Source organism: Cnephaeus nilssonii (genome assembly GCF_951640355.1).
Source record: "Cnephaeus nilssonii genome assembly, chromosome: 3".
Classification (NCBI taxonomy): Eukaryota; Metazoa; Chordata; class Mammalia; order Chiroptera; family Vespertilionidae; genus Cnephaeus; species Cnephaeus nilssonii.
In genome coordinates, this window is record NC_137074.1 from 111,062,724 (window position 1) to 111,206,902 (window position 144,179).

Below are 144,179 nucleotides of genomic sequence, written 5' to 3' on the forward strand. Positions count from 1 at the left end.
TCAGCATCCTGAAATTTTCTGAGTACAGGTTCTTTATCTCCTTGGTTATTCCTATGTATCTTAATTTTTTTGTTGTTGCAATGGTAAATGGGATTGCTTTTTAAATTTCTTTTTCTGTCCCTAGCCGATTTGGCTCAGTGGATAGAGTGTTGCCCTGCAAACTGAAAGGTCCCAGGTTCGATTCCAGTCAAGGCCACATGCCCAGGTTGTGGGCTCGATCCCTAGTGAAGGACTTACAGCCAATCCACCATGATTCTCTCTCATCATGGATGTTTCTACCTCTCTCTCCCTCTTCCTTCCTCTCTGAAATCAATAACAAATATATTAAAAAATAATTTAAAAATAAATTTCTTTTTCTGTGAGTTCATTATTGGAGTATAGAAAAGCCATAGACTTCTGGGTGTTAATTTGTATCCTGCTACATTGCCAAATTCATTTATTAAGTCTAGTAGTTTTTTTCTATGGAGTCTTTGGGGTTATCTATGTACAATATCATGTCATCTGCGAATAAGGAGAGTTTTACTTCTTCTTTTCCAACAGGAGTGGTGAGAGTGGGCATCCCTGTCTTGTTCCTGTTCTTAGGGGAAATGGTTTTAGTTTTTGCCCATTGAGTATGATGTTGGCTGTGGGTTTGTCATATATGGCTTTTATTATGTTGAGGTATGATCTTCCTATTCCCAGCTTGCTGAGAGTTTTATCAAGAAAGGGTGTTGAATTTTTTCAAATGCTTTTTCTGCATCAATGGATATGATTATATGGTTTTTATCTCTCAGTTTGTTTATGTGCTGTATCACTTTTATTAATTTGCGGATATTGTACCATCTTTGCATCCCCAGAATAAATCCTACTTAGTCATGGTATATGATCTTTCTAATGTAATGCTGGATTCGATTTGCTAGAATTTTGTTGAGAATTTTGGCGTCTATGTTCATGAGGTATATTGGCCTGTAATTCTCTTTCTTTGTATTCTCTTTATCTAGATTTGGGGTTAGAGTAATGCTGGCTTCGTAAAAAGAGCTTGGAAGTGCTCCTTCCTCTTGAATTTTTTGGAATAATCTGAGGAAGATAGGTTTTATTTCCTCTTTGAATGTTTGATAAAACTCCCCTGTGAAGCTGTCTGATCCAGGGATTTTGTTTATTGGAAGTTTTTTTATTATTGCTTCAATTTCCTCCATAGTTATTGGCCTATTCAGATTTTTTTTATTCCTCCTGATTGAGTTTTGAAAGGTCGTATTTTTCTAGGAATATGTCCATTTCTTCTAGTTTGACCAGTTTGTTGGAGTAGAGTTGCTCATAGTATTTTTTTTTACAATTCTTCATATTTCTGTGGGGTCTGTTGTCATTTATCTATTTAGGTCGTCTCTTTGTTTCTTAGTGAGCCTGGCTAGAGGTTCATCAGTCTTGTTTATCCTTTCAGAGAACCAGCTCTTGGTTTCATTGATCTTTTGTATTGTTTTTTTTTGTTAGTTTTTTGTTGTTGTTTTGTTTTGGTCTCTGTCTTTTATTTCCACTGTGATATTTATTATTTTCTTCCTTCTGCTCACTCTGGGCTTTTCTTGTTGCTCCCTTTCTAATTCTTCAAGTTGAAGAGTTAGGTGGTTTATTACCTGTTTCTTGTTTTTTTGTTTTGTTTTGTTTTTTGACCTAGTCCTGTAATGCTATGAACTTCCCTCTCAGGATTGCTTTCACTGTGTCCCAAAGATTTTGGATAGTTGTGTTTCCATTGTTGTTAGTTTCCAGGATGTTTTTTATTTCTTCTTTGATTTCTTTGGTAACCCACTCATTGTTTAGTAGCATGCTATTCAGCCTCGAAGTGTTTGAATTTTTGTGATAGTTTTTACTGTAGTTGATTTCTAATTTTATGCCATTGTGATATGAGAAGATGCTTGATATGATTTCAATCCTCTTGAATTTGGAGAGACTTTGCCTGTGTCCCAATATGTGGTCTATCTTTGAAAATGTCCCATGTGCACTTGAGAAGAATCTGTATATTCTGTAGTTTTTGGTTGGAATGTTCTGAAGATGTCAATTAAGTCCATCTGATCTAGTGAGTTGTTTGGGATTGAAGTTTCTTTGCTAATTTTTTGTCAAGAGAATTTATCCAGTGATGTTAATGGGGTATTAAAGTCTCCTACTATGATTGTGTTACTATCAATCTCTCCCCTGATATCTTCCAGAAGTTTTTTTTTTTTTAATGTATTTGGGTGCTCCTGCATTGGGTGCATAAATGTTTACCAGAATTATATCTTCTTGTTGTACTGATCCCTTTAGAATTATGAAGTGGCCTTCCTTGACTCTTGCTATGGTCTTCACTTTGAGGTCCATTTTGTCAGATATACTAGTAATTATTGCTACCCCAGCTATTTTTTTTTTCATTTCCATTTGCCTGATAGATATTTTTCCATCCCTTCACTTTCAGTATTTGTGAGTCCCTTCTTCTGAGGTGGGTCTCCCATAGACAGCATATATATGGGTCATGTTTCTTATCCATTCAGTCACTCGATGTCTTTTGATTGGAGCATTTAATCCATTTAAGTTTAATGTTATTATTGATAGGTACTTGTTTGTAGCCATTTCTGTACTTTATGCCTGTGTTCTTTCCTCCCTTTCTATTTCTTCTTTTTACAGCATTCCCTTTATCATTTCTTGCATTGCTGGCTTGGTAGTCATAAACTCCCTTAGCCTTTTCTTTTGTCTGTGAAGCTCCTGATTTCCCCTTCAATTTGATTGATAGTCTTGCTGGATAGAGTATTCTTGGATTTAGTCCTTTGCTTTGCATCACTTTGTATACTTCATTCCATTCCCTTTTAGCTTGATGTGTTTCTGTTGAGAAATCATTAGATAATCTGATGGGGGATCCTTTGTAGGTAACTCTCTGTCTCTCTCTTGCAGCCTTTAAGATTCTCTCTTTGTTGTTAACATTTGACATTGTAATTACGATGTTATTGGTGTGGGTATTTTAGGATTCATCTTGCTTGGGACCCTCTGTACTTGTGTACCTTTTTTCTTCCCCATATGAGGGAAGTTTTTTGTCATTATTTCTTCAAATAGATTCTCTAATCCTAATTGCTGTTCTTGTCCTTCTGGCACCCTTATTATACATATGTTACTTCATATGAGCCAAGTTCACCCAGGATCAGAGTTACCAGGCTCAATGCAGCCACGTGTGTGCACCTAGAATCAGTGACCCCATCTGCACTGTGATGAGAAGGAGACCCTGCTGGTGTGTGCCAAAAATCAGAGTCCCCTAGCGTGCACCAGGAGTCAGTGTCTCCCTGTGCCCATGCCGAAAATTGAGTATCAGAGTCTCTGTCGCTTGGTGCGGCCTCGTGCCAAGAATCAGGGCCCCTGTATGCACATGCACTGAGAATTGGAGTCACTGGCTCTTAGTGTGCATGCACTGAGAGTCAGGGGTCCTGTGCGCAATGAGAAACAGATTCAAGTCAATGGTGCTCAATGCTGCCTCTCGTGTGGAGAATCAGGGTCCCCGGTCTAATTGGGAGAGCAGGTTGCACAGCCGCTCTCTGTTGGCATGAGGTTCTCTGCTGCACTGCAGCAAACAGACTTCCATGTGTGCTCGCCCAGAATCAAAGTCAGGTGGCACAGCTGCCCTGTGTGGGCCTGGGGTCTGGTCGCACAAGTGTGCTCTGCAGGAAACAGACTCCCCGTGTCTGCATGACCAAGCTCAAAATCAGGTAGTGCAGCCAGCCTGTGGGGGCGTGAGGTCAGGTTGCATGAGTGCGTGCTGCGGGGAACAAACTTCTCATGTCCATGTGCCCAGGCTCAAAGTCAGGTAGCACAGCCGCCCTGTGTGGAAGCCTGCTTGTGCAGAGTGGGTCTATCAGTTCCTTTGCCACTGCAGTGGGCTGGCGTGGAGGGGGATGGGCTCTGTGACACACAGAAAGCTGCGGCCGGGATGCCTGGAGTCTTGGTGTCCATGGGTCTGCAGCTGTGGTTACAGGTCTTTGTCCCGAGTGACTGTAGGGTCCCGGTTTGAGTCTGTGACCAGATTGGGTGGTGGTGAGGCTAGGATCCTAGTCTCAAGCAGTTCTGTTCTTCAAGATGGTGTGGTTTCTGTGCTTTCTGACGGTCTTAGGCTCTACAACCTGTGGGTTGAGAACCGCTAGCAGCATTGCCTAAGACCATCGGAAAACACAGATATTTACATTACAACTCATAACAGTAGCAAAATTACAGTTATGAAGTAGCAACGAAAATAATTTTATGGTTAGGGGTCACCACAACATGAGGAACTGTATTAAAGGGTCGCGGCATTAGAAAGGTTGAGAACCACTGCACTAGAAAGAATCAACAGCAGATTAGATGAAGCAGAAGCTCAAATTAGCAATTTAGAAGACCAGATAGCAGAAAACACCCAATCAAAACAGCAAATTAAAAAAAAGGAATCCCGCCCCCGCCCCCCACAATGAGAATAGTTTAAGGGGCCTCTGGGACAACATGAAACCAACATTGGCATCACAGGGGTACCAAAAGGAGAAGAGAGAGAGCAAGGAATTGAGAACCTATTTGAAGAAATGACTGAAAATGTCCCTAACCTGGTGAAGAAATAAGATATACAAGTTCAGGAACTGCAGAGACTCCTAAACAAGATGAACCCAAAGAGGTCCGCACCAAGACACATTATAATTAAAATGACAAAGGTTCCCTCCCCCCTTCCACTCTCTCTAAAAATCAATGGAAAAATATCCTAGGGTGAGGATTAACAACAACAATAACAAAAATAAGTAAATAAAGGTCAGTTCCCAGGGGAGGGGTATCTATTCAATTATTTGATCAGATATAACAGCTTATAAAATGACAAAGGTTAAAGCCAAAGAGAGAAAAAAAGCAGCAAAAGAAAGTCAGTTACCTATAAGGGAGCTCCCATAAGACTGTTGGCTGATTTCTCAACAGAAACTTTGCAGGCCAGAAGGGAGTGGTACAAAATACTCAAAGTGATGAAAAGCAAGAACCTACAACCAAGTCTACCCAGCAAAGCTATCATTTAGAATTGAAGAAAAAATAAAGAGCTTCCCAACAATAAAAAGCTAAAAGAGTTCATTACCACCAAACGAGTATTGCAAGAAATGTTAAAGGGCCTACTTTAAGAAGAAAAAAATAAAAACATCATTCTAAAGAGTAAAATAACAGATGGGGGAGGGAGATTAACCAAAGAACTTATATGCATATATAATCAATGGACACAGACAATAGTGTGGTGAAGGCCTGGTGGGAGGGATCATTAGGGGAAGAAGGTGACATGTGTAATGCTTTCAACAGCAAAGATAATTTTAAAAAGAATAAAATAACAATAAATATGTACCTATCAATAATTACATTAAATGTAAATAAATTATATACTTCGGTCAAAAGGCATAAGGTAGCTGACTGGATAAGAAAACAAGACCTAAAACACTGAATAGCTGCGAGCACCAGAACACCGGTCCCCTATCGGCGCAAACATTCGGATTCAAAGGAACTCTTCACTGCACCACGGAAAGGTCAGATTTCGCCTGAAATAAGGTGTGGTTTCTAATCCCCGCGGTGGGAGGGAAGCGCGCGAGCCGCAAGACCGGCAGGAACCGGGAGGTCTGTGCCTAGAAAAATCGGCGGCAGTTGGAGCTGCCGTGATCCGTGAATGTGGAAGGGGGTCCTCTGAGCTGCTAACAGAAGTGACCTCTTAAAAGCAACTCATTTTAATCTGAAGAGGAGGAACAGACTAAGAATTTTCAAAGGAGTGCGGGCTCCTTAGTCTGGTGCACAGACCCACTGTCCGCACACTTGGGCTCTTTCCGACTCTGATTACTAAGCCCAATACATAAAAAAACCCAGGTGGAAAAACCCTGAAAGACTGCAGGGAGAAGTTGTTTTTTCGGAACCTGGGGAGCAGAGCTGGGTGTGACCATCGGAGAGGCAGCTCTGAGGCGTACACCTCCACAAGCTCTGAGGCGCACACCTCCACAAACCGGTAGTGAGTGCCATAGAGGGGAAAAAAAAAAAAAAGCTAGAGAGGCCCGGAAGTCAATTCAGAAACACTGCCACCCAGGGGCTGAAACGTTAATTGTCTCTGGTGTAATCAAAAATAAATACGAGAAATTAAGACACGGCCGGCTTAAAAAGCAGGACTGGCTTCCAACACTGAGAAGCAGTGGAATGAAGCTGAACTGAAATACTGCCCAGACTGGGAAACAGGCATACCAAACAGAATAATAGAGGAAGTGAATGACAGCCACTACTGCACATTTTAGTCTTCCTATTTTTTAATTTTTAATTCTTTTTTAAATTTTTTTTTAATTTTTTTATTCTAATTTTTTTATTTTCATTTTTTGCATCTTTTACTTAAGAAACTAAATTTTTTTCTTTTTCCTCACTTGATTTTCACCTTTTTAATTATTACATTTTTATTTTCAATCAGCATTATTATTACTATTATTTTACTTTTTTTTTCTTTAAATGTCATTTGATTTTCCCTTTCTTGCATTTTGGGATTAGTGTCCTACATTCTATTTGCATCTTTCCCTTACCCTATCTCAACGCTAACATTTTGCCATCACTCTCCTCCTAACCTTTCCCCTTTTGGTCTCCTGTTTATCTTAACCCTTTCTGGCTATAGATTTTCCCTACTTTTTCAGTTTACCCTCTGCTAAAATTTCACCCTACTTATATATCTAATTCCAAACCCCCTGCTCCAAATCCATACATACCTCTCTCTACGCTACCTTAAAAAATTATTTTTCTCTCTGGCCTTTTGTTGTTGTTTGCTTGAATGTTGATTAGATTGAATTTTTATGCTTTTTTATGAGATTGTTTTGATTATTATTTTTGATTGTTTGGTTGGTTCTTTTGTTTGCTTTGTTTTTGTTTGTTTTTTACTTTTGTTTTCCCTTGCCTCACTTGATATTAGTTGGTGTTGCAGTTTGTATTAATCTCCAGGCTCGTGTTGCTGGAATTTGCTGGGATTAGTGGTTGTTCTAGTGGAGTCTACTCCCCATATATATAGTTTATTCCCCTTTTCTCTCTTAGTATTGTTGTTGTCTCTCTTACTTTTTTTTCTTTTCTTTTTTTTTTTTTCTGCTCTTTTCCCAAGTTCAGATTCACACTCTTTTTTTGTTGTTGTTGTTCTTTCTTTTTACTCTCCCTCTTCCACTCCTATTCCCTAATTTGTCTTTCTCTGGTGTTTACCTTTATTGGAGGTTATTAATATCGTGAATACAATTCTGTTCAGTGCCTTGTGTGTTGTGCCTGGTTGTGTTGTATTTTGTACCTTTAAATCAACGCCAGAGAGAGAGAACTATATAACCAGACATCCGGAGAAGAGAGACCATGGGGAGACAAAGAAACAGCCCCCATAGGAAAGAGAAGCAGGCATCACCAGAAAAGGAAGTAAACGAATTAGAGGCAAACAACCTATCAGAGAAAGAATTCAGAGAAATGGTCATAAGGTGGCTGAAAAGGATGGAAGACAAATTCGACAATATGAGTAAGAACCAAGAGGAAATGAAGAAGAACCCAGAAGAAATGAAAAATGACATCGCTGCTGTAAAGAACTCAATAGAAAGCATCAAGAGTAGACTAGATGAAGCAGAGGACCGCATAAGTGAGCTAGAAGACAAGATGGAAAAAAATACCCAATTACAACAGCTTCTAGAAACAAAAATTAGAAAGCATGAGGAGAGCCTAAGGGAAGTTCGGGACAACACAAAACAAAACAACATCAGGATAATAGGGGTACCAGAAGGAAAGGAAACGGAGCAAGGAATAGAAAACCTGTTTGAAGAAATAATAACAGAAAACTTCCCTGATATAGGGAAGAAAAAACCCACACAAATCCAAGAAGCTCACAGAGTTCCAAGCAAAATGAACCCCAAAAGACCGACGCCAAGGCACATTATAATTAAGTTGGCAAACACCAACAACAAAGTAAGAATCTTAAAAGCAGCCAGAGAGAGACAGAAAGTTACATACAAAGGAACCCCCATCAGACTAGCAACTGATTTCTCAACAGAAACTCATCAGGCCAGAAGGAAATGGAATGAAATATACAAAGTCATGTAAAGGAAGGGTCTCAATCCAAGAATACTGTACCCAGCAAGGCTATCAATCAAAATTGAAGGTGAAATCAGGAGCTTCACAGACAAAAAAGGGCTAAGGGAGTTTATCACCACCAAACCAGCAATGAAAGATATGCTAAAGGGTCTGCTGTAAAACAAAAAAAAAAGAAAGAAAGAAATAGGAAGCAAAGAAGGAACACAGGGGTATAGAATAAAAATGGCGACAAATAAGTGCATATCAATAATAACTTTAAATGTAAATGGATTGAATGCCCCAATCAAAAGACACAGGGTAACAGATTGGATAAGAAAACAAAACCCATATATCTTCTGTCTACAGGAAACCCAACTCAAAAAAAAGGACGCATACAGACTGAGAGTAAAGGGATGGAAAAAGGTTTTCCAGGCGAATGGAAATGGAAAAAAAAGCTGGGGGAGCAATACTTATATCTGACAAATTAGATCTCAAAGTGAAGGACATAACAAGAGATAATGAAGGCCACTTCATAATACTAAAGGGAGAAATCCAACAAGAAGAAATAACTCTGGTAAACATATATGCACCCAATACAGGAGCACCAAGATACATTAAAAAACTCCTGCAAGATATCAAAGGAGAGATTGACAGCAATACAATCATAGTAGGAGACTTCAATACCCCACTATCACCATTGGACAAATCCTCTAAACAAAAAATCAGCAAAGAAACATCAATCCTAAATGACTCACTAGACCAGATGGAATTAATCGACATCTTCAGAACATTTCACCCCAAAGCCACAGAATATACATTCTTCTCAAGTGCACATGGGTCATTTTCAAAGATAGACCATATGTTAGGACATAGGCAAAGTCTCTCCAAATTCAAGAAGATAGAAATCATATCAAGTATCTTCTCAGATCACAGTGGCATAAAACTGGAAATCAACTACAATAAAAACAACCCAAAGAAATCAAACACATGGAGACTAAACAGCATGCTATTAAACCATGACTGGGTTACCAAAGACATCAAGGAAGAAGTAAAAAACATCATGGCAACAAATGACAATGAAAACACGACAATCCAAAATTTATGGGACACAGCGAAAGCAGTCCTGAGAGGGAAGTTCATAGCTCTACAAACCTACTGCAAAAAAACAAGAAACAATGGTAATAAATTACCTAACCCAACAACTAAAAGAGTTAGAGAGAGAGCAACAAGAAAAGCCCAGTGTAAGCAGAAGGAAAGAAATAATAAAGATCAGAGCGGAGATAAACGACATAGAGACCAAAGAAACAATACAAAAGATCAACAAAACCAAGAGCTGGTTCTTTGAAAGGATAAACAAGATTGATGAACCTCTAGCCAGGCTCACCAAGAAGCAAAGAGAGAGGACCCAAATAAACAAAATCAGAAATGAAAGAGGTGAAATAACAACAGACCCCGACGAAATACAAAGGATTGTTACAAAATACTACGAACAACTCTAGTCCAACAAACTGGACAACCTGGAGGAAATGGACGTATTCCTAGACAAATACAACCTTCCAAGACTCAATCAGGAAGAATCTAAACAGCTCAACAGGCCAGTAACTATGGAAGAAATTGAAGCAGTCATCAAAAAGCTTCCGGCAAACAAAAGCCCAGGACCAGACGGCTTCACAGGAGAGTTTTACCAAACTTTCAAGGAAGAACTAAAACTTATCCTCCTCAGACTATTCCAAAAAATTCAAGATGAATTTTATTGAACACTTCCAGGCTGCTTCTCTGAAGCCAGCATCACCCTAATATCAAAACCAGATAAAGACAACACAATGAAAGAGAATTACAGACCAATATCCCTCATGAACATAGACGCCAAAATCCTCAACAAAATCCTAGCAAATCGGCTCCAGCAATACATCAGAAAGATCATACATCATGACCAAGTAGGATTTATCCCAGGAATGCAAGGATGGTACAATATCTGCAAATCAATAAATGTGATACATCACATAAACAAATTGAGAGATAAAAATCACATAGTCATATCAATAGATGCAGAAAAAGCATTTGAAAAAATCCAACACCCCTTCTTGATAAAAACTCTCAACAAGGTGGGAATAGAAGGATCATACCTCAACATAATAAAAGCTATATATGATAAACCCACAGCAAACATCATACTGAATGGGCAAAAACTAAAACCATTTCCCCCAAGAACAGGAACAAGACAGGGATGCCCACTCTCACCACTCCTGTTTGACATAGTACGGGAAGTATTAGCTATCGCAATTAGGCAAGAAGAAGAAATAATAGACATCCAAATTGGAAAAGAAGAAGTGAAGCTGTCCTTATTTGCAGATGACATGATATTGTACATAAAAAAACCCAAAAGATTCCATCAAAAAACTAATACTTAATAAATGAATTCGGCAATGTAGCGGGATACAAAATTAACGCCAAGAAATCTATGGCATTTCTATACACCAACAGTGAACTTACAGAAAGAGAGACTAAAAAAGCAATCCCATTTACCATCGCACCAAAAAAATTAAGATACCTAGGAATAAACTTAACTAAGGAGGTAAAAGACCCATACGCGGAAAACTACAGGACACTGAAAAAAGTGATAGAGGAAGACATAAACAGATGGAAGAACATACCATGTTCATGGATTGGTAGAATCAACATCATTAAAATGTCCATACTACCCAAAGCAATCTACAGATTCAATGCACTCCCCATCAAAATACCAACAGCATATTTCACAGACCTAGAAAGAACTCTCCAAAAATTCATCTGGAATAAAAAAAGACCCCGAATAGCCGCAGCAATCCTGAGAAAGAATAAAATAGGAGGGATCTCAATACCAGATTTCAAGCTGTATTACAAAGCCACTGTTCTCAAAACAGCCTGGTACTGGCACAAGAACAGACATATAGATCAATGGAACAGAATAGAGAATCCAGATATCGACCCAAACCACTATGCTCAATTAATATTTGACAAAGGAGGCATGAACATACAATGGAGTCAAGACAGTCTCTTCAATAAATGGTGTTGGGAAAATTGGACACACACATGCAAAAAAATGAAACTAGATCACCAACTTACACCATACACAAAAATAAACTCAAAATGGATACAGGACTTAAACATAAGACGGGAAACCATAAAAATACTAGAGGAATCCACAGGCAACAAAATCTCAGACATATGCCAAAAGAACTTCTTCACTGACACTGCCCCTAAGGCAATGGAAGCTAAAGAGACAATTAACAAATGGGACTACATCAAAATAAAAAGTTTTTTTTACAGCAAAAGAAACCATCAACAAAACAACAAGAAAGCCCACTGCATGGGAGAACATATTTGCAAATGCTATCACTGATAAAGGTTTAATCTCCAACATCTACAGGCAGTTTATGCAACTTAATAAAAGGAAGATAAATGATCCAATAAAAAAATGGGCAACGGACCTAAATAGAATATTTTCAAAAGAAGACAGAAGGAAGGCCAAGAGACACATGAAAACATGCTCAAAATCACTTATTATCCGAGAGATGCAAATCAAAACAACAATGAGGTACCATCTCACACCTGTCAGAATGGCTATCATCAACAAATCAACAAACGACAAGTGTTGGCGAGGATGCAGAGAAAAAGGAACACTCGTGCACTGCTGGTGGGAATGCAGACTGGTGCAGCCCCTGTGGAGAACAGTATGGAGTTTCCTCAAAAAACTGAAAATGGAACTCCCATTTGACCCAGTAATCCCTCTCCTGGGAATATATCCGAAGAAACTAGAAACATCAATCAGAAAGGATATATGCACCCCTATGTTCATAGCAGCACAATTTACAATAGCTAAGATTTGGAAACAACCTAGGTGCCCGTCAGCAGATGACTGGATCAGAAAACTGTGGTACATCTACACAATAGAATACTATGCTGCCATAAAAAAGAAAGAATTCTTACCATTTGCAGCAACCTGGATGGAATTGGAGAATATTATACTAAGTGAAATAAGCCAGTCAATGAAAGAAAAATACCACATGATCTCACTCATTTATGGATAATAAAGAACATTATAAACTGATGAAGAAAAAGATAGATACAGAGACAGTAAAGCAACAAACAGACTTTCAAATTACAGGGGGAAAGTTAGGGGGGGGGGGAGTTAAGAAATCAAACGAAGGACTTGTATGCATGCATATAAGCATAAACAATGGACGCAAAACTCTGGGGGGTGAGGGCATGTATGGGTGTGGGGTGGGCGGGGAATGGTAAGATATGTACACATATAATACCTCAATAAAAAATAAATAAATAAATAAATAAAGAGAAAACAAGACCTGTATATATGCTGTCTACAAGAGAAACATCTCAGAACGAAAGACACACACAGACTGAAAGCAAAGAAATGGAAAAAGATATTCCATTGAAATGCAAATGAAAAATAGCCAGGGTAGCAATACTTATATCAGACAAAATAAACTTTATAACAAAGGATATAATAAGAGACAAAGAAGGCTATCCTATCTAATAAAAGAGAAACATGCAAATTGACCATACCTCTGCTACGCCCACCAGCCATGCCCACCAGCCATTCAGGAGCGAGTATGCAAATTAACCCAACAAATATGGCGGCGGCCACGAAGCTGGAGCAAGCAGGAGGCTTGGGTTGCCCCCAGCGAAGGAGGAAGCCAAGCTTCCTACCTGCCCTGGTTGGCCCTGGCCTCCATTCAAGGCTACAAAGTTGCAATTATAGAAGATAAATAAATCCCAGATACCAGGACCTCTGCTTGGGTTGCCTGGGGGCATGGCCGGCCTGCAAACCACCACAGGCCGCTCACCCAGGCTGCCCCACACCCCAAGGGAACCCCCAACCTGATTCAGGACACCCTTCAGGGCAAACCAGCCGGCCCCCACCCATGCACCAGGCCTCTATCCTATTTAATAAAAGAGTAATATGCAAATTGACCATCACTCCAACACACAATATGGCTGCCCCCATGTGGTCAAAGATCCTGCCCCCATGTGGACACAAGATGGCCACCACAAGATGGCCAGCAGGGGAGGGCAGTTGGGAGGGACCAGGCCTGCAGGGGAGGGCAGTTGTGGGGGACCAGGCCTGCAGGGGAAGGCAGTTATGGGGTGATCAGGCCTACAGGGGAGGGCAGTTAAGAGTGACCAGGCTTGCAGGGCAGGGCAGTTACGGGCAATCAGGCTGGCAGGGGAGCAGTTCGGCATCAATCAGGCTGGCAGGGGAGTGGTTAGTGGTTGATCAGGCTGGCAGGCAGAAGCAGTTAGGGGCAATCAGGAAGGCAGGCAGGTGAGCAGTTGGGAGCCAGCAATCCTGGATCGTGAGAGGGATTTCTGACTGCCCGTTGATTGGGCCTAAACGGGCAGTCAGACATCCCTCGAGGGGTCCCAGATTGGAGAGGGTGCAGGCTGGGCTGAGGGACACACACCCCTTGTGCACAAATTTTGTGTACCGAGCCTCTAGTTACATAATAATAAAGGGATAAATTCAACAAGAGAATATAACCCTTATAAACATTATTCACCCAATATAGAAACACCTAAATATATAAAGCAAATCTTGATGGACATAAAGGGAGAGATTGACAATAATACAGTCATAGTGTTATAGTGTTATATTGTAAATCAGCAAGCTAAACAGAGGACGCCTTAATTAATCAGTAAGCCGGATTTTGGAGCCTTTATTACGCTAGCAGTCTCAGAGAAGTTGTCTCTCAAAGTCTGAGCAAGTAACAAGGAGGAAGCTTTCCCTTTATACCTTCCTGGTTTCTTTGTCTCCTAAATATGGGATGGGGCTTCTGGACCTTTCTCAGGCTTTCCAAAGAGCCCTATGTAGATATTTTCCAGGAAGCTTGTAAACTTGAGCACAGCATAACTCAGTAATCTTGAGCATAGCCTAATTTAGATAACATGGGCACCTGGCATGAGAGTAGCCAGGGATAGCAGTGGAGCAGCTTGCAAGGTCAGATAGTTGAGCTTATTTTCCTTATTATTCAAGCAAGTGTGTTTACAGAAGCCAAGAATAGCAGAGTTAATTCACAGAACAAAGGACTATCTATGCTTAGTGGGAAATTCAAACAGACGTTTTTATAAAATAGAGGTTACTATGCTTCAGTAGTAGGGATTTTAACACCCATTGACATCAATGGATAGACCTTCCAGACATAAGATCAGCAAGGAAACAGCAGCCTTAATGACATACTAGACCAGATGGATTTAATTGATATCTTCAGAACATTTCACCCAAAGCAGCAGAATATACATTCTTTTCAAGTGGCCATGGAATGTTTTCTAGGATAGACCAGGATACGACATAAAACAATTCTCAATAAATTTAATAAGATTGAAATCATATCAAACATCTTCTCCAACCACAATGGTATGAAAATAGAAATCAATTACAAGGAAAAAAACCTGAAAAACACACAAGCATATGGGTGCTAAATAATATGATACTAAACAATAAATGGATTAACAATGAGTTCAAGGAAGAAATCAAAAAATGCCTTGATGCTGAAACCGGTTTGGCTCAGTGGATAGAGTGTCAGCCTGCGGACTCAAGGGTCCCAGGTTCGATTCTGGTCAGGGGCATGTGCCCTGGTTGGGGGCACATTCCCGGTGGGGGGTGTGCGGGAGGCAGCTGATCAATGCATCTCTCTTGTCGATGTTTCTGGCTCTCTATCCCTCTCTCTTCCTCTCTATAAAAAAAATCAATAAAATATATTTTTAAAAAATGCCTTGAGACAAATGAAAATGAGAACACAACTCAAAATCAATGAGACAAAGTGAAAGCAGTTCTAAGAGAGAAATTTATAGCATTACAGACCTACCTCAAGAAAGAAGAAAAGCACAAATAAACAATCTAACATTACACCTCAAGGAACTAGAAAAAGAACAACAAAGCCCGAAGTGAGTAGAAGAAAGAAAATAATAAAGATCAGAGCAGAAATAAACAAAATAGAGTCTTAAAAATTACTACAAAACTTTGATGCAACAAGAGCTGGTTCTTGGTAAAAAATAAAATCAAGATCGAGAAAAATATAAATTTATTTTGTATATTGTAAAAAAAAAAAAAAAGAGCAAAACCTTTAACCAGATTCATCAAGAAAAAAAGAGAGGACTCAAATAAATAAAATCATAAAGGAAAAATAGTAACAACTGAAACCAAAGAAATACAAATAATTATAAGAAAATATTACAAACAGCTATATGCTAACAAATTGGACAATCTGGACAAAATGGATAAATTCCTAGAAACATACAATTTTCCAAAACTGAATCAGGTAAAAACAGAAAAATCTAAACAGACCAATTACAACTAATGAAATTGAAGCAGTAATTAAAAATAAAACTCCCAACAAACAAAAGTCCTGAACTGCACAGGTGAATTTTACCAAAGATTTGAAGAAAAACTAATACCTATTCTTCTCAAACTCTGTCCCTTTTCAAGAGGAGGGAAGACTCCCAAGCTCATTTTATAATGCCAGCATTATCCTAATTCCAAAACCAGATAAAGACATTACAAAAAAAATTATAGGCTAATATTCATGATGAACATAGATGTTAAATCCTAAAAAAAAAAAAAAATTAGCAAACTGAATTCAGCAATGCATTACAAAGATCATACACCATGATCAAGTGAGATTTATTCCTTGAATGGAAGGTCAGTACAATATTTGCAAATCACTTAATGTGATACACCACCTAAAATAAGTTAAGGGGGAAAATTTTATGATCATATCAATAGATGCAGAAAAGCATTTGACAAAACCCGGTATTCATTTATGATTTAAAAAAAAAAAAACTCTCGCCGAGACTGGTTTGGCTCAGTGGATAGAGCATCGGTCTGCGGACTGGAAGGTCCCAGGTTCGATTCCGGTCAGGGTCATGTACATTGGTTGCGGGCACATCCCCCGGTGGGGGGTGTGCAGGAGGCAACTGGTCGATGTCTCTCTCTCATCGATGTTTCTAGCTCTCTATCCCTCTCCCTTCCTCTCTGTGAAAAATCAATAAAATATATTTTTAAAAAAACTCTCAGCAAATTGGGAATAAGAGAACATACCTCAACATAATAAACGCTATATATGACAACCCCACAGCCAACATCATGCTCAATGAGGGAAAACTAAAAGCAGTTTTCTTAAGATCCCTGGAAAAAGACAGGAATGTCCACTTTTACCACTTTTATTCAGGATAATACTGGGAGTTCTAGCCATATCAGACATAAAGAAGAAATAAAAGGCATCCAAATTGGAAAGGAGAAAGTAACACTGTCATTATTTGCAGGTGATATGATACTATATAGAGAGAACCCTAAAGATTCCATCAAAAAACTACTAGAACTGATGAAGGAAATCAATAAAGTAGCAGGATACAAAAGAAATATTCAGAAATCAATGCCATTTTTAAAACTATCAGAAAGGAAAACTAAAAAACAATCTCAGATACAATTACATCAAAAAATAAAATAAAATACCTAGGAATAAATTTAACCAAGGAGGTAAAAGACCTGTACTCAGAAAATTTTAAGACACTGAAGAAAGAAATTGAGGAAGATAAAAATAAATGGAAGCATATATTGTGCTCATGGATAGGAGGAAATAACATCATTAAAATGTCCATAATACCCAAAACAACCTACAGATTCAGCATAATTCCTATCAAAATACCAATGGCATATTTTACAGAACTAGAACAAATGTTCCAAAAATGTACTAGTATATGAAACCACAAATGATCCCAAATAGTCACAACAGTTTTGAGAAAGAAATACATAGTGGGAGGGATCATGCCACCTGATATCAAACTATACTACAAGGCCATAGTAATCAAAACTGCCTGGTACTAGTGAAATAGGAATTTTTAGGGGTGAAAAAGGCAGGTTTAGGGAATTTTTAAAATTAAGGGAGTCCATGAAAAAAACACAGGGCTCCAGAGTTGCAAAAGGTTATCTATATATATAAAAGCCTAAGTGACTGGTCAACCAGCCAGTAGCTATGATTCACAACAACCACCAGGGGACAGACACTCAACACAGGAGCTGCCAATCTGAGGTCACTTGGCAGCGGGACCAGAGAGGAGAGAGCCTGATTCTGGAGTACATCACCCAAGAACCACCCTCTTGCAATCTGGGACCCCTTGGGGGATGTCAGAGAGCTGGTTTCAGCCCGATCCCCAGGGACTCCACTGGTGCACGAATCCATGCACCGGGCCTCTAGTATTTCCATAAGACAGGGAGCAGGGAGCCAGTAGAAGTTACATTTCTGTAAGACAAGGGAACTAGAAGTAGCAAAATGTCTATATTTACAAAATAAAGAAGGAGGAAGAAAGCCCATAGGGAATGGGAGAACAATGAGGAAGGAGGGCCTCATATGTCCCACGTGAGGTTTGACCTTTGAGCTCAGGAGTTGCTATAGTGACCAAATCAGAAGGGAATATTGACCAATCAGAAGGAATATCAGGACACAGGGACTTGCAGCCTTCATAAACCAGGAAAAGGAACTCGCTAGGACTCTCTCCCCCTCCCCACATGGGAGTCTGCGCTTGTTCTTCAAATAAGTTTCCACCTTTGTCATACCATCTTCCATCTGTGGTTTCATTCTTCGACTCTGATGGACAAAGAATCTGGGGAAGCCATTCTGCCCAGGGGAACACTGTGTGTTCCAGTCCCTAAATCCCTTATCACTAGCATAAAAACAGACATATAGATAAATGGAACAAAATAGAGAGCCCAGAAATAAACCCACACCTATATGCTTGGTTACTATTTGACAAAGAAGGCAAAAAACATGCAATGTGGTAAAGACAGTCTATTCAATAAATGATGCTGGAAAACTTAGACAACTACATGCAAAATAAAAAAAGAAAAAGAAACTCAACCACCATCTATACTAATAATAGAGGAATATGCAAATTTTCCAGGATCCTGTCACAGTAACAGTAACAACCAAACAGCAGGCTGCATGGGGTGACAAGGCTGGCAGGGGGGATCAGTGAGGGATGACTAAATGACTGAACAGCAGGCTATGTGGGGCAACCAGGTCAGGAGGGAGGTTAGTGAGGGATGACCAAACGACTGAACAGCAGTACTGCGTGGGGTGACCAGGACAGCAGGGGGTTAGTGAGGGATGACCAAATGACTGAACAGCAGGCTGAGTGGGGCAACGGGTGGGGGGGGGGCAGTTGGAGCAACCAGGCTGGCAGGGAGGCAGTTGGGGGCCACCAGGCCGGCAAGAGAGGCAGTAAGGGGTGACCATGCTGGTGGGGTGGGAGGGCAGTGAGGGGCAAACAGGCCAGCAGAGGGGAGCACTTGGGGGCAACCAGGCCAGCGGGGGGCCAGTAAGGGGTGACCAGGCTGGCAGGGGGGCAGTAAGGGGTGACCTGGACAGCAGAGGGGGGCAGTTGGGGGCAATCAGGCCAGCAGGCGGGGCAGTTAGTGGTGATGAGGCTGGCAGGGGGGACAGTTAGTGGTGATCAGGCTGGCAGGGGGGGCAATTAGAGGCAATCCAGCAGGCAGGCAGGTGAGTAGTTAGGAGCCAGCAGTCCCAGATTGTGAGAGGGATGTCCGACTGCCGGTTTAGGCCCGATCCCCCAAGGGGTTCCGGTTTGGAGAGGGTGCAGGCTGGGCTGAGGAGACCCCCCGTGCACGCATTTTCTGCTCCAGGCCTCTAGTATACAATAATAAATTGAAAATAGATTAAAGACTTAAATGTAAGACTGGAAATCATAAAACTCCTAGAAGAAAACATAAGCAGTAAACTCTTGGACATTTTTCTGAGCAATATTTTTTCTAGAGGGAGAAACCAAGATGGCAGCATAGTTAAACACTTAAACTGCAGCCTCGCACAACAATTTCAAAAATACAACTAAAAGACAAAACGGACATCATCCAGAACCAAAGGAAAGCTGGCTGACTGGAAATCCTACAACTAGAAGGAAAGAGAAAACCACAAGGAAAATCAGAGGAGCTGTAAAAGCCTGAGGTACGGAGACACGGGCGCGCATGTGCGGAGAGGACAGAGCCAGAGAGGATGGGGCGGCTGAGTGCCTGGCTGGCATTCTCTAGCAGGAAGAAGATAAAAGCTCCAGACTGCACTGAACCCCAGCTCCGATTGCACTGAACCCCAGTTCCGGGCGAGACCCTGGGAAGCCAGGCTCATACTGGGGGAATCTGGGCTGTAAGGCGGAAACGCAGAGGAGCGGCGAAAGGCAGAGCTCTGGAGGCGCGCACGTGAATGCGTGCAGAGGACGGACTGTTGACTGTGCCGCAGGATTGCCCTAGCGGGAAGGAGACAAAAGCTCCGGACTGCGCTGAACCCCAGTTCCAGGCAAGAATCTGGGAATCCAGATTCATTGGGGGAGAGACTAGACTGTTTGGCAGCGGGCGAACTCCAGGGCGCCTTTCTCTCAGAGGTGCTTGCAGCAAGTACCAAGGGACACTGAGGGACACTGAGACCCAGGAACCTCATAGGGCGGGGCTGACGGGAAGCCAAGGCTGTAGGCTCCACCCTAAAATTCCACCCCATCCCAGCTGAGCACAGAGGCTTTTACAATTTTGCAAGTCTAGTCAAATAAGGCTGTCTCCCGGCATAGACACAGCTGATCCTCACAGCCAATTGGACTGGAGGTCAACTCCTCCCACTGATACCAACAACAATCAAAACTTAACTACAATAAGGCTGTACACACAGTCCACAAAGGGGTGCACCAAGGCTGTCTACCTCAGGTAACTGGGGAGGCCGAGACACTGGCCCATATAGGACAACTAGAACACAAAGCTACCCTACCAACTCAGGGAAGCAGCGAAAATGCGGAGACAAAGTAACAGATCAAAAACCAAAGAAATGGAGGAAAACCAACAACTGGAGATAGAGTTCAAAACCACAGTTATAAGGTTTTTTCAAGAATTTCCTAGAAAAGGCCGATAAATTTAGCGAGATCTCAAGGATATGAGAGAGACCCTCGAGGATATGAAAAAGGACCAATTAGAAATTAAACATACACTGACTGAAATAAAAAAATATTATACAGACACCCAACAGCAAACTAGAGGAACGCAAGAATCAAGTCAAAGATTTGAAATACAAAGAAGCAAAAATCACTCAACTGGAAAAGCTAAAAGAAAAAAGAACCCAAAAATTTGAAGATGGTGTAAGAAGCCTCTGGGACAACTTCAAGCGTACCAACATCAGAATTATGGGGGTGCCAGAAGAGGAAGGAGAGCAAGATACTAAAAACCTATTTGAAGAAATAATGACAGAAAACTTCCACCACCTGGTGAAAGAAATAGACTTACAAGTCCAGGAAGCGCAGAGAACCCCAAACAAAAGGAATCCAAAGAGGACCACACCAAGACACATCATAATTAAAATGCTAAGGGCAAAAGACAAAGAGAGAATATTAAAAGCAGCAAGAGAAAAACAGTTAATTACCTACAAGGGAGCACCCATATGATTGTCAGCTGATTTCTCAACAGAAACTATGCAGGCCAGATGGGAGTGGCAAGAAATAGTCAAAGTGATGAGTAGCAAGAACAACCAAGGGTACTCTACCCAGCAAAGCTGACATTCAGAATTAAAGGTCAGCTAGAGAGCTTCACAGATAAGAAAAAGCTAAAGGAGTTCATCAACACCAAACCAGTATTATATGAAATGCTGAAGGGTATTCTTTAAGAAGAGGAAGAAGAAGAAAAAGGTAAAGATAAAAATTATGAACAACAAATACACATCTATCAACAAGTGAATCTAAAAATCAAATGAATTAAAAATCTGATGAACAGAATAAACTGGTGAATATAATAGAATCAGGGGCATAGAAAGGGAGTGGACTGACAACTCTCAGGGGTAAAGGGGTGTCGGGGATGCGGGAAGAGACTGGACAAAAATCGTATACCTATGAGGACAGTGGGGGGGCAGTAAGGGCAGAGGGTGGGATGGGAACCAGGTGGAGGGGAGCTATGGGGGGGAAAAAGAGGAACAATTGTAATAATCTGAACAATAAAGATTTATTAAATTAAAAAATATATATTTTTTCTAATGTATCTTCTTGGGCAGGGGGAAAGAAGAAAAAATAAACAAATGAGACTACATCAAACTAAAAAGTATTTGCACAGCAAAGGAAACCACCAACAAAATTAAAAGACAACCTACTGAATGGGAGAACATATTCTCCAATAATACATGCCATAAGGGGTTAATATCCAAAATTTATAAAGAACCCAGACAACTTAACACCCAAAAACAAACAACCCAATTAAAAAGTGGGCAGAAGACCTAATACACACTTCTGCAAAGAAGGCATATAGATGGCTAATAAACATATGAAAAGATACACAACGTCATTAATCATCAAAGAGATACAAATTAAAACCACAGTGAGTTATTATCTCACACCTGTCAGAATAGCTATCATCAATAAATCCACAAACAAGCAGTGCTGGGATGCCAGAAACCGATCATTGTCTCACTAATAGAAAGATGTGGAAGGAAACCCAGAAGGCTGGTCAACAACCTTAATTGCTCTAACCACTCACTGTTTAGTTGAAACATTGTTAGCTGAAGCAGCCTCCACCTCTGTTTGTCTTATGTATTTTTGTTATTGGAATTTCCTGCCTAAAGGCTATGGGTGTATCCCATAGTCTTAATAAAAGGGATAGCAAGGCCAGAGCGGTGTGTAGTCCTCTCTTGGGCTACCGCCTGGCCCCCAATATTCCCAAATTAATACTTTTCTAGTCTTTCATTTGTGTGTGGCCTTCTCCAGAACCTGAATCCTGAACCTGAACCCTGAACCACATGGGACGTGAAAGGGGTTCCCACACTGGTAGAGGAGGAAACCAAGATGGCAGCATAGGTAAACACCTAAACCGCTGCCTCGCACAACAATTTCAAACTACAACTAAAAGACAAAACGGACATCATCCAGAACCACAGGAAAGGTGGCTGAGTGGAAATTCTATAACTAGAAGGAAATAGAAAAGTACAGGGAGACTCAGAGGAGCTGCAAAAGGCTGAGGTACAGAGATGCGTGCGCAGAGAGGACGGGTGGCTGAGTGCCTGGCTGGCTATCCCAAGCGGGAGGGAGATGGAAGCTCCTGACTACATTGAACCCCAGTTCTGGGCAAGACCCCGGGGACCCAGACTCATACAGGGGGAATCGGGACTGTCAGGAAAGAGAAAAGCACATGGAGACTCAGGGGAGCTGCAAAAGGCAGAGGTCTGGAGGCGCGTGTGCTAGCGCAAGCGGAGAGGACTGACTGCTGAGTGCGCCGCTGGCTTTCTCTAGCGGGAGGGAGAGGGAAGCTTCCGACTGCGCTGAACTCCAATTCCAGGAGAGAATCTGGGAACCCAGACTCATTTGGGGAGAAACTGGACTGTCTGGCAGCAGGCGAAACTTGAGGGCAGCTTTCTCTCAGAGGTGCTTGCAGCAATTACCGAGGGACACTGAGACTCAGGGGCCTCATAGGGCAGGGCTTATGGGAAGCCAAGGCTGTCTGCTCTGCCCTGAGACTCCGCCCCATCCAAGCTGAGCACAGAGGCTTTTGCAATTTTGCAAGTCTTATCTCATAAGGGTGTCTCCAGCACTGAAGTTCTCCCAGCATAGACACAGCTGATCCTCACAGTCAGTTGGCCTGGAGGTCAATTCCTCCCAGTGATACCAACAACAATCAAGGCTTAACTACAACAAGGCTGTGCACACAGTCCACAAGGGGGTGCACCAAGAGTGTCCACCTCAGGTAACTGGGGAGGCTGAGCCACTGCGCCCTATAGGACACCTAGCACACAAAGCCACCCTACCAACTCAGGGAAGCAGCCAAAATGCGGAGACAAAGAAACAGATCACAAATGAAAGAAACGGAGGAAAGCAAATGACTGGATATAGAGTTCAAAACCACGGTTATAAGGTTTTTCAAGAATTTTCCAGAAAAGGCCGATAAATTTAGCGAGACCCTCGAGGATATGAAAAGGGACCAATTAGAAATTAAACATACACTGACTGAAATAAAAAAATATTATACAGACACCCAACAGCAAACTAGAGGAACGCAAGAATCAAGTCAAAGATTTGAAATACAAAGAAGCAAAAAACACTCAACCGGAAAAGCAAAAAGAAAAAAGAATCCAAAAATTTGAAGATAGTGTAAGAAGCCTCTGGGACAAGTTCAAGCGTACCAACATCAGAATTATGGGGGTGCCAGAAGAAGAGAGAGAGCAAGATACTGAAAACCTATTTGAAGAAATAATGACAGAAAACTTCCCCCACCTGGTGAAAGAAATAGACTTACAAGTCCAGGAAGTGCACATAACCCCAAACAAAAGGAATCCAAAGAGGACCACACCAAGACACATCATAATTAAAATGCCAAGAGCAAAAGACAAAGAGAGAATATTAAAAGCAGCAAGAGAAAAACAGTTAATTACCTACAAGGGCGCACCCATACGATTGTCAGCTGATTTCTCAACAGAAACTATGCAGGCCAGAGGAGAGTGGTAAGAAATATTCCAAGTGATGAATAGCAAGAACCTACAACCAAGATTACTCTACCCAGCAAAGCTATCATTCAGAATTGAAGGTCAAATAAAGACTTTCACAAATAAGAAAAAGCTAAAGGAGTTCATCAACACCAAACCAGTATTATATGAAATGCTGAAAGGTATTCTTTAAGAAGAGGAAAAAGAAAAAGGTAAAGATAAAAATTATGAACAACAAATACATATCTATCAAGTGAATCTAAAAATCAAGTGAATTAAAAATCTAATGAACTGAATAAACTGGTGAATATAATAGAATCAGGGGCATAGAAAGGGAGTGGACTGACGATTCTCAGGGGGAAAGGGGTGTAGGGGGTTTGGGAAGAGACTGGACAAAAATCATATACCTATGGATGAGGACAAGGGGGGAATGTAAGGGCAGAGGGTGGGGTGGAAACCGGGTGGAGGGGAGCTATGGGGGAGGAAAAGAGGAACAATTGTAATAATCTGAACAATAAAGATTTATTAAATTTAAAAAAAAAGAAGTGCTGGTAAAGATGTGGAAAAAAGGGAACCCTAAGGCACTGTTGGTGCAGATTGGTACATCCATTATAGAAAACAGTATGAAGGGTCCTCAAAAAATTAAAAATAGAACTGCCTTTTGGCCCAGCATTTCCACTTCTGGGTAAATATCTGGAGAAACCCAAAATACTAATTCACAAGAATACGTACACCCCTATGTTTATTGCAGTGTTATTTACAATAGCCAAGCTATAGAGGCAACCCACATGCTTTTCAATAAACAAGTAAATGAAACAGCTGTGGTACATATATACACTAGAATATCATTTGGCCATAAAAAAGAATGGAATCATACCATTTGAGAAGGCATTTATGTACCTAGAGGGTATTCGGCTCAGTGAAATAAGTCAGTCAAAGAAAGACAAATACTGTACAATTTCCCTTATATATTGAGTCTAAAGAACAACATAAATGAACAAAAAAAAGAACAACAGACTGATGGTTGCCAGAGGAGAGGAGTATTGGTTGATGGGTGGAAAAGGTGAAAGGATTGATAAATACAGATGGGTAGTTACAGAATAGTCCCAGGGATGTAAAGTACAGCATAGGGGATCCTATCTAATTAAGAGGTAGTATGCAGTCAGAGAGGGAAAAAATGGCAGCAAAATAGACATACAGGTCCTGAGCCTTGTCCCGGAGCAGAAAGAAGGAACTTCCGGGTCGAAATAGACAGACTGGTCCTGAACCTTGTCCCAGAGCAGAAAGAAGGAACAGCTGAGGAGTATTTGTTCACACGGGGAGTATTTGTTGGCGAGTTAAGGGACAGCTAAACTCCAGGAGAAGGTGGGGGACTGCTAGACGGGGTTCCCCTGACCAGGCAGCCCCCACTGCAGCTGGGTTCCCTCTCAGAGCGACTGGCTCGGACTTGGAGACCGCGCCATCTTGAAGGGGAAAGTGGATCTTATCGGAAGCTTGAAAAGCTACAACTTGAGGCAACCACCAAACAGCTGCGAGCCCCAGAACACCTTTCCCCAATTGGCACAAACACGTGGTTTCAGAGGAGCTCTACACTCCACCACGGAAAGGTCAGATTTCGCCTGGGATAAGGTGAGGTCTCTGGTCCCTGTGGGAGAGAGAAACGCGTGCACTGTGGGAGCTGGAGGACCGGGGAAGGTCTGTGCCTAGAAAAGTCCGTGGCTGTTGGGGTTGGCATGATCCGTGAATGTGAAAAGGGGTCCTCAGAGCTGCTAACAGAAGGGATCTCTAAAAAGCAACCCATTTTGTTCTGACACAAAAGAAAAGCTTAAGGATCTTAAAAGTGTGCTGGCTGCTTGGACACAAGGGGGAAAAAGGGGATACGCAGACTTGCCTGCAGCCCTGTTGTTTGCACACTTGGGCTTTTTCCTCTTCAAATCCCTGCTTCTGATTACTAAGCCCAATACATAGGATCACCCAGTTGGGGACACCCTGGGAGACTGCAGGGGAAAGTTGTTTTTCTGGAACCTGGGGATCAGAGCGGGGAGTGACCGTCAGAGAGCCAGCTCTGGGGCAGCCCACTCCCACAAACCAGTATTGAGTGCCACAGGGAAAGCAGGATCTAAGTACAGGCTAGAGAGGACCTATAGACCCGGAGGTCAATCCAGAAACACTGACACCCAGGGGCTGAATCACAAATTGACTTTCGTGTAATCACAAATAAAGGAATACAAAAAATTAAGACACCGCCTGCTTAAAAATCAGGACTGGCTTACAACACTGAGGAGCAGTGGAACGCAGGGATCTGCAACACTGTCCTGATTGGAAAACAGGCGTGCCAAACAGAACAATAGAGGAAGTGAATGACCTTCACTACTGCACGTTTTATTTTTTTAAATATTTTATTGTTTTTTATTTTTATTTTCTTTATCTTTTACTTAAGAGACTATTTTTTTTCTTTTTTCCTCACTTGATTTTACATTTTTAATTATTACATTTTTATTTTCAATCAGTATTATTACTACTACTATTTTACCTTTTTTTTTTTAATTAGAAAATGGAAGATGTGAATTTATTTTCTCTTGGAAATAAGCTTATCATTGTCAAAACAATAGATGTTACTTAAAGAGAGTCAAACAATACATAAAAATACACAAAAGAAAGTAAAAGCTCCCAGAAATTCCATAACCTAAAAAATGAGCACTATTATCATTTTCACAAACACCCAGAAAATTTGCTTTGCATGTATGAATGATAAATATATTTTTACTAGAGGCCCGGTGCATGAAAATTCATACACTGGAGTGGGGGGGGGGCCCTCAGCCCGGCCTGCCCCCTCTCACAGTCTGAGAGCCCTCTGGGGTGGGAGGCGACCCGGTGATCAGGGGAAGGCAATGCCCCCATCACACCTCTGCTGCTGCCACTGCTAGCAGCGCAAGCCTCAGCCGGCCCTGGTTACCTGAGCCTCGGGCAGCCCTGGGAGGCTGGGCAGCCGACATCCGAGGCTTGCCTGTGCCTTGGGCTGGCCTTGGGTGGCTGGGGGGCTAAGGGTCAGTCCAGGCGCCTGCCACCCCCCTGGCAGGGCTGAAAGGACTGGGGGACTCTGGCGGGGCTGAGGGGACAGGGTGCCGCCATCTTGTGGCTATGGGCGCTGCCATCTTTGTGACAGTGTGATGGTCAATTTGCATGTTCCCTCTTTATTAGATAGGATATGTTTCTATAATTGCTTTTTTAAGTGGATAATTTTTTATAGACATCTTTGTGTCAGTAAATATAGATCAACACCATTATTTTAGGTGTTGAGTAATATTCTATTGTATTGATGTTTCATAATTTACTTTTTAAAAAAATTTCTTTATTGATTATGGTATCACATAATTGTCCTCACCCCCCTGTTCCCATCCCAAACCCCCCCCCCCACGTATGCCCCCACCCCCCTGTTGTCCATGACCACTGGTTAGGCTTATATGCATGCATACAAGACCTTTGGTTGATCTCTCCCCCTTTCCCCCACCCTCCCCTGCCTTCCCTCTGAGGTTCGACAGTCTGATCGATGCTTCCCTGTCACCGGGTCCGTTTTTGTTCTTCAGTCTATGTTGTTCATTATTTCCCTTAGATGCGTGAGATCATATGATACAAGAAATACACTTACAAGAACCGAAAATGAGACAAGCCATAATGGTTATGCTGAGAGGCAAATGAATCAGTATGTAGTTAGTTTCTTTCTGGGCCAAGAGTTCTTTTGAGTCCCAATTTCAATATCGAACAGTTCCTTATGTGTACATGTCAGCAATGATATTTCGGTTCTGGGTGGTGGACAAATAGTAGTGATGCAAGTCCGACCGTCTCTGGTTTGGTCCTGGGTATCCTTCGGTGGCTCACAGCTGCTGTCTGCTAATATGGCAAGGCGTTGTCAGCGTCTTCCATCTCTGGACTGTTTCTCTTCCGTCTTCATGGCTGGAGCAGTCCTGTCAATTCCTCTCTGTTGCAGGAATCCACATGGTCTTGGTTATTTTCTGAAAATATACAAACATATTCTCGACCAAAAGTTAGTAAAGGAATATTTTCTATAAATTTGACTTGGGGTCCTTTTTCATTTTTTGCCCAAATGACTTTCCTCTGGCTTGTTTTGACACCATGTGTGTTTTTCATAGCTTTCTTGCTGTTAGCATTACAAATGAAACTTAATTTTCTAAAGTAAAAATTTTCTAGATGTAATTTACTTACAGGATATTTTTCCTTACATGATATTCTTCTACTATCACCCCCCTTTTTTAATTTAAATATTAGGAGGTTTTTGGGAGTTTTATAATGTAGTCTTGATAGCTTTTACATTTTAGTTTTTTGCACTAAAATATGACTGCTTTAGGTTCATTACATGTTACGCAATTTTACCATGAGATGAACTGCCAATCAAAATTTTTGTTAACACTTTAAGGACAGCTTTTTGTACAGTACATTCAATTTTTCTAGAATATTCGCTTATTTCAGTTAGCCAATTTAAATAACTCTGAAAATTTGACTACTATTCTACTGTCCAACTCAACACTCTAACAACAATCTTATTTCACCCTGTGTATATTAGTGGAAAGGATTATTTGCCTTCTTGAGTAGGCCCTGAGCATTCCTGGTTCTAGGCTGGATTTGGATATCAAAAATTCACTTCCCCACGCCATGGCTACAAGACAACTCAAACAAGTCTTGTTGCAGTGAGAGGGCAGCTGCTGTCGGCCAAGTCTCTGTCTGTTACTTTTTTTTTTTTTAAGCGTATTTAGAGACCTTCATTTCTTTTCTTTTTTTAATATATTTTATTGATTTTTTACAGAGAGGAAGGGAGAGGGATAGAGAGTTAGAAACATCAATGAGAGAGAAACATCGATTCAGCTGCCTCCTGCACACTCCCTACTGGGGATGTGCCTGCAACCAAGGTACATGCCCTTGACCGGAATCGAACCTGGGACCCTTCAGTCTGACGGCCGATGTTCTATCCACTGAGCCAAACTGGTCAGGGCCAGATGGCCAGATAACTCTTAATGATCCTAAGTGTTAAGCCTACCCTTGGTCCTGCTGGCTTAGTCTCTTCGATAGCAACTACTGAACACGTTAAGTGTCATGTCAATCACCGGTGACTGACACTATACTTTCCATCTGGAAGACAAAACAGGTTGGGTGCTTAACGTGTTAAAATGTCCGAATACCTGCACGGTTAAGTTTATCTCAAGGGATGCCTTGGATAACACCCCTCCTTTCTCAGACAGGTAAGTTTGGAAAATACAATAAGTCATCTCCTACCTGGGAGTACACAGTACAAATTCAAGGTTCTGAGATGGGTTACTGCAAAGCCCTGTTTCCCAACTTGATCACACAATTTTTTTCAAGCAGCGCCTATTATCACCCTGCAGTGCAGTAAGTAGCCAAGCAGTGGGTACTAAAGACAGGAAAGAGTGCTCTGTAGTTGTTTATAATCTCCTCAGAGGTCAGCCTAGGAGCCACAGGGTGCTGTGTCTTGATCTGATTAGATGTTTAAGAGTGAAGTGAAATTAATCTTAGGATGAATACAAGAGCCAAGAAAATGAGAGGAGCAGTTGGATTCGTTATTAGGAAGCTGCTATGTGCTTGGGGTAACGCCACTTACTTTTATGATCCTTTTGACTCTTCACAGCCAACAGTTTCCTTGCTGGTTCCCACTTCTCCTCCTGCCCCTCTCCCATGCTCTTGGCAGCGGCCATGATCTGAAACTGAGAAGACTAACCCCTATTTTGTAAAACTACTGTTAAGAATTCTCTGCTGTTTTTCTTAGACGGCCTCCTATTCTAAAAAAAAAATAACTTTGCTTTCTAGCCTGTTTTAGCCTGCTTGAATAATGAGGAAGATAAACTTAGCTGCCTGACCTTGTAGGCCAGACACTAGATATGGCCATAATCTCTATGCCATGCCAGGTGCATTTTTTAAAAAAATATATTTTATTGATTTTTTACAGAGAGGAAAGGAGAGGGATAGAGAGTTAGAAACATCGATGAGAGAGAAACATCAATCAGCTGCCTCTTGCACACCCCCTACTGGGGATGTGCCCGCAACCAAGGTACATGCCCTTGACCGGAATCGAACCTGGGACCCTTGAGTCCGCAGGCCGACGCTCTATCCACTGAGCCAAACCGGTTTCGGCGAGGTGCATTTTTTAATTGGATAGAACTGTGTTGTTTTCAAAGCCAGCAGCGAGATAACCACTAAGTGCACCTATGGCTGGCTCCTTAATAAAAAGGGAAGTTCTGCTTGTAGTCTTGCTTAGAATTTGAATTCATTTTCTCTAAGCCCACCGTGGTGAATAAAGTGTGACTCCAAACTCTCCGACATTGATTATTCTGGTTCTCTGTAACAAAACGACTCCACTTTCCGCTTAAAATGTCCAGTCCTACCTAACCTCGTGATATGCCACACTTTCCTCTCCTCACTGACTGCTGTCCATTCCTCCAAACACCAATACTGTCCCCCCTCCTAAAACATCCATACATCCAGCTACCTGGGCCTGCAACACTAGTCAGCTCCACTTCATTACTCAGGTCTCAGCTCAAACGGTACCACTGTGAGGCCCTCTTTGACTATACTAAGAGGAAATCCTCACCCATTTTGTCTCACCACTCTTTTCTCTCCCAGTACATTTTACCATCTGAAATATTTGATTTTCTTATCTGGTTTCTCCCATTAATATGCACATTCCATGATCAAAGATAACTAGACTGTCCAACTCTTAATCATACTGGTATAACCCCTGCAGCTACCCTTGGGGTATGTCCGACTGCTGCAGAGGTGGGAGAGGCTCCTGCCACCACTGCTGCTCTTGCCAGCCATGAGCCCAGCTTCTGAGCTTCTGGCTGAGTGGCATTCCCGCTGTGGGAGTGCACTGATCACTAGGGGGCAGCTCCTGCGTTGAGCGTCTGCCCTCTGGTGGTCAGTGCGCGTCATAGCGACCAGTCTTTCCGCCATTTGGTCGATTTGTATATTAGCCTTTTATTATATAGAATAGACAAAAATAAAGATTACACCATTTCATTACAAAGTACATACAAATAAAAAATAATCTGAGTGGCTTGGACAAGTTCATGTCAGAACAACAACAAAATATTCCCGCTTTAAAACTTTTTCTCACATCTGCTTGCTATATAAGTAAAATTAATCATGCTTTTAGGACAATCAGTTCAAAATTAAACCAGTATCTTGAGGGGCACATGAGTGAGATTTCTGCTTGTCGCACTCACACATATATAGTGTTTGGCACAGAGATAGACATGCTGCAGATTTTTCTGGGGAAGAAACATTGTTAAAATGGGATATATCAGGAGTTGAGGATAAGCACCCAATAAAACACTTATGAGGTACACATATGTGGTCTTGAGACTGAGTTGAAATTCACATTAGCTAAACTATTGTGATTGAAGAATATAAATATAAAAATCTACTTAGAACACCTTTTAGTTTTGAGAGCTCAATACACCCCCATGACGGAGGCCTACATTAGGCCCTGACAATTTATTCTCCCAGAAATAAATTAAGAATTTGACAAATCCTTTATTAAAATGTTAGCATGGCCAAAAAACATCTGAAAGCATTTGCCTAAATACTCTTAATAAACTGCTCACACCCAATAGCTATTGAAGTGCAATAAAACAAAATATACTGAGCAAGAAAGATCATCTAATAGCACTTCACGTGCTAGAACTGCTTTGCTGTTCAGCTGATAGCAGTACACAGACAGGAAGGCACTTAATTCAATGCCAAGGTCTCTGCTAGATGGAAGACCAAGACAAAATCAAACTTTTGTTTTTCCAAACTCATGTGTGGGGAGTTTCTACAACTCCAAAGAGCTTCACAGATGTCCTGAGCAGAATTTACAGTGTAATTTCCTTTTCAAATTCTATAGTTTCAGCTCTCTATTCTAAAAGTAGTTTTAAGGTACAGTTCGTATTTCTGTGTAATCTGAAAATAAAAATTATAACTTGCAAATATACACAAATGTAAGTTCAATTACACATTATTAACCCTCTTCTGAGTCTTCTGTCCATTCATTTTGTGAAAATTGCACATTACTGCTCAGCTCTGATGATTTGTATAAATTTTTCTATTTTACTTTGAACTTGGACAACAAAATCCAGTGCGGTATATTTCATACTATTCTCCAGGCTCTTTCCACTCTGCATATATCTGATTTAAGCTGTTTACATTGAGACTTTCTTTTATGGGTTTCCTTTCAGGAACTTTTGATTTATGCAATTCTACAATAAAGGACAAGTAATAGAACATATTTTTAAAAATTCACCCAATAAAAGTTTTTTCTCAAAGGAGATTAATAATTAAATGTCCAGAAGGATGGGAAAGCAGGTTACAAAATGATATTCAGTGTACAATAAACCAACTATACCCAAATGTAAAATCTGTTAAATAAGTACAAATCAAGTACAAGAAAATATACTTTAAAGGTACCAGTGCCATGGAATTGTAGTGTTTTTATTTTAAAAGATGTTCACATCATTAGTTTTCAGAAATACTGAATGTTTATGAATTTCAAATACAACTGCATGACAACCATGTGCCAATAATTTACATGTGTTTTCATCCTTATAATAAACACACAGGGTTATTCACCCCATTTTATAAGAGAAAATAAGGCTTCAAAAATCATGGTGCGGAAGAGCTAGTATTTAAGTCCAAATATGACTCCACAGCAAAAATGAATATCTAATCCAATCTTTGAGTTTATTAAATGCCAGAATTTTTGTTTCCTTTTCATGAGGCAATAAATAAAATTTAAAAAAAAACATTTATCATGGTCATTGACATTAATATAGTACTATTTCAAAACACATAGTTTTCTTTGAAAATATATTTTGTACTCATGCTATGAAGTATTGAGATTAAATTACATCATACATAACCATATAAAAAGTGATAAAATGGTAAAGAAAGTGGTGTGGAGTAGGTGGTATATACTGTACTTAATGCATCTGCACCTAGCAAGGGAAAATGATGAATTACTTTGGCATTACTTTTTTTTCTTTACGTTTTACTCAGAAAATACTAACATATCGTTTGGGGAAAATCCTTTTAAAATTCTATAAGGAAATAACAGAAGCTTGAAAAAAAGTGGATTTTAAAAGAGAGCCAGGGCACCTGCTACCACATGAACGAGACTTGAGGGCACCATGCTGAGTGAAATTCGCCTGTCACAGGTCAAATACTATGACTCCATGTACGTGAGGCATCGGGAGCAATCAAACTCACAGAAGGTAAAGTGGAGGTTGCCAGGGGTTAGGGGGAAGTGTGGAATTGTTTAAGGCAAAGTTTCAATTTTGTAGGATGAAAAGTTGTGGAAACTGGTTGCACAATGTAAATACACTCAATACTTATAAACTGTATACCTAAAGATGGTAAATATTGTTGAATATTTCACAATTGAAATTTTTTTTTTAATTTTAAAGGAAACAATGAATTATTTTTAATGTAGCAATAATACCGTAGTTATGCTTTAAAAACAAAACACTTAAATATATACTAATAGGTTGATATTTGCAGGTTGATGAGTATTAATTCTAAAATTGTATGCTTTAAATTTTCCTCAATGAAATAAAACAAAGTAACTCTTCAAAAAAGAAAGAACCAATAAAATTTCCTAATCAAGAGAATAATCTCTCAAGAAACTATTTTATTGTAGTTTAAACATGTGAAATGTAGTAACACTTTAGCTACCACTGATAAAGATGACAGACACATCACTTACTTCTCTTGGAAGAAAGCTGCCAAAAACTAGATATGGTTGCTGGGCTTGCACTAGAAAACTATACAGAGAAAATTACGTGAAACAGTCTACAGTTTGCTATGAAAAGAACATATTTTTATTAATCAAAAGTCAAAAAACAACAAAAGGGGAATTCTACATCTTTGTCTGTAAATGGATAATCCTTATGCAGAAAAACCATAAAGTGACAGTCTGGAGAGCAGCTCCAAAATATACTTAACCCTGACATCAAGAGTGAGTAAATCATGGAATCGGTTCACCCAAAAGAAATTGTCTTACTAGAGAACATTTCAGCTGAGCTGATTCCAACTATATTATTTTCATTTCTGAAAAACTGTATTTCCTGATATTTAAAATCACCAAAGGTAAAATGTATGAGAGCCTGTTGAAGTAAAAAGATAAATCACAAATACTCCAAGCATAATTACAAGTGAAATGAGTGAGGTCATTCTCTCCAATTATCCTATCAAATAAAGAGGTAATATGCAAATTGACCATCACTCCAACACATAAGATTACTGCCCCCAGTGGTCAAAGATGGATGCCCCCATGTGGACACAAGGTGGCTGCCACAAGATGGCTAGCAGGGGAGGGCAGTTGTGGACAATCAGGCCAGCAGGGGAGGGCAGTTGGGGGTGAACAGACCAGCAGGGGAGGGCAGTTGGGGACGACCAGGCCAGCGGGGGAGGGCAGTTAGGGGTGACCAGGCCTGTAGGGGAGGGCAGCTGTGAGGGGCCAGGCCTGTAGGGGAGGGTACTTGGGGGCGGAGAGGGTCGGGGACCAGGCCTGCAGGGGAGGGTAGTTGGGGGGACCAGGCCAGCAGGGGAGGGCAGTTGGGGGTGACCAGGCCAGCAGGGGAGGACAGTTAGGGGCAACCAAGGCCGGCAGGGGAGGGCAGTTAGCAGCAATTAGGCCAGCAAGTCAGCAGTTAGGCATCGATCAGGCTGGTAGGGGAGTGGTTAGGGTGTGATTAGGCTGTCACGCAGAAATGGTTAGGGGCAATCAGGCAGGCAAGCAGTTGGGAGCCAGAAGTCCTAGATTGTGAGAGGGATGTCTGACTGACATCCCTTGAGGGGTCCCAGGTTGGAGAGGGTGCAGGCTGGGCTGAAAGTTAACCCTGCCCACCCCCCCGCCCCTGTGCACAAATTTCGTGTACTGGGTTTCTAGTAAAACTATATGATACCAAGTTATGCATGTAACCCATGTACAGGAAGCTCAGGAGGTGGCACTGAGGGAGCACTGCTACATCCTCACCTGGGACAGGGCTCACTTTGAGCAGCAGCAGTTCCCAGTCTTGTCATCACTGCACTTCCCCTGGGATTTGCATCTGTATATTATCTAAGTCCTGGGAAGTTGGTAACAAAAAATAAAGAAAAAGCCACAAGTATAATGAATTAAAGACCTCTGAACTCTATCCTAAAACGTGCATATGAAGTGTGAAGAAACCAATCTCTGAGTTTTAGTCACATGTTCCTTTAAGTCTATAATAATGCCTTCATTAGTATCTACACTGAATTTTCTGTAATTAGCTTTTCCATTAAAATACCAGGTGTACTGGTTAATAATGCAGATTTTTTTCAATAGATCGAGTTACACATGTTGATATATATGCGATTTGATATGTATGCTATTTTGTTGCATTGACAGCAAGCTTCAAAACTTCATATGTCAAATTCGCTGAAGGTATTAACATCATAGATATTTTTACGCTTAAAAATGTCGAATTTTGTGCCAAAAAAAGAGCATTTGTGGGAAGTTTTAATTCATTACTTTATTTTGAAGAAAAAGTTATCGTATACTTCGGGAAGCTTAAGGTGAACATGCTCCATCTCAAGATACTTGTGAACACTGGTTTAAATACTTTAAAAGTGATGATTTCAATGTGAAAGACAAAGAACATCCAGGTCAACCAAAAAAGTTTAAAGACCAACCATTACAAGCATTATTGGATGAAGATGCATGTCAAACTCAAAAACAACTTGCAAAAAGATTAAACATTGCTCAGCAAACAATTTCCAATTGTTTACAAGCAATGGGCAAGATTTTAAAAGAAGGAAAATGGATGCCACATCAACTGAACAAAATACAAATGGAAAACCGAAGTTGCTTCAATGGCACGAAAGGAAGTCTTTTTTTTTTTTTTTTGCATTGAATTGTGACTGGCAATAAAAAGTGGATTTATTTTGAGAATCCCAAATGCACAAAATCATGGGTTGATCCAGGTCACCATCAACATCGACTGCAAGGCCAAATCGCTTCAGAAAAAAGACAATGCTCTGTGTTTGGTGGGATCAGGAAGGTGTGGTGTAGTATGAGCTTCTAAAACCAGGTGAAACTGTTAATACTGATCACTACTGACAACAAATAATCAATTTGAACCACGCTTTGATGGTGAAACCACCAGAATGTGCCAGAAGACACGGCAAAATAATTTTGCTTCATGATGACGCACCATCACACACTTCAAAACCAGTTAAAGACACGTTAAAAGATCTTGACTGGGAAGTATTAACCCACCCGCTATATTCACCAGACCTTGCTCCTTCAGATTACCACTTGTCCCGATTGATGGCACACATGCTTTCTGAGCAGCACTTCAAAACTTACGAATTGGAAAATTGGGTCTCTGAATGGTTTGCCTCAAAACAAGAAAAGTTCCATTGGGACGGCATCCACAAATTACCTGTAAGATGGGGGAAATGTGTAGCTAGCGATGGACATAACTTTGAATAAAGCACTTTTGATGTTTCTCTTGAAATTATCGTGTTTTCTTTTATTACAAAGCCCGCCATTACTAACTGGTACACCTAGTATAAGAGGAAAACAACAAAGGAAAAAAAGCTCTTATTTCTTAAATGTATAGTATTAGGAAAGTGGTACTATTTATTTTCAAAAACAATTTTTTCGGCTAAAAAAATAATACTGGCCCAAGCTGGTTTAGGATAGAGCGTCGGCCTGTGGACTGAAAGGTCCCAAGTTTGATTCCGGCCAAGGGCACATGCCTGGGTTGCGACTTTCATACCCAGTAGGGGGCATGTAGGAGGCAGCCGATCAGTGATTCTCTCTCATCATTGATGTTTCTATCTTTCCCTCTCCCTTTCTCTGGGAAATCAATACAAATATATTTTTAAAAAATCATACTATGTTGTCATCTGAGAATAGGTTAAGCAACTTTGGCAAGCAGATTAATTTGCTCTCATTTTTAATGATCAAAATGATAAATTACCATGGCCATATAATTTTTCAGAATTTACATCACCACAGAGATAAATGTGTACAGAATATCCTACCTAATAAAATAGTAATATGCAAATTGACCATACCTTCGCTACACCCACAAGACATGCCCACCAGCCAATCAGAGCAAGTATGCAAATAAACCCAACCAAGATGGCTACAGTCACAGAGAGCAAGGTTTCCCAGGTAACGGAGGAAGCCAAGCTTTCCGCCTGCCCTAGCCGGCCTAAACCTCCACTCAAGCTACAAAGTTTCAATTATAGAAGGTAAACAAATCCAAACAGAAATGGCGGCAGCCACGGAGCTGTAGAGAGCAGGCCAGGGTTGCCCCCAGTAACGGAGGAAGCCAAGCTTTCCACCTGCCCTGGCCGGCCTAGGCCTCCACTCCAGGCTACAAAGTTTCAATTATGGGAATCCCAATCCTGATCCGGGACACCCTTCAGGGCAAACCAGCCGGCCCCCACCCCTGCACTAGGCCTCTATCCTATCTAATAAAAGAGTAATATGCAGATTGACCATCACTCCAACATACAATATGGCTGCCCCCATGTGGTCAAAGATCCTGACCCCATGTGGACACAAGATGGCCAGCAGGGGAGGGCAGTTGGGAGGCACCAGGCCTGCAAGGGAGGGCAGTTGGAAGCGATCAACCCTGCAGGGGAGGGCAGTTAGGGGTGACCAGGCCGGCAGAGGAAGGAAGTTGGGGGCAATCAGGCTGGCAGCAGAGTGGTTAGGGGGTGATCAGGCTGGCAGGCAGAAGTGGTTAGGGGCAATCAGGAAGGCAGGCAGGCGAGCAGTTGGGAGCCAGCAGTCCTGGATTGTGAGAGGGATCCCAGATTGGAGAGGGTGCAGGCTGGGTTGAGGGACACGCCCCCCCCCCCCGTGCACAAATTTCGTGCACCAGGACGCTAGTTTCTAATAAACCTCAATTAGATCACAACTAATTTTTTTTTTCACTACTTGCTTTTTAAAAATTTTTTAATTGATTTCAGAGAAAAAGAGGGAGAGATAGAAACACCAATGATGAGAGATAATCATTGACCAGCTGCCTCGTGCAAGCCCCCACTGGGGACCGAGCCTGCAACTCGGGCATGTGCCCTTGACCAGAATCAAACCCGGGACTCTTCAGTCCGCAGGCCGACGCTCTCTCCACTGAGCCAAACCAGCTAGGGTACAAATGGAACTTCTTAAAAAGTATTTTCAAGTGCTCAAGAATACTCAAGTTTAGGCAAAATATAAATCTTTCCTCCCTCTGAGATTCCTTAATTAGGATGAAAGTCTCAGGGTAAGCCCACAGGAATGGTCTGCAATAAAGAAAAATTAGGTCAGGGTATAACTTCTTCAAACTTTATCTGGAAAGCCAAAAACATCCTGAGAGAAATAAGAGCATTCTCTGGGATCAGGGCTTTTTGTTTAGTTCCTTAATCTCTAAGTACTCAACATGTTACAGTTCAGAAATGCCCATACACTAACAGTAATAAGTAAATACAGTGTCAAAAAAATTCCCAAACATGATTCTTTCAATCATAGGTCTCTCTTTGGTAAGAAATAGACTCCCATTTACTTCCTTTCTATCACCTGTAGAATAGAGGGAGATTACATGATACTAGAGGCCCAATGCACAAAATTCGTGCAAGAGTAGGCCTTCCTTCCCCTGGCTTCCCTCTGGCACCTGGGACCTGGGCTTCCCTCAGAAGCCCCGGCTTCGTCCGGAAGGACAACTGATCTAATTAGCATATTATGCTTTTATTGTTATAGATTAACCTGGTAAAGAAAACCTGTGTATAAATAGGTTAGAGGGTAAAGGGTTTACACCACGCCCTTTATAAGAAGAGCAGACAACTATGGCATAAGATAGTAACAACTGTCTATCACAGAGCCAGCAAAACAGAGCATTTTCTGTAACTAGCAGGCCTTGCCTATTAACATTTTAGTCAACCTATAGAAATTTTGCTATTCGATTTATCATTATGCAATATGCTATTATAAAAATATGGTAGACTATCTCCCCCCTTACTATTCACCAATTTCTGGACCCACTTAAATTTTCATAGAAATCCATGGAGAATTAAACAGGCTTACTTTAGATATTTTTTCAGTAAGTAAAATTTATCTAACAATAGTATTGCAATTCCAGGGGAAAAAAAATCCAATACAATCTAATATATACATTAATAAACTTCAGAGAATACATATTCTATCAAGACCAAGCAATCCCCACCCATGCATCCAAAAGGAAGCCAGTCTTACCCACTGTGACATAAACTATTAAAAAAACTGTTAAATCCCATTGCAATAGAAAAAAATACTACAAATAAGCACCCACAACTGACCTAACAATTTCTACTCACTCCTACTTCTCCCAGATACGTTTTAACCTTTTGCACTCGAATGTCGAGTGTGACTCGACACGGTTAGCATCGGTAGCAGCTCGATGAAAAAAGCAAGCAAGTGCAAAGGGTTAAGAGATAAGTAAGCATTCCTTGCAACTTGACTGGCAAAATCATTACCTGACTCATTTCTAAGCCTATACTAGATACCAGAGAATGATGGAATGCCCAAATCAGCAGAAACTCAACATTATTTTTGCCCCCAAAATAATCCTATATAATAAAAGCCTAATATGCAAACTGTCCCCTCCAGTGGTCGTTCAACTAGGAGACCGGGAGTTTGACCGCTTGCTATGATGTGCACTGACCACCAGGGGGCATTGCGGAACATGGTGGGTGTCAGCGATGCGGTGCTGGGAGCGGGTGGCAGTGGAGGTGCTGCCGGCCCCGATGGGCCCTAACGAGAATGGGATTGCAGCGGGATGGTGGAACAGGTGAGTGGGCGGCGCCAGGCCAAGGCAAGCGGGGGCCTGATTGCCCCACAGATGTGACCAGCAGTGGTGGATGGGGGCGGGGCTACCACCTGGCTCCCAGGCACTGAGGGAGCCAGGTGAGGGGCTGGGCTCTGACCGACTGTCCCGCAGTTGGGAGGGTGGAGCAGGGACGGCACCAGGCCAAGGCGGGGTGCCAGGCGGGGCTGCGAGACAGGGTGCAAGCTGGGGCCCGATCTCCGCAGGCCACCCTGAGGGACCCTACCCATGCATGAATTCGTGCACCAGGCCTCTAGTTATATAATATTCTATTCTCTCAAGCAATGAACAAAGAAAAAGATAATTTTTTAAATGGCTGTATATGTAGTTTTTAAAAACCAGCACCAAATGTTCATGTTTATTCTGAGCAACATTTAGAAATTAACAAATATGAACAAAAAAGTGAACAATAAAAGAATAACTTCCAAACAATACTGCATGTTGATAAGAATCACTAAGTAAAATAATATGACTGGCTCACTTCTAAAGCTATTGTAGGTTTGACCAATTTGGAAATAGCATGCCTCACTGCTCAGCTAATATACCTAACTCCCTCCAAAACGGGTACAACTTATTTTATTTTGTGATTAGGCAAGATTAAGTAAAACAATTGAAAATAGATTTTTAAAAAGCAAGTAACTCAAACAACTTTTTATTTGGGATTGTTTTCTACTCTCTCTTTTAAGGGGAACCTCCCCCCGCCCCATCAAATCAGGGCCTAAATGTGAAACGGAGATAGATTAAAAAAGAGCAGTCTCTGTTCCATTTACAAAGCCCTTAATCCCATTACATTTATAGCAATACTGTGATCTACATCATACAAGGTTTATTTCTTCCTCAGATGGCAGCAATATTTCTCCCACTGCGTAACAGATTTCAACTCTGCAAATAGTTATAATCAACTTTCTGCACCTTGAATTTACAAACCATTGGGTGTTAAGTTTCCTTAAAACTATTTTATTTTTAAATTTTACTTAAAGCTAAAACTAAATCTTTAAACCAACCCCCCCCCCACACACACACACACACATACACAGGTACTTTAAACAGAATATTATAGAAATTTACTAACATTAGGGGTTTGAAGATAGCCTATGGAAGGCTATAAAGGGGCAACTATCACCCTGGCAGATTTGGCTCAGTGGATAGAGCATTGGCCTGCAGACTGAATCCCCGGCCTGGTCGGGGCAAGCGGGGGCCTGATTGCCCCACAGACGTGACCAGCAGTGGTGGATGGGGGCGGGGCATACAGTGATGGCAGCCAGGCAATCAATTGATGTGTCTCTCTCACAGTGAGGCAATCAATTGATGTGTCTCTCTCATCAGGAGGCAATCAATTGATGTGTCTCTCTCAAAGTGATGTTTCTCTCTCTCTCTCTCCCTTCCACTTTGTTCAGGACATATGTTGAGTGTACTGAAATCACATTGCTTCTTTGAAAAAATAAAATATACTCTAGCCAGCAATAGACCATGCCATATTCACCTCATCTTTTGACCTCTGGGTACTAGTATTACCCAAGATAACCTTATCGAAGAAATTGGCTAGCAAACCTACCAAATAGGAGTCTCAGGTTCCCTAATATTTATGATCACCTTAGTAAATATAAAACTTTAGCTGCGTGAACAATGGAGCTAGGTATAGTGCGTTAGGTATACAAATACAACAGAAGTGCTAAACTCACTTAGTAGGACTAGGACTTTAAGGGACTTGATGTTACCAATAGGGCAAAAAAACAACATTATGGTTTTCTGTTCAGATTTTATTTGAAATCTAATTCAAATTGCCAAAGCTACAAAATGGGAAAAGACATCTGTATTAGTTTTGCTACGTCACAGCATTCTAAAACAAAATACTACTACTGCTAGCAGATCCATTATACACATTTCTGATGAAATTTATTACCACAATAATTTCATCTTGAAAACAGCCACAACGAAAGTAATTTACACAATATAAAACAATGACAGGTCTACATATGCAGTTACTCATGAGTTTATACATGCTTCACAAATAAACAAACAAAAATCCCAGGAATGCTCTTTCATTTGATTTTTTTTTAAAACAGACTGTTCAGGCACAAAACAAAATTGCATTTCCAATAAGTGACAGCATCTTAAAAATGTATGTCAATGTTTGTTTTTCTTTGACTTTTTATGAGACCTGTGTGGAGATCGGGACTGGGATCTGGATTTCTTCCCTGATTTTTTAGGGGATCTGGACCGTGATCGCCTAGACCTTTTAGGTGTTCTTGAACCAGATGGTGATCTGAGGAAACAAACAAAAAAAAACACACAATTTACCACAGTACTCTGTGATCAAAATTGACTCCTTAAATTATCTAAAATGAGCTTTAACTGAATACAACAAAAGTCACTGAAATACATAAGGTTGTAAATTTCCCAGGTCTACACTGCCTATGTGCTCACACACAGATTTTGTACTACTTGGGCATTGCATCAGTCATCAATAGTGCGCTTGCTTAAAAAGCTAGGATCCTAAGCCTTACCACACTGCTCTACTGAATCAAAATCTCAAGGCAGAACTGGGGATTTGCAGTTTTAAAAGTTCCCCAAGTTAGTGATATACCTCCAAGTCTGAATCTCTAAATCTACAAGATAAAGTTCAAAATGACATCTAATTAATAGCATTCACAACATTTTAAACAGAAGACAGCTTTGAAGCCTATCTCCTTGAGGGAAAAGGCTCCAACTATTGCAGTATCATTCACGGAAATCATGTAAAACAGCATAATTTTATAAGTGCTGTTCATGAAGATTACCAAAATAAATAAATAATGCATTTATGTGTGTGTGTGTGCATACGTACACCAGTAACTTATCTATTTTATAAAGATTTCATAAAGATTTTACTAAATATGGTTACAATAATAAAGTTTTAGGAGATAAAGTTTTAGCTCTTAGGAAAATAACACCAGATAAAATATTTCTAAACCACTTTTCTGGAACTACAAGGAAACAAGTATACACTAAATTATACACTGAAGAAATGGTGTTTATTTTCACAAGTCTCTACCCAAAAACTTACTATTAAGATTGCAGGAGAGACTGAGGAAACCAAGATGTCGGCATAAGGTAAACACCTAACTGTTGCCTACCACAACAATTTTGAAACTACAACTGGAAAACAGAGCGCACACCGTCCAGAACCACCCGAAAGCTGGCAGAGTGGAAAACCTACAACTAGAGAAAAACAGAGAGGGGGACGCTGAGCCTCAGGAGATGTGGAGGTGCGGAGATCCGTGAGCGCAGAAAGGGCGGGTGGCTGAATACGCGGCAGGCTTGCTTGCAGCGCGCGCGCGGAGAGGGAGGGCAGCAGACGCTGTGTGGCTAGCTTTCTTGTTTGGGAGAAAAACAAAACCTCCCGAATGCACTGAAATCCAGCTGCGGTCGGGGAGAAACTGGTCTGTTTGGCAGCGGACGAGGCTCGAAAGCTGCCTTCTCTCAGAGGCGCGCAGCCACTGATTAGGGCACGGAGAAACCTGCCCTCTTAGGGCGGCGCGGACAGAAACCAAGTTCGTCTGCGCCGCCCTAAGACTCCGCCCCATCCAAGCTGAGCACAGCCCTCCCGGTGACTGGATTTCTCCTTCGGGAGAAAAACAAAACCTCCGGTCTGCACTGAAATCCAGCCCCAGTTGAGGAGAAACTGGTCTGTTAGGCAGCGGGAGAGGCTAGAAAGCTACCTTCTCGCAGAGGCGCGCAGCCATTAATTCGGGCACGGAGAAACCGCCCCTCTTAGGGCGGAGCAGATGGGAAACCAAAGCTTGTCTGCGCCACCCTGAGAATCCGCCCATCCAAGCTGAGCACAGAAGCTCTCCCAGCGGAGACACTGCTGATCCTCACAGCCAACTGGCTTGGAGATCAACTCCCGCTTGTCTGGGCCACCCTGAGACTCCGCCCCATCCAAGCTGAGCACAGAAGCTCTCCCAGAGGAGACACTGCTGATCCTCACAGCCAACTGGCTTGGAGATCAACTCCCGCCAGTGATACCAACAATCCCAACCACTCTGAACTCCAGTTTCTGGGGACACGCGGGGGACCCAGACGCCTACGGGACTCTCGGCCGGTCGGAGAGTGAGAGTGACTTTTCTGTCGGTGTGGACGACACCAGACTTCAACCACTCTCATAAGGGACACATTCAAGAGGCAGACCCAGTGAGCACCAAAGTCCTACTGTGTCTCCAGCACAGCAATTCTTCCATTATAGACACAGCAGGCCCTCACAACCAATTGGACCGGAGGTCAATTCCTCCCAGTGTACCAACAGCAATCAGGGCTTTTAACTACACCAAGACTTTCCACTCAGCCCACAAAGGGGAGTACCAAGAGCGACCACCTAGGGTGATTGGGGAAGCTGAGCTACCGGCCCCTATAGGTCACCGACCACACAAAGCCACTCCATCAACACAGGGAGGCAGCCAAAATGTGGAGACATCGAAGTATGTCACAAGTAGGAGAGATAGATGAAAGCAAACTAATGGATGACACAGTGTTCAGAACCATATTTATAAGGTTGCTCAAGACTCTTCTAAAAACCGCTGAGAAACTTGAAGAGACCTTCAAGGACCTAAATGAGAATACCAAAAAAATGGAAAAGGACCAGTCAGAAATTATGCATACACTGTCTGAAATAAAGAATATACAGAGTAGACCACCACACCCGAAGAGTCAAACCAAAGATCTGGAATATGAGGAAGAAAAAAATACCCAACCAGAGAGGTGGGAAGAAAGAAGAATCCAAAAGTGTGAGGATAGTGTAAGGAGCCTCCGGGATGGCTTTAAGAGTACCAATATCCGAATTTTTGGGGTGCCAGAAGAGAGAGAGCAAGATACTGAAAACCTATTTCAAGAAATAATGACAGAAAACTTTCCCCACCTGGTGAAAGAAATAGACTTACAAGTTCAGGAAGCGCAAGAACCCCAAACAAGAGGAATCCAAAGAGGACCACACCAAGACACATCATAATTAAAATGCCAAGGGAAAAAGACAAAGAGAGAATCTTACAAGCAGCAAGAGAAAAACAGTTAGTTACCTACAAGGGAGCACCCATACGACTGTCAGCTGATTTCTCAACAGAAACTATGCAGGCCAGACGGGAATGGCAAGAAATATTCAAAGTGATGAATAGCAAGAACCTACAACCAAGACTACTCTACCCAGCAAAGTTATCATTCAGAATTGAAGGGCAGATAAAGAGCTTCACAGATAAGAAACAGCTAAAGGAGTTCATCACCACCAAACCAGTATTATATGAAATGCTGAAAGGTATTCTTTAAAAAGAGGAAAAAGAAGAAAAAAGTAAAGATAAAAATGATGAACAACAAATACATATCTATCAACAAGTGATCCTGAAAATCAAGTGAATTAAAAATCTGAGGAACAGCCCTGACCGGTTTGGCTCAGTGGATAGAGCGTCGGCCTGCGGACTCAAGGGTCCCAGGTTCGATTCCGGTCAAGGGCATGTACCTTGGTTGTGGGCACATCCCCAGTGGGGGGTGTGCAAGAGGCAGCTGATCGATGTTTCTCTCCCATCGATGTTTCTGACTCTCTATCCCTCTCCCTTCCTCTCTGTAAAGAATCAATAAAATATATTAAAAAAAAAAAAAATCTGAGGAACAGAATAACCTGGTGAACATAATAGAATCAGAGGCATAGAATGGGAGTGGATTGATAATTCTCAAGGGGTAAGGGGTGTGTGGGTGGGGGGTATGGGAAGAGACTGGACAAAAATCATACACGTATGGATAAGGACAACGGGGGGGAGGGAACCTGGTGATGGGGAGATATGGGGGGAAAAAAGGAGAAACAATTGTAATAATCTGAACAATAAAGACATATTAAAAAAAAAAAAAGATTGCAGGAGAAATATGGGGGGCAAGGAGGATGTATTTCTCTTTCAGCCTTGACAAAAATCAAAAAATGTTCTATAGAAACTAAAGAACAGAATGAAAAGTAAAGCAGCTATCCCTATTCCATAGGAAACACTGGATGTGATGTTAAAGTTATTGGCTGGCTTTACTTGTTGGAAGCCTTCTTGTGCTTTAGTCATGAGCCTGGTGTTGGGAGATGGGAAGGCATAATCTAAAATGAAAGTATCTTTTTTTGGTTTTCTAAAATCCTGTAAAACAAGCATGTCAAACTCGTGGCCACAATGAGTATTTTTGAGGCCCAGCCAATATAACAGTATGTAAGAAATGTTTTAATAAAAAAGTCGTAACTTAATTTTTACAATATCCTATTATACATAACTATTAATAACAAACTACAGCATCCGTTAATGACTGATTACAATAATCATGTTGCATTCATTTCCTGTACGCACAGGTGCACCATTTCTCTCCACTAATAATAGCAGCGAATATTTTAGCAGCAGATTGCCATGTGATTAGTCTTGGACTGACTTGTTTGGTGTGTGCAACAGGAAATATTTTGCTTTCAGTACACTTATTAATTTGTGTACTTATTCAGTGTCTGGTAAGTTAATGTTCAAGAAAAAATATTAATTTTTATTAAAATGTTCTATTATTTTATGTTAATGACTAGAGGCCCGGTGCACAAAATTTGTGCACAGGGAGGGGGGTGGTGTCCCCTCAGCTCAGCCTGCACCCTCTCCAATCAGGCCGCCACCCCCCCCCCCTCCACCAACCTGTTGGCCCCTCAATGCACCCCTCTGCCAGCCTGGTAGCCCCATGCAGCCTGCTGTTCAGTGCTATTGTGAGGGCATCCTGACCAATTTGCATATTACCCTTTTACTAGTATAGATTACTCATTTATTTCAGCCCTTTGTATTTAGCATTTCTCTATCAAAATAAACCTACATTTCTATGAAAATTGAAGCTTTTGGTTTTTTGCGGCCCACATAAACTTAAACCTTGTTTATTTGGTTGGTGATAGACTTTGAGTTTGACATGCTTGCTGTAAAACATAGCTACCAACCAAATCATTATCAAAAGGTGGTGGAATGATAAGGAAATCGGTATTTCAAATATTGCCAAAAATGATTTGCATTTACCTTTTGGCCTTTTTGCTAACATCTCGAGGAGAATCTTTGTGAGATGATCTGGACCGCGAACTCTCTTTATGAGATCTTTCTGAACGCTCTGATCGCTCCGACTTTGGTGATGGGGACTTCACTCGTCTACCACTGCTACTGCGAGATGGGCTAGGGGACATACTGTGTCGCCTTTTCCTATGGAACAAAGCCCGAAAACATTCCATAAGTGAGCAAAGGATCAGGCATTCAAGTTCCTGCTACTAAATTAGCTATTAATTCCTACCAGTTTGTACTAACTTTATTTCACTAACCTTACTGATGTTATTTTCCAAAAACATCCAATTAAATCTAAAAGACAGACTGATTACGACAAAAATTGAAATCAAGGATATTGGATTTTCTTTTGCTATTAAGAGATTACTGAGACAATGGACAAAATTTCATTAGGTCTCTAATCAGGTAGGTTTTTAAATGTTAATTTCACAATCTTAAAACTTTTATTGTGGTTTATATAGGACTAGAGGCCCATACACTGGTGGGTGTCCCTTGGCCTGGCCTGTGCCCTCTCGCAATCTGGGACCCCTTGGGGGATACTGGAATGCCAGTTTCAGCCTGATCCTCGCAGGCAGGCCGAGGGACCTCACTGGTGCACGATTCCGTGCACTGGGCCTCTAGTATGCGTGTAAGATCTTTGGTTAATCTCTTTCTGCCCTTCCCCTTCCCCCCCTCCCTCCGAGATTCATCAGTCTGTTCCATGTTTCCATGCCTGTGCGTGGAGTGTCTGGCCCCTCGTGGTCAGTGCGCATCACAGCTACCGGTTGAACGGTTGCTTAGGCCTTTATACATAACTAGACGCCCGATGCACAAAGATTTGTGCAGAATGGGCCTTCCTTCCCCTGGCTGCCAGCACAGCCTTCGCTCCGGCCCAGAGCTGCCTTTCTGCCTTTGCTCTGGCCCAGAGCCGCCTTTCTGCCTTTGCTCTGGCCTGGAGCTGCCTTTCCGCCTTCCCACACTGCCCAGAGGCCCTGAGCGGCTGGGGCGGTGCGAAACGCCTGCGTCGTCGCCCTGGCGATGACACAAGTTGTCCTGCCCCCATCCACTGGGTGCCTGTGCATGCAAATTAACCCGCCAGCTTTGTTGGGTTAATTTGCATACTCACTCCTGATTGGCTGGTGGGTGTTGCGGAGGTACAGTCAATTTGCATCTTTCTCTTTTATTAGTGTAGACTAGAGGCCCGGTGTAGGAATTTGTGCATAGGTGGGGTCCAGCTGACCCATGGGAGGTTGACTGGCCAGTCCCACCCCCCGATCGAGGATTGGGGTGGAGAGCAATCGGGGGCGGGGCCTATTGGGGGCAGGGCCGGCCAGCCCCGCCCCCTGGTCAAACTCCCAGTCAAGGGGACAATTTGCATATTGGCCTTTTATTATATAGGAAAGATGGGGCACCAAGTTACTCTGAAATTGTTGGGGGAAGGGGAAAGGAGAAGAAAATAAGGCAAAAGTAGAAATATTTAACATTTGGGGAACATGGATGAAAGACATTTGGAAATTCTTTATACTATTCTTGCAACTTTTCTATAAATCTAAAATATCAAAATAATAAGAAAGAAAAAATAGATTTACTATTTAACTAATAACTATGCTATTTGTAACTATTTGTAGAGTGACTAAGCCATAATTTTTAAATTTGCATTCACTTGGTTTTTATTAGGAAAAAGTTAACTGTTAATGGAAGCAATTTTCTCTACTAAATCAGATTTGGGGATTATTAACATAGAAAATAAAAATTAAAAGAGAAGCAATGTTTATTGGAATGAAGATAAAGTAAGCAGCAAGTCCTTACAGTCCATGTGCATAATCTGCTTTCCAGGTAGGACTGGAAGACTCAAGTTTATAAGTAGCAGACTCAGCACAGAATGCTTATATTGGAGACAACAAGGAAGATCTAGCAAGCTGTTTAGTTATTCAAGCCTAAGCTTGATACCTAGTATGGTAACTAAATTATTAGTACTGAACTAAGGTTAAGGTAACTTGCGAACCATGTGAAAGGATATAAAGGGATGATGTCTTAGTTAACTAAGCCAAGTGCTAACTAATGGTTCCATTTTTCAGTTAGTTCTGCCTCCTATAGACAAGAGCCAAACATATTTATCATGAAAAAATACTTTTCTAGTTTGTTGGAACCGGTGTTGAAAATATTATAACATGGAACATCATTCTAAATCCTAAAACCAGTATAGGTATTAAATTAGAAATGTTATACCTTTCTTTCCTTGTTGGAGTACACTCATCTTTTTCCTTCTTGTCTTTGGATCGAGATTCCAATTTTTCTTTATCCTTCTTATCTCTTTCTCGTTCTCTTTCTAATTCTTTCTCTTTCTCCTGTGAATTTTTTTTTAAAGAAAGAATATTTTGTCATGAAAACATACCAATCTGGGTTAATCTCATTTATATAATAATATGTTCTCTTTTACTTAACTAATTTTTAAATCACAAATAACATTAAAAAAAAACAAAAAACACACCTCCTCTTCCAGAAAAGCTAGCCATTTCTTCTACTCACCCTGAATAACAACAGTAATACCAATGACAGCAGCTAAACATTTACTGTGTGCTTACCAAAGGCCAGGTAATTAGTAAACAACCCTCACACACCATTTCATATATTTCTTCCAAACACCCACAGTAGTACTTTTATCCCGGTTCTAGAGATGAAAGCTGAGACTCAGAAAATTTAAGTTCCATGCCCCTGGTCACACAGAATAAAGTTAGGATTTGAGCCCAAGCTCTGGAGCTAAGGTTCATAACTACCACCTGCAGAGTGCTATCCCTTACAAGATAACAACGCACTGACCCTGCCATTTCAGATGACAATAAAATAGCAGTGATACTAATTGCACACCAAGTTGATTTAATCAAAAGAGAGCCTTGCCAAAGCAATAGGCTGAAAAGGAGAAATAGCTATTCTCAAAAATCGTCCATCAGAAAATCTTATTGGTGAGAGACAAGTACCAATTGTATTGGAAATTTTAAATCCTAATTTATGAAAGTAAAAACTATGTGACTATACAATTATATAAACCAGGAAAACTATATCCTTATCTTCAGATGCTATAATTGCCACTTCTCACTTGAAATTATAATTTCTATTGATTATATAATTAAAGGAGTAGCTATAGACAATGAACCCACAAAGCCCACTCAGATCTTCATTAACAGGGAATTTAACTGCTCTATGATTTCTGTGCATCAAGAAAGGTATCTGATAGCTGATAAAAAGCCTGTATGAGATGTTGGCAAACATTTCCTATAAAGAGCCAGAAAATATAAAATATCTTCTGTTTTGTGGGCCACACAAAGACTGTCAAAAATATTCAACTCTGCTAAAGGAGAATGGCTGTGAGCCATGTATATTTACAAAATGAGGTGATGGCTAGTCTGCCAACCCTATACACCTTCAAGAAACACATCCTCCTCCCCAAATGCAATCTGGAATGCAGGAGACTAAAACATACATGCCTTACTACCATCAGGACCAGTAAGCATTCCAAAGTAGAGGAGTCTTCCATAAAGATCAAACACCTGCCACCATCTCCAAAGGGATTCATGTGGTACAGATACATAACATCTTTTTTTAAATCTAAGTCATCTTTATTCAAAATATATCATATAGAGTACAAATTTTAAAAGTGAGGCTGATGGTCTGTAAAATATAGTTTCCTCATGCATAATTTATAGAAATCAAACTACAGTTAAAATATTTTAAATAAAGATATAGCAGTACCAATAAAAATCCCTGGGTTCTCCCAACAATTATCATGTGGGTCTCCTTGTCCTAAAATTCTGTGTATCCCTACATAGTTTTTAATGAACAAGAATATCAGGTCCCTCAAAAGTTTAGAGTTCACTGATAAGGTAGTCTACCACTTGCTGTCCCTCCTTGAAAACAATGGAAAAGGAGTCCTACATGAACTTTCTAAACCCTAACTTCATCTTTTTGTCTCTATGTCACTTCTCATGGTTTCTGGTATCTCGTGGTCACAAATACTCTTTCTATAGGGTCTTCCAGTTTTGAAATCATATTCTTAGCAGGATTTTCATATTTATAGGTAATATCTACAATAAAGTATTATGCTGTGTCCCTAACCCTTTTACAAGTTGAAATAATTGTAAAACATGAAATTTCCAATCTTCCTAGTTATCTACCATTATTCAGCATTTATACACCAAAGGGTGCAATTTGAAATAATTTTCCTAATACACCAATACTAGTGGCTCGGTGTACAAAATTCTTGGGGGGGAGGGGGTGTGAGGTGGGGGGGGGTGTCCCTCAGTCCGGCCTGCACCCTCTCCAATCTGGGAACCCTCGGGCGATGTCCAACTACCGGTTTAGGCCCGATCCCACAGGATCAGGGCAGTCGGACATCCCACTGGCTCCTAACAGCTCACCTGCCTGCCTGCCTGCCTGATAGCCCTAACCACTCTGCCTGCCGGCCTGCTCACCCCCAACTGCCACCCCCCCCCACCAGGCTTCTCGCCTTCAACTGCCCCCACACACACACACCAGCCTGATCACCTCCAACTGCTCTTCCCTGCTGGCCTGCTTCGCCCCCAACTGCCCCCGACAGCCGACCTGATCTCCCCCACCAGCCTGCTTGCCGCCAACTGCCCCGCCCCCGCCCGCCTGCTCGCCCCCAACTACCCCCCGTGCCAGCCTGCTCTCCCCAACTGGCCCCACTGCTGGCCTGCTTGCCTCCAACTGCCTCCCCGCCGGCCTGATCACCCCCAACTGTCCTCCCCTCCTGGCCTGATCGCCCTTAACTGCCTCTGCCTCAGCCCCGACACCATGGCTTTGTCGGGAAGGTCTCCCGGTCTAATTAGCATATTACCCTTTTATTAGTATAGAAGATAGAGGTCTGGTGCATGGATAGGGGCTGGCTGGTCTGCCCTGAAGTGGGTCCCCTTGGGGGACGGGGCCGGCCTGGGCGAGGGGTAGTTTTCAGGCCAGCCACACCCTCAATGGGGTGGGGGTCCCCACTGGGGATGGTGTGGTCTGCACGAGGGGCTGGGGCAGTTTGCAGGCTGGCCATGCCCCCATATGGGTGGGGGTCCCCACTGCAGGGGGGAGGGCATGGCTGTCCTGAGTGAGGGGCTGAGGGCCATTTTCAGGCTGGCCACACACCCTTCGGGATGGGGGTCCCTGCTGGGGGGTGTGGCTGGCCTGGGCGAGGGGCTGAGGGTCGTTTGCAAGCTGTCCACGCCCACATCAGGGTGAAGGTCCCTGCTGGGTGTGCGTGGCCAGCCTGGGCGAGGGGCTGAGGGCCATTTGGGGGTGGTTTGCAGGCCGGCCAAGCCCCCAGCTTTGTCCGGAAGGTCTCCGAAGGGTCTCCCGGTCTAATTAGCATATTACTCTCTTATTAGTATAGATTAGTATAGATACCAAATATTCTAGGGAGTCAAACAAATAATTTTGGAAAATGCATGTTACTGAGTATTCTTATTCCTTACTCGTTGAAGAAGTTTATCTCTGTAGTGTTCTACTTGCTCCTGAAAGCTCTGGCCTGGTTTTTTAGGTCTTTTTCCAGATTCCAATTCATCCTGAAACTTCATAACTTTGAGCTGTGAAGACAAAATTTTTTCATCACTATAGTTTCTCAAGTACTGCTTGATGAACAAAATAGAAACAGAGGCATGGATACATGGAACAGACTGACAGCTGTCAAAGGGAAGGGGGGCAGGGGGTATGGATGAAAGAAGGTGAAATGATTAAGTAAACCCTCCCATTTATTTATACACACACACACACACACACACACACACACACACACACACACAAACCCATACACATATACATATACATATAACACATAGACAAAGACAACAGTATAGTGATGGCCAGGGGGAAAGGGAATTGTGGTGGAAGTGGGCAAAGAGGGGAAACGGGGACAGAAAGAGACTTTGCTTGGGGTAATGGGGCACATGATTCTGTGTGTAAATGATCTTTTATTGAGTTGTACACTTGAAACCTGTACCCCAATAAATTCAATTAAAAAAAAAAGTCTTTTCTTTGAAACAAGCATATTAAAAGGAAAAACATAAATACAGCAAAGTAGCACATGTCAGACAAGCCCAACTATGCAGAACTCAAATGATTGAGCATGGATCCACATGATCTCCGTACAACCGTATAAGATGACTCAAAAATCTGAATGTGGTTCATGCCCTTAAGAACTTATCTCAACACAATGATAATGAAGTTGGTATCTGGTTCCCCAAAGAATTACATTTTAAAATTAGAATTTGGTTCACAATGCAAATCCCCAAAGATTAAGTTGTGAGAGGTAGGCACTACAAGAGCAAGAGAAAAAATCGAGGAGTGTCTAGCAAAGAAAGGAAAGGTCAGATTATCAGAGAGCACATATATACAAATACATAGAAATTAACAAAAAAGCTAAATTAAGTTTTTTTCTCTTTAAGCCAATAAGGAAATAGAACATTTAAGAATGATCAAAGTCTATTTTGGCATTTTTAATTATCAAAATGTCACTTCAATTATCAAGGAAATATATTTTTAATGAACTCAGTCTTTGTTTCTACCCCAATATTCCAACAGGTCAGTTAGGCGGAGTCCAGCAAGGCTGTTAAAATGGGGCACATGCAGCTTGAAAAGGGCAACCGTGAGTGTATTCATTGACACCCATCACCTTGCGCCCCTAAAAACTCTAGAGAGAGTGTAACTGAACACATCCCAGGAAAAATGAATCAATCGAACTCTGAAATCTAGCCTCTAAACTTACAATAACACCATATGATTCTGTGTAAAGTAGACAAAATGCTTTCTCTGTTAACTTTTTGGCTTGGTGATATCTGAGAATGAGGTGAACAAGAACTTATACCAGCACAACAGTGAGTAGGTGGAGAAACGGAAATAAGGTAACAAATTATCAGTAAAAGGAATAGCACTGACAGAGTATGCATTAAAAAATAAATACTATTAAATGAATGGACTGAGTATTAACATTCACTCATGTATACTTTTTTTGTGGTTTGTGTTTTTTTTTTTGAGAGAGAAAGGGAGAGGGAGAAACATCAGTGTGAGAGTGAAACACTGATTGGTTGCCTCCTGCATGCCCCCTACCAGGGTGGAGCCTGCAACTGGAGTATGTGCCCTGAGCAGGAATCAAACTGGCAACCTTTTGGTGCATGTGATGACTCCCAAACAACTGAGCCACAATGGCAAAGGCCACTCATGTACACTTTTGAGATTCTGGACTGCTACACTATTTACTGGGCATGTTTCAAAACCTTGTGGCAAGGAACAGGAAAGAAGGTTCCCATTATAGAATTCTTCCCTGACATACTTGAATACTTTTGATAATAGAGGCATAAGGAGAGAGATAGGGGGAGGGAAGATTCTGCTGGAGACAGTTTGGACTCTCCCATAAGTTTTTCTCCTTCTTATTGTTAAGCCCCACTTAATGTCTACTGTCTCTCCATCACTAAAGGATGCAGACACTTAAAAGTTAGCATCCTATATAATAAAAAGGTAATCTGCAAATTGCCCATCACTCCAACACACAAGATGGCTGCCCCTATGTAGACACAAGATGGCTGGCAAGGGAGGGAAGTTGGGGGAGATCAGGCCAGCAGAGGAGAGCAGTTAGGAGTGACCGGGCCGGCAGAGGAGGGCAGTTGGGGGTACCAGGCTGGCAGGGGAGGGCAGTTGGGGGTGACTAGGCCTGCAGGGGAGGACAGTTAGGGGCAACCAGGCCAGCAGGGGAGGGCAATTAGGGGTGACTAGGCCAGCAGGGGAGGGCAGTTAGGAGCAATCGGGCTGGCAGGGGAGCAGTTAGGCGTCGATCAAGCTGGCAGGGGAGTGGTTAGGAGGTGATTAGGCTGGCAGGCAGAAGCGATTAGGGGCAATCAGGAGGTAGGCAGGTGATTGGTTGGGAGCCAGCAGTCCTGGATTGTGAGAGGGATGTCCGACTGCCCTCGAGGGGTCCCAGATTGGAGAGGGTGCAGGCTGGGCTGAGGGACACACACACACACACACACACACACACACACACCGTGCATGAATTTCATGCACTGGGCCTCTAGTACTGTAACAAATGTACACCTAACTTGACCATGCCACAAAGTAGCTAACTTTTCTGAGTTATATTCTATGTACACTCAAAATGTAATGACTTGCATAATGTCAGATGTAATCTATTCATTAGAATATCTTCAGAGGATCTCTCCATGGCACTGGAGAGACATGGTTCTTTGACTCATGGAAATCGGTCTTGGGGGGAGGGGGCGGTTACAGAAATTAAGCAAGCAATCAAGAAAAAAAACCCATAAAGCATAATCACTAATCATAACAGAGATAAATAGGGGGATGTAAGAAAATCCAGATAAGAAAAAGGATATAGGGGGAGAAGGGATGCTTGAACAAAGAGGCCTGAAGGAAGTCAACTGAGGCAGAGAGGGACCAGGATGTGCCAACATGTAATGCCAAGAGGAAGCCTAGTTCAGTAGAAAAACTGAAAGGTCAGTGCAGTTTTAAATTTCAATGCAATACAAACCTCGATTTCACGAAGTTTGGCTCGTTTTTCCTCACTCATTTCAGAGTACTTAGAGAACTTGGACTCGGTCATTTCTTCTTTGATTGGATTAGAATATAAATGATGTTCTTCAGATTTGGAACTTTGAGTATCTTCTTCATCTTCACTTTCTTCTTCTTGACTTTGGAAATAAGCAGAATACATTGTATATCAAGACAGCAAACAAAAGTTAAATTTAACAGTCTGGCTTAAACTGCCTTAGAGTTTAAATAAATAAGTTACATAAACAACTTAATATAAGAGGGAAATTCATCACAAAAACATTTTTTACAAAGTATTTGATCAAATAATATAGACAATTTTATAAAACTGTTTCCTCCACAGAAAAAGTTGGGGCTTAAACATAACTATATTTTTAAAAATTCTGCTTATGTTAATGTTATGTGTGCCTTTCATTCTGCACCAAACTTTCCCTGCAGCAGTTAAATGAAATCACAGTTCAGAGTGACTTCAACCAGCTTAACCTTTTGCACTCGGATGTCGAGTGTGACTCAACACGGTTAGCATCGGTAGCAGCTCTTTTTATACTCTTTGAATGTATCAATAATTTGAAATATAAAAAAATCCAAATAAATAAGTTTGTATGAAAAGAAACTCTAGTTTTTTATTCTACTACCGCGTTTTGTAAAATCTGGGGTACTTAAAAAATTAAATCCCGAGTAGAATAAAGGAATTGAGAAAAAAGCAAGCGAGTGCAAAGGGTTAATGTTTAAAAAGCCAAGGGTTTACCCTTCCTCAGCAGAACCTATAAACGAGAAGAAACGTCAGTTTGAGGCACACAGATTTGCTATGAAACAATCAATGCAGCATGTAGAGAAATTATTTGATTAGCATATAACCCTAGGAATAAAGAAAGCAATGTGTAAATTTTAAATACTGGCACACACTAATGATACTGAAAGTTGTGCTGGTTCTATGTCAGATAAGAAGAAAATGAAAAACTCAATGACTAGCATGGATAGGGATACGAAAAAGAAATTTCGCCTGTCCATCCCGCTGGCTACAATCTAATGGAAACAGACAGGCAGGCAACCATGTGTATCATTACTACCACAGGATTAACAAAATGTTCTTTAAGCACACAAAAAATGAAGGGACTTAAGAAAAAGTTGTGTGTTCTGCGCCTGGGCTTTGTTGTGTATATATGTTAAATCTGGGCAAAGCAAGTCCTCCGTGTACAAACAAACTCAGAATGTTTATGTATATAAACAAAATTCCTTATAAACAATATTGTAAAACAATATTAGCAAATATGCCATTTATCTTTAATGTTTAAAGTCTCAGCTGAGAAGTCCTTATATGTTGGTATTTGGGTACTAAATACATTCTACCATAAGTAGGAGTCCTTTTAGTATATAGAAAACTATCCAAGATAATGTAAAAACAGTTATAAACAAATTCTTTCCAAATAAGAATTTCATTATTTTAGAGTCTGATAAGATTTGCACAATGAATGAGAAAAACATAAGCAAAGCAGATAAAAATAAAGTACTGGCAATTTAGAATAAAAAAAGACATGATACTAAAAGAAAACTAGCTTTTTTTTTTTTTTTTTAAAGAAAACTAGCTTTTTAATTTCTCATCCAGAGGTCCCTTCCAGTATATTACTACTATGCTTTAAGTTTTTAAGACTCTCAGAACCCACAAATCATTAGTACTGTATATAGGTACAACTTAACACAATACTTGGGTAAGGAGAAAAAAATCAAGGCCAACTATTAAACAAATACTTTATTTTTGGAAATAAACTTTTCACTTAATATTTCTCACTAATCTGTCAAAAACTTCCTAAATGTATTTTTTAATTTTTTAAACACAAGAATTTGTTTTATGGTACATAAAACTTTTACCAGTGTTTCAGATGCTTTTAAACAGCTCAATTGTGTGTGTGTGTGTGTGTGTGTGTGTATACGCACTGACATTTATGGAAAGGCATTACTGTTGCCATGTTTTCCTCTTTATATCAAATTGTTTCCACAAGTGGCTCTAGCCTGTTTGGCTCAGTGGATAGAGCGTCAGCCTGAAGTCTGAAGGGGCCAAAGTTTGATTCAGGACAAGGGAACATGCCTGGGTTGCGGGCTTGATCCCCAGTAGGGGGCGTGCAGGAGGCAGCCAATCAATGATTCTCTCTCATCATTGATGTTTCTATCTCGCCTTCTCCCTTCCTCTCTGAAATCAATAAAAATTTTTAAAAAAATTGTTTCCACAAATGCTAATCAATCATATTTCCTTAACAATCTAAATCAGTGATGGCGAACCTATGACACACATGTCAGCACTGACACGCGTAGCCATTTCTGATGACACGCGGCCGCTGAGGTGGCCGCATGCGGAGGATGAAACATTTGCGAAATAATGTTTTTTTCCTCAAAGTGACACACTACCCGAGTTATGCTCAGTTTTTTGGCGAAGTTTGACACACCAAGCTCAAAAGGTTGCCCATCACTGAAAATGCTACTAATACCCATTTATTGAATCCACAAAAATGCTCAAATTGTGCTGGGACACAAAGGTCCCTTTGTTCATTCTTCCATTTGAGAGCAATAAAAAACCAAAGATTTAAAAATCAGAAATTTCTTGTGTTTTTTAGGCCATATCTTTTCCTAATTAAAAAGTTAACTTCCTGTGCAATTATTTAAAAAAGGTGTCAAGTGCTATGGAAAAACTACTAATATTAACTTGCAGAATTTGGGAGCAGGGATTCCTATAGTTACATTTGGTGTCAAATGCAAAAACAATTTTGGAGTGATGAGCAATAAGCAAAACTCAAAATTACAATTTCTTCATGCATTAAGGAATATTTTTTTCCTTTTAATCTTAGTTCTTTTGAGGTTTTTACATTTAAATAACATAAAAGATTGAATATGTATTTTTCCAGCAATGTACAATCCAAAAGAAAAGAAGCATAACCTTCCTATTTCACATTTTAATAATAATTTTCTGTGAAGTAAAAAAAAAAAGATTTAAAATAAATGTGGGTGACCATTTAGTAACTACAAAGTGAAAATGTAATACCTAGCACAGAAAAATAAACTCAACAACAAAGTGAAACCAGATGCAGAAAGACCAGAAATCTAAAGCTCCTCATTCACTGGAAAAACAATGGATAACTAAAATTGATACTCATAACAAGGTTTTTAAAAGTGAAGTTTCCCTCTTTACTATGCAGTAAAATGAAAAAAAGGAGCACATATGCAATAAGAAACAGAGTATATTAAAAACTTAGATCCTTAGATTCTTACTTTTGATTTTCTTCTTCTTCTGATTCTTCATGCTGGTCAAATAACTCCCATTTAGAAGTTGTTACAGCTGGATGGAAGGGAAAAAAAGATCTAATTCTGTAAGGTAAGTTAGCATTTTTGCAGAAGCTTAGTAGAAGCCCAGCTGGAGAACTGAAATTTTATATTACAGAGGTTATCTACGTTTATTTATTCTTTGGCCATTTCTATGCCAAAATCTCTTTCTTTCCTCCTCACACCTACACTATACTTTTATTCAAATTCATGAAATGACAAATAATGTTATCCTTATTTCTGTGCTAGATGGTAAGATTTATTTCATTAGAACCTACAAGTATTAACAAATACAGATTATAGGCAGCAGGATACATGTCCAAGTAAGTATGAAAGGCAGATCTAAGATAAGCACTATGGGAGGGTCAAACCTTGGTTTCTCTGAAACTGACTTCTAAGTAGATTTCCACTAAGGTACAGCCTCCCATCTACATTTTCTACTGAAATGCCTTAACCTGAAAGGGTTTTAGTGATTTCTCTAATTACTCTCAAAGCATAAAAATGGAAAGATCTAAGGAAATTATAACAGGTACCACTATGAAAACTTAGCCACTAGACATAAATCTGGTAACACTGGGTCTTAAAGGTTGAAATATTGTAAAACATAAAAACATACTCACATATTCCAATGATTGATTTTTAAGTACTGAATTTTCTAAAATTCACTATTTGTTTTTTTACTCACCCTGTGCTTCCAATTCAGATTCATCTACAGCTTCCCATTTTGATGGAGCAACTTTAAATATAGGCTCATTCTTCTTTGAGTCTTCAGTGGCATCCACTATGAGGAAACATAAGCCATTAACCCTGACTTCTAGGGGATGACCTAAATTAAAGAGTTTATGGGTATTCACTGTATCAGCTATTTTTAAAACATGCCAATACTTGACCTCTTTTCTCTTAGATTGTCAAATTAAAAAACGACAACAGATAACACAATAGCTGTCCAGTGTGAATGAATCAAAATTATACCTTTTTTTGTCAGATTGACATAAAATGGTATTTTTGGTGTGCTGCATGCAGAATTTTAGTAATTATAGTTTATGTATGTGCCATGAGATGAAAAGGTTGAAAAATCACTACAATGTATTAATAATAATAATAATAATAAAAATAAGGCCACACATGGACTAATAATTCTAGTGTCAAAAACAAGGATTATGCCCTGGCTGGTTTGGCTCAGTGGATAGAGCATCAATCAGCCCACGGATTAAAGGGTCTCAGGGTCCCGGGTTTGATTCCGACCACCGTCACACATACAGTGGTTGCGGGCTTGATTCCAGCCCTGTGTGGGGCGCATGTGGGAGGCAACCAATCAATGTTTCTCTCTCTCTGTTTCTCCCCCTCCCTTCCACTCTCTCTAAAAATTCAATGGAAAAATATACTCAGGTGAGGATTAACAACAACAACAAAATAATAAAAATAAATAAATAAATAAATAAATAATAGAAAATAAAAACAAGGTTTATGACTACACAACTCTCTGAGTCTAAGATCAAATTTTTAAATAGCATATAAATCAACTCAGAACATGTAGGTTATTTTTATTTCAAACAAATGGAGAAGTAAAAGAATCTTTAATACCTTTACTTAAATTACCATTTAAACAACAGATTGCATATATCATGCAATATCTTAACATAATTCAAATGTAATGGAGATTGCATACAATTCTTATTTCCAAAACTGATTTTTGGGAGCTAAGAAAACAGCCTATTTGTTAGGAAGACTAATAATAAAAACAGAACTGATAAAACCAGGCACCTGGGATTATGAATACAATTGAGCACAAGATTTTACCTTTAGTTTCTTGACAATTAAGACAAAAAAAAGAGCCCAACCGGCTCAATGGTTGAGCATTGACCTTTAAACCAGGTCACTGTTCAATTCTCGGTCAGGGCACATGCCCGGATTATAGGCTTGATCCCCAGAGGGGGTTGTGCAGGAGGCAGCCAACCAATGATTCTCTCTCATGACTGATGTTTCTATCTCTCTCCCTCTCCCTTCCTCTCTGAAATCAATAAAAATATAATTTAAAAAAAAGACAAAAAGAGAAGCTTGTTAATATAATAGGCTAACTGTCCCAACAAAAAAATGTGACCAGAAAGAATATCTTTTCTTTGCACAGTCAATTGTATTACTTGTATTTGAATTTGGAAAAGGCAGAAATAAAAAAGAAAAAAGTCAATGACTGACATCTTATTCAGAAATTATAACCTTTTTCCATAACAGCTTGTGTGGACATTCAAGAGTTTTGTAATAAAACTTAGGTATTAACAGATTTAGATTTAATCAGCCTGAAGTATGAACTTACAAGGCACTCCATCAAGATCATCATCAAAACTTTTTATAGGGACTCCATCAAGATCATCAATGGGAGTAGCATCAATAGGAATTCCATCCACATCTTCCAAAGGTGCACCATCAAGTTCTTCTTCAATAGGAGCACCATCAAGGTCATCTGGTACATCCTATGGAAACACACACAACAGTAACGTTTTCGTTAACTTACTGAAGTCATATTGCTAAGGATGAATTCGCAGTATAGAATAAACCAACCAAATGGATACCCACATTCCCAGGTCCAATGTGAGGACAAGAGAGGAGCAAAAGTAGGTTTACAGTTGTTTGTATGGAAAATAATACAATCCTACATAATAAAAACCTAATATGCAAATCGACTGAACGGCGGAATGACCAGTAGCTATGATACGCACTGAGCACCAGGGGGCAGATGCTCAACGCAGGAGCTGCCCCCAGCCCACAGGCCCCAGGCCAGCCAAGGTGGGTGCCAGTGGGGTGGACCCCGATCGGCCTGCCATTGGCCCCACAGACTGGCCCGGATTGCCAGACAGGCCTAGGGAACCTATCCATTGCAGGAATGTCATGCACCAGGCCTCTAGTATTTAATAAGTAGTAATACAAGAATAAACTGTGTTTTGAGTACTCACAACTATAAACCTACTTTGCCCCATCTTGTATTTTATGCCCTGGCCAGTGTGCTCAGTGGTTAGTGTCGACCTGAGCACCCAAGGGTCTCTGGTTTTGATTCCCAGTCAGAAGCACATAGCTGAGCTGCAGGTTCAATCCCTGTCCCAGTTGGGGCTTGTGAGGGAGGCAACCAATCGATGTGTCTCTCTTACATCATTGTTTCTCTCACGTTCCCTCTCTCCCTCCCTCCCTTTCACTTTCTAAAAATCAATGGGAAAGAATATGCTTTATTATCCAGTCTGACAAAGAAACACCAGTCATTCATTCATGCATTATTTACCAAATATTAACCAAGTGTTTACTGATGCCAGGTACCATGTGAGGCACTGAGTATATAATGATGAGTGAAAAACAAGCTTGGTTCCTTGGTCTCTTCTGTCATAGAGCTTAGAATTTGGGGGGAGGGGAGAGCCAGGCAACCAGATAATCACAACAATCTTATCCTATACTAGAGGCCCGGTGCACGAAATTCGTGCATGGGGGAGGGGGGGCTGTCCCTCAGCCCAGCCTGCACTCTCTCCAATCTGGGACCCCTCGAGGGATGTCCGACTGCCCGTTTAGGCCCGATCCCAGTGGGCCAGCAGTCCGACTGCCCGTTTAGGCCCGATACCAGTGAGCCAGCAGTCTGAGCCAGCAGTCCTGGGATCGGGCCTAAACGGGCAGTCAGACATCCCTCTCACAATCCAGGACTGCTGGCTCCCAACTGCTCGCCTGCCTGCCTTCCTGATTTCCCCTAACCGCTTCTGCCTGCCAGCCTGATCACCCCCTAACCACTCCCATGCCAGCCTGATTGATGTCTACCTGCTCCCCTGCCAGCCTGTTTGCCCCCAACTTCCAGCCTGGTCACCCCTAACTGCCCTCCCCTGCAGGGTTGATCACCTCCAACTGCCCTCCCTTGCAGGCCTGGTCCCTCCCAACTGCCCTCCCCTGCTGGCCATCTTGTGGCAGACATCTTGTGTCCACATGGGGGCGCAGGATCTTTGATGACCACATGGGGGCAGCCATATTGTGTGTTGGAGTGGTGGTCAATCTGGATAGAGGCCTGGTGAGGGGTGGGGGCCGGCTGGTTTGTCCTGAAGGGTGTCCCAGATCAGGGTGGGGGTTCCCTTGGGGCATGGGGTGGCCTGAGCGAGGGGCCTGTGGTGGTTTGCAAGCCGGCCACGCCCCCTGGCGACCCAAGCGGAGGCCCTGGTATCTGGAATTTATTTACCTTGTACAATTGAAACTTTGTAGCCTGGAGCGGAGCCAAGCTTCCTGCTCGCTTCGTGGCTGGCAGCCATTTCTTTTGGGATTTATGTATCTTCTATAATTGAAACTTTGTAGCTTTGAGTGGAGGCTTAGGCTGGCATGGGCAGGCGGAAAGCTTGGCTTCCTCCATTACCTGAGAAACCCAAGCCTCCCTCCTGCTCTCTGTGGCTGTAGCCATCTTGGTTGGGTTTATTTGCATACTCGCTCTGATTGGCTGGTAGGCGTAGCAGAGTGATGGTTAATTTGCATATTACTCTTTTATTAGGTAGGATAATAAAAGGCTAATATGCAAATGGACCGAATGGCAGAATGACCAGTCGCTATGATGCACACTGACCACCAAAGGGCAGACCAGTCGCTATGATGCGCACTGACCACCAGAGGGCAGTGCAGGAGCTGCCCCCCTGGTGGTCAGTGCACTCCCACAGGGGTAGCGCCGCTCAACAAGCCGGGCTCACGGCTGGCGAGCACAGTGGCAGTGGCGGGAGCCTCTCCTGCCTGCGCAGCAGCGCTAAGGAATTCCAACTGCCAGCTTAGGCCCGCTCCCTGGGCTGGCAGTCAGACATCCCCTGAGGGTTCCCGGACTGCGAGAGGGCGCAGGTCGGGCTGAGGGACCCCGAGTGCACGAATTTCGTGCACCGGGCCTCTAGTATACATATAACTGCAACTAGGATGAATGCTAAAACAAGAAGGTATATCATACTATCAGAGTACATAATAAGTAGTTTCACCTAAAGAGGTCAGAGAAGATTCTGACATTATGCTTAAACTGAGGTCTGAAGATCTCAGGTAAAATAAAAAAGATGTTCCAGAAAGAGATATGGTAGGAGGAAACATTGTACATTGAAGAAAAATAAAAAGAAATTGACACAAGGACCATGTGGTTGGAGTATGGATGCCAATTAGGAGTATCTTGTAAGGAAGAAAGTGAAAATATGACAGCTGGATTAGAATTATAAATATGAAGGATTCAGAACTACTGAGGAGATAAAAAGCAACAGAATGGTGATGAATAGAATCCACTATCATTGTGGTACATCTTTTCATGTACATACATACTTATATAGCTACTAGAGGCCCGATGCACGAAATTCGTGTGGGGATGGGGGGGAGAAGTCCCTCAGCCTGGCCTGCACCCCCTTGCAATCCGGGACCCCTCGCTCTAGCGCTCACCTGTTCGGCTTGCTGCTGCACTAACCAGCCGGGAGCCCAGTTTCTGGCTGAGCAGTGCTCCAGCTGTGGGAGTGCACTGACCACCAGGGGGCAGCTCCTGCATTGAGTGTCTGCCCCCTTGTGGTCAGTGCGCATCATAGCAACCGGTAGTTCTGCCAGTATTTCTGCTGTTCCATCAATTTGCATATTAGGGTTTTATTAGATAGGATCATTAGTCTAACAAAATAAAATCCTACTACATAGATTCTCAATTACTTGTTTTCTACTGGTATACAGTAAATCTTTTCATATCATCAAATAAAAAACCAGTCACCGATTTTCACATAAGGACACAAAACAGAGAATTTCTGTTACAAATAATCTCAAGTAGTGAGTTCTAGTAATTCCAGCAACAAAATCTACTATTTAATAGTAAAAAGTAAATATTTTCATAAAGAAATGTTCTATCTGTAACATATCACACCTCTATAGCATGCCCAGAAATAAATTTTAAAGTAATCAGACAAGGCCATGGCTGGGTAGCTCAGCTGGTTTAGAGTATCACCCCGGTACACCAAGGCTGCACATTTGATCCCCAGTCATGGCACATACAAGAATCAACCAATGAATGCATAAATTAGTGGAACAATAAATCAAAATTTCTAATGTTTTCTGTCTCTCTCCTTTCCTCTATTTCTCTTTGAAATCAACATATAAATATCATCCTAACATATAAAAACCCTGGGTCCATCACATCCGCAACGACTGGGAGGCTCGACCAACCGGAAGTCAGTCCTGCAGTCAGCGCTGGGTTGCCATGGAGACCCAGCACTGACTGTTGAGGGGGCTGCAAAACAAGCCTGGAGAGAGGCCTGAAGAGAGAAGCAGGGTCTGATCCATAGCCTCTGTGGCAGCTGTTGATCAGCACTTGCTTCCCTCTTTCTTTCCAGGACTGATCAGCAGCTCCACCTCCATTTCTCTCCAGGCCTCCACTGGGGCTACTGATCAGCCCCGCCTTTCTGATCAGGCCCTGTTGATACACGCCCAGAGACGCTGACTGGCATAGAAACTGACCAATCAGAACCAAATTGGCCCACAGAAGAGGGCAGCTGGGAGCAAGATCAGGCCAGCAGGGGAGGGCAATTAGGGGCGATCAGGCCGGCAGGGGAGGGCAGTTAGGGGTGATCAGGCCGGAAGGGGAGGGCAGTTGGGGGCCATCAGGCAGGCAGGAGAAGGCAATTGGGGGCCATCAGGCCGGCAGGGGAGGACAGTTGGGGGCAAGATCAGGCCACCAGGGGAGGGCAGTTGGGGGCAACCAGGCCGGCAGGGGAGGGCAGTTGGGGGCGACCAGGCCGGCAGGGGAGGGCAGTTGGGAGCCATCAGGCCAGCAGGGGAGGGCAGTTGGGGGAGAGATAAGGCTGGCAGGGGAGGGCAGTTGGGGGCAATTGGGCCAGCAGGGGAGCAGTTAGGTGTTAATCAGGCTGGCAGGGGAGCAGTTAGGGGGTAATCAGGCTGGCAGGCAGAAGCAGTTAGGGGCAATCAGGCATGCAGGCAGGCGAGTGGTTAGGAGCCAGCAGTTCCAGATTGTGAGAGGGATGTCCGACTGCAGGTTTAGGCCCGATATCAATGGGTCCCAGATTGGAGAGGGTGCAGGCTGGGCTGAGAGACCACCCCCCACCCAATGCACGAATTTTGTGCACCGGGCCACTAGTTAAATATAATAATCAGACAAATACACTGAGTACCTACCTCTGTTTCCTTTTCTTCAATAATATTTACAAGTCCTAAGAAAATATTTTGTAATTTGATCAAAAATGGTTCTGGATAAATTGCCCAATCTTCCCATGCTCTGAAGCAGGTCATTACCCGTTGCTAAACAAATAGGAAAACATAACAAATTATTTATGACAACGTCTCAAACTTCATCTCATGAAAATAAATATCACAATTTGTTGAATTTTTCACTAAGTCAAAATTCTTTTTACAATTTAAAGAAAATAACTATCACTGGCATGTTTATAAACAAATCAATGTCATTATTTAATTAAAAATAATGAAAAAGCAGCACTATTTGCTCTTGATCACCTAAGATCACTGTCCCATACATCTCACTAGTGGTACACATAAGGCCACATTCTGGGAAACATTATCTTAGGAACTTATGAAACCTGGATATGAAGGTATGTAAGATGGGACCCAAATTCCTTTACAACCCAAAGAAGTACTTCCTAATTCTGGCTAACACTTTTTTTTGGTCCCATCCCTAAACCTCTCTATATAAACTCTGACTTATGGTCATTTAAGGTTAAAATATTTTAAGTGCTGTTGATTTGTTTGAATCCCCTAAATGGTGCTATCATTGGGCATCATTCCAAGCTAAAAAATTTCCTTACAAAAGTCTTCCTCCAAAGAAAATATATCTATTTATTCAATTACTAGAGGCCTGGTGCACGAAATTCGTGCACAGGGGGTGTGTGTCCCTCAGCCCAGCCTGCACCCTCTCCAATCGGGGACCCCTCGAGGATGTCCGACTGCCCGTTTAGGCCCGATCCTGATCACAATCAAGGACTGCTGGCTCCCAATTGCTCGCCTGCCTGCCAGCCTGATCACCCCCTAACCGCTCTGCCTGCCAGCCTGATTGATGCCTAACTGCTCCCCTGCCAGCCTGATTGCCCCTAACTGCCCTCCCCTGCAGGCCTGGTCACCCCTAACTGCCCTCCCCTGCAGGCCTGGTCCCCCCCACCAACTGCTCTCCCCTGCAGGCCTGGTCCCTCCCAACTGCCCTTCCTTGCAGGCCCAGTTGCCCCCAACTTCCCTCCTCTGCCGGCCTGGTCACCCCTAACTGCCCTCCCCTGCAGGCTTGATCGCCCCCAACTGCCCTCCTTTGCAGGCCTGGTCCCTCCCAACTGCCCTCCCCTGCTGGCCTGATCGCTTACAACTGCCCTCCCCTGCTGGCCTGATCCCTCCCAACTGCCCTCCCCTGCTGGTCATCTTGTGTCCACATGGGGGCAGCCATCTTGTGTGTTGGAGAGACGGTCAATTTGCATATTAATCTTTTATTAGATAGGATAGAACCGTGGTTGGCAAACTGCGGGTTGCGAGCCACATGTGGCTCTTTGGACCCTTGAGTGTGGCTCTTCCACAAAATACCACGGCCTGGGCGAGTCTATTTTGAAGAAGTGGCGTTAGAAGAAGTTTAAGTTTAAAAAATTGGGCTCTCAAAAGAAATTTCAATCGTTGTACTGTTGATATTTGGCTCTGTTGACTAATGAGTTTGCCAAATACTGGTATAGTCTATTGCTCCTGGACTACAAACCTGTGCAAGCATGTTACTGTACAAAACATGAGATTAAATCAAGCAAAAGAGAACAATATTTAAGAGATTTATGTGGCTGTTGGCAGGTAACACGACATACTATTTTACAGCAAACGTTTTATTTAGCAGCAAGAGTATACTCTAAAATAACCATACAAGTGCCCTGGCTGGTGTGTCTTGGTGATTAGAGCACCAAAGGGTCACATGTTTGATGCCCAGTTAAAAGCACATACCTGGGTTACAGGTTTGATCCAGGCCCCAAGTTGGGGCGAGTGTGGGAGGCAACCAATTGATGTCTCTCTCACATAGATGTTTCTCTCTCTCTCTCTCTCTCTGTCTCTGTCTGTCTCTTTCTCTCCCACTCCTTCCTTCCCTTCCACTCTCTAAAAATCAATAGGAAAATACCCTAGGGTGAGGATTAATGCCCCCAAAAAATACAATATCAAAAAGTTAAGTATATACATAAACGAGTATGTCATTTATTATCATTAGCAAGTATTATGACTATACATAATAGTATGTAACATACTTTCATGTGACTGACAGCACTGTAAGTTTGTTTACGCCAGCATTATTACAAAGATGTGAGAAGATGTTGCACTAGTCATTATGATATCACTAGGCTAGGAGTTTTTCAGTTCCACTATAATCTTGTGGAAGAAACACTATATTTTAAAAACTTATTTTTTTTTTTTTTTGTTAATCCTCACCTGAGGATATTTTTCCATTGATTTTCTAGAGAATAGAAGGAAGAAAGACAGAGAGAGAGAAACACCGATGTGAGGGAGACACATCAATTGGTTGCCTTTGCACATGCTCCAACCAGGACTGGGGCGATTTGAGCCTGCAACCCAGGTACATGCCCTTGACCAGAACCGAACCTAGGACCCTTCAGTCTGTAGGCCAACACTCTTTCCACTAAGCCAAACCAGCCAGGGCCCACCATCATTTTTTACTGAAATGTCTTATAATGCATTACTGTATAACACTGTAAAACAAGGGATCTTCTGAGTGTGTTTTTTGAAAAGTGCAGACTAATTTTCAGCGAAAAGTACTTAAAACTAAAACAATCAACAAAATAACACTAGATAATACATTTTAAATTTCAGGTATATTTTGAAATGAAGGTAACATCACAGTAAATTTCAGAATGGTTTCTGAATCAGGCAAGTTATGTTTTATATCCTATATAATACAAGTCTAATATGCTAAGTGTCCGATTGACCAGTCAGCCATTCAATATGCTAAGGCCACTCAACTGGTTGTTACGACGTGCACTGACCAGCAGAGGATAGTCTCTCCAATAGGTTAGCTTGCTGCTGGGGTCCGGCCGATCGGGACTGAGCAAGATGAGCCGGACACACCCTGGAGCCCTCCCGAGGTCCCTCCCCGGCTGGCCAACCTCCCGCATCCCTCCCCAGCCCCAATCATGCACCAGTGGGGTCCCTTGGCCTGGCCTGTGCCCTCTCGCAATCCGCAACCCGTCGGGGGATGTCAGAGAGCTGGTTTCAGCCTGATCACACAGGCCAGGCCGAGTTACCCCACTGGTGCAGGAATTCTAGTATGTCTTATATACTTTTCTAGCCCTCCAATGTGTTTCTAAGTTCCCAGCCCCCATATTCAACACTTAAGCCAGCAAAAATAATAAAACAGTAAACATACCTTAAAGTTTTCAGACTGTAAATGGCCTTGAATTGTACGATAGGTAGCATTGAGGTCTGAAAATATCTGACATAACTTTGTTTCAAAACTGAAATTGAAATAATATATTCTTAAAACAGAATTTGTTTAAAAATCCCTATCTACTTCAGTGTGCTAGCCAAACCCCTCCCGGACCTAAAAAAACAACAACAAAACCTACCAATAAATTAAATAATCTTGTAAAAATCAAGAATTAGGTGCTTAACCTCTAAAACTATAATTCAACTGCTTTAATACCTAATTCTAAATTTTTCTCCTGCAAAATCTCCCAAAAGAGTCATAAGTAGTAGTTCCTTGATTAGCAAGGAACTTTACATCTGACACCTTGAGCCACCTAGTCTGAACTCTTTGTTTTATAAAAAAGGAAATGAAAGAGTTAAGTGACTTTTCCAAGGCAAAAAAAACAAACAAGAGAGCTAAGATTAGAACCCAGACCTCCAAATTTCCTCTCAGAGTCTGTTAAGGGAGAAAAAATTTCCCTAATTCATAAAATAAACACCAAAAGGAACTCTGGGGAATTATGGAAGAGTTCTAAATTAGTTACAGTTAAGCAACATAATTTCCTATTGCCGAGGAAAACATTAGCAATGAACTACAACAACATAATGATGATCAGAAAAAAACACATATTAGATAGTTAATGCTTTGTCTTTTGCCTCTTCCTTTGTTTGCCATTGTTTCAGTTTATTTATTATATAATCAATAAAAAGTTACTTTTTAACTGGTCCTATTTGTCTTGTTACCAAGTTAACCAATAAAAACTTTAAAAAAAACTGCTACTTTAGCTTGAAAGTGGTTTAGTTCAAAGAATGCAATCCAATTTTTTAGAATATTCTATGACTATAAAGAAATTCAAATTATTTATTATTGGAGGGTGTTAACAAAACAGTGCTCTCTTCTGAACTCCTTACCCTAAAGTATTTTATTTCAGAAATATCAATTTACATCATTATACTTACAATTTCCTATAATATGAAGCATTGGCAACTTTTGCTGAAGAGTTGTACAAAACATCAGAAACCAAATATAATCTGGCAATCTAGAATACCAAAAGATAACATAAAACCAATTAAAAATAAAAACCATCAGCAAACAACATATCTAAAAACAAATACATACTGAATTTTTTTGGAATCAGTGTAACAAGGCTTTACAATTTAATAATCATGACTAATTAGAATAGTTATAAGAAATTCCACAATCATGACTTTTGCAGGGATAAAACTTTAACTCATTTACATTTCAACCTGTTAACTAGCCTGTCAATTAACATAACAAGACTGCATAGAAAAGATTTCCTGGCTCGAGTTCTTCATATAAAAAAGGAAACCAATTTCAATCCAAAGAGTCAACTATTATCTCCCCTTTTATCTAATCAATCTGTCTATTAAGAAAAATCAGCTGGCACACAACTCAATAAATGTTGTCTAAATGAATAAATGACAAAATGATTCATTAATTACTATATGATGAGGAACCTTGGCAAAGTAAGCATTCATTTTAACTTAAAAGCCATCTAAGACTAGTTAGCTAGTGATAAGATCTAGGAATGAAAAGCAGATCTTCTTTTACTTGTTGGAATTTCTAAATTCAAGAAGGATCATAATTTTTAAATTAGATATATAACTCAATAATCTACTCAGTTAGGAATTAAGCAGTATCTTATAAACAGTTAACTTGTTAAGTGGTTTATATAATCCATATGATTACTTTCTTTTCTTAAAAATGTGTATTTTTGAATTTTGTAATTAGACTTAAAAATGTCAATGTAATAATATTAACCAAAGTCTATCAGAATAAACAACTGCTTAAATGGTTTCATGAAAAAACAAAAACAAAAACCATACCTTTTTGGGAAGGGGTGTCTTTAGAATTGACAATGACTCAGTAATGCAATCCACTATTTCTTCAGCAGCTTCAGCATTATTAAGACAGAAAACCATTGCATCTCCAATATCATTTTTCCTTGGAGTTAACCCCCGCAGGATTTCTTCTAATTTGTCCCTCTGTCTAAATACAAATTTCAAAAGTCATTATAGTTACTGCTCATAAACTTAATTTCTTTAAAACCCAATCAGTAAAATAATTCTGACAATTAAAGTGTGTTAAATCTGATTTGTAATAAGTCCCCCAAATATGTTACTTTTTTTTTAAAGAACTTATATGAGGAAGAATAATTTTCCTGGCCTTAAACTAATAAACAATTCCAGTGACTTTTAGTTTACAAATTAAGTCATTTTAAAATTATGGGCACTTTTTCAAGAGTACTTAAAAGCATCCCAGTCCTTTTATGCCTCCATTGAAAAAGAACCTTCCTGTTCTTTACCCTCCTTTGAAGGAAGTCTGTTACTTTAGCACTTCTACATAGCATTAGGAAAGGCTAAAACAGGGACTGATAAACTTCTCCTGTAAAGGATCAGATAGTAAATAGTTTAGGCAATCCATATGGTCTCTGTCACAGTTACTTGACTGCTAGTACACCACCACAGCAGCCATAGACAGCATGGAAAGGGATGGACATGACCGTGTTGCAATAAAACTTTGTAAGAACAGAAGGCAGCCAGATTTAGCCTGTGGGCTGTTTGTGGACCCCTAGTCAAAATAATGAACATACATCTTCAGAAGCAAATATACTTCAAATACTATAGTTCTCCATTACCAAATGCTCTCATAAACAATGCATCAATGCAATTAGATTCAGATTTATAGACTATGCAGTGAAGTATATAATCCTATATGCTAAAAATTCTTTTTCCATGAGCTATACAGAACTTGCGCTGAATATTTAGTAGTTACCTTTTTTTTTCTTTAAAAATAATTTATTCGTTTCTGATCACAAGGTACAGGGAGGATGCAAGGGCAATGCCTGTGACTCCCATGCTGTCCAACCCAGTCTAAGCATGTGATAGCTTGTACACCAGGCTCATCCTGATCCAAAGCGTTCACTCACTTCCTAACTGCTGCAGAATACAATATCTGACCATGCGGGAAGTTTAAATTTGTTTTCCAGCTTACTTGTAAATACTGAAACTGAACTAGCTATTCTAACTGCTGATTTCCTAAAGCTCTCAAGAATGAGTAAGTCACAGGCAAACTATGCCTGTACTGCTCTTAGAGCCATTTAAACCTTTTAGGAGGCGTTTCTTAAACAGCAGTGACTAAGGCCCCTTCTTTGTTCCCAGTCTACTACTGTCCACGGTGCCTGTAGCCTTGGATGACAGCCTCTGGAGGGCCCCATATCCTAGGGCAGTGGTCGGCAAACCGTGGCTCGCGAGCCACATGCGGCTCTTTGGCCCCTTGAGTGTGGCTCTTCCACAAAATACCACGTGCGGGCGCACACGTACAGTGCAACTGCGCAGAAGTCGGTTTTCGGCTCTCAAAAGAAATTTCAATTGTTGTACTGTTGAAATTTGGCTTTGCCGACCACTATCCTATGGTGCAGTGAGAAAGGGCAGGCCAGGCCCAGCATGAGAAATTAACAGTCAATTTTATTGCACTCGGATTGGAAGTCCATGACTCTTGAGGGCGACCTCTGTGTATGTGTCAGTTTTCTTCTCCACATTCCTGTTTCCATAGCCTCACAAGCTGATTTTCCTCCCTGTAATGGATCTTGGCCTTCTCCTGCCTCTCCTCCTCCAGACTGGCTGTGACTGCTGGTACTTTCAGGGAAATCTAACGAGCCAGGCATCCTGGGTAGGCCAACTTCCCTGGTAGGCTTCAGATGCACACCCTTGAGGGCAGCAGGAACCACCATTAGCTTTTTCTTATCATAGGGCAGCGGGATCCCATCAACATCAAACACCTTGAGGCCGTCCAAGGCCGAAGGCCTCACTTGGTCTTGTGCGGCAGCATGCCTCACACAGTCCACCAAAAGATGCGGCTGGGGCTGGGAAGTGGTAAGGACCTTGGGATGGGTTGGTGTTCATCTGCTTGCAGAGGAAGGCCAGTTCCTTCAACTTGTTTCTGTAAAAATTGCCAGAAATGTTGACGTCTTCACAGTGCATAGTGACAATGGCCGCCAGGCACCCAGGAGATGCCTTGACCACCGAGCACCAGGACCTGCCCCTCCACCATCTTCATCAGCCGCTTGGGAAAAGATGTTTTTGCTTCTTAAACCAGGCTAACTTCACTGTCCCAGAGCTGGCAGAGCACTGTGAAGAACATACGCACCCATCGTGGCCATACACTGTACACTGTAGAGACGCTTCAACAGTCAACCATCCGACCTTACTAAGCCAGACAACAATTTTTCCTCTTTATGTTGCATTCAGAGAGACAAGAATTCTAGGACTATTGAGATAGTTTCTGTAAGAATATGAAGTATTCCACTGCTAGAGAATCACTGCTTAAAAAATCATCACAAATTTTATTACCAATTTTATCAGTAGGAAGTGGTCAAGGTCAATAAAATACACATTTACTCTTGCTAAGATGTTTAAGCACATTTAAAAACTTTAAGATTAACATCTTACTAAAACCATTAATTAAAGCACCATTAAAGGACTTTTCTGAATATGTAAAAGAAAGGGAATAAAATCTTACTCTTCCTTAAGTGCTCCCTTTTTATTAGGCTCCTCTACAAAAGCTTCTGTTTCTTGCTCTTCTGACATCCCATGCAGGTATGGATTTAATGGTGGAGGCCTCCAAAAAGATCCATTTTTGAACATACGAAAATCTTCCGTCCGCCACTTAGTTGGAGAATCTCCCTAATAAACACCCAGAATGTTATTAGAAAGCTCCAATACCTCAGTCGAAATTAACAAAGTAACTGATTCTACTTGCCTGAAGAATAGAATAAAGCTTCCACCTATAGTAAACATGGGCTGGTGTCTGGTTTTCAAATAAGAATCTAAAATAAAACAAACATCAGATTATTTAAGGAAGAATTGCATTCAAGTAATTATTATCAAATGAAAAATATCTGCCTACTTAGTTCTAAATAAAACCAAAAGCAAAGATCACTGAAGAGAAACTCCTATTCATGTCATGTGCCATCTATGTCCTTCCTCACCCAGCCCCAGACTGCCTTCATGACTGATATTAATACTCACAAGGCATATATGAATCTTGCTAAATCTTACAATTTTATTGTGTTCAATAAAATGTGCCAGATACTGTGTTTGACAATAAAGATATTTTCCCAAGATATAATTTTAAACGGTGGGTTTTTTTAAAAACTACTTAAGAGTGTTAAGTGAAATAGGTATAATTTTGATTCATTCACACCAAAAAAAGTGTTAAATGAATGTCTTAGAAGATAAGCAATTTCCTATAAGCCTCATTTATTCTACTATCTCACTTATGAAAAACTCTTTCATTGAAAAGCATAATGAAATGCATTTTCCTCCTAGAGAATGCTAAAAACAATGCTTTTTTATTAGCTAAAGCAAAATCAGATGGAAAACTGACCAAAATACATTCTAGTTCAATTACTAAATCTGCCTTTTCATCCCATTGCAAAAATAACCTGATACTTTTGTAACTTTATTCTTGGAAATATATCTAATTCCAAAAATGAAAAGTACTTTTAAAATTCATACTGATTATAAATGAAATGTGGTAAAGCATGCAATGGAATATATTTTAGACTTTAAAGTGATGAGATTTTGACAAATACAACATGCATAACCCTTGAAGACATTATACTAAGTGAAATAAACCAGTCACCAAAGTACAAATACTATCTGATTCCACTTATATGAGGTACCTAGAGTAACCAAATTCAAAGAGAACAGAATGGTGACTATCAGAAGCTAGATGAATCAAGGGAATGGGGAGTTGTTTAAGTGGCACAAAGTTTCAGTTATGGAAGATGATAAAAGTTCTGGAAAGGAATTACTGGTGATGGTTATATAACAATGTGAACATACTTAATGCTACTGAACTGTACACATAAAAATGGTAAATTTTGTTATATATGTACTAGAGGCCTGGTACACGAAATTTGTGCACTGGGGCGGGGAGGAGGGGGAGCCTCAGCCCAGCCTGTGCCTGCTCGCAGTCCGGGAGCCCTCAGAGGATGTCCAACTAATGGGTCCAGGGGGAGCGGGCCTAAGCCGTCAGTTGGACATCCTTAGCACTGCCGCAGAGGCAGGAGAGGCACCCACCACCACCACTGCGCTCGCCAGCCATGAGCCCGGCTTCTGGCTGAGCGGAGCTCCCACTGTGGGAGAGCACTGACCACCAGGGGGCAGTCCTGCATTGAACGTCTGCCCCCTGGTGGTCAGTGCGTGTCATAGCGACTGGTCGTTCCGCCATTTGGTCAATTTGCATATTAGCCTTTTATTATATAGGATTTTAACACAATAAAAAAAAAATGCACACCTGAACATGGGATTGTTGATTTCTCTGTTCATAATCATAGCTTCAAACATTGGCCCTTCACGTACAACAAACTCTATCATTCGATGTATCAGGGCGAGCAAATTCCTACAACAACAACACAGTTAAAGAAAATGGATTCAGACCTAACACTATATAAAACTACACTTGACCTAAGTTACTATATTGTGCAGAAAAAAATTATTCTGCTAATACAGAATTTTATACCAAAAAAGTAACCTGGAGCATGTTAATGCCTTGTGCATTAAGAGGGAGTGAGGACAGAGGGATAGGGGAAAGGGAGGGGGAGGAATGGTAAAGGAAGGGTAGAAAATCACAACACAGCTTCATAACAATAAAGATTTAATTTTCTAAATGCCACTTAATTTCATTTTCCAAATGCAAAACATTAAATTATGAATCACAACTAATTAAAAAGCTGCAAATATATAGTGTCAGTAATTTAGACCTTACATGTTATCACAGCCATCTAAAATCTTACACACTATCTCAGTTTTAAAAGAAAATATTCCTAAACCAAGCACTTTTTGTGGTGTTGAAATGTTATGTACATGACTATCACTTATAAAAATGCAAAACTATTTAACAAATTTAACCTTTTGCACTCGGATGTCAAGTGTGACTCGACACGGTTAGCATCGGTAGCAGCTCTTTTTATACTCTTTGAATGTATCAATAATTTGAAATATAAAAAAATCCAAATAAATAAGCTTGTATGAAAAGAAACTCCAGTTTTTTATTCTATTGCCACGATTTGTAAAATCTGGGGTATTTAAAAAATTAAATCCCGAGTAGAATAAAGGAATTGAGAAAAAAGCAAGCGAGTGCAAAGGGTTAAGGCCTGACTTAATAAAAAATCCATCCAACTCCTGTGTTTTTCTGGTACACGTATAGCAGATAGAGTTTTTATTGAACCTGACCTTTAATGAGGCAACAACTCTTTGGACCACACTTTAAACTAGTTCACACAATTCATGACATGTACAATTCTGCCTGTGTATCAATGAAGCAATTATATTGACAAAGCCTTAAATAAATGGAGTCCTCTTTCCAAAATATTTCAAAATAAGGGACATGGTGGGATACCCTTCAAATTTTTTAATTACTTTCCAATATTTAAGCCAAAAATAAACATGCAGCTTTTTAATACATTCATTTTATGGGTTGGGCTCATAGACAGTCTTTATTTTTAAAATCTGTAGCTGGGTTCTAAAATCATATGATACTTTATTAGACTCCAAACAGAATTTTAGACATTGGTTATGATGTCAGGCAAAATGACTCAACTTACTATAAGCTGCTCTTGATTTCTCATTTCACCAGTCCCCCAGTATAGAATTGGCAAATAATAATTGGGAAAAGCAAAAGGATATTGGCTCTTGGTACAAGGCACACAAAAATTACACCTTTAGCATTCCCAGCTCAAATCAAGAAATTAAGTTTATGTAACTGCCAGAATATACATATATAGTTATAGAATAAGACAGAATTTTTTTGGCTCTAGAATGCCTGCTTCAGAGTACATGAATAGTAATATAATTTATCTCATGGTTATTATAATTATTTTCTCTCAGTTTTCAAACAAACCTACTTAAGTGGACACTAAAATCTCTACATAGTGGGGGGTAAAAAATGAATTTTTTCACCTCCTAAAGGAACCTAAAAGAGGTCAAAAAATCTTATGAAGGTTTAATCCTTCCAAAGGGGAACTACATACTTATAAACTATTGATTCAACTTTAAATTGTTAAAACAAAAAGCATTATTTAATTTTAAACCTAAGTGTGTTTTTTTTCTTTCACGGAAGTATTAATTGCTCTGCAAATTTGCAGTTCTTGATTTCCAAATGAAAATGAACATATTCTCAGATCTATGGTTAGTTCAAAGTTATGATTCAGTCCCAAAATTCCTACTGCTATGTGTCAAATTACAATAAAGGGAAATCTTATGTGTCACAATATACAGTATAAAGTCACTTTCTAGGTGGATAAATGCTATACATTCAGAAAGTTGTATGAATTAAGTAAAAACTAACTTGACTTAGGTATTAAAGATAGATTTAAAAATGGTTTAGCAAGTTTAAAACAAAGGATTCGTTCTAATAGTGCGTCAAGACATTTAGCAAAATGTACTCAAAATTTTGTTTACAAAGAAGCTGAGCCACATGTAAAGCTACTACTTAATATATGCTTTTTGAATGCTACAAAATACTTTCCTGTGAATGATTTATCAGTGGAAGAAAAAACCCACTTATAGTTTTAAATAGGCTTGTAACTGATAAAATCTATTTTTAGAAAATTTAAAGTTTAAAAATATTGCATATAATTATTTAAAATCAGAATCTGACAATTAGTTATTTCTAATTTGAAACCAACATTATTAAATAACTGTAATCACACTCTTTTCCTTAAGATTGTGTTTCTTCTTTTAAGAAGGCTGACTTTACTATCGGAATGAAACAGTGTAGTACAAAAAGGTGATATATTTTAAGTGTACTATTTTATTTTAAAATGGTAATTATCTTATTCTGGGCAACAACAACAACAACAAAAAAAAAACAAAAAAAAATGTTTCTCAGTTATAATAAAACCACATTTATTGCAGTCGATCGTACCAATGTCTGGTCAAAAACTGTATACTTTCCCAATCCATCCCATGATGTTTTCCTGGTCCCCCGCTGCCGCAGACAGTTCAGCTGGTGTTGCTCACCAAGGCCAATGTCAAAGAGAATTTGGTATTCTTTTGTGTTCATTTATTATTCAACCAGTGTTGTGTTCCTGTGTTTGGGAAAAGGCTTAACTTGACTGAGCAAGAGCATACCTACAGCATGAATTCTTCTGCTTCAACATTATGTTGAAAAGAAAAAAGAAAGGAAAATAAAAGAATTCCAAAAAACTTTATTATCATTTTAAAAGTTTCTAATAGGTTTAGTGTTCATGAAACTAATAGGAATTCCTTCTTAAATTCAATCAGAAAAAAACAAAGCTATGTCTTCAATAAGGAAACTCAAACTAAGGTTGCATATTAAACACAAAAACAAAGAAAAATAACAGATTAGGTCCAACTAGAAAGTTATCTAAGATTTAAGATACATTTAAAATCCTTATTTTCCCATCACAATAATCTAATGCGATTAAACTAAAAATACCAGATCAAATCTATTAAACACATTCTAACTACCAAAGCTATAAAATTCCCTACAATGGTAACAAAAGCAAAACAGATAATGGCATAAAATTGCACAGTATACTTGTTAAATTTCACATATCCCCCAAAAAGTACTGGGAAGGAACCATTGCTCAGTCAAGATATCACCTTTTCCTCAACACCATTTTTTCTTTTAATTCAGAAGGGGATATTGTCTATATTTAGATCAGTAATAATAAAGAAAAACATGTACCTTTCTGTTGGGATAACCACTTTGACTATGGCTTGCGACAGAGTCTGTATATGAAGTCACATCAGATAATAAACATAGAATATGTGAGTATTGTTAACAAGTAACAAGCAAAAATATACATATGCAATGAAAATACTACACATCTAATCACAAGTTTTGCAGGCAATCACTGCTTTTGAAGTAATTATACACTAAGCAATTACATAAAATCAAATGGATGTGTCCAGTGAACAATAAATGTTCACCAAATGCAAAGAATCAGAACATTCCTGCCAGAATGCACATCAATGCACTGAATTAGGTACTACACTGAGAATTATCAGATAAAGATTTTAATTTGTGAAATAATTAACTTTTGCTTCTGACCATAATATAGTTTGCTACTTTGTTCCCAAGCCTTTAAAACCAGCCCTGTCATTTTAAATTCCCAAGCCTTTAAAACCAGCCAGTTGCAATTAACTCATAATGCAACCAACAAATTCTTATAACTTGAAATTAAGTTGGTTTTATGTTTAATTAAAAACTCACCCTTTGCTTTTACTAGAGTAGTTAATGTTTTTAAAAATCACATATGCTCTTAAATATTCTAATACCTCATCTTGAGAACTATGTTAGCTAGCTGCCATCCAAACAGTTTAGCTATTTAGGAGGTATTTCTAACTGAAAAGTCACTTAACTAAATACAAAGTATCACTTTCTCAGAACAAAGTAAATTTATATATTGTACTTAAGCAAACCAGGATACAAGAATGGACAAATGAGGAAGTGGGGGGAGCTGGACTTAATAAGTGGTCAAAAAGAAATGGTAGCCACAATAAAAATAGGACCTAGTATTTCAAACAGGGTATCCATGGGCTAAGGCAGGGAACACACATCTACTTAAGAGTTGCCAAACAGAATTACACATTTTCTATATAATTGTTGAAAAGAAATACTACCACAGATTTAGTATTTACAAATATATGCGCCCTATGTACATTTTTTTAAATTACCTTCTCAAAATCCTCCTTGTTTTTAGGTGGTGGTAACATGGGAGCATTGGGGTTTTTTAACCGCTCTCTTGGCTGCGCATTAAAAGGCAGTCCTGATGGAGGTGGGGGAAGCGTATGTTCCATCATAGAAGGCGGAATGTATATTGGATGTGGAGGAATAGGCACAGCTTTACCCCAACCTAACTTCATTTCAAAAGACATAATCATCTTTCCTACAAGAAAAAAAAAAAGAAAGATCACCTTGGTAATAACTCACAAAAGAAAATAAAAGATTTCAGGGATTTAAATGAATTTTTTAACCTTTCCATTTCTGGTCCACTTATTTCTCCAAAATCTTTATATCATACTTTCCAGAACCAAAAGAAAAGGTCTGAATTCTATAAATGAAAAATAAAAACCTTCTTACCATTTAAATTTTTTAAAGCTCTTTCAGCATCTCTTCTATTCATAAAGGCCACAAAGCCACAATTTCTCTCCCTTGCTCTTTCTTCATCAGTTCTAGGCCACATAATTTTCACACTGGCTAATGGTCCAAATCTTCCAAATTCTTGGCACAGCATTTCTTCATTCATCTATTCAAAAGCATAAGAGTTTTTTGAATGCCAAAAAGAAAGGGAAGAAAGAATTCTACGCAACAGAAAGTAAAGTAGTTTTTGCAAAATGAAGAGAGACATATTAATGCTACATTTTTCCATTCAAGTACTAGGACTGCTATACAAATAAAATCCTGTTTTTATGGGGCATTCCCAAATCTTTTCATACCAGACATTCACTATTTTATGTAAACAAGTAGTCTGGGTGAAGAGGCTGAGTGGCTGGAGAAATCAAAGCACACCTCTACCTCCCCCGTTTCTCCTTTGGAGATCCCTGCATCTAAAATAAGTCTGTTTGGGCATTGCTGAATGTTTTCTCAGGCAGCAGTAATTACCACATTTAGGTTAAGGATTTTTTATTTGTCGGCAATGAAAGAAAGAAAAAAAAAGGATCTCATCACCTTTTCTTTTTCCAGCACCCAGCTACCAGTGTCATCAAGAACAGAGAAAAGGATAAATATGCAATGGGTCCCAGAAGATATGTAATTTTTAAGAAAGAGTGTACTATATATATATATATATATATATATATATATATATATATATATATATATATATAATTATATTATAAATCCCTCATAATATAATTAACACTGATGTGGTAAAAAGAATTAACATATAAAAGACAAAAAATACAAATATGCATCAGGAAGATATTGTCCACCACTGGCCATATCCTCATGTGATAAATAATGAAAATCAGCGCCTAGTAAAACAGTTCAAAGTCAGAGTGCACATAGTGCAATTATAGAGAGGAAACAAGCCCTTAATAAGAACAGCAAGACAATTCAGCCCATACCAGCAAGATAACCTTAAAGACTCTAGTTCTATCAAATCTGCTTACAGCAGATTCTTGACTTTATTTTTTTACTGATTCACAAAGCAGTTTTCTTCAAAAAAGTATAAAAGCAAATAAACCAACATTCATTGTACTTTTCTAATATTACCTGTGGATTAATATTCCCAAGGTATAAATTAGTAGTGCTTGGATCTCCCACATCATGTGACCCAGGTGCATAATCATCGAGAACTAAGCAAAGAGCAAAAATTATAAAATAAAAATTATAATTTGAAAAACACAAAGTCTAGACAATTTTTATTAATTAAAAGAGCAAAAAACTGTATTACCACCAGATGATCTATTTCTTCTTGAAGGCGCATCCACTTTAAAAACAAAACAAAACACAATTCTTAGTTTTCAGAATAATTAATCACAAATATAAACATTAAAATAAATGTCACTTACTGGAACGCCGCTGACCATCAGAATCTGACTGAGGAGGCTCAAATCGACTTAACCTGCCTTTTGTTTTATGTCTCTCATCACGCTCTTCTTGAATTCTGTTGAAAATATTTAAAATCACTAATAATGAGCCAAAATTTGTTTGTTCACATTTAATAAAATCAGAACTTATCCAGATATTACCTTCAAATAAGATTAGAGTCCCTCAGCTATAACAGAGTTATGAGAAAATTTCTGATATATCATATAATCAATGAATTACAAAGCCCACTTTGAAGGTGAGGAAGAAATTCAACATTAAAACCAAGAATTTGTTCTTTCTTGGCTAAGTCTGACCATTCCTTATCCCCACTCTTCAGTAACTTTTGTTTCCACTGCAAACAGGACTCCGGACATTAATTAATTTAATTGCATCCACATAATGCAAGCAACCCAAATGCTGGATGATACATTTTCAAACATACTCCACAAAATACCACTATAATATCTAAAGAAACCTCATGGTAAACCAGTTAGCAGTAGCTAACTGGTATGCTCCATTCTTCATACCTGCCATCTGTAGGTATCAGCTCAGTATACCTCTGATAGCCATTCTCAGCACTAGTAAACTTACTGTTTCAATTCTTCTTTGAAGAGTTCCAAATTGCTTTTTTTCTTTTCTTTCTCCCCTTTCTTCAGTGGCTATGAAGGATATGACAAGTTATACTTCAAACAAAAGACGGTTAAGCAAAACCAATGGTTCAATAATCATTTTAAATAATTTTTATTTTAGTGCCATTATGTTTTAATTGTTTAAATTAGAATGAATGCTTCTGTTATCAGTTTCCCTTTCTGTTCTCTCAAACTAAGTATTTAACAATTTTAAAAACAATTAAACAGGTTGGTGATTGTGGAGGGAGGAGGGTAAAGGGAGTTGGAAGAGGATATAGAGGTGATAAATGGTGATGGAAAAAATTGAATTAAATTTAAAAAACAAATAAAAACAACTAAACAAAATGACAACTATCAGTCTTAAAGTAAAGGAGCCACTAATATTAGCCCTCAAAAGCCTGCAATAATCAAGCCTGAGTATTGTTGGAAGAAGTAGGGTAAAAAAAATTTAATAAGTTCTTTTATTTTTAATTTATTGATTTGGGGGGGGAGGGGTATATTGTTCCACTTATTTATGCATTCACATTCATTGGTTGATTTTTTAATGTGTCCTGACTGGGGGTTTGTGGGGGGGGGGGATGAAACCCACAACCTTGGGGTATTAGGATGAGGCTCTAAACAACTGAGCTATGAGGGGAGGGGGAGGAGGTGCAAAAGTAACTGAACTTCCAAGAACAAAACTACCAAATATATGCACTCTTCAAAACAATTACCTTGGGAGGATATGAATTACTAAAAACAATCATTAATATCTTTAGACTTTCTTTTAAAAAATTATTTTCAACAGATGAAATGATATTGTATATAGAAAACCCTAAGACTCCATCATAAAACTACTAGATTTAATAAATGAATTTGGCAATGTAGCAGGATACAAAATCAACACCCAAAAATTGATGGCTTTTTTATACACCAATAATGAATTCTCAGAAATAGAAACTAAAGAAACAATCCCATTTACCATTGCAACAAAAAAAAAACTAAGATACGTAGAAATAAACTAAACCAAGGAGGCAAAAGACCTGTACTCAGAAAACTATAGGATGTTGAAAAAAAGAGATGGAAGAAGATATAAACAAGTGGAAGAATATACTGTGTTCATGGATTGGTAGAACCAACATCATTAAAATGTCCATACTACCCAAGGCAATTTACAGATTCAATGCAATCCCTATTAAAATACCAATGGCATATTTCACAAACGTAGAACAAATACTCCAAAAATTTATATGGAATCAAAAAAGAGCTCGAATAGCTGCAGCAATCTTGAGAAAGAAAAAAGTTGGAGAATCACAATACCAGATTTCAAGTTATACTACAAACCCACCGTAATCAAAACAGCCTGGTACTGCCACAAGTACAGGTATATAGACCAATGGAATAGAACAGAGAACCCAGAAATCGACCCAAGCCACTACACTCAATTAGTATTTGACAAAGGAAGCGAGGACATACAATGGAGTCAAGACAGTCTCTTCAATAAATGGTGTTGGGAAAATTGGACAGATACATGCAAAAAAAATGAAACTAGACCACCAACTTACACCATACACACTAATAAACTCAAATGAATAAAAGACTTAAATATAAGTCGGAAACCATAAAAATCCTAGAAGAAATCATAGACAGCAAAATCTCAGACTTCTCTCATAGCAATATGTTTACAGATACATCTCTTAAGCTAAAGGAAACAAAGGAGAAAATAAACAAATGGGACTACATCAAATTTAAAAGCTTCTGCAGAGCAAAAGAAACAATCAATAAAACGAAAAGAGAGCCCATTGTAAGGAAGACCATATTTGGCAATGATACATCTCATAAGGGGTTAATATTGAAAATATATAAGGAACTCATACAACTTAACGGAAGACAAAAAATCCAATAAAAAAATGGACAAAGGACCTAAATAGACACTTTTCCAAAGAGGGCACATAGATAGCCAAGAAACATATGAAAAAATGCTCAAAGTCACTAATTATCCGAGAGATGCAAATCACAACGACAATGAGGTATCACCTCACACCTGTCAGAATGGCTACCATCAACAAATCAACAAATGACAAGTGCTGGTGAGGATGTGGAGAAAAGGGAACCCTAGTACACTGCCAGGGGGAATGCAGACTGGTGCAACCATTATGGAAAACAGTATGGAATTTCCTCAAAAAATTAAATATGGAACTGCTATTTGACCCCGTGATCCTACTTCTAGGAATATATCCTAAGAAACCCAAAGCACCAATCAGAAAGAATGTATGTACCCCTACCTATGTTCATAGCAGCACAATTTATAATAGCTAAGATCTAGAAACAAACAAGTAGGTGAGTGGATAAAAAAGCTGTGGTACATTTATACCATGGGATTCTATGCAGCTGTAAAAAAAGAGTATGTTACCCTTTAAGATAGCAGGGAGGGACCTGGAAAGTATCATGCTAAGTGAAAAAAGTCAGTTAGAGAAAGACAAGTATCACTTGATCACACTCATATGTGGAATCTAAGTAACAAAATAAACTGCTGAACAAAGTGGGTCTAGAAACATAGAACCATGGAAGAGAGTGCGGAATCTCAGAGGGAAGATGGGGGAGGGTGGGTGGTTGGATGCTAATCTAAAGACCTTGTATACACATATGCATAATCCATGGACACAGACAATAGGGTACTGAAGGCCTGGGGCTGGTGGGCTGGAGGGAGTCAATGGGGGGAAAGGGGACATATGTAATACTTTCAACAATAAAGAATTATTTAAAAAAATATGTCTCTGTGTGTGTGTGTGTGTGTGTGTGTGTGTGTGTGTGTGTATAAATAAAGTTGCATGTAATAGTCCTAAAAAAATTATTTTCAAAAGTGCTTTTAGAATAACCTTTTATAAGAGCCAAAATAATTCAAAGGAGAAGGATAGTCTTTTTAATAAATGGTACTAGAACAACTGAATATGCACATGCAAAAAAGAATGAAGTTGGAATTCTACTGCATACCATACAGGGGTGAACAAAAGTAGGTGTATAGTTATAATACAATAAATAAAAATACAAGAATAAACTGTGTTTCACATACACACAAATGTAAACCGACTTTTGCCCACCACTGTATAAAAAATTTCACTCAACTGGTTCACACACCTAAATATAGGAGCTAAAACTATAAAATTCTTAGAGAAATACACAGGAGTGAATCTTCATGACCTTAGGCAACAATTTTTTAGACATGACACCAAAAGCACAAATGACAAAAGAAAAAAACGGATAAACCGAACTTGACTCCAAAAGGTGTAGAATATTCTTACAATCAAACAAAAAAAGGTAAATAAGCAAATTAAAAAATGGGCCAAGAATCTGTAAAGACATTTCCACAGAAGGTTATAAATAAATGATAAACATGTAAAATGTTTTGCATCATTAGGGAAATGTAAATAAAAAAAATACAATTAGGTACAACTTCACACCCACTAAGATGACTATAATAAATTTAAAGACAGACACTTCAACAAGTGTTGATAAAGATATAGAAAAATTGGAATCTTCATACATTGCTGATACAGCTACTTTGGAAAAGAGTTTGGCAGTTCCTCAAAAAGTTAAACAAATATTTACCATATAACCCAGCAAATCCACTTCTAGGTATACATAAAAGAATTGAAAACACATGTCCACACAAAGCCTATATGTGAATGTTTATATTAGCATTATCCTATATAATAAAAGCCTAGGTGGTGTTGCAGGATGTCATCACAAGATGGCCGCCATGATGCTGTCACAAGATGGCTGCCACAAGATGGCTGCCCCCACGTCATCAAAAGATGGCCACCACAAGATGGCTGGCAGGGGAGAGAAATTGAGGGCAACCAGGCCTGCAGACGGAGGGCAGTTGGATGCGACCGGGCCTGCAGGGAAGGGCAGTTGGGGGCGATTGGGCTGGCAGGGGAGCAGTTAGGGGGTGATCAGGCAGGCAGGCAGGCAGGCAGGCAGGCAGTTAGGAGCCAGCAGTCCCGGATTGTGAGAGGAATGTCCGACTGGGATCGGGCCTAAACTGGCAGTCGGACATCTCCCAAGGGGTCCCATATTGGAGAGGGTGCAGGCCAGGCTGAGGGACCACCCTCCCCCAGGCACAAATTTCATGCACCAGGCCTCTAGTTCTATTATAATAGCCAAAAGTGAAAACAATCCAAATGTCCATCAAGAGATAAATGTAGCCCTAGCTGTTTTGGCTCAGTGGATACAGCAACGGCCTGCAGACTGAAAGGTCCCAGGTTCGATTCCAGTTGGGGTCACATGCCTGGGTTGTGGGCTTGGTCCCCAGTGTGGGGCATGCAGGAGGCAGCCGATCAATGATTCTCTCTCGTCATTGGTGCTTCTATCTCTCTCTTCCTCTCTGAAATCAATAAAAATATGTTTTTAAAAAAAGAGAGATAAATGGATAAACAGTATGTGATATATCCATAATATGGAATATCATCAAACCATAAAAAGGAATGAAGTACTGATATATGCCACAACATAGATGAACCCACAATGTAAGAAGCCAGACACAAAAGGCTGAGTTTTTTGTGTTGTATGATTCCATCTGTGTAAAATGTCCAGAAATGGCAGATCCAAAGAGACAGGACGTGTATTAGTGGTTGCCAGGGATTGGTGATGACTAAAAATAGGTATAAAGTTTCTTTCTGGAATAATAAAAATATTCTGAAATTAGAGATCAGTGATTGCTGTACAACTAAAGATACTAAAAAAATAAAATCACTGAATTGTATACTTTATAAGGATGACTTTTAAATGACATCTATCTACCTTCCCACATACAAAGCTCACCCTCAAAAAATAAAAACTTTTCTAGCACTGAGGATACTTACAAGTGTCACTAATTCTGGTAGTAATTCCAAATAAATTCCAAAAATGTACCAAGCACCAGACACACCGTGGGACATGGGACATATTTAGTCTTCCAAGGTATACAAATATCTCAGTTCAGAATTGTTTAAAAATACAATCCCATTATTTTATATTTACAACTAAACTATAGTCAACTTTTCACTTGCTTTTCAATGCTATGACTATTGTAATAGCAAATGCTCAGTACTCAAAGAGCACGAACTATTATCTACATGTCCTATTCTAAATTATTCTCTCTCATCTAGGAAGATTAAGGTCCAAAACTCAACATCTAGTCCCAAAAGAATTAAAAAGAAACCAAAGTCCTGCTTACAGTGGAAGTACTAAAAGTACTATTGACAGTGTCATCAACGTAAGTGATCACTTATTTAAGAAGGACTTACAGGTTTTTTGGTTTCTATCACAAGAAGAGATGGTGGTCTTTCATTGGATGACTGACTTGGAGGGTTTTTTTGATCTGCAAATCTTGAAGATGGCTTATAGATTTTGCCTCTTTTTTCATCTGTTTCATGTTCTTCTGAAATTTAAAATACTAAGTTTCAATATTAATTTCACATTATTTAAATTTTGTTTACTTGCTATTTGTATTTAAAAATAAAATGCTTTTAGTACTGATACATAATAGTCTCAAAAATACTAAGTTTATAATTTTATATTAAAACTGAAATATATTAATGTTTTTGCAGAGTGTTCTGCTGTCTTAAAATTTGGAAGGTAGTAAATATTTTTAAAACTTATCTGGCTCCAATTCTCATTAATCCACATTTGGCCACTTATTTTGATAATTAATATCACCACTAGAGGGTGCTGATAGAAAGGAAACATTAAATTCAAAAGCAACCAAACTTCTTTCATAATTATCTTGGTCATTCAACCAAAGCTTTTGGGTTTACACAAGGGCTATAATATTCATGCTTACCTTTAGCTGCATTAACAACACCTCCACGCACAAATGTCTTCACTTTATTACCATCACTTCCTTCAAAAGCAGCAAGAAATTCCTCATAAATCTCAGCAGCAGCCTTTTCATCCTCCTAAATACACATGAATACATTAATATAGCCTAATACAAAAAAATTATTATTGTACGTAGGCTTAAACTCATCAAGGAATAATGTAAACAAAACCTCTCCCTTTGATGGGGAAAGTAGATTAAGCAGTCTTAATAGGTAATTTAAGACATAGATATTACATATTAATTAACACTGAAACTAAGAGGCTTTGCTCTTCTACTGGTACAGTGGAACCTCAGTTCTCAAACATAATTCATTCCAAAAGATTAAGAAGTGATTTGTTCAGAAATAGAATCATTCTTTCCCATTAGAAATAATGTAAATTGAATTAATCATTTTCAGACCCTCAAATTATTCCATTTTAACCTTTCTTATACACAGTACATGTCTAATATGCTGTATAATCTACAAATAAATAATTCTTTTCTTAAATTTATCAAACAATCCCCTATTAGCCTTAAACGAAATTTTCATATATGGCTGCTACCTGCTTTTCATTTATTCAATCAACTGGTTTTCTACCTATTCAAAAGCCTGTGATAGTTGTTTTGTGAGCACTTTCACACCTTTAGCAACATTAGCACTCTTGATGGTGTCATCATGTTTTAAAATTGTGCTAATCATCAACTGATTTGGCCAGCAACAAAAGCATTCTTCCCTTTGTTGCCTGAGGGAAGCTTTCTGTTATGCTGAGGTATCAGCATGAAAGGGTTTGTCAGGTGGAAAACTGAAATTTTGGTCCACATCTTTTCTGTGAACAACTTGATTGAGAACTGAATTCTTATAGATGGGAGACATTTATGAAACGAGGTTTGACTATAATTGGTAGAAGTAGAAAAGGACCCACTAAGTAAATTTGTTTAGAGACAATTCTAAGGTCAAATTGTATGACAATTGACTTCAGAAAATATATTATTCTATTAATGTTTATATTGTTTCCAAGGCACAATGATTTAATTCAGTGGATACAAATACAAAGATTTCCTTTCCAAACCACTGAAGACAAAAATATTAGAAATTGGACCCCAAATAGCCACAGCAATCCTGATAAAGAAGAATAAAGTAGGAGGGATCTCAATACCAGATTTCAAGCTGTATTACAAAGCCACTGTTCTCAAAACTGCCTGGTACTGGCACAAAAAACAGACATACAGATCAATGGAATAGAATAGAGAATCCAGATATCGACCCAAACCACTATGCTCAATTAATATTTGACAAAGGAGGCATGAACATACAATGGTGTCAAGACAGTCTCTTCAATAAATGGTGTTGGGAAAATTGGACAGATACATGCAAAAAAATGAAACTAGATCACTAACTTACACCATACACAAAAATAAACTCAAAATGGATACAGGACTTAAACATAAGACGGGAAACCATAAAAATACTAGAGGAATCCACAGGCAGCAAAATCTCAGACATATGCCGAAAGAACTTCTTCACTGATACTGCGCCTAGGGCAATGGAAGCTAAAGAGAAAATAAACAAATGGGACTACATCAAAATAAAAAGCTTTTTCACAGCAAAAGAAACTATCAACAAAACAACAAGAAACCCCACTGCATGGGAGAACATACTTGCAAATGTTATCGCTGATAAAGGTTTAATCTCCAACATCTACAGGCAACTTATACAACTTAATAAAAGGAAGATAAATGATCCAATAAAAAAAATGGGCAACGGACCTAAATAGAATCTTTTCAAAAGAAGACAGAAGGAAGGCCAAGAGACACATGAAAACATGCTCAAAGTCACTAATTATCTGAGAGATGCAAATCAAAACGACAATGAGGTACCATCTCACACCTGTCAGAATGGCTATCATCAACAAATCAACAAACGACAAGTGTTGGCGAGGATGCGGAGAAAAAGGAACCCTCGTGCACTGCTGGTGGGAATGTAGCGTGGTGCAGCCACTGTGGAGAACAGTATGGAGTTTCCTCAAAAACCTAAAAATGGAACTCCTATTTGACCCAGTTATCCCACTTCTAGGAATATATCCTAAGAAACTGGGAATACCAATCAGAACGGATATATGCACCTCTATGTTCATAGCAGCACAATTTACAATAGCTAAGATTTGGAAACAGCCTAGGTGCCCATCAGCAGATGACTGGATCAGAAAACTATGGTACATCTACACAATGGAATACTACGCTGCCATAAAAAAGAAGGAATTCTTACCATTTGCAGCAACCTGGATGGAATTGGAGAACATTATGCTAAGTGAAATAAGCCAGTCAATGAAGGAAAAATACCACATGATCTCACTCATTTGTGGATAATAAAGAACATTATAATCTGATGAACAAAAAGATAGATACAGAGGCAGTAAAGCATCAAACAGACTGTCAAATTACAGCGGGAAGGTTAGGGAGAGATGGGGGAGATAAGAGATCAACTAAAGGACTTGAATGCATGCATATAAGAATAACCAACGGATGCAAAATATTGGGGGGTGAGGGCATGTATGGGAGTGGGGTGCGGGGGGCAATGGTAAGATATGTACACATATAATACCTTAATAAAAAAATATTAGAAATTGAAGCAGCATTATATCTAGACAGCTGGCATTAAAAAAAAAAAAGCTCAGAACCTTGACAATTTCCATTAAAACTATGCCAAATGTCCTCAAAATGTATGGATAGAAAGGCCACTGGAACAGAATAGAAAGTAGAGAAATAAATCCAACAGCATGTGCAAATTTAGTACTCAATAAAAGTGGCATCTCAAAACAGCCAAGAAGAGATGGACTTTTCAATGAATGATGGTGGGGGCTACCTTAATAGCTATTTTAAAAGAGATAAAAATGAACCAATTATTCACATTATACACAGATTTAATTTTTTTAAAAATAAAACCATGTAAGTATTAGGAAAAAATGAGGAAATTCCTTTATAAGATGGAAATGGAAAAAAAAGAACCCTAAAGGAAGGACCCATAAATCTAATTACATAATAAGTACTTTATACATGAGAAAACACTGGAAGCAAAATAAAAAGACAATCGAGGAACTGGGACAAAACACTGCACCATATATCATAGACCAAGTGTTAATGTACACAATATACAAGGTTTCTAAAAATATAGGTAACCTACTATCTTACAGAAAGATTGGTTTAGTTAGGAGCAGACCGTCACAGAAACAAACACAAGAAAAGTTGTTCAACCTTATTTATTTATACAAGAAATGCAAATTTAAAACTATACTGAAATACTATTTTCATCTAGCCAGGTTGGCAAAACAACTTTGATAACATCCTTTGTTGATAGGCTATGAGGAAACTCTCAGTAATTGCTATCAGGAAAGCAAATTGGCCCTGCCCTGAGAGAGAGCAATTTAACAATATTTAGCAGAGCTACATTTACGTGTTTACCATCAACCCAGTAATCTCACTTATAGAATATGTCCCAATGATACACTAGCAAAGAAAAAACCATATGCACATTAACTATCCATAGCAGCACTATCTGAAATGGCAAAAGACCAAAACAAATAGGATTTTCATTGAATAAACAATTGCATATCTACACAAATACTTTAAAAAAAAAAAAAAAGAAATACCTCAATATACTTGTTAGTAATCTCTGAGACATAATGTTAAGTGAAAAAAGCAAGATGAAAAAGGTAAACTATATGCTACTGTGCACCTAAGAAAGAGGAGTGGGGTACAATATACATGTACACACTTGCTTATAGAAAAGAATAGACCAGAAAGAAAACAGTGGAGGAGACAGGGATAGAAGCCGGACTCCTCTAAATAGACCTTGTGTCATAGACTTGAATTGGAGGCAGCAGCTAAGAATACCCTGGAAGTCAAAAATCTCTGAAAAACGTATCTCTACTGCCCATACACTTACTGTCCCTTTGGATACATTTATTTCCAAGGATCACTCAAAATACATTTTAAACATTACCTTTTTCTTCAATTCTTCTTGCTCCTTCTTACTTAAAGTTCGCTTAGCTGTACTCATTTTTCCAATACTGAATGCTTTAAGTTTGTTTTCTAGAAGAGGCTATGAAAAGAAAAGAAAAAGCATACCTTTACATAGTCTTAATACTATCTATAACTTAACTAATAGACCTAAACTGATAACCAAATCTTCAGAACAGACAACTTAAAAAAAAAAAATCATTGTAAAAAAAAGTTGAGAGTACACTAAGCATCAGGTACCTGCATACCTTAAAGGTTAAATCTGATGTAAATATACATTACCTTCAGCTAGCAAAGAATAGCTTCATTTGTTAGCTGAAGGTTACCAACATACAAAAGGTTTTTAAAAAAAGGCTTCGAACTCATTCAACTTGCTTGTTGGCAGCAAGAATAAAAAAGCAACCGAGGAGGGAAAGCACAGATGTTTCCCAGTAAAAGAAGCAGTATAGAAAATAGACATTTCGAATAAAGAGAAAGAGGCATACATTTCCATGGTTAAGCAGAAATTTTATAACCAACAGTTCAGGTACCACAAATTGCATCACTTCCTTGTATAATTCAGTAAATTACCTCATTCTTTTTTTTTCAATGCTTTTCTATTTTTTTTTTTTTTCACTTACAGCTTACATTCAATATTATCTTTTACTAGAGGCAAGTACACTGGTGGGGTCCCTTGGCCTGACCTGCGGGGACTGGGCCAAAACTGGTTCTCTGAAATCGCCTGAAGGGTCCTGGATTGCAAGAGGGCGGTTCTTGGGTGATGCACCCTGGAATCGGGCTCCCTCCTCTCTGGTTCTGGTGCGTCACCTGAGAACCGCAGCTGCCAAGTCACTGCAGCTCGGCAGCTCCTGTGTTGAGCGTCTGCCCCCTGGTGGTCAGTGTGCGCCATAGCTGCCAGTTGGAGCGTCTGCCCCCTGGTGGTCATTGCACGTCATAGCTACTGGTCAGACAGGCGGACGGTCGCTTAGGCTTTTATATATATAGGTTAGTTTCAGGTGTATAGTATAGCAGTATAGCAATTAATCATATACTTTACAAAGTGTTCCCCTCCCCCCTGATATTGTTAGTACCCACCTAGCACCATACATCATTATTACAGTACTAGAGGCTCAATGCACAAAATTCCTGCAAGAGTAGGCCTTCATTCCCCCAGCTGCCAGCACCGGCTTCCCTCTGGCACCCAGGACCCGGGCTTCCCTCCGGCTGCTGGCAGGCACCCGGGACCCGGGCTTCCCTCGCAGCCCTGGCTTCGTCTGGAAGGACGTCTGACGTCTGGTCTAATTAGCATATTACACTTTTATTATTATAAATTATTGACTATATTTCCTATAGTGTACTTTACATTCCCATTATTATATTACTAGAGGCCCAGTTCATGAAATTTGTGCACGGGAGGGGGGGGAGGAGAAGGTAGTGTGTCCCTCAGCCCAGCCTGCACCCTCTCACAATCCAGGACTATTGGCTCCCAACCACTTGCCTGCCTGCCTGCCTGATTGGCCCTAACCACTTCTGCCTGCCAGTCTGATCAACCCCTAACCACTCCCCAGCCAGCCTGATCAACGCCTAACCGCTCCCCTGCCGGCCTGGTCGCCCCTAACTGCCCTCCCCTGCTGGTCAGGTTGCCCCCAACTGTCCTCCCCTGCAGGCCTGTTCCCCCCTAACTGCCCTCCCTTGCAGGCCTGGTCCCTCCCAACTGCCCTCCTCTGCTGACCTGATTGCCCACAACTGCCCTCCCCTGCTGGCCATCATGTGGCAGCTATCCTGTGTCCACATGGGGACAGCCACCATTGACCACATGGGGACGGCCATATTATGTGCTGGAGTGATGGTCAATTTGCATATTTCCTCTTTATAATATAGGGCAGAAGCCCAGTGCATGAAATTTGTGCACTGCGGGTTGCCCTCCCCTGCAGCCTGGTCACCCCCTTACCACTCTGCTGCCAGCCTGATCGACGCCTAACTGCTCCCCTGCCGGCCCGGTTACCCCCAACTGCCCTCCCCTGCCGGCAAGGGTGTGAGGGTCAATTTGTATATTATCTCTTTATTAGATAGGATTACCTAATAAAAGAGTAATATGCAAATTGACCATCACTCCAACACACAAGATGGCGACCCCCATGTGGACACAAGATGGCCACCACAAGACGGCCAGCAGGGGAGGGCATTTGGGAGGGATCAGGCCTGCAGGGGAGGGCAGTTGGGGGGGACCAGGCCTGCAGGGGAAGGCAGTTGGTGGCGACCAGGCCAGCAGGAGAGGGCAATTAGGGGCGACCAGGTCGGCAGGGGAGGGCAGTTGGGGTGACCAGGCTGGCAGGGGAGGGCAGTTAGGGATGACCGGGCCGGCAGGGGAGGGCAATTAGGTGCAATCGGGCCAGCAGGGGAGCAGTTAGGCGTCGATCAGATTGGAGATGGTGCAGGCTGGGCTGAGGGACACATACACCTGCCTGCCCACCCCCGCCATGCACGAATTTCGTGCACCGGGCCTCTAGTATAAGATTAACTACCAATTTGTACTTCTAAACCCCTTCACCTTTTTCACCCAGTTCCTCAACCCTCCTCCCCTCTGGCAAGCATCAGTCTGTTCTCAGTTATCTATGAGTCTATTTTAATTATGCTTATTAACCCTTTGCACTCGCTTGCTTTTTTCTCGATTCCTTTATTCTACTCGGGATTTAATTTTTTAAATACCCCAGATTTTACAAAGCGTGGCAGTAGAATAAAAAACTGGAGTTTCTTTTCATACAAACTTATTTATTTGGATTTTTTAATATTTCAAATACATATGAGCTGCTATCGATGCTAACCGTGTCAAGTCACACTCGACATCCAAGTGCAAAAGGTTAATTTATTCTGTTCTTTAGATTCCATACAAGTGCATATGGTATTTGTCTTTCTCTGACTGACTTATTTAACTTAGCATAAAATCCTCTAGGTTCATCCACGCTGTCACAAATGATAAAATTTCATTCTTTTTTATGGCTAAGTAATATTCCCTTGTTTATATGTACTATTAATTTTTCTCCACCTGAAATCACCTCATCAACAATAGTGATGTTTATAAACATCATTTTATTTGCTTGGAATATATCATAAACAATATTTCAGGTTTTTGCACAAGTAAACATTCATCAATTACTTTTGAATGTGAGGAAATAGCTTTTTCTTCTGAAATATGGTTTGAATAAATTATAGACCTTTAGTTGTTCAGTTATTAATTTGAATGTTAGCTTATGATTCATAACTTAAAATAAATGTTTATTAAATACAACTGAAAATATTAATCTGCCATTAAATCTGAAGGTTTCCTAGCACCTACTAAAATGAGAAGTTAACCAACTGCAAAATTAGACTTTATCAATCCCAGTTAAAAAGGCTTCCCCTTGCAATATGCAAAATGAAAGAGTAATATTACCGCAAACTATTTTAAAGTTACATTCAATTCCTTTTGAAAAAAAAATAAAATAAAGCAGCTTATAACCCAAAAGTCAATATTGGATTTCAGGAACAGATTCAAGATAAATTTTTTTCTCTGAAATAGGAAGAGAAATGTTTTGCCATCATTCAGTCAACATCTTTGGTTTCAACTTAAAAAGTTTAAACAAATTATAAAATTGCATGTAAATTCAATGGAAGACATAATTTTATAAAACAAAATGTTTGGGCTCAATTTTTATTTATAGCCTAAGAGCTAAACCCAAAATGGAAATGGTTAAGGTACTTAAGGACTATTCATGCAAAGAAATACAATCATCCATTAAAAATTTTTATTTTAGCAATCAGCAGCTGTGCGTCACTGCAGGTTGCCCAGGACCAAACCAGAGAGGGTTGGACTTGCATTACCACCATTTGTCCACCATCCAGAACTGAAATATCATTGCTGACATGTGCACATAAGGAACTGTTTGACATTGAAATTGGGTCGCAAAAGAACTGTTGGCCCAGAAAGAAACTCACTACAGACTGATTCATTTGCCTTTCAGCATAACCATTATTGCTTGTCTCATTTTTGGTTCCTATAAGTGTATTTCTAGTAGCACATGATATCACTCATCTAGGGGAAACGATGAACAACATAGACTGATGAACAAGAACAGACCCAGAAAGAAGGAGGAATGGATCAGACTGTTGGGCCTCAGAGGGAGGGGAGGGGAGGGATATAGGGGAGAGATCAACCAAAGGACTTGTGTGCATGCATATGAGCCTAACCAGCGGTTAAGGACAACACGGGGGTGGGGGCATGCGTGGGGAGGGGTGTGGGATGGGAATGGGGGGATGAGGACAAATATGTGATACCTTAATCAATAAAGAAATTAAAAAAAAAAAATAGGTGGCTGGCTGGATTTGGCCCATAGTCTGTCGTTTACCGACTCTCACTCCAACCACTAAGTTTCACTGTTTCTAATATGTATATCGGAGCCTAAAATATGTCTGACCACACAACAGGAGTGGAATAAATAATATTATTGACTACAATTATAAAAATAAAAATAAATAAATAAAAAATTTTATTTTGCGAAAGTTAAAAAAATCAGAACTAAAGAGAATATTTTTAAGTGTGTTCCTGTAAAATGGATCTCAACAAAGTAAAAATATTTTTATGCTGAGAAATATTCATGGAAAACTTTTTAAGCATTACCAATGTTAATACTGGCTGGTGCTGATTATCTTCATTATTATGTTTTCCAAATTTAATCACAAGAAAACATTTAAAACTGAAAAAAGAGCACTTTCCAGACACATGCAGTAAGGAAGCTCCTTCTCTGGGTTCTCGTACTGCCCTGGACAATGCACTAACCAGTGTGAATAGCACCTGTCTGTCTTCTTCCCAAGGCAAGACTAGAAGCTCTCTGAGAGCAAGAGCCATCTATTTTTTAAACATCTGTGTATGTGACTGGCATTTGCACTTGGTTCAGTAAATGTGTGGTATAAATGGGGGGATGGGGAGGGGACAATAAATGTGACCATTTAACCATTTTACATCCAAAACACCCGTTGATTTTTAAAAGAAAATTTTAAATAAAACATACCTCACTTAAAACTAAAAAACATTTCCTTGGATGAACTTAAGTTTATTGTTAACTCAAATACAACAAAAAATGCTATTTTCAAACAGTACAAGATGAAACAAGTACAAAACCAAGATATCCAAGCACCAAATTAAAGGACAGATTAAAATCATTAACTAGCCCTGGCTGGTTTTGCTCAGTGGACAGAGCGTTGGCCAGTGGCCTGAAGGATCCCGGGTTTGATTCCAGGTTGTGGGCTTCGATCCCTGCTGGGGGGTGTGCCGGAGGCAGACTGTCAATGGTTCTCATCATTGATGTTTCTATCTCTCTCTCCCTCTCCCTTCCTCTCTGAAATCAACTTAAAAAAAAAAATTCATTAACTATACTTTATTACTTTTATCAAGAACTTACTCTTGAAGTATTCTGGTGAGGAGAATCACAAAGGCTTTCACGGGCACTTTCATTCCTATAATTATGTTTTCTTGGGCTCTTAGGTCGTGTCCGACTTGGCATATCACTTTCTGAGGGTCCAGATGCATCCATCTTTATAGGAAAAGGAAAATAAGTTTTTTCATATGTTTCAACATATATGTAGTGTTGAAAAATAGAAATAACCCCATTGTCCAAATACTGACAAATTTAATTATACACTATCAAAACACTCATCCCTTAATATCACCACTAATTTCATCAGAAAGGTCCTTAGTTATGGGGAAAGTTTTTAATGAAAGCTCAAATTTTATATCAGTAACAAATAGCTATTTACTTTTAAGTAACAGGTTCAGTTCTTTCATTTTCAAGGCAATATCTGCCAAACACCCAACCATGCTTTCTCAGTTGCTCCTTCAAATAAAAATAGTATTCCATGGGAAAAAAAAACAAAAAGCCAGTTTCATTTCTCAATTTAAAAAATCCCACAAGTATTTTTCTCTTCAAGATAAACGTTACACTTTGGTAAGTTGAACTGCCTTATAGGTACTCTCCATTTCATCGTATATGACATTAAAAAGACTCACATAAAAGGACAAAATCTAATAATAATTTTACTGCTTCATCAAAAACAGTCTTAGGAGAAACTAGCATATTTTTCTGTGCCTAAGAAAAATAATACAATGACTACTAATACATTTTGGAAACACTGCCTTAATTCGTGTTCAGGTGCCAACATTTTACCCATCAATTGTTTTTTTCACCATAAGTGCAAATGTCAACACAGTGAAAAAGGCAAATAATGTGTTAGTGTTATTATAAAATAGTTTTGAACTCACAGACCCCCTGAAAGATTCTCGACTCTCAGGGGTCTGAAGACCATACTTTGAGTATTGCTGTAATAACATGTAAAGAATGTTCATTGCAGTACTATACAAAATACCAAAACCCTTTCAACAAAAAGTATATGCCCATCAACAGAGAAATACCATAATAAATAATTGTACCTCTTCCTGTGGAACATTATGATGATCAAATTTGAGCCATTAGAAAAACTAGACTAGAGCTATGCCTGTTAACTTACAGGGATTTCAATAGGTATATTGTGCAATAAGAAAAGAATGAGAGTATATAGTGCAATGCCATAGTTAACGTACAAGTATACACCTTTATGTATGCATAGAATTTTATAAGCACAATAAAAAAAAAGGAAATATACATACTGGGTTTCTAACATGTTCTGTTCCAACTTATCTGAACAGAACAAAAAGAGAAGGGCATCTAACAAATAAGATAAAAACAAATAGGCACATCTACCTAATAAAAGAATAACATGCTAATTGACCATACCTTTGCAACGCCCATCAGCCAATCAGGAGTGAGTATGCAAATTAACCCAACAAAGATGTCAGGTTAATTTGCATACACAGGTGCTGAGCGGCCAGGGATGGGGTGGGACACTTGCGTCATCACCATGGCAACGACGCAGGCGTTCCGCACCACCCCAGCCACTCCGGGCCTCTGGGCAGCATGGGAAGGCAGAAAGGTAGCTCCGGAGCGGAAAGGCTGCTTCGGCCAGAGTGAAGGCGGTGCCGGCAGCCAGGGGAACGAAGGCCCATTCTTGCACGAATCCTCATTCGTGCATCAGGCCACTAGTACATTATAATTGTACTTATCAAGTAAAATCATAAGGGTAGGTATATAAACAAAGAGAAATTAAATTTTTAAAAAAACATACAAAAATTGCCTTTTATACTCACATGTGCCTCTGAAGATCCAGATGAATGAACATCTGATGATCTTGTCTGCAAGTATGAAAAGTAAGTCAATATTAAACAATCAGAAAATGTCTTACTATACTAACAAAACAAGTGTTTCTCATACTCAATTTTCGACTTAATTTTTCCAAATTTGTAGCAATTTCTTCTCAACTAATAAAACCAAAGGGCAATCTCTAATATGAAAAAGTTGTGATCCAAAATAAATGTGCAAGTCCATTCTTTAAAATTCAGAATGTGTATTTCCCAAAATATGACACAAATGATACATCACGGCTGTAACACTGACCTAGCAGCAACTTACTACACAGCAAAAAAACTTCTCCTCCTTTCTCCAACCACCCAAAAGTCATATAAGCAGAGTCTAATAGCAAGAAAATACACATATAAACTCTTGATATATAGCAAAAGGTACAATTCTGCAGAATAATTTTAAAGAAAAACAAAATCCTATTATCAAATCCCCACTAGGCCTCCATTTGCAGCTTTTTAAAATTCTTTACTGATTGACTGATTAGAGAGAGAGAGAAAGAGAGAGAGAGAGAGAGAGAGATCTACCTCTTTGTTATTCCACTCATTTATGCATTCACTAGTTATTTCTTGTATATGCTCTGACCGGGGAACGAACCCACAATCTTGGCATATAGGGACCATGCTCTAACCAACTAAATACCTGGTCAGGGCCCTGCAACTCGTTTTTAGGGGGCTGCTTCAACTTTGGCATGCCACTGTTGCTGACTATTGCACAAGTAGTCTTCAAGTCATGACACTTGCCAACAATATCAACTCTCAAAATTTTATCTTTTTTTCCCCCATTAATCTACAGTTTACATTCAGCAGACATTTTATTGGTTTTGTACTATTAACCCTTTGCACTCGCTTGCTTTTTTCTCGATTCCTTTATTCTAATGCTAACCGTGTCGAGTCACACTCGACATCCGAGTGCAAAAGGTTAAAGACAAAAAAGCCAAGCTGCAAGACTATTTAAATAAGATTCATACGGATCCACACAATACTACTTTATTTATCTTATCTAAACATAAGGCTAAGAACAGCAGGTCATATTTTCATACTGAATCAGTTTATTGCTCTGAACTCTACTTTACTGGGTCCTAGTCAAAATCAGCCCAAAACAACCAACCATGGAGATACTTCCTACCTCTGTTCTTTCTATCCATCACTTTTCTTTTTCCAACTTTTATTGTGATCCTCCTCATTTACTTTCTTCTCCCAGCTAACCTTTCTTAAATGGCAAGATGGTATGGAAGAAGCAATTTTTTACATTTAAACTAGAGGCCCGGTGCATGAAATTCGTGCATGGGTAGCAGGTCCCCTCAGCCCAGCCTGCACCCTCTCCAATCCGGGACCCCTTGGGGGATGTCCGACTGCCGGTTTAGGCCCAATCACACAGGCTGTATATATTTTCTTTAGTTGGTTTCTAGGTGTTTTGTATTTTTGTTACTATTATGATTAGGATATTATTTTTATTACTTAGCAGATTAATAAATACAGCTATACTGGAAGGCAGTTGATTTTTTCCCCCCAGACCATTCAGTCTTTTGACTGAACATTTTTCTTTTCTAAGAGGAATTATTTATTTCCTTGGATTTTCTCAATGTCTGCAAATGGGCACATTTCAAATTGTTTTTGAAAGTGTGTTTCGCAGTTAATCTATATATATAAAAGCCTAAGCGACCGTTGCAACCGAAACAACCGAACAGGCTGCGTAGGGTGACCAGGCCGGCAGGGGGGCTAGTGAGGGATGACCAAACAACTGAGCAGGATCAGGCCTAAACCGGCAGTCAGACATCCCTCTCAAAATCCGGGACCACTGGATCCTAACTGCTCACATGCCTGCCTGCCTGATCACCCCTAACTGCTCCTCTGCTGGCCTGGTCGCCACTAACTGCCCCCCCACCCCCGGCCGCCAGCCAGGTCGCCCCTCACTGCCCATCTCTGCTGGCCTGGTCGCCCCCAACTGCGCCCCTGCCGGCCTAGTCGCCCCACGCAGCCTGCTGCTCAGTCGTTTGGTCATCCCTCACTAACCCCCTGCTGGCCTGATCGCCCCACGCAGCCTGCTGCTCAGTCATTTGGTCGTCCCTCACTAACCCCCCTGCCGGCCTGGTCACCCCACGCAGCCTGTTCAGTCATCCATTCGGTTGTTTCAGTTGCTTAGGCTTATATATATATATAGATTAACTCTGTGAAACACACTTTCAAAAACAATTTGAAATGTGCCCATTTGCAGACATTGAGAAAATCCAAGAAAATAAATAATTCCTCTTAGAAAAGAAAAACGTTCAGTCAAGACTGAATGGTCTGGGGGAAAAAAATCAACTGCCTTCCAGTATAGCCGTATTTATTAATCTGCTCAGTAATAAAAATAATATCCTAAGCATAATAGTAACAAAAACATAAAACACCTAGAAACCAACTAAAGAAAATGTATACAGCCTGTGTGAAAACACAAACTTTACAGAAGGACTCAGTTATTCAAGTCACCTTTTGAAAAGACTCATCAAATTCCTGCATGAGAAAACTCATTAAGAAAATGTCCATTATACGCAAATTTATTCACATTTCTAACACAATTTCATTCAACAGCTCAAAATCCCAAAGGGAAATCTTTGCAAGGGGGCAAGGGGATTGCCAAAAATAAGAATAAGCATACAGAGGGTCGGACCTGCAATACCACCATTTGTCCACCATCCAGAACTGAAATATCATTGCTGTTATGAACACATTAACAACTGTTGGACATAGAAACCGGGACTCAAAAGAACGGTTGGCCCAGAAAGAAACTCACTATAGACTGATTCATTTGCCTCTCAGCATAACTATTATTGCTTGTCTCATTTTCGGTTCCTATAAGTGTATTCCTAGTATCACATGAGCTCACTCATCTAGGGGAAAAGATGATCAACATAGACTGAAGAACAAGAACAGCATTGATCAGACTGTCAGACCTCAGAGGGAAGGTAGGGGAGGGTGGGGACAAGGGAGATAGATCAACCAAAGGACTTGTGTGCTTGCATATGAGCCTAACCAGTGATCACGGACAACAGGGGGAGGAGGGCTTGCGTGTGGGGGGGTTTGGGAAGGGAACGGGGGGAGGGGGTTGATGACAAATATGTGATACCTTAATCAATAAAGAAATTTTTTTAAAAAAAAAAAGAATAAGCATACAAGAGTACCTAAGAATGTGCTAGCATGTCTTTAATTTTCTATGCCACCACATCCAAATCATTTCTAAGATTTAAAAATAACAGCCTGGCTTAAGAAGAGCCATTAGCTGATGTCAATTACCCGAAGATGGCACTGATCATATTTAGTGCAAACCAGACATTTAAGACAAGTTAAATTCAAATAGTAGTTAATAGGATTTTTAAAAGAATAGCCAACTTCTTAAGCTAGTGGTCCAGGTAAACTTTAAATATAATGCTACTTCAAAAGTTGAGCTTCTCCCTCTTCTTAACCTAGAACTGAAGCATATTATTTGTCTTGGGCTTGGGTTTTTATTTTCTCTTGAACCTAAAAACAACAAGTTAATGCTTAAAGATCTTCTGAAGTTACAGAACAATTCCTCATCCAAATGAAAATACCCAAAAGCAAGGGCAGAATAAGGGAGTTTTGAGGAAATAAAGATGCAGATAAAGAGGAACTTATCAAGGGACAGTACAGATGTGGAGAAGGACAGCAAGAAAATCCAAAAGGAAAAAGGATCATTCTGATGGTTGCTGAGAATACAAGATAAAGGTGAGGCCAACTATACTCATGCCATATGACCCTGTATCTTGGTGACTGAGAATAAAAACTTTTTTTTCTTCCTAGCTGCTCCTATTTTACTTTAAGTGAAAGGCCTCCACACCTGAGTTTTCAAATTAGCAAGCCATCCACAGTAACACCCCTCCAGCGCTGCCATTCTGCCTAGTCAGCTCTCCATTCCCATTTCTATCTCCCAGATGACTTTGTCCTCTCATCCTCTAAAGCATCCACTTACATCTCCCCCAAGTTTAACAATCTCTCTCACAGGAAGCAAATCAACACCTTTATTGTACTGAGATGACTGCCAATTCCTGATCTTAACCTCGGTCCCCTCATAGGTTCCAGTCTGTTCTCAAACTGCTCCCTGGATCGTCATTCTCAAATCCAATAGATGTGAAATAACTCACAAACTATCTTATCCTCTGGATCTTACTTCCAACATTAGGTGGTAACTCACAATAACTCATAATCTGGAAATAGTAAAATGTTAAAAGCGCAAATTCTGGAATCAGATTTACCAGATCTGTAGCCTTGGGACTAGTTCCTTCATGGGTAAAGCTGAATAGCACCTGCCTCCGAAATAATGTGAAGGATAAATACAAGTGAAGCACTCAGTGTTTGGTAAGTAATCAATAAGTGTTAGCCAGCAGCAGCATAATAACAGGGTCATCCTGGACTCCTTCCTTATCCCCTATAACCAACTGAGTCAAATTCTGTTCATCCTGCCTCTAATATAGCTCTTCTACAAAGACACCTTTCCTTGCTAAAGACCACCATTGTGGTTCAAATCTCCCCTTTATTCAACCATTTACTGGGCAACCATCTACTGGTACTATGCCTTGCATTATAGATATAAAGTAAAGTAAGGCATAGCTCCTGTAATTAGGAGCTAATAAAAGAGACAAGTGAAAATGTGGCTATGCCACAAGAGCAGAGGCAAATCTTAATGGGAGTGAGGAAGATGTCAGGAAGAGCTTCCCAGAAACAATCTGAGGTGAGATTTTTGAAGCAATCCTTAATATCAGGACTGCAATAATCTTCAAATTGGTCCTCCTCACTTCCAAATCTTTCCTAAACTATGCCCCCAAAATGGCTTTTAAATTGTATTCTGTAGCATTCAAAGCCCTCCACAATTTAGCTAAAACGTAACCTTTCCATCTCAGCTCCTTTTATGTCATACCAGAGGCCCAGTGCACAAAATTCGTGCACGGGGGGGGGGAGGGTAAGGGGGGGAGTATCCCTCAGCCCAGCCTGCACCCTCTCCAATCTGGGACCCCTCAAGGGATGGGGCTTGAACAGACAGTCGGACATCCCTCTCACAATCCAGGACTGCTGGCTCCCAACTGCTTGCCTGCCTGCCTTTCTGATTGTCCCTAACCACTTCTGCCTGCCAGCCTGATCACACCCTAACCACTCCCCTGCCAGCCTGATTGATGCCTAACTGCTCACCTGCCAGCCTGTTGCCCCTAACTACCCTCCCCTGCAGGCCTGGGTCCCCCGCAACTGCCCTCCTCTGCTGGCCTGGTGATCCCTAACTGCCCTACCCTGTAGGCCTGGTCCCTCCCAACTGCCCTCCCCTGCTGGCCATCTTGTGGTGGCCATCTTGTGTCCACATGGGGGCAGGATCTTTGACCACATAGGGGCAGCCATCTTGTGTGTTGGAGTGACAGTCAATTTGCATATTACTATTTTATTAGATAGGATAGAGTAATAAAACCACCTGGTGCACGGGTGGGGGCCAACTGGTTTGCCCTGAAGGGTGTCCCGGATCAGGGTAGGGGTTCCCTTGGGGCGCGGAACGGCCTGGGCGAGGGCCCTGTGGTGGTTTGCAGGCCGGCCACGCCCACCAGCGACCCAAGCAGAGGCCCTGATATCTGGGATTTATTTATCTTCTATAATTGAGTTTGTAGCCTTGAGTGGAGGCTTGGACCCAACAGGGTGTGCAGAAAGCTTGGCTTCCTCCATTGCCAGGGGCAACTCAAGCCTCCTGCTCACTCTGTGGCCGCAGCCATCTTGGTTGGGTTAATTTGCATACTCGCTCCTGATTGGCTGCTGGGTGCGGCTTGTGACGTAGCGGAGTGATGGTTAATTTGCATATTACTCTTTTATTAGATAGTATGCAAGCACCGTATCTAAACAAGACCACTTATCAATCCACTTCCTTGAGATTTCTTTTTCTTCCTCACCCATCTTTTTTACACCCCTTATCTCTATCGTTCAAAACTCTCATTGTTCAAAATGACTCAATCAGTCAAATTCTTCTATGCTCTTAACCTTTTGCACTCAGATGTCGAGTGCAAATTACTCTTTGAATGTATCAATAATTTGAAATATAAAAAAATCCAAACAAATAAGTTTGTATGAAAAGAAACTCCAGTTTTTTATTCTACTGCCGCGCTTTGTAACGTCTGGGGTATTTAAAAAATTAAATCCCGAGTAGAATAAAGGAATCGAGAAAAAGGCAAGCGAGTGCAAAGGGTTCAAGATTCCCCCACCCACCCTCCATTCAACCAGCTGTCACTTCTTTCACCCAACTTATAGGTACTTTTGATGTTGACTCTCATCTTTCACTGGATAGCATGCTCCCCCAAAAGTGGCTAGGGTCTTATTTAATGTTTTCTTTCTCAAAACCAAGCACAAAATCTGGCAAGTGACAGGAACTTGATATAGTTGTTGGCTTAACCTATATAACAAAATTGCAACACACTGTTTACATACTATGCTGTCCACTCACTAACATGGAACAGCTATCTAGCTTAATACCACTTTCTAAGCCAAACCCAAAAAACTCCATATGATCACTGAGACATGCACTATCCTATCTAATAAAAGAGTAATATGCAAATTAACCATGACTCCGCTACACCCATAAGCCACGCCCACTAGCCACTCAGAGCGAGTATGCAAATTAACCCAACCAAGATGGCTGCAGCCACAGAGAGCAGGAGGGAGGCTTGGGTTTCCCCAGCAATGGAGGAAGCCAAGCTTTCCGCCTGCCCTTGCCGGCCTAGGCCTCCACTCAAGGCTACAAAGTTTCAATTATAGAAGGTAAACAAATCCAAACAGAAATGGCGGCAGCCACGGAGCTGGAAAGAGCAGGAGGCTAGGGTTGCCCCCCGCAATGCAGGAAGCCAAGCTTTCCACACACCCTGGCCGGCCCAGGCCTCCGCTTAAGGCTACAAAGTTTCAATTATAGAAGATACATAAGTTCCAAAAGAAATGGCTGCTGCCACGAAGCAAGCAGAAGGCTTGGCTCCGCTCCAGGCTACAAAGTTTCAATTGTAGAAGATAAATAAACCCCAGATACCAGGGCCTCTGCTTAGGTCGCCAGGGGGCGTGGCCAGCCTGCAAACCACCACAGGCCCCTCGCCCAGGCCACCCCACGCCCCAAGGGAACCCCCACCCTAATCCGGGACACCCTTCAGGGCAAACCAGCCGGCCCCCACCCTTGCACCAGGCCTCTATCCTATCTAATAAAAGAGTAATATGCAGATTGACCATCACTCCAACACACAAGATGGCTGCCCCCATGTGGTCAAAGATCCTGCCCCCATGTGGACACAAGTTGGCCACCACAAGATGGCCAGCAGGGGAGGGCAGTTGGGAGGGACCAGGCCAGCAGAGGAGGGAAGTTGGGGGTGACCGGGCATGCAGGGAAGGGCAGATGGGGGGGGGGGAACCAGGCCTGCAATGGAGAGCAGTTGTGGGGGACCAGGCCTGCAGGGGAGGGCAGTTAGGGGTGACCAGGCCTGCAGGGGATGGCAGTTAGGCATCAATCAGGATGGCAGCAGAGTGGTTAGGGGGTGATCAGGCTGGCAGGCAGAAGCGGTTAGGGGCAATCAGGAAGGCAGGCAAGCGAGCAGCTGGGAGCCAGCAGTCCTGGATTGTGAGAGGGATGTCCGACTGCCCGTTTAGGCCCGATCCCGGGCAGTCGGACATCCCTCGAGGGGTCCCAGATTGGAGAGGGTTCAGGCTGGGCTGAGGAACAACACCCCCCCCCCATGCACAAATTCCGTTCACCGGGCCTCTAGTCCTATATAATTAATAGGGAATATGCTAATTGACCATCACACCCTCACAAAGCTGGCAGTGACCACAGCCAATAAAGAGGGACTATGCTAACTGACTGCCACACCCTCAAAGATGGCAGCACCCAGTCCCCTCAGCCCCGCTGGGGCGGCAGGCGCGGCACAGCCAGGCCTTCCCCTAGGCAGGTCCAGCCGTTCCACGTGCCTGCCTCAGGAGTCCCCCAGTCCCCTCAGCCCCCCAGCCACCCAGGGCAGGGCCGAGGTGCAGGCAAGCCCAGGGCCGCCCGAGGCTCAGGTAACCAGGGCCGGCCAAGGCTTGCACTGCCAGCAGTGGCAGCAGCAGAGGTGTGATGGGGGCATCGCCTTCTCCTGATTGCTGGGTTGCCTCCTGCCCCTGAGAGTCCCTGGACTATGAGAGGGGGCAGGCCAGGGTGAGGGACCCCCCTCCAGTGCATGAATTTTCATGCATCGAGCCTCTAGTGTACAATAAAGTTAAATAACAAACCTGAAGTAATCTTTAAAATTACATCCAAAACAATACCAATACATGAAAAGTTGTAACTACATTTTGAGTGTCCTGCAATTTATCTAAACTGAGGAAGAGCCTAGTGAAAAAAATTTAAACTTCTCAAAGAGACATCTAACTACCAAATAGTCTCAAGTGCTACAGGCAAATGTTTCTTGCTTTCAAAAAGGTTATTTCCACAAAATTTCTAGCACATACCTGGTGTGTAATAAAATGTTAAAGGTATTTAATAATAGCACATGAGACAAATTATTTGTAATATCAATGTTTTTTAGTTTACTCTCCTGTATCAAGTTTTAATTTTTATTTCAAAATTTATGCTTTCTGTAAAAAGGATTAGAAAGGCAGGACTCTTCATCTCACATCCCAAATGGGATGTAGTAAGGCAAATGGGTATCTTTTATTAGTATACTTCCCAGGAAAAACAAAGCTTCAGGAATAAAAAAATTTTTTAAAAAGACTTTCTGAAAACAATTCAATCCAATTAAGATAGGAATTTTTTTTACTCATTTCAACATTCATATTCAAGCACCAATGCTGCAAATGTTCATTTCTAAAAAACACTGATAAAAAAATATAAAGTTCATAATTCGACTATCCACACAAAACACAACCTTCCACACATAAAACTAATCACCTTATATTTTAAGATTATGACCATATTATAATGAAAATTCAGTTTAATCTAAAACTGGAAACTTTGTAGAGCCTAATTTTTAAGGTTTGTGTTTTGTTTGCAGATTTTCGTATTTAAATCTTACATATTTTCAGGAACCACAAAAAAACATGTACATAGGCAGTAATAAATACCTAAGGATCACAAGCCTTGGATGAATGCTCATTTTACTTATTTCTTATAAGTGAAATACTTGGTTAATCAGCAACCAATCAAAATTGTTCCAAAACCAACTTAGTACTTAATGTCAAGGAAGCCAGCAATATTTTGTTGATTTACCTATATAACCCAATTTTTGAAATGTGGGAAAAAATAAGCATTGTTAGAGTGCAGAAGCAGGGCACACAATTCAATATTGATATTATTACCAGCACAGGAGATGCAGAAGCAAAGAAAATATCACATTCTCTTCATATCCTCATTTTTGCTGAGCAAGCAAACAAAAAAACCTCTTAATATGATAATTTGGTAAATTCTAAGAAAATGTTTAACAAGTTTATAAGCAAATAATTATAAACTTGTCTTTGTCTCTCCTCCCAAAATCAAATATAGCATCAATGTCCCTCTCCCCCAAAGTAGTATTTTAGTCCGGTGATAAACAGGAATAATGCATAGGAAAATCTTAGCTCATTCCTAAAACATTTCTGAATTTCTATATTTGCCAGGCTTTAATTAAAATTAAACTGAAGAGCCCTAGCCAGTTTGGCTCAGTGGATAGAGCATTGCCTGTAGACTGAAGGGTCCCGGGTTTGATTCCGGTCAAGGGCACATGCCCAGGCTGCAGGCTCCATCCCCAGAAGGGGACATGCAGGAAGCAGCCAATCAATGGTTCTCTCCCATCAAGGATGTTTCTGTCTCTCCCTCTCCCTCTCCCTTCCTCTCTGAAATCAATAAAAATATACTTTCAAAAAATTAAACAGAAGACAAAAGGGCATGGGATCTCTTCACTAGGCACAACTACACATAAAGGTGAGTCATTTTATGCATACATAAAATGTAATTTTTAAAGCTAGAAGGAACGGTAGAAGTTATCTAACATAACTTCTGTATTTTATAACTAAGACATGTCAAATAATTTTGCCATTATCTATGCAAAAATCTTGTATATTGTACATTTTTAAATTAAAATTTTTCTCAATGTCTAGAAATATGATTTACAAACATCCCTTCCCATATCAATGGGAATTTAAGTAGCAAAGAAGATGAATGAACATGAAACAGAATAATCTCATCTGTATTGTAGAATGTCACTCATCTGCTCTCACAAGAGGAAGTGAAATCAAACCAGAGATCAAAGGCTAGAAACTCCAAATACTGTAGTATTAGCCAAAACGGTCTAATCCTCCCTCCAATCATTTCTGGACTTGTGTTAAAAATAAAAAGCAACAACCTTGGCAGTCATTATGATAGTTCATGTCTTAAGATTCTAAATCTCAGGATTAGACATTATCCTGGCATTTTGAAAAGTACTTTTAATTTCCTCTAAAGCATAAAAAGGAGAATATGAACTAACATAAGGGAAAAGAACTAATCCTCTCTAATAAAATGGTAATATGCAAATTAACCATCGCTCCGCTACATAAGCCACGCCCACCAGCCAAGCCACGCCCACCAGCCAATCAGGGCGAGTATGCAAATTAACCCCAATCCAAGATGGCTACAGCCACAGTGAGCAAGGTTTCCCAGGTAACAGAGCAAACCAAGCTTTCCATAGCCGTTGCAGGCCTAAGCCTCCACTCAAGCTACAAAGTTTCAATTATAGAAGGTAAACAAATTCAAACAAATGGCGGCAGAATGGAGCTTGAGAGAGCAGGCCAGCGTTGCCGGCGTCAACAGGGGAAGCAAAGCTTTCCGCACACCCTGGCCGGGCTTACCCGCTTAAGGCTACAAAGTTTCAATTGTAGAAGGTGAATTAACTGCCACAGAAATGGCTGCCGCCCCAGAAATGGCTGCCGCCCCAGGCTACAAAGTTTCAATTGTAGAAGGAAAATAAATTCCAGATACCAGGGCCTCCCCTTGGGTTGCCAGGAGGCGTGGCCAGCCTGCAAACCACCACAGGCCCCTCGCTCAGGCTGCCCCACGCCCCAAGAGAACCCTCACCCTTATCTGTGACACCCTTCAGGGCAAACCAGCTGGCCCCCACCCGTGCACCAGGCCTCTATCCTATTTAATAAAAGAGTAATATACAGATTGATCATCACTGCAACAAACAATATAGCTACCCCCATGTGGTCAAAGATCCTGCCCCCATATGGACACAAGATGACCACTACAAGATGGCCAGCAGGAGAGGGCAGTTGGGAGGCACCTGGCCTGCAAGGGAGGGCAGTTGTGAGGGACCAGGCCTGCAAGGGAGGGCAGTTGAGAGGGACCAGGCTTGCAAGGGAGGGCAGTTGGAGGTGATCAACCCTGCAGGAGAGGGCAGTTAGGGGTGACCAGGCTGGTAGAGGAGGGAAGTTGGGGGCAAACAGGCTGGCAGGGGAACAGTTAAGCATCAACCAGGCTGGCAGCAGAGTGGTTAGGGGGTGATCAGGCTGGCAGGCAGAAGCGGTTAGGGGCAATCAGGAAGGCAGGCAGTCAAGCAGTTGGGAGCCAGCAGTCCTGGATTGTGAGAGGGATGTCCGACTGCCCGTTTAGGCCCGATCCTGGCCTAAACGGGCAGTCGGACATCCCTCCAGGAGTCCCAGATTGGAGAGGGTACAGGCTGGGCTGAGGGACAACCCCGAGCCGTGCACGAATTTCGTGCACCGGGCTTCTAGTCTATACTAATAAAAGGGCAATATGCAAATTGGTCACAACACCCTCACAGTAACAACCAAACAGCAGGCTGCATGGGGCGACAAGGCTGGCAAGGGGGGTTAGTAAGGGATGACAAAACGACTCACGAGCAGGTTGCATGGGGCAACCAGGCCGGCAAGGGGGTTAGCGAGGGACGATCAAATGACTGACCAGCAGGCTGTGTGGGGCGACCAGGCCAGCAGGGGGGTTAGTGAGGGACGACCAAACGACTGAACAGCAGGCTGCGTGGGGTGACCAGGCCAGCAGGGGGGTTAGCGAGGGGCAATCAGGCCAGCAGGAGAGGCAGTTGGTGGCAACCAGGCCTGCGGGGGCGGGGGGGACAGTTTGGGGCAACCAGGCTGGCTGGGGGGGGGGGGGGGGGCAGTGAGGGGTGACCAGGCCGGCAGAAGGGGTCAGTGAGGGGCAACCAGGCCAGCAGGAGGGGGGGGGCAGTTGGGGGCAACCAGGCTGAGAGTGGGGGGGAAGTTGCAGAAAAACAGGCTGGCAGGGGGGCACTAAGGGGTGACCAGGCCAGCAGGGCGACAGTTAGGGGCAATCAGGCTGGCAGGGGGGTCAGTGAGGGGCGACCAGGCTGGCAGAGGAGGGCAGTTGCGGGAAAACAGGCCGGCAGGGGGGGCAGTTAGGGGCAATCAGGCAGGCAGGCAAGTGAGCAGTTAGGAGCCAGCGGTCCCAAGGATCGGGCCGAAACCGACAGTCCGACATCCCCCAAGGGGTCCGGGATTGGAGAGGGTGCAGGCTGGGCTGAGGGAACCCCCTCCCCGTGCACAAATTCCGTGCACCGGGCCTCTAGTATTATCTATAATAATAAAAGCATAATATGCTAATTAGACCCGATGTCCAGACGACCTTCCAGACAAAGCTGGGGCTACGAGGGAAGCCCTGGTCCCAGGTGCCAGCAGCCAGGGGAAGGAGGTCCTACTCTTGCATTGAATTTCGTGCATCCGGCCTCTAGTGTACTTTATAAACATTAGCTCATTTAATCCTTACATCAACCCCGTAAAAGAGCGATGAATTGTATCCACATTACAAAAGAAACTGAGACTCACAAAGAGTTTATGCAACTGGCCTGGCCAGGTATGGCTGTTGGTTGAAGCGTCCTCGAAGGTTGTGGGTTTGATTCCATCAGGGTACATACCTAGGTTTCAGATTCAATCCCGTCAGGGAGGATTCAGGAGACAACACATTAATGTATCTCTCTCACATTGATGTTTCTCTCTCCCTTCCTCCTTAAGGTCAATTAAAAAAAAAATGGGGGGGTTATAAAATCTGCCTAAAATTGCAAATATAATTAATTACCAACACAGGATCTGAACCAAATCTAGTTTATTTATCAAAATCCAAGATCTTTCTACATCATGTAGCCTCTATATTAATAGAGAAAATCATGTTAATATTATTTGAATCCTGAGATATTAATTCCTTTTACAGTCATCAAAATATCTCTTAATGCCATCAACTGATAATAATAAAAAACAATATATCTAAAAAGATTTGCCCTAGCTGGTGTGGATAGAGCGTCTGAACCACGGACTTAAGGGCCGTGGGTTCAATTCCGTTCAAGGGCATGACCCTTGCTTGATCCCCAGCAGGCCCAGCTTGCAAGAGGCAACAAATCGAGGTGAGTTCGATGTTTCTGTCTCTCCCCCTCCCTTCCACTCTCTCTAAAAATCAATGGAAAAATATCCTCGGGTGAGGATTAACAAAACAAACAAAAGAATTTACTGGAAGATCCAATAATTTAATTATAGGTAACAGTCACACACAATCACGAGAAGTCCTATTATAAAAGGAAGACTAAACAGACATTAAAATGTATCCAAGGCCTCAAACTAGGAGATACTTTAAAATATTATTTTGAGGAGAAACAAAAAATTGTGACGTGCGTGATATTATAAATTTAACTAGCTTTAGCAACAGTTCCCGATAGTGAGCAAGGCTGTTTTTGTCAGGAGTCTGTTTCTAGAAAGTGGGTAGAGTGAGGTATCCAACTTATCCCCTAATCCCCAAGGGGAAATGTACCGGGGAGGGAAGAAAATGACAGAGTAAATACATAATGGAAAGCAGCCAAAACTGGCCCTCCACCATAGTTTAACAGAGCTAAAAGATGTCTGGTAAAGCCATTGTAATTACAAACTAATGGTGAACATCATTCCTCAAATGGCACAAGATTATGATTTATTACAAACTGAGAGCAACTACAAAACTGGTTATTAATGTTTGTCACAACAAACTGTAAACGCAAGGCACGTCCGCCCGGTCTACCGCACACTTAACTTCCTAACGAGCGGCTTTAAGATGTCACAGCGTTTGAGTGTTAAACGACTTACATCTCCATTAAAAGTAACAGCTACTGCAGGCAACACCTATATCCCGTTCGAAGGGAGGAACTCAGAAAAAGCCAACCCACCATTAAAAGACCCGCCCAAGGTGGCAACTAAGACCCGAGGCTGCCAAACACAACCTAACACCAAACCACCTCTCCAGCTCCCGGGTTTCCCCCTGGCGCACACACTCCCTGCAGACTCCGGGCGGCTTCCTAACCCGGTGGCCTCGCACCCCGGAAGTCCCCCTCTCAGGGAAGCGCACGCGGAAGCCGGACCCGCGCCGCGCAGGCCGGGCGCACCGACCCTCGCTCGGGTCCGCCTCGGCGGCGAGGCCACGTGCCGGCGTGAGCCTCGGGAGGCAGCCCCGCCGCGCCGCCCCGCGCCCTCCGCTCGCAACTGCCCGCCCCACGGGTTATTTATTCCCAAGCGGACTTGAAGGAAATGGAGGGAGGCCGGCACCGTGAGACCCAAAACCAAAGACCCGAGAAAAGATGGGCAGGGACGTAATCGCCCAAGCTGTGATCAGCGGCCTCCGCGCGCAACAAGGTGAGACACCGTGGCGCCTTTTCGCCGCTTCAGACCCCAGTCTACACCTTTGGCTTCATGACAATGCCAAGCGCGGGCCGGACTCCTCACGGCAGCCCGCGCCACCCCGGGGCCCGCCAGTCTCCAGCCGAGTCCGGGCTGGGACGAGGAGGGACGCCAGGCCTCTCAACCTGCGCACCACGGAGCGTCGGCACCCGGCCTGCCATCGCAACCGAAATGCGGACTCCCACCCAACCCCTCCCGCCGCCCAGGAGCATCTGCAGGCCCCAGACGACCGGGGGAGACTCGCTGACTTACGCAGTCCTCTGAGAAATTACCTTTGAACTGGCCTTCTGAGAGCCGCCTGGCGTTTTGTCCGCCATCTTGAGCTTTGCTCCTCCTTCGGCGGCGGCAGCAGCGCCGGCGAGTCGAGCGCCGAAAGAGTGGATCGCAGCGGAGCCCGCCGGAAGGTCTGCAAGGCTGGCTAGTCAACTGCCGAGATGGTATTCAATCTCGTGTGCACAGGACTTCCGGAGTCTCCTTTTCCCGGCCCCGCCCCTACGCTGGTTTTTCTGGTTGTCTGGGTTGCTGGGTGTGTTATTGGACCCGGGAATTTAAAGAAGCTTCTGGTCCTGGCTTTCAGGGGCTGCGGATACTTAACTATTTTTCAAGTGCCAATCCCTGATGGGTGCGAGCAGGTTCTGCTTCCTGGAGAGGAGGAGACGTCTCCTTAAAGAAGAAGGCACTGGTCAGCTGGGCGGGATTTTACTTCAATTCCGAAAATAGGTCTGGAACGGCCTAGGCCCTAGGCTGAGGTGACCAGACGTCCCGCTTTTGGCGGGACAGTCCCGACTTTTAACAATTTGTCCCGCGTCCCGCGGCGTTTTAAAAAAGTCCCGATTTTTGGAAAGAATGCACGACAAGCTAGGGAACGGCGGGAGAACGGGAAGGGAATATACGGTTTTTGGCGGCCATGTGGCTATTTAGCCAGGATATGAGTTTTATATTATTTTTGTTAATTTTATAATGTTAAACTTTAATAATAACAAATAATTGTTGAGAACTGGTTATTGAGAACTGCTTATCAAAGTTCGCGTTGTTGATCAGTTGTTAGAATTCGACCACCATTGTTTGGACTTAATGAACAATGGCATTTTTTGGGATTGGCAACGACGAAAACATTTTGTAACTGTCTCTCAGACGACACACATCGTACTGCGTGCTAGTAAGCTAGTTAAACAAGTGATGTCATTACAAATCAGCTATTCAGATAATTTAGGTAAGTAATTTATTTATTTATTTCATAAATCCATAAATTTTCTTGAATTTAGCAGACAGTACTGGTAATATTTATATTTTATAGTGGCGGCAAAAAGTCTAGCGCCAAACAACGACAGCAATCTACTAAAAAAAATTCACTCAAATGAGAAGTATGCCAAAGAATAAAATAATACTATACATAATTTTTTATTTATTATATTTGTAAATTGTACTTACGTTGAAATTTTAAAAAATATATTACAATACTATTTTTGCGTTCTATGAAAATTTTTGTTGCTCCATATAGACCAAATTTTTAATCAAGAACCGCCCCCCCCCCCCCCCCCGCCACTCCCCCGGTCAATGGTGTCCCGCTTTACCAATGTTAAAATCTGGTCACCTTACCCTAGGGCAGTGATGGGCAACCTTTTGAGCTTGGTGTGTCAAACTTCGCCAAAAAACTGAGCATAACTCGGGTAGTGTGTCACTTTGAGGAAAAAACTAACTCCAAGACTCTAGTCGCAAATGTTTCATCCTCAGGAGCAGCAAATGTTTCATCCTCGGCATGCGGCCGCGTGTCATCAGAAATGGCTACGCGTGTCCGTGCTGACACGCGTGTCATAGGTTCGCCATCACTGCCCTAGGGGAACCTGGTGCAGACTTGTTCGCACCACTTGGGAGCTCACAGCCTGGTGGGAAACTCACAGTCTGCCCAAGGTACTTGAGTATAGAATTGTGCACAGAAAGCGGAGGAGGAGCTTTTGACCCACCCTGAGGTTCTGGCAATGGAGATTGGATAGAATCTATTTAGGGCGTCTACAGAGACAGGATAAGAGAAAATCATAAAGATACTATACTCTAAATAAGTTAATACAGGGCCCTGAGGCAACCAGGGTGCTTAGGATTTAGAAGTATGTTCTGAGGATATAGTGTGGCCTTCAACAGAGTTAACTTGGGACCGTGACGTGGGCAGATTTTAAGTTTTTAAAGATGGCTCTGAGGACTGGGGGAAGGGAAGAGTACAAGTTCATGACTTCACTCTGATTCATTTATGCTGTGGACGAAAGGGGCCACATGCTGACCTGACAAGCTTAGGGGAGGCCTGCATGACAGTCTTGCAAACTCAGAGAGACCTAAAGCAGTGGTCGGCAAACTCATTAGTCAACAGAGCCAAATATCAACAGAACAACGATTGAAATTTCTTTTGAGAGCCAAATTTTTTAAACTTAAACTTCTTCTAACATCACTTCTTCAAAATAGACTTGCAAATAATTAGGAAGTGACAAGTGCTATACATTGGAATTAAAATGGAGCAATGCTTTGCAACCTCCAGTCCAATTGAATTTATTTTCAATCTCAGATCTTGCTTTCTCAGTTTTGTGCTTCTTCCCCCACCCTCATGCTGGCCTCTAATTGAAGGCTACTGTTATTGAAGATTGTACTTCCTCAGGACTTTACAGGCCTTCTTCCCCCAGCAAGCTTCTGATCCACAGGAACCTACACTTTTCCACTGAAGATGAGTTAGTCTCCATAAAGTGAATATATAATATGCATGCTTTTCATTCAAATTCCTAAAGTCCTGCCGAAGCCGGTTTGGCTCAGTGGATAGAGCGTCGGTCTGCGGACTGAAGGGTCCCGGGTTCGATTCCGGTCGGGGGCGTGTACATTGGTTGCGGGCACATCCCCAGTAGGGGGTGTGCAAGAGGCAGCTGATCGATGTTTCTCTCTCATCGATGTTTCTGGCTCTCTATCCCTCTCCCTTCCTCTCTGTAAAAAATCAATAAAATATATTTAAAAAAAAAAAGAAGAAAAAGAAAATTCCTAAAGTCCTGTTTCTCATAAAAATAATTTTTACTAAATGTGTACCCCAAAAGAGTTAAAGTCAATGCAGACTTCTTCCCTCTCTTTTTCATACAATAAAGCCCTGAAGGAAGTCAGACACATGTGACCTGACTAGAAGTCATACCTAGGCCAGTGATGGCGAACCTATGACACACGTGTCAGCACTGACACGCGTAGCCATTTCTGATGACACGCGGCCGCTGAGGTGGCCGCATGCCGAGGATGAAACATTTGCTGCTCCTGAGGATGAAACATTTGTGAAATAATGTTTTTTCCTCAAAGTGACACACTACCCGAGTTATACTCAGTTTTTTGGCGAAGTTTGACACACCAAGCTCAAAAGGTTGCCCATCACTGCCCTAGGCCTTTATTAAGGCCTAATTAAGTATACTTATAAAAACTCATAGTCACGGCAATGAGCATAGTTCCCCTGGATATATATATATATATATCATGAAATCTTGGCCCTATTACTCAAACCACAAATTAAGGAGGATGAGAGAGCATGAATATACAAGTGGAATTTTTACAGAATCTTAAATTTTTAATTAGACTCAAAATTACTGTTGCCAAGGGACTATACACAAATAGTAAGGACATAATACAATTTACTGCAATTAGCATTACTTTTTCACAATCACACTAAAACCAAGTCACTTTTCTGTCCCACACCTGCCATCTATCTGTTCAGGGTTCTCCCTGCAGCTGTGTTCAACATCAGCCACAGAGCAGTGCCAGATGCAGTCCTCCCAAAACCTCTGGGGCCCAGAGGTTTTGCGTGGCTCAAGCAGGGAGATTTTGGTTTCTTTGAAATCTGAGTTGGCATTTTTAAATTGGGAGAATTTACTTGTTTTAATACTCAGGATTTCCAACTTTTCTTGAAAAATGGGAAAATCGGACTGAGCACTCCAGTTCACCAGGCTGTCACCACACACATGCTGTGAACAAATAAATGCCCCACAGCCAGACTGCTTGAAGGCATTTGAGTTTCCTACTTGTCAGTGTAAGAAACATCCCAACCTGTAGAGAATTTTTGTAAGCTTTTTTGATCCAAACTGACTACATATGCCAGGGAGCAAGATCTCAAATGCTTCTGTGAATAACAGTTTTGCAGCTTCTGCATTTGAAATTAAGGAGGGGATGTAAGGACGATTACATGGAGATAGGAGAAAGCAAGGCAGGAATTAATTGGATTACAGGATAGTGATAAGATATGTGATCTCTTGAGGATTAATATCTCCTTTAAGGGGAATTCTGGTATTTCACAAATGTGTTAATCTAGAGGCATAAGAACTATGGACAGGGCTGGCTAAAAACTTCACTAAAGAAGTTTTATGCCTGGGGTGAGACTACCCACCATGACCTGCCCAGTTAGGATTTTATTATTAGATCACCCTGTGCAGTTACTTTCCAAAGGATCCCTTTTTTTTTCCATCCACATACTTCTCAGATACAAATTTAAGTCTTACCAAGGGTGATGATCAAAAACATTTAACAGTCAGCTCCCAGCCACCAAGGAGAACTAACGTCCATTTGGCAAGGAAGGTTCTGAACCCAGGGCCCACAGATACTTTTAAAATCTCCCAAAATGTATTGATTTATTTCAAAATAAGTGAGGGGGCGGGGGAGAAAGGAGGAGTGGAAAGGCTACAACAAAGGCATATATATAACAATATAGATATTGTTAAATATCTATATATATAAAAGGCTAATACACGAAGTGTCCGACTGTCCAACCAGTCGCTATGGCATGCACTGACCACCAGGGGGCAGGTGCACAACACGGGAGCTGCTGTGACACACACGCCATTTACAGAGAAATGGCAGCACGGACCTGGTGTCCACAAAGCAACACTCAGCTTCCCCCAGGTGGGACACAAGCCCCACCACCACCCCAGAGTGACAGTCCACCAAATCGAAGCCAATGCTGCCATGGTGCAAAATGTGGCCCACAGCCCAGCCCAGCCCTAAAATGGTGGCTGTGGGTGCCGGGCAATGACGTCACATAGCAATGCCCGGCTTTCTCTCCCTAGCAACTAGCCTCCTTGGAGTTTTTTCAGCCCAGGAACACAACTTGCTTTATAGCCAGGTGGAAACATTTTACACTTTAACCAAATATCTGTGAAGCATTTTCCCATGCCTCATCTCATTTGAACCTCTCAGAAATCCTAGAGTAGGTAGATAGAAGACTTGGTAGAATCCTGCTTTCTTTTCATTAGCCAGAAAGTGGACATTTAGAAAGCTTAGAAACTTGACCCGACTAAAAAGAAGTAAGAAATGATTTCAGGTTTTTTCACTGCGCAGAATATACTCAAACACTGCTGCGGTAAAATATTTTAACCTTTGTTCTCCCTGTGTGATCTACGATAATAATCTGCTTTGTGTTGATATTTACTGCTGTGTTGCTGACAATTACCTGAAAAAGAAGTTGGGGTGCTTCACTGGGTTGGAAAAAGTTTCCTTAAATCAGAAAGCAAGTCTAATTAAGCAAGTTTACCTATATATATATATATAAAGCTCTTGCTGGCGCCAATCACACGGGTGTGTTTTAATCTGTTATTGTCAATCTTGAATTTGGTTGACACTTCTATTATAGAGAAAGGGTGAATAGCGATATTAAAATATTTCTTCTAATTAATTTCCTTTGAATGGGCACGAATTTGTGCACTGGGCCACTAGTACACAATAAAAGAGACCTTAAACAAAGCTAAAATCTCCCGTGCCAACAGACTGCTCCTACGTGGTGGTACTTTCATTCTCAAGAATTTTTAAGCAGCTTCTCCCTGCTCTTTAGCCTTCAGCATATAGGTTAGTGAAAGCATGGTTCCATCCACTTGTTCTTTTGGCAGTTACTGAATTTCTAGCATGTGCCAGGAAGGTAAAGAGAAAGGAAGAGACAACTAAAAATCAGCCTTAGCTCTTCTGCTGAGAGAGTCTAGCTGCTTCTAGGAATAGTCAGGAAACAGCTTTTAAGAAGAGTGTGGTCTATGTGGAATGGAAGATTCTTTCTGTGGAACTTGATTGCCTGCCCCAGTCCATCCCACAAAGCCAGCCTGACAAGATTTCAGTGGTAATAGCAGATTCTCCCTTTTCTCCCCTCATATCCCCCACACAAAAAAATACCCAGTTTACTTATTGATCATATCTAGAGTTCTTTTGACAATAGTAATTAGCAGTGACATTTTTGTTAAACTACAGATGCCTGGGAAATGAGACAAGTAAAAATGATGTCAAAAAACCTATAGCCCAAGGATGGGCTAGAGACATATTGAAGATAATAAAAATTGCTATTTTAGTTATGATCCTGGTGAGAAGATTACCCTTACCATGTAGCAATTGTTATATCAATAAGATAATGAAACCTAGCATGGTCCAGATGGAGTAGAGTGTGTATGTGTGTTTGAGAGAGAGAGGAAGGAGACAGAGGAGGACTGAAGTTGCCCATGGCAAATCATGACAACTAGCAGAGGGCAATATCTAAGGAGTTCCCACCATGGCCTGATAGTCCAAAGGTGGGCTTGGCTTGCACCAACCATAGATCAGGCCTCACTTAACCTGTGCCCTGCCTTCCACCAGTGGTGAGCCTACATATCTTCATGAAGACTGAAATTCTTGAGACAATACCAGGTAATATAAAAGGCTGGATGTACAATAAACTTTTGAACAAGACAAAAATTTCTCATCAGTTTTATTTGGTTGCCAATAACAGATCTAACTGTAGTGTTCTTAAACATATCTTTGTATCAAAGACCATAGCATACTTTCCTTCCTTTTCAAGTTTAGCTTATTTCCTTCATATTGATTTTGCATGTTTTTTGTTACTTTTCTTGTTTCTGTTGTTAGAATAGAATAGAATAATTTTTTCCATTATTTATATGCCCTAAGTAATTGTTGTTTATATATTGACTAGAGGCCTGGTACATGAAAATTCATGCACTGGAGGGGAGGTCCCTCAGCCCGGCCTGCCCCCTCTCACAGTCTGGGAGCCCTCAAGAGCAGGAGGTGACCAGGGGAAGGTGACACCCCATCACACCTCTGCTGCTGCCACTGCTGTCAGTGCAAGCCTTGGCTGGCCCTGGTTACCTGAGCCTTGGGCAGCCCTGGGCAGCTGGGCAGCTGCCATCCGAGGCTTGCCTGCCCCTCAGGCATTGGCTGGGCAGTCACCATCTGAGGCTTGCTTGCACCTTGGGCTGGCCCTGGGTGGTTGGGGGGCTGAGGGAACTGGGGGACTCCAGAGGCAGGTGTGCGGTAAGGCTGAGCCCAGCTTTGCCGCATGCCTGCCACCCTGGTGGGGCTGAGGGAACTGAGCCCCGCCATCTTATGGCTGTGGGTGCCTCCATCTTTGAGGGCGTAAATTAGCATATTCCCTCCTTACTGGCTGTGGGCACCACCATCTTTGAGGGCAGGGCAATCAATTAGCATATTCCCTCCTTATTGGCTGTGGGCGCCGCCATCTTTGTGACAGTGTGAGGGTCAATTAGCATGTTCCCTCTTTATTAGATAGGATTACTATACATTAGTGTTGTGCCAAGCCATTTCTCTGAATTCTTTTATTGTTTGTATAGTTTTTTAGTTTTTTCTCTTGGACCTTCAGGTATACAATCATATCATTTGCAAACAAATACAAGTTTACGTCCTCTTGTCCCATTCTATCTTTTGTTTTTTTCTTGGGTGATGACATTAGCCAGCACCTCCAGCATGGCTGTAAGACTGCTGCTTATGATACCCTTATCTTGTTCCTGACTTTCATGAGAATGCTTTGAGTGTTCTTATGAAGGTGAGGCTGACTTCTGGATTTTAAGTTGAATTATATATTAATTTTTTAGCTAACTTTGGAACTGAATATACAGAATTTTTAATTCTCATAGAAAACTCAAAGACTCTAGGATATGCCAAAGAATGCCAAAGGACAACCCTGTTAGAGAAGCAGTTATTGGCTTGTGTTGAGAAAAACTCCATTACTTTGGAAAATAGGAACATATTAGAAGTGTCCTGCTCTGTGCACCAGAGAAAGTGGGCAGCAGGACGGACTGATTAGGGGAGGACAGGTAAATATCTGTATTAGTGTAATGTTACTGCCATGACAAATTACCACCAAGTTAGTGGCTTATATATAAACACTAGAGGCCCGGTGCACAAAACTCATGTTATGGGAGGTGTGGGGTCCCTCAGCCCGGCCTGTGTCCTCTTGAAGTCCGGGAGCCCTTAGGGGATGTCCGACTGATGGGTTTGGCCTGCTCCCTGGGAAGCAGGCCTAAGCCATCAGTCAGACATCCTTAGTGCTGCCATGGAGGCGGGAGAGGCTCCCGCCACCACTGTTGCGCTCACCAGCTGTGAGCCTGGCTTCTGGCTGAGCGGTGCTCCCACTGTGGGATTGGGCTGAAACCAGCTCTCTGACATCCCCTGAGGGATCCCAGATTGCGAGAAGGCACAGGCCAGGCTGAGGGACCCCACCGGTACACGACCAGGGCCAGGGAGAGATGCAGGAGGTTGGCCGGCTGGGGAGGGACCACGGGAGGGTTCCAGGGTGTGTCTGGCCTGTCTCGCCCAATCCCAATCCCAATTGGCCAGACCCCAGCAGCAAGCTAACCTACCAGTTGGAGTGTCTGCCCCCTGGTGGTCAGTGCATGTCATAGTGAGCAGTTGAGTGGCCTTAGCATATTACACTTTGATTGGTTGAACGGCCAACTGGTCAATCGGACACTTAGCATATTAGGCTTTTATTATATAGGATTTATGTACATTACATTACAAATTGACTTAGTTCTGGAGGTCAGAGATCCAAATGTGCAGGCAGGCCTGTTTATTTTGGAGGCTCTAGAGGTGAATCCATTTCCATGCCTTTTCCAGCTTCTAGAGTTCACTGGCTCGTAGTCCCCTTCTTCATCTCTGACTCTGCTTCATCCTTTTGTCTGCTCTCTGACTCTTAACTCTACTCCCTCCTCTTAGAAAGGACCCTGTGATTACATTGGGTTCATCAGGGCAATTCAGGATAATCTCCCCATCTCAAGACTTTTAATTTAATCACACTCTCATAGTCCCTTTGCCATGTAAATTAACACGTTCAAAGGTTCTGGGGATAAGAATGTGGACCTCTTTGAAGGGCTATTATTTACTGGCCACAGGATCTAAAATGAACTTTCTACTTCTGTATTTTGTCCCTGGCTGACAGGCACAGCTTTGATCCCACAATAAAACTGATATGTGGATGCTCCTAATAAATACAATCATTTCAAATCAGCCAACTTCTGAAATTATTCAGTGGGTAGATGGTGTGGTTCCAGTGAAGGTGGGATGAAACAGGTCTCTGTTGACTTCCAAGGTGTAAAGGAAACAGATGTGTCACAATCAGAGAGTAAGCAGTGAAGAGAAATTTTAGTCCAGTTTGTTTACTGCTGTATCTGCAGAGTCTAGAGCAGAGTAAGCACCATGTAGGCACTCAATAAATATTTGTTGATGAATAAATCCTACACCAGAGGCAGGTTTTGGGGAGCACAAAAGATTGGTACTGCTTAGGAAAAGTCAGGATGCTGCAGAACCTTTGAGGGGTGTGTTCTGCTCATAAGAGTCTCCCTTTGGGGCTGACTCTAAGAGTCACTAGAGACTGCTCAGAGAGCAGGATGGAAACCTTGGCACAGTGTTGTCTAGTTTTAAGAAAATGAAAATTTTGCTAATATTAAACAGATTTAAAGTCTCCCTTCTGTACAAATTTTAAAATAATGTGCATTTCTCAACCCCCCAATAAAAAACTTTTCCCCCAAGAATTGTGTAATTTTGGGAGTGCCCTTTTAGTTGCTAGATGAGATGTAGCCCAATTCATGAATCACTTTAAAAAACTAATTAGATCTTCAAATTAAAAAAATAACTGTGTAATTTCTAAGCAGGCAGGTTCCAGCGACTGCAAATGTTGTTTATTATTTTGCCACGTGGTGGTGCTGCTGCCATTGGTAAACAAAAAACACCCACCATCCTTTATTGGTGTCCAGTGAATACATGCAGAGCTTCTATGAATGATCTTGGTGCTCTTGTCACATTTATTATTACAATTAAGTCTAATATCCTGTCATTGTCAACCAATACATTGATTGTGCTAGTGCTGGTCTGAAAAATGTGCTAAAATAATTTAGAAGGGGAAGTTAAATGTGAAAAAAAGGAGGTAATACTATGATGTTCACTTAGGTGAGAACAAAATATTTGAGATAATAGAAATATTAGATAATATTAGAGATAATACCTTTGACCCAGGCTTACTCTGCTTCTCCAGGAAGGCAGGAATGGGGCTGAATCCCAGCACATATTAGCATGCCTGGCACACAACAGGTTAACAGTAAACATTGTGAAATAAAAAATAAATCAACATGGAGATGGCAACCTTGCAGCTCTCACCTATACAAAACACATTCTGTCTCACCTCACACACAAACTAACAAGAAGTTCCTGAAATCAAATTCCAAAATTGCAGCCATGGATTCTGAATAATCCAGCTCAGGTTAGATGCTTGTCCTTGGTCTAATCATCTGAGCCCAGGGAAGTGGCTCCCAGAGACTTACCAGAATGAATGAAGATTTGGGGGACAGGGAATGTGAGCCAAAATTACTCAGTATATGAATAATGGGTCTCAAATACATATACAATTTAATTTTCCATTTTAATAATTTGTAAGTGTCCAGTTTAGTGGGTTAAGTACACACACATTATTGTGCAATCATCACCACCATCCATCTCCAGAACTTTTTCATCTTTCCCAAACTAAAACTCTGTTCCCACTGATGAATCTCAGAGGAAAGGCCCGGGTGAGTGGGTAGGTGACAGAGATTAAGCAAACAATAGGGTGGTAAAGGCCTGGGGTGGAGAGCGGGTGCGGGCTAGAAGGGGTCAATGGGGAAAAAAGGAGGACATATGTAATAATTCAATAATAAAGATTTTTTTAAAACACACACAAAAAGACTCTGTTCCCCTCAAACACTAACTCCCCATTCTCACCCTCATCCTTGCCCACTGCCCCAGGAAACCATTCTAAACTTTCCGTCTCTATAAATTTGATAATTCTATATATCTCATATAAGTGTAATCATACAGGATTTGTCCCTTTGTGACTGGTTTATTTCACTTAGCATAATGGCCTCAAGCTTCATCTGTGATGTAGCATGTGTGAGAATTTCCTTCCTTTTTAAGGTTAAATAATATTCCATTCTATGTTTATGGCACTATTTGTTTATCTGTTTATGCGTGGAACATTTGGGTTGCTTACAGCTCTTGGCTATTGTGAATCGTGCTGCTATGAATATTGTCATAACATTTTTTTAAATCACACCAGCTCTTTGTCATGCAAACACTCAACCAATGGCCCTAAAAGTACACGTCTATCCTGTGGGGATCAGCAGAAAATCAATTCCTGGGAAGAAGGAATAACGAAGAGTAAAGTGGGCCACCTGGGAGAAGGCAGCTTGGGGGAGGGCAGTCTGGAGGAGGCTCTGGGAGCTGTTTCAGAGAACAAAGACTTCCCTGCGCTTGGGCAGGGAGGGAGCACTGGATGCAGACAAAGAGCAAAGATTGCTCTCATTCCAACTCAATGTACAAAATAACTTTTAACCTCTACACTGTTTAACAGTGGAACAATCTACCTTCGTGAAATCAGCATTTCAGTGAAATACACAGACAGAAGCTGGCTGATTACCGAAAAGTTTCCAGAGTTGTGAGGGGAGTTGGAGGAGAGCTATCCTTGGGCTCTGAGACTGCTTTTACCCCAACACTGTCTTTCTATTCTATTTGATTTATTGTAACGCACACCCCATGACATCCAGCCCCTTTTCCAGTCCTGGGGCCTGGTTTCCTGAGAGCCTGAAGGAAGGTTCACCACAACAGTGGTCCTGCAGCTTCTTCAGTTTCTCACATATTCCTCATGAGATTGGTGAAGAAAATATTTGGCAAAGGTCTTCAGAAAAGCCATATCATCATAGTTAAAGCAGTAAGATCTGGACAAGTAGATATAGGAGCTGCAGGTTGATCTGTGAGTCTTTTTTTTTTTTTTTAATGTATTTTATTGATTTTTTACAGAGAGGAAGAGAGAGGGATAGAGAGCTAGAAACATTGATGAGAGAGAAACATCGACCAGCTGCCTCCTGCACACCCCCCACCGGGGATGTGCCCGCAACCAATGTACATGCCCTTGACCGGAATCGAACCTGGGACCCTTCGGTCCGCAGACCCACGCTCTATCCATTGAGCCAAACCGGTTTCGGCTGATCTGTGAGTCTTGCTGGCAGTTCTGGTGCACCTGCAAGGAGGACACCGTCCTCATGCCAGGGGCTTGGGGCATTCAAGGGTGCTGTGAGGAGGTGGTGAAGGCTGATCGGGGTAGCTGGCTGGGATGGGTTGAGCTCTGGTTGGTTCTGTGAACGAAAGGAGCCACATGCTAACCTGACAAGCTCAGGGGAGGCCTGTGTGGCAGTCTTGCAAACTCAGAGACCTGAAATAACCACAAAAGACAGTTTGAAAATTAAATATTTAACTACAAACAGGTCATAGTGAGTAGTCATGTCCTAGGCCGATATTTTCCCTGACAAAGATCAACTTAGATCTTTACTGAGCCATTTGCCTTTTTGCTTCTAAGATAACATATCTGTGAGATGTCTGGGTAACTTGTAACTTCCTTTTTACCCCAGACCCCTCAGGGCACAACAAATGGCACCGGAACATTCCCTCATTGTTATTATTATCAAGTTAATTGTCAACTGTTAATTACGTTAAAGTATCCTGTATCCATCTCTGTAAGAGAAGCACATGTCCATCATTTCACTTTTCACCCTATCCCACAGGTTTCCCCGCTTTGCTCTCTCCCACCTCCTTAATCTATCACCAATGAATTTCATGTAACTCACCCACGTCCCTTTCCTTTGATTGCTATGTATAAATACAGATGTAACCCTCCATTCTCTGGAGCATTATCTCAATTCATTGAGGTTCTGCTTCCCGGCATATGTCGACTGTTTGGCTCAAATAAACTCACAAAAATTGTTTACAGGTTTCAATGGTTTTTTCCGGTAACATTACAAGCACGGTTGAAGCAGGAAACAGCACGACTTCGCCAAGACTGTCTTTGTCTTTCTGATGCTTGAAGTATATCAGTAGAAAAGACAAAAATGATCAAAGCTAGTTTCCAAAGTAAATCAGTATAAACTTCGTTTGACATTTGTGTCATCTCCTCCAGAAAAAGTTGGAATCTGATGAGCTGTTGAGAGTTCTTAGAGAACCTCATGCCTCAGAAGGGAAATACTCTCTGAGATAACAGTGATAGGAGCCACAGCAGGTCTCCAGGTACACTGGGGCCTGATCTCATCTGTATATTACACTAGGAAAATACCCTGGTAAATCCAGATCAAATTAGCAAATGGTAGACTCCTGTTCCAATTTGTGCTATTTATTAAACTTCTGTTTTCAGTTTTTTTCGTTCCTCTTTTTCTTTTTCATCAAAACTTGTGAAAACAATGTCTGAAGGTGGTGTGGTGAATTAGACAAAGCTTACACTTTGGGGTTGGAAAATAAGCTGGTGCAACCTCCCTTGGAAGGCAATTCAGCCAGTTATCAAAATGTGAATTGCACTTAGCAACTCTGTCTGTAGGGATTTGCCTTCCTGATGCATTCTCACATCAATAAGGAACATGTACAGCAAGTCATTGTAGCAAAAGATCAAAAATGCCCTAACTGCCCTGGCCAGTTGCTCAGTGGTTAGAGCGTTAGCCCATGGACTGAAGGGTCTCTGGTTTGTTTTCAGTCAAAGGCACGCAGGCTGGATCCCCAGCCCCCATCAGGGCATATGTGAGAGGCAACCAATCTATATGTCTCTCTCACATTGATGTTCCTCTCTCTTTGTCTCTCCCCCTCCTTTCCCCTCTTTCTAAAAATCAATGGAAAAAATATCCTCTGGTGAGGATTAACACACAAATAGGCCATAAACGTAGGTCTATCAGAAAGGAGCTATTTACCAGTGTATGGCCCATCCAAAGAACGCTCAGTATGGAAGCAGGGCGGAAAAGCCCTGCCGCTGCTGGGGGAATGAGAGAGATCTGTATGTACAGACTTACAAAACATACACTGCTGCATGATAAAAGCAAGGTGTGAATCTTTGAGCTTAAAAAAAAAGGTACCTATAGGTAGAAATAGAGCATACACGTGTGTTAGGCAGCTTCTAAGGTGGCCCCCAAGATCTCTCAGCCCTGGTAACCATGGCCTATGTAATTCCTCCTTGAGTGTGGGCTCAATCTAGTGACAGTGCTTCTCATTAAAAGATTGCAGCAAAGGCGAGATGTCACTTCTGAGATTTGGTTATAAAAAAACATTGGCTTCTTTTCTTCCCTTACTTTTCTAGCTCTTCTCGCTGTTTATTCTGATGACATCAGTTACCATGCTGTGAGGTGCCCAGTGGAGAGGCCCATGTGGCAAGAAACTGAAGGAGGCCTCAGGCCAATAGCCTGTGAGAAACCAAATCTCCCAATACCCCTTAAGTGAGCCTGAAAGCAGAGCCTCCTGAGTGGAGTTGTGAGGTGACTGCAGCCCCAGCCAACAACTGGCCATGACCTAGGAGAGCCTGAGCAGAGGGCTCAGCTAAGCTGCTGGATTTCTGACCACAGAAAATGTGTGACAATAAATATTTGTTGTTTTAAACCACTAAGTTTTGGGGCAATTTGTTGCACAGCAGTAGGTAACTAGTATAAGATTTATGTTTGTTTATGCAATATGTGTCCTTAAAAACTGACCACTATGCTTGCCACTGGGGAAGGAAATTTAAAATTCTGGGGATCAGAGGTGAGAGGAAACTTACTTTTTACTGTATACCCTTTAGTCTTTTTGAATATAATGCTTATTCAAAAAACTACATTTTTAAATCCCCTTCAATAAACAATAATTTTAAAGGCCTATTTCTAACATTCACATACTAATTTTTTTCTATATCTATATGCATTGGTTAATTACAAAAAAATTTTTGCAAACTTTCTTTAACTTGGGTACATATCATATCACTTCACATGAAAAAAGAGACTCTCTTTTCTTTCACCTTTTTGGGAAAACAGGAAAAATGCCTTCTTTACAGCCTCATCATCTGCCTCTCCTGGCCTTACAACCCCGTGCTCCACCACACCAATGCTCCAGTCCCCAACGGGAGCCTGTTGTCTCCCAGCTCTGTCCCTTAGCTCAAACATCCTCTCAACTTGAATATTTTTCCTCCCAGGTCCCTTCCCTAATTCTTGTGCAAAATACAAGACCCAACTCCAGGTTCTTCCTCTGACACAGCCCACTCTTACCCCAACACCCTCTCATTCCTGCCCCATGAGTCCAGCAATTCTGTTCCTGGGTATGCATCCCAGGTAAATTGGTCTCTCACTCCTTTGGTTGACTATGCCTGTATTTTATACTTAGTTCCATATAGATCTGCACCCACTGTACTGTCATTGGTCTCTCACTCCTTTGGACTATGCCTGTATTTTATACTTAGTTCCATATAGATCTGCACCCACTGTAGATCTGCACCCACTGTACTGTCATTGGTCTCTCACTCCTTTGGACTATGCCTGTATTTTATACTTAGTTCCATATAGATCTGCACCCATATAGATCTGCACCCACTGTACTGTCATTTTTCTGTTTAGACAATAAGCTCCTTAGACAGATTTGCCAATTGGATAGAAGAAAGATCTCTAACATAGTGCCATTTGCACAAGGGAACTTGATACACAACAGATCAATGGTGGAAAGGGTGAATCGTACAATAGATGATACACTGACTCACTGTGAAGAAAAAGAAAACCTGACCCCTATCAAACACCATGTGCCAAAGCAAGGCCATGGGATCATGACCACATGGTAGAAATGCCCTTTTGAAAATGCACTTTCCAAACTATCAAAATGAATGAAAGATCTAATGGTCTAAGAACTCTAAGGAAGACGAAAGAAATTGTAATAAGGTGTCTTTGTGACCCTAGGAGTTGGAAAGCATTTCTTAAATAAAACTTTACAAACACAAACCATAAGGCAAAAATCTGATACATTTGATTACGTAAAAAATTCAAGAGTTTTATTCAACAAAGGCCATCATGGGCAAAGACCATAGATTACAGGGTAGTAGAAGATATTTGTTGTACCTAAAATGGAAAGGTATTAACATCTAGAATATATCAAGAAAAAGACAGCAACTTTAAGAAGAGGAAGCCCAAAGTCCACCAACCATATAAAAAGATACTTAATTTCATTTATAAACTTAAAGAAATCCAACTTAAGATATCATTTACTAGTATACCTAGTATATACCTACCTGTAAGATGAGTAAAAATTAGAAAGCTTGATACTGCCAAGTGTTGGTGGGAATGTGAGATATATCAGGCCCTGCTGATGGGAAGTTTTCACACCTACTGCTGCATAACAGAGCACCCAAAACTTAGTAGCTTAATACAGCAACCATTTCATTTAGCTCACAATTCTGTGTCTTCAAAATTTGGACTGGGCATGGCTGGGCAGTCCAGTCTTCTGATCCCTTGACTTATCCTACTCTGACCTGAACTTCCAGTCCTATTGGGGAAAAAATGCCCTCAGAAGATAATCTAACTCTCCAGAGGCTTCCCAGGCCTCATTAAAGAGACCCTGGTTTACCATGACCAGGCCAAAGGACACCTTGCAAAGGAAGGACCTTGATCATCATACTCTGTGACAGTTTTTGAAAATTTTGTATGAATTTAGATCATTTACTAAATCAGCCATTTCTTTCATTTAACCAATCCCAATGGCTATTTACTTTATGATGCATCCTTTCTTTCTTTTATGAGCACATTAAAATCAGTTTAGTTTTCTGCTTTCAATTTAATTAAGTTATCCACACCACTAAATCTAGACTTTGCAGAGTCAAATTTAATCTTTGTATTTGGCTTCAGAAAGGTGGGTGGTAAAGCAAATTAAGTATATATTTTTTTAATCAATTTCTTCTTTAGTTACTATTTGTTTCTGATTTTAGGAATGTACCTATTGTTATGGGCAGAATGTTTGTGTCCCCACAAAATTCCTACTTTAAAATGTTAACCCTCAATGCATGGTATTAGAATGTGGGGCCTTGGGGGCAGAGTCCTTCTGAATGTGATTAGTGCCCTTATAAAAGAGACCCAAAAAATCTCCCTCATCCCTCCCACCACGCGAGACACAGCAGGGAGGCAGCCACTTACGAACTAGGAAGTGGGTCTTCACCAGACCCCAAATCTGCTAGACTTGGTCTTGGACTTCCAAGCCTCCAGAACTATGAGAAATAAACGTTTGTTTTTTAAGCCACCCAGCCCACAGTGTTTTTGTTATAGCAGCCCTAATGGACTATGGTGTCTGCTGTGTTTAAACAGAGTTTTCACTCAGATTTTAAAAACACAGAAGTCTTTGATTTTTGATAAAATGAGGGACTAGTGAATAGCTTGAGAGTTTTCTTTTATAAACAGAAGGTGTCTGGTTTCCCCCCCAATTCTGTATAATTTAAATGTATATTTCAAGAGAATGTCAAATAATAGGAGAACTTTGATTTTTCAATTTTTTAAAAACTTTCATTAACTTAATAAATGGTTTAAGTATGGTACAAGGGACAAAATAAAAATTCTTAAAACCTAAATTTTAATAAATCCATATACTGTACTTTGCAATCAAATAAATAAATACAAAAAAATATCCTCAATAAATAAGTGGAAATACTATAATTCTGAGAGTTGCAAGACCAGGGAAGGTATATAATTTGAAGTGTTGGCAAAAGAAGCGCTATAGAGTTGTGATAAGAAGAAACACCCTACTTAAATAGAAGACATTAAATGCTTTATTTAGTTTTATTGGATTGACAATATATGTAAGTCATTTAATTTGAAAGGTACAAAATAGTGCACAATGAAAAGTAAAGGCTCCTTCCTCCCATAATACACTTCTCCTCCTTGGAAGCCACCACTACTACTGATTTCTTATATACCCTTCAATAAAACCTATACATTTATTTATTTACTAGAGGCCCAGTGCATGATTGAATCATGCACGTGTAGGGTCCCCTACACACTTTCGCTTTTTGCGGTGGAGCTGGGTGCCTGTCCGCTGGTGCACCAGGCCTTTCAGAAGCCTCCGGCTCGGCGGACAGGCACCCAGCTCCCCCACTTTTGATGGTCCGCGGCCGCTGAGGGGGGCTACCCTGCTGTTGAGAGGCGCAGGGGGTGGGACTCCCGCCCCCTGCGCCTCTCAACGGCCAGATCCGTGGCCGCTGAGGGGGGCTGCCACGGACACCTGGCTACCCTGCCGTTGAGAGGCGCAGCTGGGTGTCCGTGGCAGGCCCCCTCAGCGGCCTCGTATCTGGCCATTGAAAGGGAGTCCCGCCCCCTGCGCCTCTCAACAGCAGGGTAGCCCCCCTCAGTGGCAGCGGATCCGTGCCTCTCAATGGCCGGATAGGCCACCCCGAGTCCCGCCCCCCAGCCTCCCGCCGCCCAATCGTGGGCATAGCGGAGTGATGGTAATTTACATGTTACTCTATTATTAGATAGGATTTTTAAAATTTCTTTATTGATTAAGGTGTCACATATTTGTCCTCATCCCCCCATTCCCATCCCACACCCCTCCCCACGGATGCCCCCACCCCCCTGTTGTCCTTAACCATTGGTTAGGCTCGTATGCATGCACACAAGTCCTTTGGTTGATCTCCCCCCCCTACCCCCACCCTCCCCTACCCTCCCTTTGAGGCCCGACAGTCCGATCGATGCCTCCTTGTTTCTGGGTCTGTTCTTGTTCATCAGTCTATGTTGTTCATCATTTCCCCTAGATGAGTGAGATCATGTGTTACTAGAAATATACTTATAAGAACCGAATGTGAGACGAGCAATAATAGTTATGCTGACAGGCAAATGAATCAGTCTGTAGTGAGTTTCTTTCTGGACCAACAGTTCTTTTGAGACCCAATTTCAATGTCCACCAGTTCCTTATGTGTACATGTTGGCACTGACCCCTCAGCTCTGGATGGTGGACAAATGGTGGTAATGCAGGTCCGACTCCCTCTGGTTTGGTCTCGCCCGGACACAGGGGCGCGGCCTCACCTGGACTCAGGGGCGCGTGGCCTCACCCGGGCCTGGGACCCAGCATCACCTGGGCCCCGGGGTGCGTGGCCTCACCCGGACCCAGGTGCGCGCAGCCTCACCCGGACCCGGGATCCGGCCTCACCCTGACCCAGGGGCGCGCGGCCTCACCCAGACCCGGGGGTGTGCGGCCTCACCCGGGCCCGGGATCCAGCCTCACCCAAAATCTATACATTTATAAATATACTAGGGGCCTGGTGCATGAAATTCATACACTGGGGGGGTTCCCTCAGCCCAGCCTACCCCCTCTCACAGTCTGGGAGCCCTCAGGGGATGTCCTACTGACAGCTCTGAGGGAGGCGACTGGGCTGATCAGGGGAAGGTGCCACCCCGATCACCCCACTGCTGCTGCCAGTGCCGGCCACTGCAGCCGCCAAGGTGTTTTCATCAACACGGACTCCAGTTCCTTCACCACGAAAAAATGTCTGTGTCTGTTCCGGGCCTGCTCAAGCCGTGCCGCGGCAGCTCTGGCAGGCCCCCCGTCTGTGTCCCCGCCCACCAGCTCCTGTCTGTGCATGCCTCTGTCAGGAGCGGCCTCTGCCACCAAGGCAGCGTGATGTTAGCATTGGGCAGGCCTGCGCATGCCTTTGCTAGGGGAGGAAGTCCCCACCCCCATCCCCACCCACCAGTTCCTGTGCACGTGCAGACTGTTGCCCGGTCGTGACTGGGACACCATTAGGACCAATTAGCATATTACCTCTTTATATATATAGATAAGTGAGCAAATACATTGAGTGTTCCTCCCACAGAAATGGCAGTGTGCTGCATACACTGATCTCACTTTGTTTCTTTTTTAAAGAACTTAATGATATATCTTAGAGATCTTTCTCTGTACATACAGATCTGACTTATTATTTTAGTGACTGCCTGCTATTGAAGGTATGTTAATATTTTATAATTCTATTGAAATTATACCCAGCATTTATTTCATCACTCTCTATTAATGGACATTTAAGTTATATTCAATTTTTTTCTTTTATAAACTCTACCAGGGGCCCAGTGCATGAATTTGTGCACCTTGAAAGGCACTATAGGCCACGAGGCTGCAGTGGGCACAGGATGGGTCTTGGCCATCCTCTGCACCCCCACCTTCCCCTCCCACCGCGGCCCCCAGTCCCCTGTCTGCCGGCAGCGCCGCTTCCACTGCTGCCGTTCCCATTCATTGATGGCGCAGGCCCTGCTCGCACCTGCTGATGGCGCAGAGTGATTGGGGTTGGCACTGTCAGCAGGTGCAAGTGGTGGCTGCTGCCCTGATCACTCCTCAGGACCAGGGGGAGGTGGAGAAGCTCTGAGGGGCAATTGGGGCCAGCAGCTGCCGCTCACACCCACTGACTGCACTGAGCAATCAGGGCCAGTGCCAGGCACCAGCAGTGGGTGCCAGTGGCAGCTCTGGCACCAGCAGTGGGTGCAAGCAGGGCTGGCGCTGGCAGCAGGTGCAAGTGTTCCGCCACTTGGTCTATTTGCATATTAGCCTTTTATTACATAGGACTAGAGGCCCGGTGCACAAAATTTGTGGATTTGGGAGGGGGGGGAATCCCTTAGCCCGGCCTGTGCCCTCTCACAGTCCGGGAGCCCCGTGATCGATTGCCCCAAAGAGGTAGGCCCTTCCCACCTGGCAGGGCTCCACAATGAATCTCCCCCGCAGAGGGAGGCCCAGGCTACCTGCTGCAGTGCCGCCAGCCAGTAGCTTAGGCCTCCCTCTTTGGGGTGATCGATCACACCCCATAGAGGGAGGCCCCTCCCACCCACCACAGCCTGCCAGTCTGTAGCCTGGGCCTCCCGCTTTGGGGCTATCATGGAGCCCCCCGATTTATCGATCGCCCCGCTGGTCAGTGGCCTTGGCCTCCCACTGCAGGGCGATCATGGGGTGATGGCCGAGCCCCTGACCAATTGCATCGCACCCACCTTGGCTGGCCTTGTGCCAGTGGGTGTCATAGCATGGTTTTCCAGAAGGTCATCCAGACGGTTGTTCTGCTGTTTGGTCATTCAGTTGATTTGCATATTGTACTTTTATTATTATAGATTGTGATGAATAACCTTTAATATATACCATTTTACATAGTGTATATCTCTAGGAAAAATAACAGGATTGAGTCAAAGAATATACACAATTAAAGTTCTGATAGACACTGTCAATTTGTCTTCCACAAAGGTTGTACTAACTAAACACTTCCCAAACCTTGTCCACCCAGTTTCTGCATATTGTTTTTATCTTGGCCAATCAACTAGGTGAAAAATAGTATCTCCTGGGATTTTGCTTTGTGTTTCTCTTATTATGAGCGAGTTGAGCATTTTTTACATGTTTAAGAGAAGGATTGGTCTTAATCAGGGTGAACTCTAATATAAAAAGGGGTAGAATGTTAGCCAAGGTAAGACCAGAAGAGAATACATTTTCATGGGAGAAAGAGAACCTGGAAAAGTCCTGACCTGTCCCCACAAACAAGGCCCTCAACATCACCTCTCTATCCACACCACTGCTCTCCATGCTGGGCCCCAGCTCTCAGCAGATGCTGTAGGAACCTTGCCCATCAAACGGAGATAACACCATACATCACCTGGTACCAAAATGTACCAAAGTGAGGCCATCATTTCCAAAATGCCTCATCCCTTCAATCCTCATCCCTGCTCTGACCTGATTCCCCACTCTGTCTTTGCCCCTGAAATTTTTAAATTAACTCTGTCTGGCCCTGGCTAGTGTGGCTCAATTGGTTGGAGTGTAATCATGTATACCAAAAAGTGGCCAGCTGATTCCCAGTCAGGCAACTACCTAGGTTGTGGGCTTGATCCCAGGTTGGGGTGCATACAGGAGGCAACCAATCAATGATTCTCTCTCTCATCGATGTTTCTCTCTTTCTCTTTCTCAAATCAATGAAATAATTAAATTAATTCCATCAAATAGAAATATAATATGAGCTACATAGGTAATTTAAAATTTTCTAGGAACTACATTTTTAAAAAGTAGAAACAATTTAATTACTTTTAATATTTTAATATATCATAATAAACCCAAAATATGATTTCAACATGCAATCAACATTAAAATTATTAATATTTTACATTCTTTTTGAATTCAGTCTTTGTAATCCAATGTGTATTTAAACTCATAGCACACCTAAAGCCACATTTTAATGGCCCAATAGTGGCATATGGCTAGACCTGTCTTGTTTAATAAAACTTTCTGCAATGTTAGATCTGTGTTCCCTAAATACCCTCTAACCTACTATACAGTCAGTCTTTCCCTAGAGCACTTTTCCTTCCTCCTCCAGGAAGAGGAAGCCCAGGCCCTCTCTGAAGGTCACTGTACCACCCTCAGGCATTTTCAGTGGAGGCCACTGATTGTTCTATACACCAGGACTTCCATGTGTGAAAGTATGTTTGTAGGATGAATTTCCAAAAGGAAAACTGCACAGTGAAACAGTATCTACACTGCTAATTTTGATAGATATTGTCAAATTGTTTTCTGGAGGTGCTACACCACTTCATACTCCCATGGGTGCATATGTCCACGTTTTTAGCTGCTACATAATATTCTGAAGCACAGAGGATGGACATCATAGTGTAGAGGCCCTTTTGACACAGGCCATTAGGTTGTTTCCATTGTTGCATTACAAACAATGCTGCAATAATCATCCTTGTACGTGCTCCCTTGTGCCTCTATTTCTCTAAGACAATTAAATAAAACAAAGCAAAGGGAGCAGCTGTCGCACAAAGGCTCCAAGGTGGAACGGAGCGCAGAGTGCTGTGAAATGAAGGGAGATCTGATGCGCCTGGAGCACAGAAGCTGGAGACCACAGGGCACGCATCGATGTGGGGGTGGGGGGGTGGGGGTGGGGGGCGGCTAGGGCAGCTCCCTAATAGGGCCATGGCCATTGGTAAGGATTTGCTTTTGATTCTAAGATCAAGGTTATCTGCTTTGATTTTAAAATTTTTATTTATTCATTTATTTTTGAAAGAGAGAGAAACATCAATTTGTTGCTTCACTTATTTTTGCATTCATTAGTTGATTCTTGTATGTGCCCTGACCCCAGGGATCGAACTCGAATCCTTGGCATATCAAGACAATGTTCTAACCAACTGAGATACCTGGCAAGGGCCCTGATCTGCATTTTATAAGATCCCTCCATCTGCTTCATGGAAAATGGTTTTGAGGGAAAGTGGAAGCAGAGACCAAGCAATGATGATTGTAAGAAGGGGCACCAGAGGCCTGGCTGAAGTGAAAGGAAAAATCCTCAGCAGATTGCACCAATTGGAAACTAAATGGAACAGGAAGTGCCCAGCTCCCAGCAGAGAATCTGTGGAGTGCAGTGAGGAGCACGTGAATCTACAGGGCAGATACAGCCTCTGCCCTTAAGGTGCTTACTCTCTAGCAAGGGATACAGAGATGAAGCAAATCATTTCTACTGGTGTGAAAACAGCCCCGTGGAATAGCGAACAGAGCACAGGCTTTGACACCAGTTCATTCTACCTTATTTAAGAAACCTTCAGATTATTTTCAGGTTCTTTTTTTGCTGTTTTTTTGTTTTGTTTTTGAAGGAGTAGCCTACAAAAAAAAAGTGATCCAAATTCCCTTATATATCTATCCTTTAATTATTGGCACTTTTATTTCTATAGGCTAGATTTTCAAAAATGGGATTGCTGGGTCAAAATGTATGTGCAAGTTTTATTTTAAGTGATTAGCCAACTGATTAACTTTTCAAGAACTATAGCAGACACACTCTGGTCAACAATGCTGACAACTGCCTGTTTTTCTAGCCAGAGGTGGATATTATCAATGTCATAAATCAATAAATTTACCAATTGATGTCAGTTTTATGGGTTTTTTAAAAGCTCACTACTATTGTAATTTTCATTTCCCTTGCCTAGTATAGTATAGTTTAACATTTTAATACATTTATCAGCTGAATGAAATTCACTTGTAAGTTGATTATTCATATCCTTTGCCCATTTTCTTTTTTTTTCTTTTTTTACTTTATTATCAATTGTAGGAGTTCTTTGTATTTTACAGGTATTTTCTTGTCTGTCCTATGTTACTTTGATACCACAGTTTTCTAGGCAGAAGTTTCTGATTGTTATGTTGTTAAACTCATTGAATTTTTACTTTATGGTGGCTGGGTGTTCTGTCTGCTGTAGGTTAAAGCTCCCCCAAACTGAGACCATACAAATATTCTCCTATATTTCCTACTGTTAATCAGCTGGGATTTATCTATTATAAAAAACCTTAATATGCAAATAGACCAAATGGTGGAACAACTGAACAACCAAACAACTGAACAACCAGTTGCTATGATGTGCGTTGACCACCAGGGGGTGCACGCGGAACATGGTGGGTGTCAGCTGTGATGGGATGGTGGAGCAGGTGAGTGGGGGTGCCAGACCAAGGCAGGGCGCTGGTCGCTGTCATTGGGGTGAGCCTCTGGTGGTTACTGAAAATTCTTTGCTCCCATGCACTGCGGTCCTGCCTGGCGCTTACACCTGCTTCTGGCGCAAGCCCCAATCCCTTGACGCCATCAGTGAGTGCGAATGATGGCTGCAGGCTCTGATCCCCCTTCAGGGCTTCTCCACCTCCCCCTGCTCCTGAGGGGTGATCAGGGCCGGCAGCTGCTGTTTGCACCTGCTGCTGGCGCCGGCCCCAATCGCTCAGCACTGTCAGTGGGTGCGAGCAGGGCTGGCGCTGTCAGCGTGTGTGAGCAGCGGTGGTGGGAGAGGGGCTGCTGGCAGACAGGGGACCGGGGGCCTTGGTGGGAGGGGTCAGGTGGGGGCACAGAGGATGGGCCAAGACCAGCCCCTCTGCCCACTGCAGCCTTGAGGCCCACAGTTCCTTTCAAGGTACATGAATTCGTGCACTGGGCCCCTAGTTGTTGTTTTTTTTATAATAATTATTATTATTATTATTTTAAAATATATTTTATTGATTTTCCACAGAGAGGAAGAGAGAGGGATAGAGAGCTAGAAACATCGATGAGAGAGAAACATCGACCAGCTGCCTCCTGCACACCCCCCACTGGGGATGTGCCCGCAACCAATGTACATGCCCTTGACCGGAATCGAACCTGGGACGACCCTTTAGTCCGCAGACCGATGCTATATCCACTGAGCCAAACCGGTTTCGGCCCTAGTTTTTATATAATATGAAGAATCCTACCTAATAAAACAGTAATATGCAAATTGACCGCACCTTCACTACGCCCAAGCCACGCCCACCAGCAAAAGCCACGCCCACCAGCCAATCAGGGAGAGTATGCAAATTACCAAACAAAGATGGCGGTTAATTTGCATACACTGAGGGAGGGAGGAGTGAAGACTGAAGACAACTTAGAAGGAAGAGGGAGGAAAAGCGGAAAGCAAGGTGGCTGCCAGAGGGAAAGCCTGGGCGGGGCGGGGCAGGACGGAGCGGGGCGGGGCGGAGCGGGGCGGGACAGAGCGGGGCGGGGCGGGGCAGGATGGAGCGGGGCGGGGCGGGGCAGGACGGAGCGGGGCGGGCGGGGCAGGACGGAGCGGGACGGGGCGGAGCGGGGCGGAGCGGGGCGGGGCAGGGCGGGGCGGGGCGTGGCAGGATGGAGCGGGGTGGGGCAGGGCAGGGGCGGGGCGGGGCAGGCGGGGCAGGACGGAGCGGGATGGGGCGGAGCGGGGCGGGGCAGGGCGGGGTGGGGCGTGGCAGGATGGAGCGGGGCGGGGCGGGTGGGGCAGGGCAGGGGCGGGGCGGGCGGGCGGGGCAGGACGGAGCGGGGCGGGGCGGGGCGGGGCGGGGCAGGATGGACTGGGGCGGGCGGCAGCGGTGCGCAGGTGCAGGTGTGGCAGCCGCAAAGGCAGTGGCAGCGGCAGTGCACGCGGCTGAAGCAGCTGCTTGCAGGATTCTTCCTGCAAATGGGCTACTAGTTAATAATAATAATGCATAACAATAACAACTAGCACTCTGTAAGTACTTCATACACTTCAGAATTAGAGAGAAGAAAATTAAGGAGTAGAGAATTTAAGGAACCAGCCATGTTTACACAGCTAAGATGCAAAACTGGGATTTGAACCCAAGCAATCTCACTCAAGATCTTATCCTTCTACATATCTAGATGAACAGCTAATTATGCCAACCCCACTTAATAAACATCCTTTCCCACATAATTAAAATACAAATTTCAGGTTACAAGTTCTCAAATATAGTTAGTATGTCTCTGAATTCTATTGTAGTTGTGTTGTGTTGCAACCATATTATTTTGGTTTTAGTAGTTTCATAGGATGTTTTGTTCACTCTCTAGTAAGGCAAGTGCTTCCTCACTATTCTTCTAAATTTATCCAATAAATGTTTACATATTTTTATTCTATACAAATATTTAAATCATTGCCTAATTTCTAAGAAAATGTGTCTTCATGTTTTGATTTGTATTGCGTTAAATGAGTCTATTAGTTTACTAAGAATTGATCTTTAAATCTATCCATAAATATGGTGTAATGCTCCATTTATCTAGGTTTTTCAATAAAATGTTACTTTATAAAATATGTCTTGTACCTTTATCACTGAATTTGTTCTAAGTTATTTTATCACTACTATGAATGTGATTACCCCTTCCCCATATCTAATAGGTAATTGCTAATATAGAAGAAAGTTAATGATTTGAGTGTATATATCTTATATTTATTATTTGAGCTAAAATTTCTAAGTGTTCTAATTGTTTTTTTAATTGGAGTCTTTTGCATTTTCTGGATATCCAGACACACTACTGCCAAAAGTTTATCTTAATTTTCAATATTTATTCCACTTGTTAAATTTATGGAGGAGTCCTATTACATTAGTTAAAACTTTCAAAAAGTATTGAATGTAAAGATCCCAGCTTTGTCACTGATTTTAATAGCAGTTGCTTTAATGTTTCACTCAATCAGATGCTCCTATTAACTGTACTTCACAGTCTCTTACAGGCTTAGGTAGTTTCCTTCTGTTCCTATAATACTTGGAATTTGTATTAGAAAACCTACTTTATCAAATTTTTTCACTTATTGCTATAATCACATAATTTTTACCTTGGACGGCATGCAAACCACCACAGGCCCCTCTCCCAGGCTGCCCCATGCCCCAAGGGAACCCCCACCCTGATCCAGGACACCCTTCAGGGCAAACCAGTCGGCCGCCACCCATGCACCAGGCCTCCATCCTATCTAATAAAAGAGTAATGTGCAAATTGACCATCACTCCAGCACACAAGATGGCTGCCCCATGTGGACACAAGATGGCCACCACAAGATGGCCAGCAGGGGAGGGCAGTTGGGAGGGACCAGGCCTGCAAGGGAGGGCAGTTGAGGGAGATCAAGCCTTCAGGGGAGGGCAGTTAGGGATGACCAGGCCGGCAGAGGAGGGAAGTTCCCAGGCTTGCAGGGAAAGGCAGTTGGGGAGGGCCCAGACCTGCAGGGGAGGGCCTAAACCAGCAGTCAGACATTTCTCGAGTGGTCCCAGATTGGAGAGGGTGCAGGCTGGGCTGAGGGACACCACCCGCAGTGCATGAATTTCATGCACCGGGCCTCTAGTCCTATATAATAAAAGGCTAATATGCAAATTGTCCCTACAGCCGCGAGTTCGACCACTCAGGGGTTAGATCTGCTCTGACCGCCAGGGGCAGCACAGAACATGGCAGGTGTCGGCAACGCAGCGCAGGCAGTGGGTGGCAGTGGAGGTGCTGCCAGCCCTGATGGGCCCCAATGAGAGCGGTACTGTGGCAGGATACTGGAGCAGGTGAGCGGGCGGCACCAGGCCAAGATGGGTGGAAAGGGAGTCCCTGGCCTGTGGCGATGGTAGGCAGCCAGGGGAAGGGAGGCCCAGGTCGGCAGCCAGCAGCCACTAGGGACCCTACCCATGCACGTCAATTTTGTGCACTGGGCCTCTAGTGAAGATATAAACAATTCTCAAATATTAGCAAATTAAATCTAACTGTGTTAAAAAATGATAGCAAATTATCTATAATAATAAAAGGGTAATATGCTAATTAGACTGGACGTCTTTCCTGATGAAGCAGGGCCGGAGGGAAGCTAGCCGGGTCCCGGGTGCTGGAGGGAAGCTGGTGCTGGCAGCTGGGGGAAGGAAGGCCTTCTCTTGCACAAATTTTTGTGCATCGGCCTCTAGTATGAAGTATAATTAGAAGACCTAAGATATTCAAGAATATCAAAAAGTAGAAGTAAAAGAATTTCAAAAAATGGCTGGATATCAAAAATTAATAATATAAAAAAATGATAGCTTTCCTACACAGTAACAGTAGCCAGTTAGAATTGGAAATGGGGGGAAAAAACCTGTCCTGTTCATACCATAGGGTTTTTTTTTAACCAAATATTTGAAAGAAAAATTATTTTTAGTGTTATCTGTGGATTTCTGAAACATACTCTTGAAAATGGAAAGTAAACATGGGTGGGCCCTGGGTGCTGTCTAATGATTAATGCGTGCCAGACCACTTAGAGGCGGGGCAGTGGGTGCACTGCTGCCTCATCATCCAAACAAGTCCACCCCCAAATTCCAAACAGCCCTTTAGTGTCCCTGAAAATTTCTGATTAAATTGCACTCCCCAAGAGAATTTCTGAATTAATTTCCTTTTGTATAGGCTGGTCTTTACATCAGGGCACAGCTGATGTTCACTAAGTCAGCTAAACATTGTGTTGTCACTGTTAACTATTTTAAAAGAAACAAACAAACAAACAAAAAAACCCTCCAAAGTTCCCTGGAAAATTAAAAAACAAACAAACAAACAAACAACACTCCAGATATAGCATGGATAGAAAGTTCCCTGGAAAGAAAAAACTGGGTTTTCTCGCTTTTTGGAAGTTTCCTATTTCCAGGAAGGCATTATCTGTTTAAGGGTTTACAGATGTTTATTGCACGCCGGCACTGCACCTGAGCTGGGGAGAGCGTGGTGGCAGCACCACAGGTCAGCCTGTGTGGAGCTCACAGACTAGTGGGCTGAGGACAGTGCTCCACAGAACTTGTGACAGACTTGCCACTTTCCTTTGGAACAACAAAAAGGAGACCAAGGGGTGAATAAGAAATAGTTATCTCCACTTCTAACAGAACAAATATAGACTTTTTAAATGAAAAGACCAGATAATAGTATACTACAGTCAATTCTAATAGCCCCCATAGGAAAGTCCTTTTTCAGTTCAGTTCTGTGTCAGCTCCCCTCTACTGCATGAGTCACGTGGTTTCTAAGCAGAAAGAGAAGCAGCACTTCCTCTTTGCCTTCTCTGGGCTGAGGTCAGCCTTGGGCCAAGGCCAGCATGAGTCAGCTTGTCCAGCCGGGACTCACCCCCTGCCAGGAGACTGGCCTTGCTAAAAGTTTGACGCACACATGGAGTGTGGGTGCCCAAGGTCCAGGCACAGTGCAGGCACATCCATGTGGGCTCTGGGTTCGCAGGGTAATAAGGAGAAATATCTTGTGTGTTTTTCCCCCCAAAGAAATTTGTTAATCATAATGGGAACTATCAAACTGTTCATAGATTTCTCATAATTCCATTTTGCAGAATTTATTTTGAGAAAATGACCTAAAAGAAAAAATGTCCAAAGATATTATCATAATAGTGTAATTAGTAGATAAATTCTTAGCATCCCAAATACTTCCAGTGGAGAACTGTAATGTAACTTGGACGAAACATTGCAGAGGTATTAAAAATGAAAAGGGTCCTGGCTGGTTTGGCTCATTGGTTGGAGTGTTGGCCTGCAGACCAAAGGGTCCAGGGTTTGATTCTTGGTCAAGGGCATGTCCCTCCATTACAGGTTCCCCAGCCCCCATAGGAGTGTGGGTGTATGTGGGGGGCAATCAATTGATGTGTCCGTGTCCAATGTTTCTCTTTCTCTCTCCCTCTCATCTCTCTCTCTCACTCTCTCTACAAATTAATAGAAAAAAATACTCTTGGGTGAGGATTAAAAATAAAAAGTAAAGTAAAGAAAAGAAAAGTATGTGTTAATTCATGGAATTAAGAACATAAGATGGAATTCACACATGGATTATAATTGTATGAAACAGTAGGATATCAAGGAAAGTGAGAAGAGAATTTAGAATATTGCTGATGGTTTAGAATTTAGCCAGTATTTTCCCTAGAATTTTCTTTCTTTCTTTTTTTTTTTCTTAAGAAACCCACTCAATATGTTAATAAGAATAAATGGCAACTGACATCAACATACACAACCTATTCAGGCCAGCTTAAAAGCAAAGAGCAAAAGCAGTTGCTGGGATGCTGGGATTTGTTAGTTGGCTCACCTCCGACCTCTCCAGGTCCTGAACAGAGACCAGGTTCTGAGGCCTGGCCACAAATGGTGCAGATGTTAGCTGCTCAGTCAGAT

General features: G+C 41.6%; 1 protein-coding gene and 1 pseudogene across 4 annotated transcripts; both read right to left on the minus strand.

Moving 5' to 3' along the window:
• Positions 1-39,236: 39,236 nt before the first annotated feature.
• Positions 39,237-114,186, minus strand: U2SURP (U2 snRNP associated SURP domain containing). 3 transcript variants are annotated; one of them, XM_079766926.1, is made up of 28 exons: positions 113,987-114,186; positions 98,988-99,032; positions 97,210-97,341; positions 91,776-91,874; positions 87,758-87,872; positions 87,222-87,355; positions 81,917-81,984; positions 81,307-81,401; positions 81,192-81,224; positions 81,008-81,090; positions 79,874-80,039; positions 79,468-79,679; positions 78,476-78,519; positions 75,059-75,163; positions 73,517-73,583; positions 73,277-73,440; positions 70,582-70,744; positions 69,694-69,773; positions 68,696-68,783; positions 65,467-65,589; positions 60,641-60,797; positions 59,012-59,107; positions 58,276-58,342; positions 54,995-55,154; positions 51,933-52,043; positions 48,688-48,806; positions 46,444-46,620; positions 39,244-41,678 (listed from the first exon to the last, which is right to left on the minus strand). In XM_079766926.1, exons 1-28 carry the CDS (start codon positions 114,029-114,031, stop codon positions 41,540-41,542), a joined length of 3,087 nt encoding a protein of 1,028 aa, XP_079623052.1. In that variant the 5' UTR covers positions 114,032-114,186; the 3' UTR covers positions 39,244-41,539. The 3 variants fall into 3 exon arrangements, with proteins under 3 accessions (XP_079623053.1, XP_079623052.1, XP_079623051.1); XM_079766925.1 differs by having other exon boundaries at positions 81,189-81,224; XM_079766927.1 differs by lacking the exons at positions 78,476-78,519; positions 79,874-80,039; positions 81,008-81,090; ... (7 more) ...; positions 98,988-99,032; positions 113,987-114,186 and having other exon boundaries at positions 39,237-41,678; positions 79,468-79,652.
• Positions 70,852-73,084, minus strand: LOC307097140 (large ribosomal subunit protein uL13-like; annotated as a pseudogene). Its single transcript has one exon. The product of its transcript is annotated as a large ribosomal subunit protein uL13-like (transcript).
• Positions 114,187-144,179: the final 29,993 nt, after the last annotated feature.

Excerpts from the sequence above, each read along its gene's own strand:
- U2SURP (XM_079766925.1), bottom strand. The coding sequence starts at position 114,031 with ATGGCGGACAAAACGCCAGGCGGCTCTCAGAAGGCCAGTTCAAAG. Across the intron at positions 73,441-73,516 it reads AGCTTTATTCTATTCTTCAG|GGAGATTCTCCAACTAAGTG; the intron begins GCAAGTAGAATC and ends GGTGTTTATTAG. Across the intron at positions 58,343-59,011 it reads ATCTGAATTGGAAGCACAGG|CTGTAACAACTTCTAAATGG; the intron begins GTGAGTAAAAAA and ends CCTTCCATCCAG.